The 144,179-nt window shown below is 38.3% G+C and overlaps 7 protein-coding genes across 13 annotated transcripts in view; 4 read left to right on the forward strand and 3 right to left on the reverse strand.

The window, feature by feature from the left end:
- Positions 1 to 16,779: 16,779 nt before the first annotated feature.
- On the reverse strand, positions 16,780 to 37,458 carry LOC127444887 (neuronal-specific septin-3-like). The gene is made up of 10 exons (XM_051704506.1): positions 37,248 to 37,458; positions 36,411 to 36,650; positions 36,174 to 36,302; positions 34,021 to 34,102; positions 26,547 to 26,684; positions 25,479 to 25,596; positions 25,261 to 25,356; positions 24,797 to 24,893; positions 20,631 to 20,682; positions 16,780 to 20,409 (listed from the first exon to the last, which is right to left on the reverse strand). The coding sequence occupies exons 2-10, from the start codon at positions 36,646 to 36,648 to the stop codon at positions 20,274 to 20,276; spliced, it is 1,086 nt and encodes a 361-aa protein (XP_051560466.1). The 5' UTR covers positions 36,649 to 36,650; positions 37,248 to 37,458; the 3' UTR covers positions 16,780 to 20,273.
- An 8,209-nt stretch (positions 37,459 to 45,667) lies between these two features.
- serhl (serine hydrolase like) lies at positions 45,668 to 53,757 on the reverse strand. Of its 5 annotated transcripts, none has more exons than XM_051704509.1 (13): positions 53,498 to 53,757; positions 52,939 to 53,028; positions 52,579 to 52,722; positions 52,341 to 52,454; positions 51,144 to 51,185; positions 50,564 to 50,583; positions 50,368 to 50,442; positions 50,176 to 50,285; positions 47,563 to 47,642; positions 47,421 to 47,455; positions 47,061 to 47,137; positions 46,160 to 46,241; positions 45,668 to 46,045 (listed from the first exon to the last, which is right to left on the reverse strand). In XM_051704509.1, the coding sequence occupies exons 2-13, from the start codon at positions 52,997 to 52,999 to the stop codon at positions 45,899 to 45,901; spliced, it is 987 nt and encodes a 328-aa protein (XP_051560469.1). In that variant the 5' UTR covers positions 53,000 to 53,028; positions 53,498 to 53,757; the 3' UTR covers positions 45,668 to 45,898. The 5 variants fall into 5 exon arrangements, with proteins under 5 accessions (XP_051560469.1, XP_051560470.1, XP_051560468.1 ...); XM_051704510.1 differs by having other exon boundaries at positions 53,460 to 53,757; XM_051704508.1 differs by having other exon boundaries at positions 53,147 to 53,757.
- Positions 53,758 to 54,025: 268 nt separating this feature from the next.
- Positions 54,026 to 56,692, forward strand: LOC127444896 (trafficking protein particle complex subunit 5-like). Its single transcript, XM_051704522.1, has 3 exons — positions 54,026 to 54,119; positions 54,343 to 54,659; positions 54,756 to 56,692. The coding sequence occupies exons 2-3, from the start codon at positions 54,390 to 54,392 to the stop codon at positions 55,050 to 55,052; spliced, it is 567 nt and encodes a 188-aa protein (XP_051560482.1). The 5' UTR covers positions 54,026 to 54,119; positions 54,343 to 54,389; the 3' UTR covers positions 55,053 to 56,692.
- A 564-nt stretch (positions 56,693 to 57,256) lies between these two features.
- On the forward strand, positions 57,257 to 89,952 carry LOC127444880 (mucolipin-1-like). Of its 2 annotated transcripts, XM_051704495.1 has the most exons (15): positions 57,257 to 57,477; positions 70,806 to 71,047; positions 77,293 to 77,457; positions 77,959 to 78,115; positions 78,533 to 78,614; positions 78,739 to 78,835; positions 79,295 to 79,394; positions 81,038 to 81,144; positions 81,247 to 81,396; positions 81,516 to 81,617; positions 82,144 to 82,266; positions 84,025 to 84,141; positions 84,219 to 84,308; positions 84,838 to 84,968; positions 86,472 to 89,952. In XM_051704495.1, exons 1-15 carry the CDS (start codon positions 57,435 to 57,437, stop codon positions 86,506 to 86,508), a joined length of 1,743 nt encoding a protein of 580 aa, XP_051560455.1. In that variant the 5' UTR covers positions 57,257 to 57,434; the 3' UTR covers positions 86,509 to 89,952. The 2 variants fall into 2 exon arrangements, with proteins under 2 accessions (XP_051560455.1, XP_051560456.1); XM_051704496.1 differs by lacking the exons at positions 57,257 to 57,477; positions 70,806 to 71,047 and adding an exon at positions 71,105 to 73,894.
- Positions 89,953 to 92,938: 2,986 nt separating this feature from the next.
- Positions 92,939 to 126,623, forward strand: LOC127444870 (uncharacterized). 2 transcript variants are annotated; one of them, XR_007897887.1, is made up of 6 exons: positions 92,939 to 93,146; positions 108,100 to 108,799; positions 109,124 to 109,226; positions 115,813 to 115,961; positions 117,900 to 121,739; positions 122,798 to 122,932. XR_007897887.1 is itself a non-coding variant. In XM_051704462.1 (6 exons), the coding sequence occupies exons 2-6, from the start codon at positions 108,199 to 108,201 to the stop codon at positions 123,823 to 123,825; spliced, it is 4,512 nt and encodes a 1,503-aa protein (XP_051560422.1). In that variant the 5' UTR covers positions 92,939 to 93,146; positions 108,100 to 108,198; the 3' UTR covers positions 123,826 to 126,623. The 2 variants fall into 2 exon arrangements, 1 of the variants encoding a protein (XP_051560422.1); XM_051704462.1 differs by having other exon boundaries at positions 117,900 to 120,530; positions 122,798 to 126,623.
- A 270-nt stretch (positions 126,624 to 126,893) lies between these two features.
- On the reverse strand, positions 126,894 to 133,647 carry LOC127444783 (UPF0575 protein C19orf67 homolog). The gene is made up of 8 exons (XM_051704332.1): positions 133,578 to 133,647; positions 133,162 to 133,305; positions 132,900 to 133,080; positions 130,978 to 131,122; positions 130,694 to 130,794; positions 130,260 to 130,427; positions 127,335 to 127,508; positions 126,894 to 127,038 (listed from the first exon to the last, which is right to left on the reverse strand). The coding sequence occupies exons 2-8, from the start codon at positions 133,262 to 133,264 to the stop codon at positions 126,894 to 126,896; spliced, it is 1,017 nt and encodes a 338-aa protein (XP_051560292.1). The 5' UTR covers positions 133,265 to 133,305; positions 133,578 to 133,647.
- A 3,038-nt stretch (positions 133,648 to 136,685) lies between these two features.
- LOC127444873 (serine/threonine-protein kinase N1-like) overlaps positions 136,686 to 144,179 on the forward strand; it is a 69,831-nt gene continuing 62,337 nt past the window's right edge. Inside the window, exon 1 of the mRNA XM_051704473.1 lies at positions 136,686 to 137,387. Coding sequence (XP_051560433.1) covers positions 137,367 to 137,387 — 21 coding nt within the window. The 5' untranslated portion in view covers positions 136,686 to 137,366. The remainder of the gene's footprint in view (positions 137,388 to 144,179) is intronic.

Consider the following 144,179-nt stretch of genomic DNA (forward strand, 5'->3'; position numbering starts at 1 on the left):
CGTTATTTATTTTACGTGCGTTTCCGAAAACTGCGCTTAACATGAACGTGCGAGGATGCGGTTTAAGTGCTACGACATCCGGCCTCTTTTTGTGCATGCGCTTGAAAACAACATACCCAAAGTAAAACTCTTCCAGTTCTTGAACCATTTGGTCTACAAACACAAATTTGGTCTTGTTTGAAAGTAGACACTTTCATGAGTAAAAATGTGTCATTTTAGTATAAAAAAAATTAGTTAGAGCTATTCAAATATTTTGAATAGTGACCACAAATATTTATTTATAAAATACCTTTTTAAGACTATGCGCAGTGCCCCAAAAACACATCTGATATGAAGCCACATGTCTGCTGAAGGTCTGACACAATTTTGAAGTCGATATGATCAAAACTCTTTGTTCCATGATTTATGTAAGTGTACTTCCAAAAAAAGGTCACTTGGAGGCACTAAATTTCATAGTTTAAACATAAATTAAATGTAAATCATTTTTGACTCACCTGTCCTTAAGAGGTTAAGAGAGTCGCTGACCATGTGATAGTGCTGAAATGTGACCGTATAGTGCTGCTCGTCATTACATCTTCATTATATTTATATTTATATTATATTTAAAAACGTTTGTAATTTACCTCGCTGGCAATATTGAAAAATATTTTCTTAAATTCACCACATAATTGCATTTTGTTTTTCAGAACTACACTATATTGCCAAAAGTATTCGCTCATCTGCCTTTAGACGCATATGAACTTAAGTGACATCCCATTCTTAATCCATAGGGTTTAATATGACGTTGGCCCACCCTTTGCAGCTATAACAGCTTCAACTCTTCTGGGAAGGCTTTCCACAAGGTTTAGGAGTGTGTTTATGGAAATTTTTGAGCATTCTTCCAGAAGCGCATTTGTGAGGTCAGGCACTGATGTTGGACGAGAAGGCCTGGCTCACAGTCTTCGCTCTAATTCATCCCAAAGGTGCTCTATCGGGTTGAGGTCAGGACTCTGTGCAGGCCAGTCAAGTTCTTCCACACCAAACTCGCTCATCCATGTCTTTATGGACCTTGCTTTGTGCACTGGTGCACAGTCATGTTGGAACAGGAAGGGGCCATCCCCAAACTGTTCCCACAAAGTTGGGAGCATGGAATTGTCCAAAATCTCTTGGTATGCTGAAGCATTCAGAGTTCCTTTCACTGGAACTAAGGGGCCAAGCCCAGCTCCTGAAAAACAACCCCACACCATAATCCTCCCTCCACCAAACTTCACAGTTGGCACAATGCAGTCAGACAAGTACCGTTCTCCTGGCAACCGCCAAACCCAGACTCGTCCATCAGATTGCCAGATGGAGAAGTGTGATTCATCACTCCAGAGAACGTGTCTCCACTGCTCTAGAGTCCAGTGGCGGCGTGCTTTACACCACTGCATCCGACACTTTGCATTGCACTTGGTGATGTATGGCTTGGATGCAGCTGCTCGGCCATGGAAACCCATTCCATGAAGCTCTCTATGCACTGTTCTTGAGCTAATCTGAAGGCCACATGAACTTTGGAGGTCTGTAGCGATTGACTCTGCAGAAAGTTGGCGACCTCTGCGCACTATGCACGTCAGCATCCGTCATTCCCAATCGCTTCCACTTTGTTATAATACCACTGACAGTTGACTGTGGAATATTTAGTAGCAAGGAAATTTCACGACTGGACTTGTAGCACAGGTGGCATCCTATCACAGTACCACGCTGAAATTCACTGAGCTCCTGAGAGCAGCCCATTCTTTCACAAATGTTTGTAGAAGCAGTCTGCATGCCTAGGTGCTTCATTTTATACACATGTGGCCATGGAAGTGATTGGAACACCTGAATTCAATTATTTGGATGGGTGAGCGAATACTTTTGGCAATGTAGTGTATATATTTGTTTTACACAATCACTGCTTCATTCATCAGATGTGCATTTTAATATTTCGCTTTCAAAATTGTCTCTGTGGGTTGAGATTAAAGCTTCCAGGATCAGTGAAGACAGCGGAGACCCTGTGTATGGTCCTGCTAAATGACAACCAGCATTGATTGAATATAATGAGGTTCACCGTGTTATTACGGAGCGCAAAATAAGGAGACGCGTGGAAGCTGCGCTTTAGGGACATTCACCAATCAAAGGGAGATCTGCTCTTTACTCCCAAAAGTGATAGCAGTTACAGCAATGATACACAACATGTGCGGTACTACACAACACATGGTGCGGGCGAGAGCACCCTTAGGTGTCAGAGAGGAAGAGGAGATGAGGATGAGGAGCCAACAGGCAATACTGTACGGACGATTTTCATGCACGGCATCAAGTTATTTACATTTTTCCTTCTCTCACTGATTGTAATTTTTACAGTTCTCTGCAACAATCATGCCACCACTTTGTTGTTACCAACTAGTCCACAAATAACTTTAATTCTTTACTTATTAATTTATCTGTTCATCCAATATTGACTAACCATTTATTATTGTTATTATTATTATTATTATTATTATTAGCCTTGTCGGTTAAAAATAATAATAAAATAAAACTTATTTATACTGATATTAAATGAGCATGAAGTGTAGCTATAGGTATTTAAATTGTATGAAGTGTAATTTTGTAATTGTCCTGCAGGTGTCTGCATAAGTCTGTGTCTTTACGATGCTCTTAGCACTGTACGATTACTCCAGAGCACTCGTTAATCTACAAGCATTTTCAAGTACTACTTAAGGTACGATGCTTTTGGGAAACGGGCCACAAAACTAAGATGAATCGTAAGATGGATTTTATGATCTACTTAGGCTTACAATGCTTCTGGGAAACGAGGCCCAGGAATGTTCTTTTCAATAATAACACTGTGGTGTCGGGTTTATCTGTCTGGTTGTGCCATCTTGTGGACTTAGGAAACAACGTCAATTTAAATATCTGGTGAATTGAAAATACGAATTTACTTTTAATTAATTTTGATAATATTTAAGGTAAAAATTATAATTTTGTATCTTAGCCCTGCACTGTAAAACATTTCAAGTTGGTTAAACTTATAAACACAAATTCACTTGCTGCCTTAAAAACGTGAGTAAACTCAACTTGAAGATAAACTTTGTTTCAACTCAAATAGTTACACTATATTGCCAAAAGTATTCGCTCACCCATCCAAATAATTGAATTCAGGTGTTCCAATCACTTCCATGGCCACAGGTGTATAAAATGAAGCACCTAGGCATGCAGACTGCTTCTACAAACATTTGTGAAAGAATGGGCTGCTCTCAGGAGCTCAGTGAATTCCAGCGTGGTACTGTGATAGGATGCCACCTGTGCAACAAGTCCAGTCGTGAAATTTCCTCTCTACTAAATATTCCACAGTCATCTGTCAGTGGTATTATAACAAAGTGGAAGCGATTGGGAATGACAGCAACTCAGCCACGAAGTGGTAGGCCACGTAAAATGACAGAGCAGGGTCAGCGGATGCTGAGGCGCATAGTGCCAACTTTCTGCAGAGTCAATCGCTACAGACCTCCAAAGTTCATGTGGCCTTCAGATTAGCTCAAGAACAGTGCATAGAGAGCTTCATGGAATGGGTTTCCATGGCCGAGCAGCTGCATCCAAGCCATACATCACCAAGTGCAATGCAAAGCGTCGGATGCAGTGGTGTAAAGCACGCCGCCACTGGACTCTAGAGCAGTGGAGACGCGTTCTCTGGAGTGACGAATCACGCTTCTCCATCTGGCTGAGTCTGGGTTTGGCGGTTGCCAGGAGAACGGTACTTGTCTGACTGCATTGTGCCAACTGTGAAGATTGGTGGAGAGGGGATTATGGTGTGGGGTTGCTTTTCAGGAGCTGGGCTTGGCCCCTTAGTTCCAGTGAAAGGAACTCTGAATGCTTCAGCATACCAAGAGATTTTGGACAGTTCCATGCTCCCAACTTTGTGGGAACAGTTTGGGGATGGCCCCTTCCTGTTCCAACATGACTGCGCACCAGTGCACAAAGCAAGGTCCATAAAGACATGGATGAGCGAGTTTGGTGTGGAAGAACTTGACTGGCCTGCACAGAGTCCTGACCTCAACCCGATAGAGCACCTTTGGGATGAATTAGAGCGAAGACTGCGAGCCAGGCCTTCTCGTCCAACATCAGTGTCTAACCTCACAAATGCGCTTCTGGAAGAATGGTCAAAAATTCCCATAAACACACTCCTAAACCTTGTGGAAAGCCTTCCCAGAAGAGTTGAAGCTGTTATAGCTGCAAAGGGTGGGCCGACGTCATATTAAACCCTATGGATTAAGAATGGGATGTCACTTAAGTTCATATGCGTCTAAAGGCAGATGAGCGAATACTTTTGGCAATATAGTGTACGTTGACAAGTTGAGGTCTATCATTTTTTTGAAGTTTGGAGCAGAAGAAATAGAAATAAACCTTGTGTAAATTGTCAGCTTTATGCTAAGCTAAAATGCTATTTCTAGCCATTTTACATGCAAATCATATCATGATCATATTTTTTTATCAAGAAATTTCACGTTGGATCATAATTGCTTTTTTTCTAGTAAGACCTTTGATATTAGGGCAAACATAGTTTTCTTGATAATAAGTTTTGTATTGTTTTCCTGTAAAAGTTTTCAATTTGATTTATCTTGTTTTAGAAGCAACACTACATAAGATATTTGGGTTTTTCAGAGAATGTATTTTTAATGTGAATTTTGTCTTATTGTACTGGCAGAGTTTTTATATCAAAAGAAGTGAAAAAATCTACCAGTGCTGAAGAAGTAATCCTTAGAAACTCTATAAAGAGGGGATTTTTGTCCCCCTCACTTTTCCAAGCTAAACCCATATCGAGTCCAAAAGTTGGATTTGTATACAGTATTCTTTGCGTTTTGTTACTTTGGGCTGATTGAGTGACCATCCAACCAATCACAGGTGAGTTTCATGAGCCAAAACAACCCTTACGTAATAGGCCGTCAGTCAGACAGTCTAATGAACACGGCGCCGTTAATTTCTACAAAGTTGCTTTCAACAATGCTAATGTATCCATGTTTTTATCAGCATTAAAGTTGATCTAAATTAATAATCTAGAGATGAGGAAGACACAAACAAGTTATTTATCAGCATATCATTCTTGATTGGGAGCATTACGTGAAATGTACTGCAGAAAAAACAAAGGACAGTCCTTCTTTTAAGCACACATTGTAAGTGGAGTTTATAGTCTTCATTAAGTTACGCTTTTTACTTTATGTTTGTGAGGAAATAGTTTGATCGGTGGTTTTGTCCAATTTAATCAGATTACGAGATCGATGTTAAATATGTAAAGCTATTTTTAATATCAGCTTGTCATGTTTAAATGTGTTTTTGTTCATGTTTTATGTTCATGTCTTTTATTTTGGAAGTTTAGTTCCTGTTCCCTCATGTGATCTTGTCATGTGATCCTGTCATGTGTTTCCCCTGTTCATGTGTCTTGTTTTCATTGGTTCATTGTTTGATTATCTTATTATTAGTTTGGTCTTGTGATTGGTTGTCATTGTCATGTATTTGCCCATGTCCATGTATTTAAGCGCTCATGTTTGCCATTGTCTCTTGTCAAGAATTGTTGGTGTAAATTCATGTCATGTCATGTCAAGTCATGCCATGTCATGTCATGTCATGTCATGTCCATGTTCATGTTTTGGTTTCACATTCTGGAATATACTCACGTTTGAATAAACTGCACTTGGGTTCTTCACTTCATCATCGTCTTCGTCTGCCTGTCATTGCTAAGCAACGTTACAGAATACTTGACCACAAAATGAACCCAGCAATCCAGCTTCTTCGTTTATGACGGGGAATCGTCCCCTGGAGGATTTTTGATCTTTGCTACCATGTGGATTTTAATGAGGTGGCACTAAAGGACATTTTTCGAAATGGTTTGAATGACTTTTTGAATTATCTTATGCCTGAAGGCGCTGTTCCAGTGACTCTTATAGTGAAAAAATCTACCAGTGCTGAAGAAGTAATCCAAAGTATTTAGAATACGTTACTGACCTTGAGTAATCTAATGAAATACATTACAAATAACATTTTACAGCATGTATTTTGTAATCTGTAGTGGAATACATTTCAAACGTAACCCTCCCAACCCTGACTACATTGACTATGCTCTTATGCTGAGCGGTTCTTCGTTCACTGTTGGAATTGCGGATGGGGAACTCCGCAATTCCACAGCACTCACCACACCTCAGCCCAAATCATAGATGCCACGTCAGAGTTCACCGTCATGACCACCACGTCAGAGTCCACCATCAAGGTTGCCGTGCCACAATTCTCCGTCAAGGCTGCCAAGCCAGAGCCTCACATGGTCACTGAGCCAGGGTCCCCCGTCAGGGTCGCCGAGCCAAGGTCCCCCGTCATGGTCGCTGAGCCAGAGTGCCACGTCATGGTCACAGAGCTTGCGCCACCTTCTGCCCCAGATCCTGCTCCATACCATTTCACAGCCACGCCTGAGTCTGCTCTATGCCATGTCACAGCCACTCCTCAGTCTGCTCCATGCCATGTCACACCCACACCTGAGTCTGCTCCATGCTATGTCACAACCACGCATGAGTCTGCTCCATGCCATGTCACTGCCAAGCTTCTGTCTGCTCCATGCCATGTCACAGGCTCGCCTCTGGTCCACGAGCCCACGCCTGCCACGGCCAATGAGCCAACGTCCATGCCTGCCACGGCCAACGAGCCAATGCCCATGCCTACCACAGTCAATGAGCCAACGCCCACGCCTGCCGCGGCCAACGAACCAGCGTTGCAAGCCTCATCCATCCCAGAGGCAGCGTTGCAAGCCTTGTCCATCCCAGATCCAGCTCTCACTGGGCTATTAGACCTGGAGTTGGTTCCCGCTCTTGTGCCCACCCTGAGTCCTCCTGATCAGCCGGTTCCTCCCAAGTCACTGGCTCGACCATCACCCCCTGTGACGTCTCAGACAAGGGGAACTTCCGACCCTCTGACTCCACCTAGACCCTCTGAGCCCTCGATCCCTCAAAATCACCTCGGCTTTACGTTCCCTCGGCTCCACCGCGGTCCTCCAGCCTATCGGCTTCACTGGGGTTCCTCGTCCCTCCAGCTCCTCCTTGGTCTGTTGGTCACCTGGCTCCATCCCTATGGCTCCATCTTGGTCCTCATCCCCACCGGCTCCAGCTCAGTCTTCCGATCCCCCAGCTCCACCCTGGCCCTGGCCCTTCAAGCCTTCGGCTACTCTCTTGGTTCCAAGTTCTCCAGTTTCGCTCCTCAAGCCTCTCACGGCTCCACCTTCCATGGCTCCGCCCCTCGAGCCTCTCATGGCTCCACCTTCCACTGTCTCCACCCTGGTCTCCTGCTCCACACCGTCTCGCCAGGCCATGCTCCATGCCGTGTCTCATCAGGCCATGTTTCTAGGACCCCCCACCCCCAGCTCCCTATTGAAAACTATTGTTTGTTTATGTTTGGGCATCGGGAGCCGCCCATAGTAGGGGGGGATATGTCACGTTTAAATGTGTTTTTGTTCATGTTTTATGTTCATGTAATCCTGTCATGTGTTTCCCCTGTTCATGTGTCTTGTTTTCATTGGTTCATTGTTTGATTATCTTGTAATTAGTTTGGTCTTGTGGTTGGTTGTCATTGTCATGTGTTTGCCCATGTCCATGAATTTAAGCCCTCATGTTTGCCATTGTCTCTTGTCAAGTATTGTTGGTGTAACGTCGTGTCATTGTTCTTTCAAGTTAAGTCTAGTCAAGTTCATGTTTTGTTTTGGTTTCACATTCTGGAATATACTCATGTTTGAATAAACTGCACTTGGGTTCTTCACTTCATCATCATCTTCGTCTGCCTGTCATTGCTAAGTAACGTTACACAGCTCCTGTTTTTTACCTCTTTGTTGGTGTGCAGTCGTCAAACTGTAGGAAAAAAGATAGATCTGCTGTGTTCTTAGAATACTTATGCATTTTACTGTAGTGAATAGGGGCAAGATCTTCCTGTTCAATACAAAACCAGGGAGGGGCTCTCTCAGGTGGAAGTGACCAATGAGCCAAATGTCTAAGACCGAATGCATAATAATAAAACAAAACCTATCCAGAGTAAAATAATCTGAAATTAATCCATTTGTTTGTACCACCGCTACTGGGTGCCTATTAAGTAACTTAATCCATCCAATAAACGTACTCTCAAACCCGTACATTTCCAAAATCTTAAAAAGATAATCCCATTCTACCATATCAAACGCCTTTTCAGTATCAAGTGAAATGGCAGCGACCACATGAAACGCCTAATGTTATCAGAAGAGCTGCGGCCCCGAATAAACCCCACCTGGTCTATATGTATAAGAGATGTCATAACTTTGCTTAATCGATTAGCCAAAATTTTTGACAATATTTTAATGTCTAGATGGATCAGGGAAATTGGACGGTAACTCTTACACTTGCTTGGATCTTTCTCCTTTTTAAGAATCAGACTGATCTGGGCTTGTGGCATGGTTGGTGGAAGATTTCCATTCTTTAATGATTCCGTATGAACTTCTAGCAAAAGTGGAGTCAGTTCTGTAGCATAAGATCTAAAAAAAACTCAGTGGAAAAGACATCTGGCCCCATCACCAAGCTCCTCCAAGTTTATCTCAGAATCAAGAGAATTTTTATGCTCAGTCATCAGTTTAGGGAGTTCTAATGGTTCCACAAAATTTCTAATATCTTCATCATTAGACGAAGATGTGGAACTATAAAGATCAAGATAGAATTCTTTAAAAATATTATTAATATCAATGGCTGAGGAAACAAATTTCACCACCAGCAGATTTCACTGAGGGAGTGGTAGAAATTGACTCTCTCTGCTTTATATATCTAGCCAAAAGCTTCCCTGGTTTGTCCCCCGACTCAAAGTATGTAGTCTTGCTCTGAATAGTCAAAACTCCACCTCCCACGACAAAATAGTATTATATATGTATTTCAATCGGGTCAATTCTCTGAGGCCATCAGACGACATTCGGCACTTCAGGCCTGCCTCAGCACTTTTAATATTCCCTTCCAACTCCACGTGTTCTCGTGCTTTGGATTTTCTGATGAATAAGGCATACTGTATGATCCGACCCCTAAGAACCACCTTAACTGCCTCCCAAGCCATGCCCACAGAGGATACTAAGGACCAGTTGGTCTCCATATAAACATTGATTTCAGCCTTTAACATTTGTTGGAAATCAAGATTTTGCAAAAGGGATACATTAAAGCGGCAACTATATGATTTCTTTTTTTCCATATGTGGCAACACCTCTAAACACACCAGGACGTGATCTGAAACTAAGATGTTTCCAATTGAGCAATCAACAACAACTTACATGAGTGCAGCAGATGACCTAATCATTCCAATGTCCTGCAAAAAATACTCCATAAAACAAACTCCAGCCAATAGGAGGCATAAGCACAAAGAACATGCAGATTCATCCACAAACTGTCCCGAAGGAGTGTTACTACACAACCCAAACTCCAGCCACTAAGCGGAATCAGCACAAAAAGAAACAAAGGCGCCGTTTCCTCGGACAGTCAAGTGAATGTTCAGTGAGTCAGGCTCGCTCGGCTGCAAAGCGAGCGCCACACAATGACTTACTCATTCCACTGTCTTTATGAAGGACAATGCTTGTTGGGGACAAGTAAATACTTTGCGGCCAACCTTAGCATCTATTCTCAACCTGGCCAGGAACTTCAGTGCAAAAGCCACCCTCCGTCGATGCAAGAGTTTCTTGAAGGAGTGTTATTCCACAAAACAAACTCCAGCCACTAGGCGGAACCAGCACAAAAAGAAACAAAGGTGCCGTTTCCTCGGACAGTCAAGTGAATGTTCAGTGAGTCAGGCCCACTCGGCTGCAATGTGAGAATCACACAATGACTTACTCATTCTATTGACTTTATGAAGGACAATGCTTGTTGAGGACAAGTAAATACTTTGCAGCCATCCTTAGCATATATTCTCAATTTGGCCGGGAACATCAGTGCAAAAGCGATCTTCCACTGATGTAAGAGTTTCTTGCATTCCTTGAATCGATCACGTTTCTCTCTTGTTGAATTCGCAAAGTCTGGGAACAGGAAAAATGTTGTGGTTCTTCCAAGAAAGCCTTCCTTTACTCCTCACCTAGCGTACTACAAGATCTTAATTGGATGATCTCAGAAATTTGGCCAGAATTGATCGGGGCCTGTCTCCCTCAGCGGATCTCCGAGCCGGAACTCTATGAGTTCACTTGATTTCCAGCTTATGGCCTGTTATGTCTAACAGACTCGGAAAGAGCCCATCCAGAAATTCCACCATATTCTGACCCTCTGCTCGCTCAGGAATTCCAACAATTCGGATGTTGTTTCGCCAGTTACGATTCTCAAGGTCTTCCAACTTTTCCCAAATGCGTTCCAAGTCCACCTTGGTCACTAGCAGATTAGCAGCTAATTCCCTCTCCGCTGACTCCAGATAATCGATCCGTTTCTCAACATCCACCACTCTTGTTTTTTTGTCTCCATGGCAGTGATCGATCAACATATTACAGCAAGATCCTCCAAGTCAGCAACGACCTTTGTCAGCATTACCGACGTGTTCGACAGTTGACGCTGATGTTGATCTCTCCCACCGCACTGTCCAAATTGAGTCCTGGGCTCAAGGCCTCCGGAGGGGCATCAGCTTGAGCACATAAGTGTCTTTTATTGTCTCCAGAGCCCGAGAATTTTGAATTCTTTGACATATTGTCTTCCTAGGACAGTTAAGAATCAGGGTGTATTGAATCTCACTGGTTTATGACATAAAAAGTATTAAAACCAGCAAAGTGCGCAGAGCTCGCTGTTCACACATCCAAACCTCGAATGGCATCACGTGACTAATGCTACGTGACAATCCTGTTAATTGCCCTATTTCAGTAATTTTGGGATTTTTACAGGAGCGCTTAGACGCTGGTCTACGCTAAAAGTATATGTAGCCGCTATTTCAGCAAATCATGCAGCTGTAGGGGGCATGCCAATAGGTAGACACTCTTTTGTGGTCATCTTTCTAAGAGGCGCGAGGCAATTGAATCCTCCCCGCCCAGCTACAATCCCTACATGGAACCTGTCCTTGGTGCTGAACGTGCTGACTAAAGCCCCCTTTGAACCGATCGAGACTATCGATCTGCGTTCTCTTTCCTTTAAAACAGGTCTCTTACTCACCCTGTCATCTATTAAGAAGGTGAGTGATCTACAGGCGTTCTCAACGCACAGCTCCTATTTGGAATTCGGTCCGAGCGAATCTAGAGCCACGCTGAGACCAAAAAAAGGTTATATTCCCAAAGTGCCCTCTACCCCCTTTAAGGCGCAGGTAGTCACTTTACAAGCCTATTACCCCCCTCCTTTCCAGTCAGAAGAGCAACGCTCCCTTCATACACTCTGTCCAGTCAGAGCGCTACACACCTATGTGTCCCCACACAAGCAAATTCAGACAAATGGACCAGCTTTTTGTCTTTTTCGGAGGTCACTCGAAAGGCATGCCAGTCTCAAAGCAGAGACTGTCACATTGGATTGTCGACACTATAACACTGGCGTACAAATCTCAGGAAACCCAATGCCCTTTTGGCATTAAGGCCCACTCAACGAGAGGACTCTTGGGCGTGGGAAAATGGTGTGTCCATACAAGAAATCTGCCTGGCGGCGGTTTGGGCTTCGCCCAGCACCTTTGCACGATTTTACAACCTTGACAAGCATTCGGTGGCTTCACAGATATTGTCTGTGCAGCAGCATTACTTCATTGTGTTCTAAGGTCCGCTTCGAGAACTCGATGAATTCACTTCGCTCCTGGACCGTACGCACCTGTGCTCTCCTAAGTCTGCTTAGCATTTTCTATTCAACAATGCAATACTCGGCCCTTCATGTTAAGCGCCATCATACTTCGTTTATACTGTCTTATTTCACTACATGCAATATCACTTATGTCTTGGCTGTGCTTTAAACTTTTGAATGTAAAGCATGCCACACTCAGGCCATACCACTTGAATATATATTTACTGTGTTTCCCACACAAATACATGAATATACCTGTGTCTCGGCCACGCCTTAGACACTCATTCTCTAGTTAAAAGATGGATATGTGCTGTGTTTCCCTTAGTGGAACTCAGCTAACGGTTTCACTACCGGACGGTGCACCTGGCTGTACTCTACTGGGTCCGCTTGTAGCCCTTTTAAAGGCAAAGCATCCCTGTGGTCTACTGAGCGATGTGGTTGTGCTTGTTACCTCGCCCCCTCAGAAATGTCTGGGCGAGGCTGATTTCTTTATGCTTCCTTTAAGCTAAGCATTGTATCTGTACAACACAATTTAATGTCCTGCCCTTTCTATACACTTGGGGTAGTTACAACGAGATTCGCTCGAGTGTTATGTATTACGTGTCCTTTGTCCAGTACCGTGGCGTGATCGTACACGTTCCCATAAGCGTCAGCGACGCAATGTAAGTGACTGAAATCGAAAAGGAACGTCTCCGGTTATGTATGTAACCTCGGTTCCCTGATATGTAGGGAACGAGATATCGCGTAGCTAGCCGTGCTATTGGACGTCAATATCGGGCGGCTCGGCCGCTGCTTTCAGTCAATAAATTCTGACTGATGGCGTTATGCCGCCTGCTCATATAGAGAGCTGAGCACCGCATGCTCAGTGTCATTGGCTGAGCGGGCATGAATGCCATTGGCTCAATTCAGTTGCATCTGAATTGGCGTGATCCAATAGGAGTTCAGAAATCGGAGAAAAGGAGTTATTCCCATAAGCGTCAGCGATGCGATGTCTCATTCCATACATCTCAGGGAACCGAGGTTACATACGTATCCAGAGACATTTTTACTAGTTGAAATCCCATTTTTGATATCAAGAATGTGATTTCTGCAAGTGATGATGTCATTTTTTTTTTTTTATTGGCATTTCCACTAGTGAAAATTATATTCTTGATATCAGTAATTTGAATTTTAACTAGTGAAAATTGAATTGTTGATGTCAACAATTAATATCCTGCGAATGAATAAAAGCTAAAACGGCTTGCCATAGTGCTAGAAGTGGGGCGGTATATCGCAACCGTTTTGGCTTTTAAAGCTTTGTCTAACTATCCGTAATTATATTTTAGATATCTACAATTGCATTTTGACGAGTCACAATTATAATCTGACTAGTCAGAATGCTAATTTGAGATGTCTGCATTTATAATTTGACAAGTAAGAAAGAACATTAAAGATATCTGTTAATCTATTTTGCCTAGTCGAAATTCCATTTAAGATTTCTGTAATGACATCAAAGATTTCGTCACTTCTAACGTCACACATCCACAAAGATGATTAGAGATATCTGTAATTCAGTTTTGACTAGTCAAAATTATACTTTCAGATATCTAAATTGCCCTTACCCTAGTCGATCTGCTGTGTTGTGACCTGCAATGATTCTTCATTACGCACCACCTCTTACTTCCTGTTGCAATCCCATAGTAATGTCCAAGCTGTTAAAGTAACTAGCTGCTAACAGAAAGATTAAGTCGATGCTTGACAGTTTAATAAACAATATCTTGATGCATTTATATATGTTAAAAGGTCTCCAGTTTACTATCTGTAGCAAAGTGACTGTTGTGATGTTGCAGCACGGACCAATTTAAGTGTAAATAATTAATAAAGACAGACAACCACAAACGGGTCTTTTGAATTTATTATTATGCAATCTATAAAAATGTGAAATTGGGCAAATAGATTCATGATGTAGTGGTTTAATGCTTCAGAATCAAGGCACCCATGTTTTTTTTTAATCCATTAAAATCATTAAACACAGTTAAAAATTACAGTCAGTTGAAAAGAGAGAAGCCTAATTCAACCATTTAAATAATCGATCATAACTTCTATTAAGTGGCTGTGAATTTCCTAGTTACTATAACTTCTGTATTCTGAATTAATACATAGCCTATATTAATTAATTAATTTTACTAACAATTAAATACATTTATTTAATTAGTATATTAAACATGCTTGTGTATAATTTGCCAATAGCGTTATAGCCCACTTGATGGCAGTGTGTAACAGCAACACTGAGAGAAGTATTGCTGTGTTGGAGTGATGAGACATGGATCAATAAAGTTCGTTTCTAATAATTACATGCCCACTGTAGACATGCAATGTGCAACTGACCTTTGAGCTAATATAGGGGTCGGTTCTGATTTTGAGTTTATTTGGGAATGATGGCTGATACAAATCATTTTTACAAGTGCTCCATCATCATTGTTCCTTATTATTGATACAAATAAAAAAAATACAAAAAAAGTTTGCAAAATTCTGTTTAAAATAAACCAAACATGCAAGACTAACATTAACAGATCAATTCTTTTCCAGACAAAATGGCGGACGGCAAAAAATGTCCGAAATGTTGTTTTGTTTTTGTTTTTGTTTTTAAGGCGGGGCATAGCAGAGAGGGAATTTGAAAAAGCATTTTCGATATCTGTAAAGGGTTTTTCACTAGTAAGAATGTTGATTTAAAATATCTCTTTTAAAATTCTTCACAGTCAGATTAATAATTGCTGATATCTCCAAATAAAGATTTTACTGGTCTGTAATCAACCTGAGATAACCATAAATACATTATAGATATCTTTAAATGAAAATTTACTAGTAATAATTCAAATTAAAGATATCTCCTATTAAATATTGACTAGTCATAAATCCAATTCAACATGTCTACAACTATATTTTGCCTAGTCATATCTTAGCTTCAGATATATATATATATATATATACAGGTGCATCTCAATAAATTAGAATGTTGTGGAAAAGTTCATTTATTTCAGTAATTCAACTCAAACTGTGAAACTTGTGTATTAAATAAATTCAATGCACACAGACTGAAGTAGTTTAAGTCTTTGGTTCTTTTAATTGTGATGATTTTGGCTCACATTTAACAAAAACCCACCAATTCACTTCAGTCTGTGTGCATTGAATTTATTTAATACACGAGTTTCACAATTTGAGTTGAATTACTGAAATAAATTAACTTTTCCACAACATTCTAATTTATTGAGATGCACCTGTATATATATATATATATATATATATATATATATATAAAACATTTATTAGGATATTGAGTTCTGTAATTGAATTATGACTAGTCAAAACCATATTAAAGATATCTTTAAGTTCTGACTAGTCATAATTCAATTACAGATATCTACAATTGATTTTATTACTAGTAACAACTTAGAGATATCTTAAATTATAATTAGTAATAAATCAATTGTAGATATCTGTAATTACAATTTCTACTAGGGAAAAACTCTATTGTAGATATCTGAAAATAGTTTTCAATGCAATCCTAAAGAAACTAATGCCTGGTAAAAGTTGCATTGCAGATATCTTAAATATTAATCATGACTAGTCAGAAATGCATTGTAGAAATCTTAAATGTGAATTACTACTAGTCAAAAATGCACAGCAGATATCTGAAATTTGAGTTTTGACTGGTCAAAACATAATTATGGATAGTCAAATCTGAATATTAAATGATTAAAGCGCCTGCCATAGGCGGTACGCATCGCACTTCTCTAATTTTGTCTACAGAGTACCGGCAGTTTTTCTTGCGTACCGCCACTTATCAGAGTCTCCCGGTACGATGTAATGTCTTTATTAAATGTAAGTCAGTGATGCGATGAGGCCAGCCAATCACTTTTACTGACCTTCCAAATGATTTTGATACAAATCGCTGCGGTAAACATCCGAGCTGTCTCTGCGTAAAACTCAGCGGTGAGTTTAACAACACTCAACACATGTAACAACAGCATCGGCGCTCGTCAAGCGATCTGTTGTCCAGTTCCGGAGGAGTGCGCGTGTTTGAGCTTGTCTGGCCATAGTTCAGTTACACTCTTCTCCAAAACATGAACCAGCAACTTTTGGGTGAGCGCATTTTATCGAGTCTTAATCAATCAAATGTATTTATGCAAACTATTTAGCTGCTGGGTGCAGTCAAAACTACAGACTTAAAAGCTGTTACAGAAGTGATGTCAGCTTACATGCACAACCTTTTTTAACAAAAGATAAATCAATGATGAAAACCGAAGCTTCAAAGAAAATACACGGGGAAATGTGCATTTTATTCTCAATTCTTTTCTGTAATGCTCATAATAAGATTATGTTAAGTGTCACTGAACTTGCCTATGCACAAATCCTGACAGTGTTTAGTTGTATACAGGTGTGTGTCAGGATTCACAATCCTGAACATCATCAAATCAGTTCATTCACATTTTCTTGATTATTTTTTAACTGCACAAGTATATGGTTCCTGTATGCAAATTCATGTGTGCAGGACAAGAAAAGGCTAATTGTCCCTTCGTTAAATGTGAGGACAATAAAGAAAGGAAAATCAGACATAAGGCTTTTTTTTTTTTTTTTTTTAGTTTTAGGCTACATTTTTTTTTTTTTTTTTAGTTTTAGTTTGCCATTGTTTTCTTATGTGGGTTGATATTGTCAAATATACAGACTTAAGCATATCTAAATGCTCTTCCTCAGTTTTCATAAACAATAACACTACATTGTGTGTTTTTATTTTCAAAGTAAAGCTAATCAAAACCTATTTGTTATTTGAGGGTGTGAGGTCATGTTTGTCCTTCATTTACAGCCAGACCTTAAAATTTACAGCCAGACCTTAAAAATGTTAAACTTTTTTTTAATGTAATTACATACTATTTTAATGTAAATAAATGCATATTATTAACAGTTTTGTTTTTCATATTAACATGTTACAACATTCTACTAAAAAAAAAAAAAAAACTACTGTTTTTCATCTCAGAAAAGACAGTAAAGGCAATAATGGCAAACATTTTTATTAAACGAAAGCATAGGTAATATAATAAATAAAACTTAAATGTAATGTTTCATAATTATTTTGATCCATGTTTTTATTATTCCTAATAATGTGAAATGTGAACTGATTTAAGATCAGTAACTTGTATCTGTAGTGGTTTCTGACTTAAACGAAAATTCCAGGTTCAATACAATTTAAAGAGAGAGTTCACCCAAAAATCATAATTTACTCACCCTCATGCCATCTTAGATTTTAAACAGAATATCTCAGCTCTGTAGTTCCATACAATGCAAGTGTATGGTGACCAAAGCTTTGAAACTACAAAAAGCACATAAAGGAAACATAAAGGTAATCCATGCGACTCCAGTGGTTAAATCCATGTCTTTTGAAGCTATATGATAGGTGTGGGTAAGAAACAGATCAATATTGGCCTTTGTGCATTTTGGAAATTCAAAGTTCTGGTCACCATTTACTCGCTTTGTATGGTCCAACAGAGCTGAGATATTCTTCTAAAAATCCTTAATTTGTGTTCTGCAGAAGAATGAATGTTATACACATCTGGGATGATATAAGGGTGAGTAAATGAGATTTTCATTTTTGGGTGAACTATACCTTTAAGCTCAATAGACAGCATTTGTGGCAAATGTTGATTACAAAATAAATAAAAATTTCGACTCATCCCTCCTTTTCTTTAAAAAATAAAAAAATCTGGGTTACAATGAAAGTGAACAGGGGCAACCCGTAAACATTAAAATACTTACCGTTTCATAATTATAGCCACAAGACGTAAACAATATGCGTGTTAACATGATTTTAGTGTGATAAAATCACTTACTACCATTTTCTATGTAAAGTTATATCCAATTTTGCAACTTTGTTGCCATGATGATGTAACGCAGTAAACTTTAAATCGACCGTAAAAACGTTAAATTAAACAACTTTACTGTAGAAGAATTAATGTAAGTGTTTTAAAAAAATTATAAGCTTCACAATTCTGCCAAAATTGGCCCCATTCACTTCCATTGCAAGTGCCCCACTGTAACCTTGATTTTTGCTTTTATTTATTTATTTATTTAAAAGAAAAAGAGGGACCAGTTAAAATTATTTAATGCGGTTACTAACATTAACCACAAATAGTGTCCATTAAACATAACTTGTATAAAACCTTTTTCCTTCATAGATTACTATTAGTCTGTGTAGAGATCATGTGGAAGAATGCTATGGTGAGCTGGAATGTTTGAGAGATGTACAGTTGAAATCAGAAGTTTACATACACTTAGGTTGAAGTCATTAAAACTCATTTTTTTAACCACTCCACAGATTTCATATTAGCAAACTATAGTTTTGGCAAGTCATTTAAGACATCTACTTTGTGCATGACACAAGTAATTTTTCCAACAATTGTTTACAGACAGATTGTTTCCTTTTAATTGACTGTATCACAATTCTAGTGGATCAGAAGTTTACATACACCAAGTTAACTGTGCCTTTAAGCAGCTTGGAAAATTCCAGAAAATTATGTCAAGCCTTTAGGTAATTAGCCAATTAGCTTCTGATAGGCTAATTGAGGTAAATTGGAGGTGTACCTGTGGATGTATTTTAAGGCCTACCTTCAAACTTAGTGCCTCTTTGCTTGACATCATGGGAAAATCAAAAGAAATTAGCCAAGACCTCAGAAAAAAAATGGTGGACCTCCACAAGTCTGGTTCATCCTTGGGAGCAATTTCCAAATGCCTGAAAGGTACCACGTTCATCTGTACAAACAATAGTACGCAAGTATAAACACCATGGGACCATGCAGCCATCATACCGCTCTGGAAGGAGACGCATTCTGTCTCTAGGAGATGAATGTAGTTTTGTGCAAAAAGTGCAAATCAATCCCAGAACAACAGCAAAGGACCTTGTGAAGATGCTGGAGGAAACAGGTAGACAAGTATCTATATCCACAGTAAAACAAGTCTTATATCGACATAACCTGAAAGGCTGCTCAGCAAGAAAGAAGCCACTGCTCCAAAACTGCCATAAAAAATCCAGACTACAGTTTACAAGTGCACATGCGGACAAAGATCTTACTTTTTAGAGAAATGTCCTCTGGACTGATGAAACAAATTGAACTGTTTGGCCATAATGACCGTCGTTATGTTTGGAGGAAAAAGGGTGAGGCTTGCAAGCCGAAGAACACCATCCCAACCGTGAAGCATGGGAGTGGCAGCATCATGTTGTGGGGGTGCTTTGCTGCAGGAGGGACTGGTGCACTTAACAAAATAGATGGCATCATGAAGGTAAATTATGTGGATATATTGAAGCAACATCTCAAGACATCAGCCATGAAGTTAAAGCTCAGTGGCAAATGGGTCTTCCAAATGGACAATGACCCCAAGCATACCTCCAAAGTTGTGGCAAAATGGCTTAAGGACAACAAAGTCAAGGTAATGGAGTGGCCATCACAAAGCCCTGACCTCAATCCGATAGAAAATTTGTGGGCAGAATCTGAAAAAGCATGTGCGAGCAAGGAGGCCTACAAACTTGACTTAGTTACACCAGTTCTGTCTGGAGGAATGGGCCAAAATTCCAGAAACTTATTGTGAGAAGCTTGTGGAAGGCTACCCAAAATATTTGACCCAAGTTAAACAATTTAAAGTCAATGCTACCAAATACTAACAAGTGTATGTAAACTTCTGACCCACTGGGAATGTGATGAAAGAAATAAAAGCTGAAATAGATTATTCTCTCTACTATTATTCTGACATTTCTCATTCTTAAAATAAAGTAGTGATCCTTACTGACCTAAGACATGGAATGTTTTCTAGTTTATTCAGGTCTAAAGAGATGAACATTTTCAACACCTATTAAAACACTTTGCTTGTAAAAATTTACTATACAACAGTTAGTTCAGACTGGACAAATGGCGTTCAAATGTGTGACAGCACTGTGACAATTCATGGAGTTTATATTCAGATCCATGCTTTCTTGCATTGGCAAATGAGCTAAAAGTGTGCTAATTGTTTTAATAATTAAGGCCCATAGAGTAAGCTCCAGTGGCAGAGCAATCCTCCAATGTGCTGAACAATGTAACTATATTAAACTGCTCTAATTGAGGTGCTCATTGAGGACAAAGGGAGAGGTTCAGAATCAGAAAGAGAACAGAGGAAGTGGACACAATTTCTGTTTAAAAAAAAAAATGTACACAGGACTATTTACCCTCATATGAGGCCTGCACAAGCAATCTCACTCACTAAAATCACCATTGTGAGCTGAAGAACTGGGAAGGGCTTTTTTTGTAATTTCAAGTTATTGAACTAACTTGACAGCAAGGTTATGTGAAAAGAGAAGACAAGATGAGTTCCACGAAGGGTTAAAAGGAGAACAATGACAAAACCTCCACAGCAATTAATTCTTCATAGCATGCTAAGCTGAATTATAAAGTGAAACTTTGTAATCTTTTTTCTCCTCTTTCATCTTTCCTAGCTATCTCTTGTTTTCATGCTCATTTTTCTTCACAGGTTACTCTCCTGTGTGTCAGTACCAGTGGAGGAGATGGGATGCAGACCTCCATTATCATTGAGCCTCTTGGCACGGTACGTCTCGTAGTGGATGTTATGAGTGACCTCTTTCAGGTCCTGGAGGTGAGACCTAAGCACATGATAACAATATTGTTATAATTTAGTCACTAATCATTTTTAGAAAAGTTAATGCAATGTTATTATAATAGCTTAATTATAGAAGACATTTATTAAAGACTATGAAGATTGTGAATGTGAAAGTTAAATTCAAACTGGTAATCTAAATCTTTCAGAAAGCAATACAAATGTATTGATCACATATATAATAACAAATAATGTTTTATACATCACCTGATCAGGAAATCACGAAGTAAGGAGAATTCGCAGTGATTTGGGTTTTCAACTACAGGGACAAAAAAATAACTTGTCAGAAAGTATGTACCACTGCCACATTCTGAACAAAATACTGTATTGGTTTATTGTAAAATTAGATATTCTTAGTATGCAGCACCTTTATAGCCTAATTACAAGTAAAAAAAAAAAAAAAAAAAAAGTAGTTTGGATCAGATTTTTGAACATTTTAACATTGTTCTGTATTCTATATCAGGTAAAACTTTATGAAATAAGTAATAATGGAATGTGACCTAACAGGGTGGAATTAACACCAACATTTCTTTTAAAATACATTACATCAGAGGTGTCCAAAGTCCGGCCCGTGGGCCATCTGCGGCCCTCCGACTGCTCTGATGCGACCCGTGAAAGATTTTAAAAATAGAACATAATTTGGCCCGCTATGGAAAAATTATATCTAATTCATATTCTGGAAACTGGATGTCGCCATCACGTAGGCTACAGTCACTATTCACAGCACATCGTCTCCGCTAGTGCTTTCTGTGTCGCCCACCAGCATCGGCGTTACTAGATCCATTTTAGGAGGGCTTCAGCCCCCCTAAAATTCATCTAAGCCCCCTAAAAATCTGTGACTTTGCAATCAGCACGTTAGTGTTTTAAACAGCTGCAGCTGTTCGCAACACCGCACTTGGTAGAAGCGCGAGGCACTTTGGTGGCTTTTCAAGGCTGACTAAAGTGCAAGCCAATAGCATTGGAGTGCAGGCTGTGTAGGCATGTTGCTCGTTTAGTTCGGTAATCTCATTAACAAGGAGAGAAAGGGGCTGGATTAATTAAGAGTAAAATTGACTAATGACATTGCAATGACATCAGGATGTAATTAAAACCTGTAATTACTTTTAGGCTATGCTGTCATTTTTGTATATGAATATTAGACAGTTGTTTTGAATGATGTAAACACAGAAAAAAACAAACAACAAAAACACTATCTTTGCTAAAGAGTGGAATACACTAAATGTGCACATCTAAAGGCAGTTGCACACCGGACGAGAAGCGTCGCTCCACGGCTAGGAAACGGTACAGGTACCGGTACGGTTTTAGCCCACACAAAGATGCACAAACTGACAATACTCTCCCAGAACATCTGTACTGTAGTGGGAAATATGGTGTAATTAACTGGTTCATTCTTATGTTTCGTTAAAACAAGAAAAATGATTAACTGGCTTTCCAGCACCATTTGAGTGAGGACATACTGTACTGTTGGAGAGAGAGCGCTTAAAACACTTGCACAGAGGGGCCTGGGTAGCTCAGCAAGTATTGACGCTGACTACCACCCCTGGAGTCGCAAGTTCAAATCCAGGGTGTGCTGAGTGACTCCAGCACGGTCTCCTAAGCAACCAAATTTGCCCGGTTGCTAGGGAGGGTAGAGTCACATGGGGTAACCTCCACGTGGTCGCGATTAGTGGTTCTCGCTCTCAAAGGGGTGCGTGGTAATTTGTGTGTGGATCGCGGAGGGTAGGATGAGCCTCCACATGCTGGGAGTCTCCGGTGTCATGCACGAGCCACATGATAAGATGCGTGGATTGACGGTCTCCGAAGCGGAGGCAACTAAGACTTGTCCTCCACCACCGAGATTGAGGTGAGTAACTGCGCCACCATGAGGACCTACTAAGTAATGGGAATTGGGCATTCTAAATTGGGAAAAAAGATGATAAAAAAAATAAAATAAATAAAAAACACTTGCACAGCTATGCCTGATGCACGCGCTCAGCTTGCATATGCGCGTCTACAAAATCAAATGAAGCGCAATCATTTTGATCAAATTAAAATTGTATTTGTAACGCATTTAACAACAGAACAGAGACAACAACTGAAAAAGAGAAATTCCTTGCATCACTTCATAACAGGAAAATGTAATCTGATTCTGATTATTGTGATGAGTATAATATTTCATATAAGAGTAAGACACCACTGTTCCATAAACAGTAAGTGTTCTATGGGAGTAAAATCTTTATTCACATGTACGGCCTTCACAACCATACCATAGAGCACAAATTATGATCAAAACTTGCATAATATTAAGCGTACAATTTAAGATTATGCGTAGTGGCAATGTAGTAGCATCTAGCCTTTTCTTTTTTATTATCACAGCGATGCGGCCCATGGCACCATTTTTTTTTCCTCATTTGGCCCCTGACCGAAAAGTCTGGATACCCCTGCATTACCTGTAGCTATTTTATATATATATTTATATATATATATTCTCTGCTTACAAATGAATGATTGAAATAATCAGTTAAATAAATATTTTCACTGTTGTCTAACAATCAATATGTGACGATAAACCTTCAAAAAGATCACAAATAGAAATATTTGTATTAGTATGTGTGTATAAGGACTGTCAAATAGATTACATTTTTTTAATTGAATTAAACACGAGATGGCCATTAAATTAATTGCAAATAATCACATATCAATATTTGCTGAGAAAGGCCCCCAAATAAAGATAATTCAATATATAATAATAAAAAATTATAAACATAATATATTAGACACTAAATTTTTGTGGCAGACAAGGGATTAGATACAAAAAGTGGCTTTAGAAGTCAATTTATTGTTATCATTATTATTACTGGCCTGCAGTCCACACCAGTCCATTTTACAAGCGAGTTTGTCAATCTGTTCCTGTTTGTGGTCGACAAGGCTGTTCTTAGTTCTTACATCTGTCTTCGCTATTTTTGTTGGTCTAGGTACACACGGTCAGACTGACTCTTTCTGAGCATCTCACTTAGACTGCTTCATTTTTATGACACTGGGTCATGTTAAATGCAGTTTGAAACTTTGAAAAACACGTCTCGAGACCCCTGAATTCGGAGTTGTGCTCCATCCAGCTGTCTTTGAGCACAAGAACACATCCTATGTGAAAGGCTCCTTTACTTGTTTAATGTTGCCTGCTCTTGGTAAGTGTGGTTTGTTGCCTGCACAACTGTGCGCTACCTGTTCAGATGGAGCTGCGCTTACTGCCCCCAGCTGACTGTGACTGCAAAAACATGAATGTGGTGCTTCAAGCTTGAATTGCTTCTTACAGAATTTACAAACAGTTAGGGGGCATGAGAAATTTTAGCCGCTTTTCCACCATCAGGCCAAACGGTTCTGAGCACAGTACGGAACGGTTACATTATCATTTCCACTGGAGTACAGTCTAGCACGGAACGATTATAAACCGTTCTCGGCCTGGAATTCTCAGCACGGTTAGCTAACCGTACTCAAAAGTTCTCAACCATGCTGGTAGAATGTCTGTGGCAACTCGCTTAGTATATCTTCACTATTTTATTATGATGGTTTAACTAGCACTGTAGACTTTTCAATACGCCTTTTTCGTCAGGGAAATAGATTACTAGCTCATTTAAACTCAAAATACATCAATATATTCTCATATACTATTTTCATATAGTACTTATATAATATTTTGTCAATAAATATCCTTTTTTGCTAGTCTGGGAACTTTTACCTTTCTGCATGTTTGTGTCGGTTGGCAAACACAAGCCCTCAGCAAATGATGGTAAACCTCTCGCCTTTTTCTCTGTACTTTCCTTTTTGCGACATGGTCTGTGTCTTTGCTGTTTGTTAGCTGAGTAAAACCAGGGGAAAAAGCAGTCCTAAAAACTGGAATGTGTGACCATCCTCCATAGCGCGCTGCACTCGCTCCAATGTTTACCTCTCATGGCATCGCCAAAAGACGGATCTGTTACGTACCACAGTGGAAAAAGAAACCTTATGCTTTCCCTATACTGACTATCAAACATTCATAAACTCCAAAATTTTCCACAACACACACCACAGAAAAGTGTGTTAGATTGTTATAATTTGCAGTCTGGACAACTCAGTTAGGAGTTCAAAAGTTTACTGCAAGCTAATAAGCAAAAGTGTATTCAGAACTGTTATGGAAACTATTTAGTTTAATGCATGATGCCCCAGGACCTTAATTCTGTTTCAAATCAGTTGAATTTAAAGGAAGAACATAGGTGAAGAGATTTAATGTAGAGTTTTAATGTTGGCTATTTAGTAGACACCTGTGGTGTCCACATAGAAAGCTAGATCACCTTACAGAATACAAGGTCTATGTGGAGCATGTCTAAATTCAGACACAAATCGTTCAGCTCACTCACCCTCCACCACTCCCCAGGCTGTCTTCCTCCCCAAAACTCGTTTGCCATTGACCTGGTACTCTTTATCACTTCCTACCACAGCAAAGGGCATTGACTCCTGTAATACACAAATTTAATGGGACAAACATAATGTGAAAACACATGGGCCAGTATAGAGACAGAAAGAGAAAGAACAACATGCAAGACTTGGCCAGTGAGAAGAGGTAAGACTGGGAGAGAAGTGAGGATGAGAGAACAAACAGCTGAAAAAAAGCACTTGATGATCAAATTAAACTGAAACTTTTCCGTAACAGTTCAACTTTTAAAATTGCTGTTTAAAAGTTTAAATGCAGAATTCGATGAAAGACTTTTCAGTCTACCATAAATGTGTATGGCTGAAATGACTATAAGTGTAAACTGTAACTCATTGGCATATAAATGAATACTTACTTTTACATAAGACTGACAAAATGCAGTGCTCTTACCCTGATCTTATCATTATCACTCTTATCCTCCATGTCTTCATCAAATTCTTTCTGTGGATAACACTCGATTCCATAAACCTCCAGCTCCTTCCTCACCTACAAGGAATGATGGAGAAATGCAGTAACTGTATGATATATGGCATAAACACACAATCAGTTCATAATTTTGTAAGAACAGGTCTGTTAATCTGTTTGTTTATTTCGTCATTCTTTCTCACCCTCTGTTTGAATTCAGTTTTCTCATCAGGAGTGAGCGTGTCAGATTTGGCGATGACAGGAATGATGTTAACCACACGACTCAGATGTTTCATGAACTCAATATCCAACTGGCGAAGCCTAAGGAGAAATAAAGTGGAAAGGGATCGGCTGACAGGAGCAGATATTATTACAGGGACAGTGGCCTGCCTGAGATTCACATATGCCATATTTGACTATAACAGTTGAGTCAAGCAGTCCAGCACATCAGTGTAACTGGCTGAATGAGATGCACTCATGCATGCTGCTGTAACCGATCCTGCTCGACCTGCTCCGAACGAGATTCAAAATGCTGTCTCCTGCATGGGAGGCAGGCACGCTAACAAGGACGCTAAAGGCTACAGCCTCTAGCATCAGTTGCTAGTGCACCTATCGAGGCCAGGGGAGTGAGGTTTACACACACTGCACAGCACATACCAGCTGGCTAACGTTACACTCACCCCTAAACCTCACTCCCATCCGGATCACGGCACCACTGTAATCGATCCCTCCGAGCAGGATTCGAACCAGGGTCTCCGGAATTGGAGGAGGACACACTAAAAAGGATGCTAAAGGCTACAGCCTCTAGCGTCAATCGCTAGTGCACCTCTTGAGGCCAGGGGAGGTTTACACACACACACACACACACTGCACAGCACATACCAGCTGGCTACCATTACACTGCCTCAAATGAACACAACAGCTTGTGCTAATTAACACATCAATGTTGTGGTATGAATACCCTGCCTAATTAAGCAGTGAAATCCAGAGGTCTTATTGCTGTCCTCTGTAGAGGACAGTTTAGTCAATTACAGCTAAGAGACAGTTGCAGCACATTTAGCCCAATTGTTTACAGCATGTAACACCATGAACACTGGATTATCCCTATATCTCAAGGTTCTTCTTCATCCTGGATTCCTCACTGACCATAATTCTTCCAAAGGCTTTGCACTAATTAGGTAAACTGTAGTTCCATACACTTTGTGAGCTATTTTACAAGGTAAATCAGCTGAAGTATGTGTCAATAGGTGAAGTACATAGTCAGAACTCACGAGTGTCCGGTTGGCAAAATGAAGTACAGGCAGCAGTGCACTCTGGTATCTGGGATACGTTTTTTGCGAGCAATGTTCACTTCTTCCTTCAAAAACTTCTCATACTGTTCATTGATGTATTTGGAGATGGGCTCCCAACTAGGAAAACAAAGCAACGTGGTTATTTAAGTAAATGCCAAAAATAACTGCAGAAATAAATTCAAATGTTGATACAGCAAATAAAAACAACAACAACCCATATGGAATGTTTTTTTCTATAAAGCAATTAAGTGACACTGAAAAACACTGTGTGCCTTTACAGAGTTGCCAAGCCAGACTCACATTTGGCATCTCAACAAATGGTCTGATTACTGTAACAGTGTCTATGGCGATTAATTTACCGGCAAATTTGAAGGTAAAAACATTGACCTTCTGTAACTTGGATTAGTTGAGGCACTGGTCTTGAACCGAGGTTTAAAGATTCTTGGGTTGTTTCTTTAACCATTGAGCTAACTCACAGTCCTGGAAAAGTTGGACCCAAACGCAGGCAGGTAAATAACAGAGATAGATAACTCAAATGTCTTTTAATGAAGAGAAAAGATAAACTTTACATAAGCACAAGTATAGCACAATGAATGCAAACTCAAGACTGAGCAATGAAACACAAAACCAAGATAACTTAAACAGAGAGAAAAACAAGCTCAAAATTAAACACAGGTGTGCATGATGATTGGCAATCTAATGAAAACAGGAACTTCTGATCATAAAAGGAAAACCAAAGGGAAAAGAATGCCATCTAGTGGCCAGTCATATTGCACCTGGTTCTTCTTACAGGACCCCTCCTTCTAGGAATGGCCCCTAACGTTCCCTCAGAGTCTCTAGCATTACATTCTCTTATCAATTTAGGGTCTAGAATGTCCCATGCTGTCACCCAGGACCGCTCTTCAGGTCCATAGTCCTCCCAGTCCACCAAATATTGTAGTCTTCCTTGCACCTGCCGAGAATTTAAGATGCGTCAAATGCTGTATGCTGGTTGCTCCTGAATGATCCAAGGAGCTGGAGGAGGTTGAACAGTGGGAGACGGGATTACATAGCAAGGGCTTCAGTCATGAAATGTGAAAGGTGGGATGAATCCTCAGTGACCGTGGTAAATGAAGCTTATAGCTGACAAGGTTAATTCTTTGAAGAACCTTAAAGGGGCCAATGAATCGAGGGGCCAGTTTTCTGGATTCCACCTTAAGCAGAATGTCCTTCATTAACAGCCATACCCATTCCCCAGTACACAGAGATGGTCCCAGCCTGCGTTGGCGGTTAGCCTGATGCTGTTTTTGAAGTTGGGCTCTTTGGAGAGCTGCTCGGGCCCTCCGCCATGTTCATCTGCATTGCTGGACCAACAGTTCTACTGATGGTACTCCAACCGCCAGTCTTTTTCCGGGAACTGAGGTGGTTGATAACCATACTGACATTCGTATGGGGACATACCTATGGAGGTCTGGGTGTTCCGAGCATATTCTGCCCAGATAAGCTGACTACTCCAAGTGGGTGGGTTGGACAAAGCCTGGCACCTCAGAACTCTCTCCATCTCCTGGTTCACTCTTTCTGTCTGCCCGTTAGATTGTGGGTGGAAACCAGATGACAGGCTGGTAGATGTCCCGATCAACCTGCAGAAGGCTTTCCAAAACCTGGAAGTAAACTGTGAACCACGATCCAAGACAATGTCTGTGGGAAGACCAAGTAACCTGCATACATGTTTTAAAACTAACTGAGCTGTCTCTCAGGCAAATGGGATTTTGGGTAGAGGAACAAAATTACAGTCTCGATCTCCAATATCATAGTTTTGTTCTGCAGAAGAGAGGCATTGAGAGAAGAAAGCATAAGGGTGAAGTTTGTTATCTGTAATCGATCGCTGTGACAATATAGCGCCCACTCCTACATCAGAAGCATCAACTTCCACAATAAAAGGATGCTCAGGATCAGGTAGAGTCAATATTGGGGCAGAAATAAATCGACATTTGAGATCTACAAAAGCCTTGTTTGCCTCAGTTGTCCACTGAAGGTGTTTGGGATTACCCTTGGTCAGAGCACTGAGTGGGGTAGCAATAGTACTGAAAATCCTGACGAACTTCCTAGAAAAATTGACAAATCCAAGGAAACGCTGAACTTGTTTGACTGATATTGGTTGGGGCCATTCTCTGACATTTTGAACTTTCTTTGGGTCCATCTGGACCTGACCACTAGAAATGATGAACCCCAAGAAGGAAACAGTGGAAATGTGAAATTCACTTTTTTCAAGTTTGATGAGAAGATTGTTGCTCAGGAGCTGTTGGAGGATCTGGCAGACATATTGAATGTGTTCTTGGAGGTTTTTAGAGAAGATGAGGTTGTCATCGAGGTATACATATGTGAATCTGTTGAGCATCTCCCTGAGCACATCATTAATGAAAGACCGGAAGACTGCAGTGGCGTTAACCAATCCAAATGGCATCACCACATACTCATAGTGGCCTGTCGATGTTATGAAGGCAGTCTTCCATTCATCTCCCTGTTGAATACGGACCAGATTATAGGTACTACGAATATCCAACTTGGTAAAGATGGTGGCACCCTGAAGAAGCTCTAGAGCAGTTGTCATTAGAGGTAGAGGGTAGTGGTTCTTGATGGTGATTTTTTTAAACCCCTGTAGTCAATACATGGCCTTAGACTCCCATCTCTCTTGCCAACAAAGAAACTTGCACCAGCAGGAGATGTAGAGTGACGGATGAAACCAGTGGCGAGAGCATCTTTGAAATAATCCTCAATGGCATTCCTTTCTGGTGCTGAAAGGGAGAAGAGTCTTCCTCTTGGAGGGTATGTACCCGGTAAAAGGTCTACTACACAGTCATATGCTCGATGGGGGGAAGCATGGAAGCCTTTCTTTTACTGAATACCTCCAACAGATCATGATACACAACTGGGACTCGGTTCAGAAATAGTAAGGGAGGGGGGCCTGGGTAGCTCAGCGAGTAAAGACACTGACTACCACTCCTGGAGTCACGAGTTCGAATCCAGGGCAAGCTGAGTGACTCCAGCCTGGTCTCCTAAGCAACCAAATTGGCCCGGTTGCTAGGGAGGGTAGAGTCACATGGGGTAACCTCCTCATGGTCACTATAATGTGGTTCTCGCTCTCGGTGGGGCGTGTGGTGAATTGTGCATGGATGCCGCAAAGAATAGCGTGAAGCCTCCACACGCGCAATGCCTCCGCACTATGTAACGCACTCAACAAGCCATGTGATAAAATGCGCGGATTGACGGTCTCAGACATAGAGGCAACTGAGATTCGTCCTCCGCCACACAGATTGAGATGAGTCACTATGCCACCACGAGGACTTAGAGCACATTGGGCATTCCAAGAAATGGAGAAAGGGAGAAAATCAAAAAAGAAGGAAAAAAGAAATAGTAAGGGAACAAGGAGGAATTACTTGGGATTCAGGAGACTCTGAGTGCTTTAGAATGGGTGTTGGAGACACGAGAGGTGAAATTGTCTCAGGAGGGGCAAAAGACCTGAGAGGGCTCGTTGGTAACTTGAGAAAAACGGGGCTTGGAAGAGGTCACTGAAGACTCGAGAGGGGCAGTAAAACGGTAGGTCTGCAAACAGGTTATAATGCAATTCTTGTCCCATCCTCTCAGGGATCCATGAGGCCAGTCAAATTGGGGATTGTGTTGTGTTAACCAAGGAAACCCAAGAATAAGTTGAAATTCTGAGGAGTGGACGAGGTGGGAGGAGAGCCTCTCTAGGTGTTCACCAATGCGCATATGAAGAGGAACTGTTACATGGTGAATCTTTCCTGGACTCAGTGGCCTTCGTCTAATGCAGTAACTTTCAAAGTAGAGTTCATGTTAATAAGTGGTATCTTTAGTTGCTTTGCCAGATGAATATCCAAGAAATTTCCTGCTGCCCTGGAATCCACAAAGGCCGAAAGGGTATACTTTTGATCACCATAGAATAGATACTTTTAGCAGGACACCAGGAAGCACAGTTCTGGGAGGAACCGTAGAGCTCGTCAAAAGTCTCCCTTCCTTGGACGAGCCTTGGCTTCCCCCAACAACTCGGAACAAGATGCACGGAAATGACCTGGTTTACCACAGTAAAGACAGCATTTTTCCCTCATGCGCCGTTCACGTTCACTGCTGGATAGCCGGGCCCTCCCAAGCTGCATGGGTTCATCTTGGATTGTTGGCACAGAGACTACAGAGGTTGGGATCTGGTTCCACAGAATGGTTCTTGGGAGGCACCAGGTCTGAGATTGTTCACCCTGTCGTTCCTTCTTCCTCTTTCTCAAGTGATTTAAGGTGGATGGCTACTTATACGTTTTCCTGTATCCTTGATTGGATCTCTAACAGCCAACTCCTCTTTTAACTGACTCGACAGTCGCTGGTAGAAAGCTGTAGACAAAGCTTCATCATTCCACCCACTCTCTATGGCCAAAGTCTGGAGCTCAATGGCATATTCGGCCACAGTGTGACTTCCTTGGTGCAGATTAAAAAGATGGATAGAGGCTTCTCAACCTTGGAGAGGATGATCGAACACTCTTTTTAATTCTTGAATGAAGGCAGGTACATTGGAGCACATTGAGTCCTGCCGTTCCCACACCGCAGTGGCCCAAGATAATGTAAACATACAAAAACACGAATTTGTGAAACGATGACGTCATGCGCACGTGTATTACTTGTTATATAAAGAATGATGGATTGATAGGCATCAATTTGAGATGTATAATTATCAATATGAATACTGGTGTCCATGCAAATAACAATAATCAACAATTTATTCATTTGGAGTGTTTTGTATGGAGTGTGAACATTGTACAGTAGGCAGAACTATGTATGGATTCAAATGGGAAAATGTACATGTATTTTAAATGTTTTTTATTTATTTACTTAATTTTATTTGATGTACCTTTACCCTGCAATTCATTCACCCACCGCTTATGTGCAGTTGTGCTCAAAAGTTTGCATACCCTGGCAGAAATTGTGAAATTTTGGCATTGATTTTGAAAATATGAAATATTGATTTTAAGGATAGTGATCATATGAAGCCATTTATTATCACATAGTTGTTTGGCTCCTTTTTAAATCATAATGATAACAGAAATCACCCAAATGGCCCTGATCAAAAGTTTACATACCCTTGAATGTTTGGCCTTGTTACAGACACACAAGATGACACACAGGTTTAAATGGCAATTAAAGGTTAATTTACCACACCTGTGGCTTTTTAAATTGCAATTAGTGTCTGTGTATAAATAGTCAATGAGTTTGTAAGCTCTCACGTGGATGCACTGAGCAGGCTAGATACTGAGCCATGGGGAGCAGAAAAGAACTGTCAAAAGACCTGCGTAACAAGGTAATGGAACTTTATAAAGATGCAAAAGGATATAAAAAGATAGCAAAAGCCTTGAAAATGCCAGTCAGTACTGTTCAATCAGTTATTAAGAAATGGAAAATTCGGGGATCTCTTGATACCAAGCCAAGGTCAGGTAGACCAAGAAAGATTTCAGCCACAACTGCCAGAAGAATTGTTTGGGATACAAAGGAAAAACCCACAGGTAACCTCAGGAGAAATACAGGCTGCTCTGGAAAAAGATGGAGTGGTTGCTGCAAGGAGCACAATATGACGATACTTGAACAAAAATTAGCTGCATGGTCGAGTTGCCAGGAAGAAGCCTTTACTGCGCCAATGCCACAAAAAAGCCCGGTTACAATATACCCGACAACGCCTTGACACGCCTCACAGCTTCTGGCACACTGTAATTTGGAGTGACAAGACCAAAATAGAGCTTTATGGTCATAACCATAAGCGCTATGTTTGGAGAGGTGTCAACAAGGCCTATAGTGAAAAGAATACCATCCCCACTGTGAAGCATGGTGGTGGCTCAATTATGTTTTGGGGGTGTGTGAGCTCTAAAGGCACGGGGAATCTTGTGAAAATTGATGGCAAGATGAATGCAGCATGTTATCAGAAAATACTGGCAGACAATTTGTATTCTTCTGCACGAAAGCTGCACATGGGACGCTCTTGGATTTTCCAGCATGACAATGACCCTAAGCACAAGGCCAAGTTGACCCTCCAGTGGTTACAGCAGAAAAAGGTGAAGGTTCTGGAGTGGCCATCACAGTCTCCTGACCATAATATCATCGAGCCACTCTGGGGAGATCTCAAACGTGTGGTTCATGCAAGACAACCAAAGATTTTGCATGACCTGGAGGCATTTTGCCAAGACGAATGGGCAGCTATACCACCTGCAAGAATTTGGGGCCTCATAGACAACTATTACAAAAAACTGCACACTGTCACTGATGCTAAACGGGGCAATACACAGTATTAAGAACTAAGGGTATGCAGACTTTTGAACAGGGGTCATTTCATTTTTTTTCTTTGTTGCCATGTTTTGTTTTATGATTGTGCCATTCTGTTATAACCTACAGTTGAATATAAATCCCATAAGAAATAAAAGAAATGTGTTTTGCCTGCTCACTCATGTTTTCTTTAAAACTAGACATATATTACCAACTCACCAAGGGTATGCAAACTTTTAAGCACAACTGTATATAGCCTATAGACAGAGATGTGATGCCATGTACAGAATTTAATGGTATGCTTAGAATATGAAAACATGAGGCTTGTTAGATCCAGTTTACACAAGATCTCTCTCTCCGTCAGAAGATATCCATATATCAGAGTTCTGTCTGATATCCAAAACCAGTTAACATCAACAGCTTGTTATATTAACTTACTCTCCTAACAGCCCAAGAGTCAGCAGGTGGAATACAGAAGAAGGCAGGAGATGAAGTGATGGTAAAAATGAGCAGAGTTTATTGAATAATCTTCAGGGTTCAGTCTATAGGCATGCGTGCGAGTACTTCAAAACAATGCGCGAGACATTCAAAATTACAATGGCGGACTACAGGACTGTGTTTGTGCTGCTCAAGATTTTGAGTTTATTGACGCTTCTCCAGCAAAGTAATTGTATTAATAAAGCAACCACATCGTCCATCCAGACAAAATTGCTCGATGCTTTTGCCAACTTCATTGTTTGTATTCGCTGCTCTGTGGAAGAATGCTCATGTACGCAGGCGCGTAGTGTTTCTTTACAAAGTGACATCGCCAACTACTGGCCTGGCATGCATAATACAGCGTTTTTAGTCGTTTTTTGTGAACGGGATTGTTTTGACAACATTGTCGTCTGTACGCGAAACTTTTCAAAAACGCAAAGGAAAAACTTCCGTTTTTAGTACACCGTTGTCATGTAAACGTTCCCTAAGTAACAGCTGAAATGAATAATACAGCTGACATAGTTTCCTTCAACAGTTCAGTTTCCTGTTTAATGTGGGATTTGTGTTCCCAGAAGGATGCAGTGGCATTTTGGATAATTTGTTGAAAGGTAATGGCACCCTCCATCATGTGTCTGTGAAATCACATAATTCTGATTAAATAGATAAATCACATATTACTCACCAATAATCGTTATTAATTTGGTCCCCAAAGCCTGGTGTGTCAACAACGGTTAACTTCATCTTCACACCTCCTTCCTCAATCACTGAAAAAAAAAATTAATCAGTTACAAATACATTATGTTAGATTGCAGTGATTTAGATTCTATACATGTATAAAAACAGAATCACAGGATACAAAGATTCAGTGTCACATGATGATACCAGGAAAAAGTGCTAGCACACACTTATAATATAGATCTATTTCTTCAATTCTGCCAATTCTGAGAAACATTTTACCAAAAAAAAAAAAAAAAAAAACCCTTTCGGAAATATAATCTTATAAAATGTAAATTCTGTTATCATTTCCTCATCCTCATGTCATTCCAAAGCCCTATGAGTTTCTTTCTTCCACGAAACATAAAAGCTAAAATTATTAAGCGTATTTTGTCCTTTTCCATAGAACAAAATATGGATGGTCAGAAAAATCATCATAAAATTGTCTATGCTGCAATCTTAAACCTGGCACAATGCATCTTGAGGCAACAAGTCGGAATACAAGTTGGAGATTTGCAAGCTATGATAGAGGGTAATATTTGCAAATAATAGCAAATTAAATGAGTAAATGATGCCTGCATTTTTTGCACAGGCACACTATTATTACGATTTAAGATACTTTTCCAGCTGACTTGTAAAGACATCCAGTCAATGCCTGTAACTGTAACACTGTCACAACAATATTACACAAGGGTCTACACACAGTCAACACATATCCCTTTGATGAAATATCTATCCTAGTAGTGCCTTTTTCTGAAAACCATTTTGGTACTTTGGATACCATTTAGCTTTCCAGCTGTTCTCTTACCTCTTACTGTTCTCTGGGTATAATTCACCATCAGGGTATTCCACACCCAGCCTCCTAACTTGCCCTGGGCACAACACATGCCAGTCTAGACACTGAATTGGGTCCTCTCTTACGCACAAGCACCTATAGATATGTTATTAACTGCATAGGAACAAAAACAACATCAGGACCTTATCAAACTGAAACTCATTGGTTGTAAACAAAACAAACATTCTAAAAAGGCTGACAGTATGCCCCGTGACAAGGAGTGGTGTACTGATTACGTGACCAGACACAGGCTAAGTCATTCTTAATTAGTCTATGAAATCTATTTCTGTCAAGTGAAAGGTTTGACATTTTAAAACAACCCTATATCAACCAGTGGTAACATTCTTTCCTTGACAAAGGAAGGGATGCAATATGAGAAATGGGAACCAAGAGCTTGTGATGTTTGGCCCATTTGCTCTGTTTTGAATGCTATACAAACTGAGACACTGTGAAAGCAAAGGTTCATCCAAAAAATGAAAAGTCTGACATCATTTGCTCACCTTCATGTCATTAAAAATATGGTAACACTTTATTTTAAGGGTCCACAATAATGCACTACTTAAGCATGAATTAGGTAGTTATTAATAATTAAATTCATGTAGAGTAAGGCTATCTTAGTCAGAATTTACAATTTATTAAATGTCTTTATTTTGTATAGAAAGTAAAGTAATTAATGCTCAATTTCAGCATTTATTACAATTCTGTCTACACAAAAATTGGACATTTAATAAGTAGTAAATTACGGCTAAGATAGCCTTACTGTACATTCAGTTATGTATTAATGACTGTCTTTCATGCTTAACTAGTACTTTATTGTGGACCCATAAAATAAAGTGTTACCACAAATACATATGATTATCTTTCTTCCGTAGACTACAAAATGAGAAGTTTAACAGAATCTCAGAGCTGTGGACAGCTGCTGATCTCCAGAAATGCCACAAAAAAAGAGCATCATAAAAGTACTCCATATGACATGTGCACTATAGCCCTATATACAGTAAGTTTTCTGAAGCCACTGTTTAAAATTCAGACTGAAATTTAAATATAATGTTAAATATAATATTTAAAGTTAACTGAAATATAAGTTAACATTCACTGAAAAAATTCCCTGCACTGCAGCTCTTAAATTTCATGTGTAATTCTGCATTGTGTGGAAAAGTGCAGCTCAGAGATTCTCCTTTTGTGTTCCCTGGAAGAAAGAAAATCATATGGGTTTGGAATGACATGAGGGTGAGTAAATGATAACTATTTATTGTTTAAAAGTCATTAGAAGCCTGTCCTCTTACCATGAGAAACAGATTTAATCTCTACAGTCTTTGTAATCTTCTCATCACGACTCCAGCCTGTGCTTCTCCTGCTCACCTGTGACTTAAACAGAGTATTCACTAAGGTGGATTTCCCCAGACCACTTTGACCTGAGAGATTGAGTAAAACAACAAAGAAATGGTGAGGTTGTGAAACTGAAGAGGTGAATAGGAATGAACTATGAGAACAGAAACAAACTGCATTTCTTCTCCACCCACCAACTACCATGATGTTGAAATCAAAGCCGGTCTTCATGGTCTTCTTCCGCATCTGCTCAATGATGGTGTCTATCCCAATGTATCCAAGCAATGCAGATCCTCGACCTGACCCTTGCCCACCTCCCCCTGTTTCCTGGGGTGAACGCACAAAGGGGACGCTGGAAGGCGGTGCCACATGAGAGGGTTTGGCTGGGACGGCCGGTTTAGGTCTCACTTCAGGGGGGACAATTTCTGACATGTCTAAATGAAGGAGTGCATGATAAACGTAACCCTTCAATAGATTTAACAAGATGCAGTGTGCCCTGAATGCCCAGTAGGCCTAGTCTGTTTTGAATGAATATAATGTAGCCATTTACAAACAACAGTATAAGCTGCAGTATAAGAACAAAATCATTACACATCTCAGAATTATTTGGTTCTTTTGGAAGCATTTTAGTGCTTCAGTGTTTCTCTTTCCCATGCCTAACCCAATTTAGATGCTCCACTGAGTTGTCAGCCCATATTAATTGCATATGCCACCCAAATAAGCAACAAATAATGAATTACTACAGAAGCCACTTAATAAATCTCTTTACAGGATTAATCACCCAGGGGTTGACTTTTCCCACGCATCAAGACGCTTTTAAACACCAACACATGGCCAGACTCAATGGATTTTCTTCACAGGTAACTACGTGCTCTTTTAAATGTACTATAATATTGTGATTTAACATTTTAATCGGAGAGAAACCAAGCATTAGCATCAGTGAAGTGCATGCACACATAGCCTGTATACTCTTCCAATTGTCCCATTTAAGAATGCATACGAGACCAAAAACAAACACCGTTTGTACTTACCGATGCCGGTTTTTGTATCGATCACAGGGTATTTTTGTTTTTCCTTTTTCTGCTTCGCGCCGTTTAAATTTCGCTGTCTTACAATCTATCCACTAATCTAAAAATAAGTAGCATAGGCTACAAGGCTGTAGTAGCACAGACGTTGGGGAATGATCATGTGCCCAGGTACCTCTCTCCTCTTCCTCTCTTTCTTTCACTTTGTCTCTCGCCTTTCTACTCACTGCTCGCTTCCCTTCATTCCCTCCTCCACCCTTCTCCCGTTTCCAAGGAAACTAACGGGGAGGCTGTGTGATGCAGCGCGCATGCTCAGTGCGTTTCTGGGCGCAGGTTCATGTTGTTTTTCAGCAGGCTATATCTTATCACTAAACATTTAGAATTTTTAGTAAACAAACCTTGCTTTCTTAATCCAGAGATTTTTATATTTGGCCTTCTTGTCTCAAACACAATAATTAGGGTAGGCCTCCAAGTTTAATACAAGTTAAGCTCAATTTACAGCATTTGTGGCAATATGTTGATTTAAAAAAAAAAAAAAAAAATATATATATATATATATATATATATATATATATATATATATATATATATATATATATATATATATATATATATAGACTCATCCCTTTCGACTTTCCACAATAATAATAATAAAAAAAAACGTGGTTACAGTACGGCACTGACAATGAAAGTGAATGGGGCCAGTTCATAAACATCACAATAAACACCTTTTCAAAAGCATAGCCACAAGATATAAACATACGAGTCTAACAAAACGAGCTTGTTTTGTATTGATCCCGGAATATTCCTTTAATGTAGTGTACTTAGTTACAGTTACTAATCTTATATTAGCGCAATATTTTTTGACAGGAATGAAAACGAGGCTGTGAGGGATGGCCTTAGGGGCCGTTCAAACCAAAAGCTTTTTTTGTGCAAAAAAAAACAAAACACAAAAAACAAACAAAAAAACCTTGACGTGCAGCACAACGAGTAGAACATAATGCAAGTGTATTTCAAACGTTTTTTAAAATAATTTATTTTTAACTTGACAGCGTCTAAAAATCATGGGCCTCCTGAAAAACAGCAAAATGTAGGCGCAACGGTCAAAGACGTCCATCTAGCACATTTACATAGAGAACCTGAGCACTACTCTGAGTAAAGTGTACAGTATATACAGTACTTAGCTATTCTGTACTTAGAAGTCATTCACTGTGAGATCAGTCTGCAATATCATACATTCCAAATAATGCCAAATATTTGGGATGTGTTGTGATATTAGACAGCTCTATATACAGGCCAGTAATTTGTCTTTGTACTCACCTGTAGTCAGGCATTCTCCAGGACGTGATTCTATCTCAAGTCACTTCTCATCTCTGCGACTACAGATGGCTGTAATAGTGGGGGTCTTCTTGCTCTCCTAACTGCAGGGATTTTATTTCTCCAAATCTTCCACAATCTGTTGTATCATCCTTTTGAATTGAGTGCTTAGATACCACATTCTTGATACTGTCTGTGCTACATAGAGGCTGTTGTTGATCTACATTGAATGGACATTGGAGTGTCCATTCAGCCATGGAACTATCTTTATTTCAGAGTTTGTTTGTGCACTGCTGTATATGTTTTCACTTTTCGCAGAGGGTGTACAGAGCAGGACGGGGGACTGGCTGAACAGCTGCACCATGTTTCTCTTCTCCAACAAATTTCATTGAACAATTAGTAGCACACTTTTTCTGCTACCGTGAACCTCTGTATCTCCTTGAGAATCTGGAATGTTCTTACAAGATTGCTTCACTTGAAGAGGAATTAGAAGAATCTGAATCTGAAAGGTTGCATTTATTTTGGGATGAACTGCTAACATGCCATCCATTTCCCCTTGTGTTCTCTGATTGGTTTGAGGAAGATGAAGCTCTTCTCAATGCCTGAGGAGTTTTGAGGTATGTAGGTCTTCTGTCAGATGTAGCGTCTCTTCTTTTGATCACAGGTCTACAGATTCTGCTCAGTTGACCATGTTCAGTGAATGATCTGTGGCTCTTCAAAGGGAATTGGAAGCAGCTCATCCAGCTAGTGTTATTATTGGATGTGTTGATGGAAGTGTCTTTCTCTGAACCTGTGAAATCAGGCTTGATCTTAAATTTAGACTCCTGGTTGTCATTAGAGCTGGTTTGATTAGGTTTGAAGGAGTTAATCATCATTTTATGGGCCACAGAACTATCACTGGTGGTGTTACAGACTGCTGGAGCTCCGTTTGAAACTAATTTGCTGTATTATTTTGGGGAACTTATATTGTCCAGTTCTTGGTTTGTCGTAGCTTTGGGTGATGTCGATGAATTTGTAGATGTGAAGTGTTTGGGGAATCGGCTCGTTCCTTCAGTTGAAGCTTGTGGGAGATTCTTCATGTTCTTTTGAGATTTTACAATGCTCCACTGACACATAATCTTAGGACTTATTATTTGCTTGGCTGCCCCTAGTGCTATCTTTGAATAACTGGGTTGTTGTAGATTTTCCACCATAGTTGGATGTCCATCCCTATGATTTTTTTTTTTTTTTGGTTGTTCTCTTCACTGCTTGGCTTGCTTTTCTCAAGATGAGAGAGCTGAGCACTAGAGTTTATAATCCTCCCTGTCTTAATCAATCCAAGTCAGATTCAAACTAGTGTAAGGTCCTGGGATTTATGCTTTTTTTGATAGCTAGCTAAATGTTGTGGTCTTTTTGCACCTTTTCCAACAAGTTTGAGGTTTTGAGGACTTAAACATTCAAACTTAACATTTTTGGCAACTCCACTAAAGCAGATGTTTGAATGTAGTTTATTTAGTGAGTCCTGGGGTTGAGGCCTGAGTAACTGATTCTGTCTTTGTCCAGTTTGTTTTTTCTGATTCCTTGACTTGGATTTGGTGATTGATCTTGCACTCCTCTCCGTGGATGAAATGGGTGTGAATTTAGATATTTTACAGTCTCCTGGCCATTTCTTAGCATTCATAGCAGGAGAGTTCGATGAAATAAACTGAGAGGATGGACTGAAACGAGAAGGAGAGGTGGATAAGGGAATTGGAGATGGACACGGTGAGAGACAAGATGGGGAAGAAGAAAGAGGGCTAATACAAGGGTGGGTTGAGGGGAAACGATGGGAAAAGTTTTGTTGGAGATGCAGATCTTCTAGGTAATATGATTTCAGAAGGGTCTATCTCCCCTTGATTCACTGTAGTATAAGACAAGTCTGTAGGATTTACATAAAAGTTTGAGCATGCCACTCAAAACACATATAAAGTAGTTCAATATTGAATATATTTAACTGAAATAAGATTGAAAAGGGATGCCAAAGTACAATTTCCATTGAATACACTGACCCAAAAATTATGAATAGTAATACTTAATGCAGTATTATGTAACAATGCATTTGATTATATAATGGTACAATGAGCACATCAGATTGAAAATTAAAATATTACTGACCTGTGAGCCTGTGATCTGTCTACTGGAAGAGAGAAATTAGAGAATGAAGGGGGAAGAGTGTGTCAGGAAGTAGTGGGTGCTAGACTTACATTCCCTCCATTCTTCTCATCTGAAGCTCCACTGTCTCATTCACACACTCTTTACTTCACACTTGCTAAATGGCTCCAACTTGAACTGGAAACAGGCAGGACAAAAGTATCTCTACCGAAGTATTTCTTAATCATTTCTTTGCAGCCTTGAATCATTTGTCTTTGATGTAATTTAGCGATATTTAAAAGTGAAAAAGAGACATGCTATAATTAATGATACAATTCTCAGTTTTTATTATGAATTCTTTATTATGTATGATTGTCCAAAGTACAAATACATCAGTTTATCAATGTTTTAACAGTTCATCCTGGATGAAATTGGTGTGAATTAGATGATGATGTCATATGAATTGAAAAATTAAGATGTTTGGATCAAACATGACAGTTTCTTTCAGACAAAAAACTTCACAAAATATTGACACATTACAATAACTAACAAACGTCCAGGCCCTCGAATATCACTAGCCTAATATTAATGGTAAAGTATTAATGCATCTTCAGTATCTTAATATCATGTCAAAGATTAAAACATCTACAACAGACAATACAATTTGAAAATAACTGGTATTCTTAAAAAGTTCGAGTCTTGATATACTTGTGAAATATGGCACTTTTTAGAGCAGAGCCAGTAACCATAGTAACCCAGATATTCCTACCTCTGTTTGATAACAAACATTAGTTCACTTGTTTGAGTTACCAACAGTTTACTTTTTAATTCACAGCACACAGTGGCGGTCCTAGCTTGTTTGATGCCCTGGGGCGAAACCCGCTTCAACACATCCCCAAAGTTGTTGACGAATGGGTGGACTGTATAAAAGTTGTTGACCGGGGTGGGGTTGGGGTATTCTGTGTGGACTCCCCTGTGGACTCCCCTTGTGCCACCCCCCTGCAACTACACATGTCGCCCATGCCTAAATCTGCTACTGACAGCAAATGTATTTTTGTGCAGGGCTTTTCCAGATTTTTCAGGCATGTTCTAAAATGTGACCCAGAACATAATCGTCATGGCTTGGAAAAAGTGTTGGGTAAGTTACTCTTAAAAAAGTAATTAATTACTAACTACTAATTACATCTTCTACAGTGTAATTAGATTACTGTACTAATTACTCTGTCTGAAAAGTAATTGCATTACTTATTACTAATTACTTTCTAAAACCCTTATCAACCTCGACCAGATGAAAAATACAAGGATAGACATGAAACTGTTCCTTTAATTCTTTCAAATAAATCATATAAAATCAAATAAATTATTCATGAACTGGCCAAAGAATTTAAGGGGGCAGCGTTAAATTAGAAAACATATATTTTAACATTAGACATTATATTTCGATTTTAAATTCATTTTAAATGTTTTGTATAGAATTGTTCTATAGTCTATAAAGTATTTAACACGATTACATCAGAAGGAACTGTAATTAAATTACTGAAAAATTAAAAGTAATCCCTTACTTTACTTTTTCAATGAAAAAGTAATTTAATTACAATAATTAATTACTTAGTAATGCATTGCTTTGAAACAATGTGTGTTGTGAAAGGTGCTATACAAATAAAAATGACTTGACTTGCATTACACCCAACACTGCTTGGAAATGTTTCCTCTTTTTAAATGTATCCTCACACAAGCTTTCATTTAAACAAAAGGCTAAGTTTTCCCCTTCAATTTTGCCAAATATCAGCCTAATTGACTCTGCTGCTACTTATGAGAGAGGTTAGTGTCGTTCTTCTTTGTGCGTTTCCTTGGTTTAAAGAGAAATAATTGTTTGATACTCAGATTTCTAAACTAATAGAAGCTGTTTTCATGGTTGGTTTTGAAACAGTATGTGGAATACACCAAATGCTGTATATATTACAATGTTTAATGCAATAACAATCGTTTATTATAAAATAACTGAGCTCTGCTGTGTATTAACCTGACTTGGATACATTTTTTACTACGATGCAAGGAAATCCAATCCCTGATCATTGCATATAACTATAGAATACTGTGTCAGTGCAGACAATGGATTTTGATGAAGTGGCATCAATACATGATTTGGCACAAATGTCTCACTGAAGCCTCCACACATGTCCTGTCATAACAAGGCATTATTGTCGTCATCTCTGCAGTGTGTTTGCCTTGAGGAAGCCAGCGGCTGGTGTCTCAGTGACTTGTTGCTCCACTTGTGAGCATCCTGTAGACCCGGCTCCAGAAAATACAGGCAGGCTCCAAAACCAGCCAGAACTAGGACAGCGACCAGCAGATAGACAGGGACAAACCAGTCCAGAAACATCCAGGTCATGTCGTTATCTCCAAAAAAAACACACACACATTATTGTACTGCTCAGAAGATAACATAACTCAGGTGACACACACGTGCAATAGATTGCAAGAAATAAATTGAAATGTGAGGGCACTGTCACTCAGTCTTAACAGTGTGCAAGTTCCTGGACCCAAGGCATTTTTCCCCACTGTAATCTGTGCCCCCCTAAAATGAAGCAAATTACTTCGGTAGCATACTATAAAACATTGAGATTAAAATGAACTGATCTGTACTGAAGAAGCAGCTTAAATCTTTCTCCACATGCACACATCTCTACATACCTGCAGTCCTTCTGTGATCGCCTGTGAATTGGCAGTGTAGTTTTGGGTTTAAGTGCCAAATCAAGGCTGAGCGGACAGAATCGTCCGCACAACAGCTGGATAGAGCAGCCAAATCACTGCTTGTGAAGGTTAATTGCCCTAATACGTGTGTATCTTATTTGATGTTGAGGTACGAGATTTTTCTTGCACCCTCTCTTCCATTCTCTCCTTGTCAAGGCTATGTCATCCCACTCCAGGTGGGAGGGGGGTTATCATGGAGACATCTCTGACGACAAAAGGGTCAGTGCAGAAGTTACATAATTTCTTTCCTGTAACCCTTTCTGCTCCAACAGTCCAGAGTAATGATGCTACAGAATCCTGGTCATTTATCTTAAAATGGAAGATGGGAGAGATGATTAAAAATGAGGATGTTTTGTGTGTGTGGGGGGGGGGGGGGATGTTGTGTCATCTGAAATAGACCTGTTCAAACAATGTGCAAAAATAGCTTAACATAACATGAACACACACACACTCACAATGTTGGTGCAGCTATCCTTATGAGGACTTTCCATAGACATAATGATTTTTATATTGTACAAACTATAGATTATATCCCCTAACCCTAACCCTACCCCTAAACCTAACCCTCACAAAAAACATTCTGCATTTTTACATTTTCAAAGAAACATCGTTTAGTAAGTATTTTTTTAAGTGATTTGAATTATGGGGACACTAGAAATGTCCTCATAAACCACATTTATAGCATAATACCCTTGTAATTACCAGTTTGTAACCTAAAAAAAATTTCCTCGTAAACCACCCAAACCCACCCACAAACTTAGCTATCTTAAGGGGGGACATCTATCGATCTATCTGTCTGTCTGTCTGTCTGACTATCTAGATGTTTTTCTTACTGTAATGTCTGTCCATCAAACTTCAACATTTTTAAACTAATTTTAAATTTCAGACAAATCTTTGTCAAGCCAACATCAAAGTTAGTCTTGACAAACTTTACCAATCTAGTTTTCTTCTCATTAAGGATGTCCCCCAATTTTGTTTCCGATCTATAGCAGCATATTATATGTATAGAAGTTACAGAAACATATTCACAAAATCTGCACATTTCCAAATGCAAGCACTGTCACATTCAGGACCACAAATAATGTGCACAAAAAGGCACATATGCAGATAATCACACTCAGAATTTGGAGTAACAGGACAGAATAGCATTCCACAGGTAAAGGCAGGGATGGATGACCAGTGCCCAGGGGCTCTTGACTACCAGGGACCCTTGACTTCCCTGGGCTTTAAGGTTGCGCGATGCAGTTTGGTGAGATAATTGGCCCTGGGGGCCTTTGCAAGTCATAATCCGTCCCTGGGTAAAGGTACTGTGGGTGCATTATATTTTTTTTTAAGTTGAGTAAAGCTCAGTATTTATAGACAGCATCCGCGTGATATTATATTTAGTCATGTTTTAGTCAGACGATGCACACAAATAAGACACTTAACACACTGAGGTGTGAGTCATATGCCACCAGTCAAAAGTTTTGAAACACTTGACTGAAATGTTTCTCATGATCTTAAAAATCTTTTGATCTGAAGGTGTATGCTTAAATGTTTGAAATTAGTTTTGTAGACAAAAATATAATTGTGCCGCCATATTAATTTATTTCATTATAAAACTAAAATTGAATAAAAAAATAAAACTTTTTTTTTTTTAAATTGATGACTTGGACCAAATAATAAAGAAAAGCAGCCAATAAGTGCCCAACATAGATGGGAACTCCTTCAATACTGTTTAAAAAGCAGCCCAGGGTGACACCTCAAGAAGTTGGTTGAGAAAATGTCAAGAGTACATTTCTGCAAATTCTAGGCAAAGGGTGACTACTATGAAGATGCTAAAATATAACACAGTTTTGATTTATTTTGGATTTTGTTTAGTCACAACATAATTCCCATAGTTCAATTTATGTTATTCCATAGTTTTGATGACTTTACTATTATTCTAAAATGTGAAGAAAAAAAAAATTATAATAATGAGCAAGTATTTCAAAACTTTTGACCGGTAGTGCAGGTTCAGTTTTCCTACACACAGATTTTGTATAGTCCTGAGCAAACTGATCAGTGAAAGGTGATTCTGCACTGAAAATATGCTTTTGTAGAGGACAATCTGCCTCAAAAGCAGTATTAGCATTTAATTGGATTTCATCAGCATATTCTGGGTCTCGTGTTAAATTTAAGGATTAGTGGATGGTGTAAGATACAGGAAAATTCTGTAAAAATGAAAAATAAATAAATGTTTTTTAAGCTTGAAACTGAGGCTAGGGAGACATCTGCCATTTCTGTAAAAGTTGGATCTACAATATTGAATATCTCATCTCATTTTTTCTTTTTTCAAGCATATTTTTCTAAATAAAATGTAAAATTGTAATGTCAGAAAAATACATTTACAGTTTCAGTGCTCATAAAATATTACAGAGAACAAAATGATAGAATTCAAGATTTAATTGGATAAAAGTATTAGTTAATGCTCTGAATGCTTTGTAAGTATGTGTGTGTTATAATTTGGCAGGCTGATTGCAGTCCGAGTCACACTCTGTCTGGTCAGGACTGTGGGACTGAAGAAAATCTGTGATAAGTGGAGCCACATTCTCTGGTTTGTTGAGGTGAACATGATGGTCCCCTTCTACACAAACAATGGTGCCCTGTGCAGAGTGAGAAAGAAGAGCATTTAGCATCGAGATCACCTGATATGTTTGTAAAAACCGGTACGTCTTTTCTAGACATGCATTTTGCACCCATTTATGGGTGTATCTCACTTTTTGGTCCATCCAGCCTTTCCGAAGGGCATCTGCGAATCCATCAGGTACAGGAAACACTTTATCCAGCCCCTGGTCTGCCCTGATGAAAGACACACCAACCTTTACCTTTTTAACTTACGTCAAAGGTCATGAAAGCAAGACATAAATGCTTCTATTATCACATACCTATTATGACCTGATGGTGTGTGGCTGGACAAATATTTTAAGCTATTTTAAAGCGGAAGTGTCATTTCTGTAATTGCGTTACCAAACGGAATTACAAAAATAAGGATTATCATTGGTCAAATACAATCACTTAGTGTGATGAACAGAATTAAATGTAAGTCATTATTCACTCTCAAATCAAATCATGTTATTAATACAACGTTTAAATCAAATATGGCAGCTATGCAGATAACATCAAAACTCAGTGGTTCTCATTGCATCTTGTGACCAAACATCAAAATGTTTGGTTACAAGATTAGATGAAAAACAATGAGGTTCGATGTTATAAATGCAGACGCTATATTTTAAGCACTTTACTTTCTTAATAAGATTTGATATTGAATAAAGACTTAAATTTCATTGTATAACTTCAGAACACTTGGGAAATAGTGCACAAGCCGTATCTATTACTTTTACTGTTGTTTTATGGGTTTTTTGTCCTTCTACGAACTTTACAGACCAAAGTCATAATGTAACTCACTTACATTACGGCAAATAAACCCTTTTAGAATTGTAAATAAATTCACGTTTTGTGTTCCGCAGAAGAAAGTCATCCGGGTTTGGGAACTTCTCCTATATGCTGAGATGGGAGAGAGTATTTGAATAGCGAAAACACTTCGGCTTTAGGCTTTTAGGCTTTGTGTATATACATGAATGATGTTGAACATGTTTTACAAGGGTGAACAGAACTCACAGCAGTAGCATCACTCTGGCTTGGATTAGAGATTGCATATAAAGGCACTGTTCCAGTGTAATCATCACAATGTTTCTCTGAAACAAAACCAAACATCAGCAGTTGGCAAATTAGTCATTAGAAGATGAATAATATATTTTCACTCTATCTCCCTAGTCATTTTTTTTAAACAGAAAACTTAGTATTCTTGGTAACAGGCAGGTAAATGACTACACTGACTATAAGTGATAGTTTGACAGATTTGTCTTATTTCAGCATCATAACACTGATAAATGTAGGTTAAACAGCACAGCACAATCAACTATGGTGAACAAACAACTGCAATAAAAAATAATTAACAAATATATTGAAAGGACTCACCAGATTTATTCTGAAGTCTCTTGTGAACACCACCCCTTTAATTGAAAAATAAAGCATTTTAGAGATGTTGAATTATCAAAGTTAAACTGCTTTGCCACAAAAGCATGAGAATAGCTGATAAATCTGAGTGCCCATGTTTTACCTCCGTCAACCTCTCGAACCGCTCGCTCTAAAAGAATGTCTGCCGACTGATCAGAAAGGAAGCGGTTTGCTGACATCAGTCTGAAACAAGGCAACAATGCAATGATCAATTTTTAAAGGAACAGTTCACCCAAAAAAAATTACAATTCTCTCATCAATTACTCACCCTCATGCCATCCCAGATGTGTATGACATTCTATCTTCTGCAGAACACAAGCAAAGATTTTTAGAAGAATATCGCAGGTCTGTAGGTCCATACAATGCAAGGGAATGGTGGCCAAAACTTTGAAGCTCCAAAAAGCACAAAGTCATCATTAAAGTAATCCATAAGTATCAATGTCTTCAGAAGCGATATGCTAAGTGTGGGTGAAAAACAGATCAATATTTAAGTCCTTTTTACTATAAATTGTCCTCCCTGACCAGTAGTTGACGATATGCACGATGAATGCAAATCGCCAAAAAAATGGGGGGGGGGGGGAGTGAAAGTAAAAGTGAAGATTTATAGTAAAAAGAGGACTTAAATATTGATCTGTTTCTCACACAAACCTATTATATCACTTCTGTATATATGGATTTAACCATTGGAGTCTTATGGATTACTTTATGGATATGGATTTACTTTAAAGTCTTGATCTGTCATGATCCTGGTCTGGCAGCCCTCTCCCTTCTGTGTTCTGTTGGTGTGTTTGCCTTTGTTTTGTTTATAAGTACATGGTTCTGTTTGTGTTTGTGCCATGTGTTCCCCAACCACCTCCCATCATCTAGTCCTTGTCTATTCCTTGTTGTGTTAATTGGTGTCACCTGTCCCTCATGTGTTTTCTTCAATATATATTGTGCTTCCTTCCCTCATGTTTTTGCCTGATTGTCTTGTCGTAGTGCCGAGCAATTGGTCCCCGCTGAGCGTCTCTCAATTCGGCTTGTTTGGAGTTTTGCTCGTTTGTTCTTTTATTGTGTCTGTTTCCAGATATCCTCATCTGTGTGGCTCCCTACCTTGCTTCCTTTGTGGTTTCCTCTCTGGTGTCCAGTCATCTTCAACATCCAACATTCCCATACTCGTAGCTCTGTCAGTTGCTTTTTCAACAAACTGTCATTACTGGTTACCTGCCTGTTTTGCGTCCTCATTCCCTGCTAAATCCTGACATGATCACCATTCACTTGCATTGAATGGACCAACACCACTGAAATATTCTTCTAAAATTCTTTGCTTGTGTTCAGCAGAAGAGTCATACACATCTGAGATGGCATGAGGGTGAGTAAATGATGAGAGAATTTTCCTTTTTGGGTGAACTATTTCTTTAAAACCAGCAAGAAAGAAACCCTTTGGCCACAACAGAAAAGACAGAATAATGTGATTTTATTCCATAGAGATTTGTTTGATCATTTCCATTACACTTTTGAAGTTCGGCACTCAAGATATTGCAAGTTTATTTGGGTAATGCTACAGAGATCCTTGTTGTGCCCTAACTTGTTTATTTTTATTTATTTTTAAAATGTGCAAATATTTTGGTTTATATGCCGTTTTATACATAGGATGAAAAATAAATATACCAATATTAGGTGGATCAAAAACAAACATATGAATAGCAAACAATCTTTAAGTTTAACAAGAACATTGAGTACAATGCTATGGATGTAACCAAAAAACATTAATTATTACTAAAAGTGTTCTTTACTCAAAGTTTCTACACCCCTCTAAATAGCTGTCTACATACACCGATCAGCCACAACATTAAAACCACCTGTCTAATATTGTGTAGGTCCCCCTCGTACCACCAAAACAGCACCAACATGCATCTCAGAATAGATGCTATTCTTCTCACCACAATTGTACAGAGTGGTTATCCGAGTTACCGTAGACTTTGTGAGTTCGAACCAGTCTGGCCATTCTCTGTTGACCTCTCTCATCAACAAGGCGTTTCCATTCGCAGAACTGCCCCTCACTGGATGTTTTTTGTTTTTGGAACCACTCAGAGTAAATTCTAGAGACTGTTGTGCGTGAAAGTCCCAGGAGATCAGCAGTTACAGAAATACTCAAATCAGCCTATCTGGCACCAACAATCATCCATGCGATTATCTAATCAGCCAATCATGTGGCTGCAGTGCATAAAATCATTCAGATACGGGTCAGGAGCTTCAGTTAATGTTCACATCAACCAACAGAATGGTGAAAAAATGTGATCTCAGTGATTTCAACTGTGGCATGATTGTTGGTACCAGATGGGCTGGTTTGAGTATTTCTGTAACTGCTGATCTCCTGGGATTTTCACGCACAACAGTTTCTAGAATTTACTCAGAATGATGCCAAAAAACCCCCCCCAAAAAAACAGTGAGTGGCAGTTCTGTGGATGAAAGCGTCTTGTTGATGAGAGAGGTCAACAGAGAATGGCCAGACTGGTTTAAAATAACAAAATCTACGGTAACTCAGATAACCACTCTGTACAACTGTGGTAAGAAGAATAGCATCTCAGAATCGGCGCCGTTTTGGTGGCACGAGGGGGACCTACACAATATTAGGCAGGTGGTTTTAATGTTGTAGCTGATCGGTGTAATAAAATAAAATGCTCTCAAAAAGAATGTGAAAAACTGATGCAGTAGACATCAGGGTTTTTATCACCTTTCTTTGGCGTTCTCATATGTGTACACCTTCTCTTTCCTTTCATCCGCTTCATTGTCATACTGGACTTGTTGATCCATTCCTTTTTTTATTAATTGAACCATGCGAATCTGTGGAAGGACATATAAACAGGTGTCGCCAACATCGTCCCTTTGTCGTCACCGAAAATGATTAACAGCTACATTTTCTTACCATGTTTGTTGGGAGGAATCCATAAGAATCCAAGAGAACTACAGCTTCAACCATCTCCGGGTACAACGCACTAAACTGGAAAACCAAAAGAAACTGAAATCGCATGCTTACATTTACAATACACAATGATTGCATTTACTAAACAACTACAACTAGTTATCTACACAACTACAACAGCACTATGATGGACACTCACCATGCCTGCCACATTGCCCCCTGTTGCGGAAACAACAAATGATGGTAAATGGACAAAAACTAAAGGGGATAAGTTAGAAAATAACCTCTCCATCTCTGTTTCTCTGGATCACTAGCCACAGATTGACTGACTCTTTAAATTATTCAAGGCTATGCTGAAGTGGGCTATGCTATTCAAGGCTTCATTACTTCTGGTAAACACAAACATTTTGAATTAATTTCAACTCAAAATCCAAGCATCTGAACAATATAATACACTGACTTGTGTGAAGGGAGGCATACTGTATATAGCACCAGGAACTCTGTCCTACTAATGGGAGACCATAAAGTCAGGCTTGCAGCTGTACTTATGAAGGTATTCATTCTAGAGTGTCTTTCTGATGCTCTCTTACACATCTACCTATATACCAATCTACATAATAAAGTGAATGTACAGGGCAACACGTTACTACAGCTATACAATAAAATTATGAATCATTGGCAAATGTATACATTTTCACAGATCATATGACCTTTCACACAGAGATAAGAACTTTGACCTCTGTGAAGTGAATGAAGACAGAGGTAATAGAGTCACTCACCCATACTATGTCCAATTATAGAAAACCGCTTCCATTGAAGGGCTGCAAACAAATGCAGTTGACATGAAGGTTTGGTAATATGGTTCCATTCGTTACCATTAATTCATATGCTGGGTATCATGAACTTACAAAAATAATGTTTTTTTTTGTTTTTGTTTTTTTTTGCAGCATTTATTGATTTGGTAACACTTTACTATAAGGTTCAATTTTTTAACATTAGTTAACAACATTAATTAACATGGACTAACAATGAACAATACTTTTACAGCATTTATTAATGGTAACCATTAATTTCAACATATACTAATACAATTTTAAAATCAAAAGTTTTATTTGTTAACATTAGTTAATGCACTATGATCTAACAATGAACAATTGTATTTTTATTAACTAACATTGAGTAATATTAACAAAAGCTGTGAAAAAAATATGTTGTTCACTGTTTATTCATGATACTTAATGCATTAACTAAAGTTACCAAATGGAACCTTATTGTAAAGTGTAACCAGTTCCATTTGTAAACTAGTTAATGCATTAGGTATCATATACAAACAACAAACAATATTTTTTTCAGCATTCATTAATATTACTTAATGTTAGTTAATAAAAATACAATTGTTCATTGTTAGTTAATAGTGCATTAACTAATGTTAACAAATAAAACTTTTGCTTTAAAAATATATTAGTATATGTTAAAATTAACATTAACTAAGATTAATAAATGCTGTAAATGTTTTGTTCATTGTTAGTTCATGTAAACAAATATCACTTTATTGTAAAGTGTTACTGACATTTTTATCTGGAATGTTGACATGACCTGCGGTGTGGCATGCTATACTCCATTTAAAACTATTTGAAACAGAATTTTGCTCATGCTTTTATAATTAACATGCATGCACTTACTTTGTCACACACCACAGGACCATTTAAAATGAACTAGTGAAGGAAATATGGTGGTTACAATTGGCGAAATGGAAATGGTGACCAGTTTCAGTACCTATAACAGACACTTTCCCTTATACATTCATATAAATATTTACTCAAACTCTTGATGTTGATTAAAAAAGGTTCATGGACATGTTATGCATCAACTACCGTATCCATTATTGCTCATAAATTGTCTGACTGGAAAAACTGACATTTTCTATACAATGTTTCTTTCAGCATGTGTTTCAAAAGTCTTGAGTTGCTTCACACCTTCTACAACCCGACGAACATCAGCTACATACAAAGGGAAAGTGTAAAAGACTCCAGGAGGCCTATGCGAGGAGAGACCATGACCTGCAAAATCAATGGCTACAAATCTCCAGTCTGGGAAAGATATGGAGAAAGAGGAGAGAAATAAAATGTGTGTGTGTGTGAGAGAGCCAATGTTACTTCAATGATGACATCAATGCATATCTAATCTACACAGACATTTATCCATGTGAATTACCATTAGGAAGCAGTGGAATCAGTCTATTAAAAGTCCCGCTGTTGTCAGCCCAACCATGCAAGCACAGGACCGGACGACCATGATCAGGACCCCAAACCTGACCTCTCATCTCTCCCCACGGGACAGTCATTCGGAACTCAGACACTGTATCAGAGTACAGATAGGTCAGTGACTACTGGTTACATTCAAAACAACGTGCACATTCTGTTCATTCACATACAGACAATCAGTGAACATACATATCCTTGTCGTGCATTAAATACATTTAAATCTGACATTCTAACCACTTCATTGTATACAATAATTGCATAATTTAAAAGCCCTGGTGACCTATCAAGGAAAAAATAAACTTTCTCTTACCTGCTTGCCTCACAACAGCTGATGTGGAAAAGTGTCTAAGACCTTTCAATGCAGGAATCATTTTCGCACCTTGCTGTGCAGTTTAAACTCCTTTAACAGAGTGGGAGCGAATGAAATGCAAATACAGAGGAGACATGCACTCGAACAAGCCAAGTTATATTTTAAATCAAGCACATTGAGATGCGTGAATTCAGAAACTGTTACGCACTTAACTACCATAGCCCTTCAATCAAATGGAGCCTACAAGGTTAGCAAAGCAATACATAACGCGGCGGTCCCATAGACATTCAATAGTCGGTATAATGACGAGGAAACTAGAGGCCGTTTTTTTTTTTTTAACGGATGTCTATGGAGGAGATGCTTCAGTGTGCTAAATGAACTGCATTTGTGAGGAAACAGCTCGTTACACAAAACAAACCTTTTTGAATGAACTATGTGTGTAGTTACTACGATAAAATTTTTGTTTTATAAGAGAAGACGCGGACAATTTTACGACAGGTTGGTGTCAGTTTACGGCTCACCCCATTCATATGTACGGTATCCGCAAACGGTGACTTACTGTCGTGACAGACTAGTTGGCTGTTACTCTCTCTCCTATGGGAAAAACCTGGAGATTGATTTAAAGTATAAACGATCTCTGCTAACTATTGTTGACAGTATGAGTATAATAAATAAGAAAAAAATATTTATCTGTATAGTTCTGAATTCAAAATAAACTAAATATTTCGCTGTTATACGAGGTTACTTCAACAGTCTGCGCTTTAAAACAAATCGATTTAAAAACACATCACGCACTGTGAGCAAAGCGCATCACGGTCATGACAGTATTTTATTTATTTATTTCAAAATAAAAGTTTTCGCCTCGTGGAAATTTCGTGAAATAAGAATGCATCTCCTCCACGAAAATAATCTAAGGTTTACACAATCAATATATATATATATATATATATATATATATATATATATATATATATATATATATATATATATATATATATATATATATAATTATTTATTTATATATTATATATATAAATAATCTTAATTACCGTTGCTAAATAACACGCTGTGTTTTGAAACACGTTGTGCTTTTATTTTGAAAAATCTCCGTTCACAATGTACAGGAAGGTTTTGTACTAGTTGTAGCTTCACGCATCTGGAACTGCAATCCAAAACATCAGGTAAACGCTACTTTAAAAAAATAAAATAAGCAGTTTTTGAAATACTTATATTAATACATTTCTGTACAAGCTTATTCAGTGTAGTACACGTTGTACTTGTATGTAGCAGAAATACATCGAGATTTTAATGACAGTTCGTTCATGAAATGATATGCCTTCGTAAATATTCCCTTGCAGATTCAAATATTATGCTCATAAAACAAATACTAATATTTTGTTTCAGGTACTTAGGGTTAATTCATGCATTAATTCAGATTTGGTGTGGACGGAATGGAGGTCCGCTTCACGCGAGGCAAATCTGCGATCTTGGAGCGCTCGCTCACGCGTCCCAAGTCGGAGGTGAGCGTGAGCGCGTTCGCGTTGCTCTTTTCAGAGATGGTCCAGTATTGCCAGAGTCGCGTGTACTCGGTATCTGAGCTCCAGGCCAGGCTGGCTGACATGGGTCAAGGTGTTGGAGCCAGTCTTCTGGATGTTCTTGTGTTGAGAGAGAAAAATGGAAAAAGGGAGACCAAAGTGTTAAACATACTTCTCTTTATCAAGGTACTTCCAAACCATAGTGTTATCAGAAGATAAAATACTTTTTTTTTTTTAATGCACAGTGAATATTCACCTCAGTCTCTATCTCTTTTTCTCTAGGTAAATGTATGGAAGTCATTGTTCGGCAAGGAAGCCGACAAACTGGAACAAGCCAACGATGATGACAAAACGTACTACATCATTGAAAAGGAACCACTTATAAACGCCTACATATCAGTACCTAAAGAGAATAGCACATTAAACTGTGCAGCCTTCACGGGGGGCATCGTGGAGGCTATCTTAACCCATAGTGGCTTCCCAGCCAAAGTTACTGTTCACTGGCATAAAGGGACCACACTTATGATCAAGTTTGATGAGGCAGTGATTGCTCGTGATAAAGCTCTTGATGGCAGATAGTGTATTGCTGTGTAAGAGTCAAGTTTAAAATGTTACCCTTGAGTCAGACTCAAATTTACAGGATAATATACAGAGATAAAAAACAAAAAAGATCCATCCTTTTGTTGTTGTTTTTACGCAATACAAAGTTTTTTTTTTAGTTTTTTTTTTACTTGTCTCAAGTTTGTCCCTGTCCCTCGTTATAATAATGATGTTACAGAATAGATTTTAATTCTAGGATATTATCAAAGAATGCATAAAGATCATAACGTTCTCTCTCTAAAAGAATTGTACCATACCAACATGTTTATAAATTATAATAAATAATTAATTTAATAGTATTGAATAGAATGTTATGTTTTAGTCCTAGTAAAGACATTGAGATGAGTATCAAGGGTACATATGCATGTTACTACACTGACATTGTGTGTGTGTGTGTGTTAATTGCCCCAGTACTTCCTAGTTAATATAGTTGTGCTAGTAATGGACATTTGGCAAAATTATTATTATTATTATTATTATTATTATCTGTACTGGCAGAGACTCAGGTGCTCATCATGGATATAAGCAGAGAAGTGTCCAGTCAAGACCATAGTTTCACTGCAGGAGAGGGGGAATGAGATCGGATTTTATCAGAAAAAAATGTTTGTAAGTAGTGGGGGATGAAACGTTTCAGGTTTTTTTTTTTTTGCAGCATAAATTATTACACTTAGTATTTTATTGTTATTTGCTCATTTTTGTATAACTCATAGGTTGATCTATGTTTGTGTATATGCTGAGGATTTGCTAGTTTGTAAATTTGCATTAATAGCCACAAAGATGTTAGATTTGCAAGCTTAAAGGAATAGTTCACTCCAAAATGAAAATTCTCTCATTTACTCACCGTCATGCCATCCCAGATGTGTATGACTTTTTTCTGCAGAACACAAATTATGATTTTTAGAAAATTATTTCAGTTCTGTAGGTCCTCGCAAAACAAGTGAATGGGTGCCAAAATTTTGGTGCTTCAAAAAGCACATAAAGGCATCATAAAAGCAATCAATACAACTCAATGAATCAATAATGTTTTAACCCATATCTTTGGAAGTCATATGATAGGTGTGGGTGAGAAACAGATCAATATTTAAGTACTTTTTTGCTTGAAATTCTTCTTCCTGCCCAGTAGGGGGTGATATGCATGAAGAATGTGAATCACCAAAAACACAAGAATAATTTGAAAGTGATCTGTTTCTCACCTACACCTATCACATGACTTCTGAAGATATAGATTTAACCACTGGAGTCTTATGGATTACTTTTATGCTGCGTTCTTATATGCATTTATGGAGCGTCAAAATTCTGGCACCCATTCACTTGCATTGTCTGGACCAAAAGAACAGAGATATTCTTCTAAAAATCTTTATTTGTGTTCAGCAGATGAAAGAGAGTCATACACATCTGGGGTGGCATAAGGATGAGTAAATCATGAGATAATTTTAATTTTGGGGTGAACTATCCCTTTTAACAATGTCCTTCCGTCTTTCGTGCTTTGTAAACTGTTAGAAGAGGTGAGGAAATACGGTTCCTTACAAACCAAGGCAACTAAGTTTCTATAGTTATTGATAATACTTTGAAATCATAATAAAGTAATATGTCCACTGGAAAGAAGCTTTCAGAATCTTTGTCATTTTATTTTGACTGGTTGTGGCTTACATGAGGTTACTACATTTTAGTGCAGTAACAGTAAGCACTGTAGGTAGATGGATGGATGGATTACATCTTGCAGTGGAAAGGATTTTGCTAAGTAGATTTAGTCCAAAAATATAATTGTAAATGTGCACTCGTTTGTTTGCAAATTAAGAGAGTATTTCCAGCTGATGTGTTAGAATTTATTAATATGCAAACATTGGTAATATTTGAAAACAATCACAGAGTATGACGTATATTTTTTAACAGTATATTTACATAAGTTAGGCATAATGCCTTATTTAGCACATTACATTTGAGTGTTTCAACTGTCCTGGGGTAGTGTTACAAAAGTAACCATGGATATCGTGTCCCTCAGTCTTAAAAAAAAAAAAAAAAAATTTACATTTAAGCGGTATCACATATCACCCACTGGGAGTAACACAACAAACGCAGTGTTTGGAATATCTACAAGCAGGTTTTCCATGACTGTGCAACTTTCAGTACAACTCAGTAGCGTCAACGTCTGTCACGTGATGTAGTCACATGACCGCTAATGCCGGAAGTACAGTGCTGCTCAGGGGTGGACGCTTGTAAACAGCCGGAAGAGCATCTGTTAGTCAACCATAGTTAGGCAGAAAGCCTTTTTAAAAACATTAGTTGGGATATTTCTTGTGCTGTGAATTAAACTACGATTTTAATGCCGACGGACTCTCCAAGTGATTTTAAAGCGCTGACATGGCCGCAGTGGATGCGAATAAAGTGAAGCATGTTTCTCCTGGTGAGTGAACGACTCTGTTTACACCGCACGCGATAAATACGCAATCAACAATGCTGATTATTAACAGTATAACGAAACTGATTAGTGCATCGCGATAAGTGGGTTTTGTGGTACACAGAAATAAACAGCGCATTAATTAATTAACTTGTTTATTTTTAATGTATGTTTATGTTTAATTATTTGTAATGTTTGTCTATGGATGCCCAAGCATATTGCATGTCAAAGACAAGAGGAATGAGGTTACAGTATCTAACAGGCTTTGGAGTTTCCTTGAGGATCAGTATGGTGACTGCTGCTGGACACAGACAATAGTGCTGTTTCTAAGTCGAATTGTAAAAGAAATGACTTGTGTTTTAATTTGAGATAGACTCAATGAGGTCTTGTAGAGTTTTTAAATATTTTTGGCAGCTATGTATTTTTTGGTTGTCTGAAAGTCATGTTTAGTCGCATCCACTTCCAGATTTTTCTCGACTTGACTTGAATTTTATAATAATGCTGTTCTTGTCTTTTGTAAAGCTTGTGTCATCATGTTGATTATCCAATTAGTATACATGTAGTCATCTATAACAGTCATTTCTGTCCTACACCCTCAACAGAGTCCACTGAAAGTTCCCACTTTTGTTTGCACTTATGTGCAAAGCCTCACTAAGCTTTAAGCTAGTTAACATTCTTTCAAATTGGTGGTCACTGTGGTCAGTATGGTCACCAGTTGTAGTCTGTTGCACAATGCACATTTATTAGTGACAGCGCTCCTTTAGGTTGTATGGCAGATTTTGTGGGGTTTGGAACTTTGGATGCTTCAGTATTGCATCACAACACTGGGTAGACTGCTGTGTTTGTATGTGATTTGCTTCGAAATGTTTCCAGTTGCTTATGTTTTCGTATTTTCTTCCTCTTTTGTGTCCTATTGACCTTATTCCCATGGTTACACTGTGTTAAAAAGGCCTAATTTTGTGTTTATGGTCATATATTGCTTTTATATTGGGAAATTATAACGTGAAAAGGCGATTTCTCAAAAATCTAATTTTTAATCCTGTTACATTACTTAAACTACGTTTTCCACCTGCTTTCACAAAGTGTGTAGATAATCTAAACCAGGTCTGTTCAGTTAGACATAATCAATTTCTGATAACTTGGCAGTTGTAGAGTGATCCAGAATTATAGATTAGCTGTAGATAGTGTTGTCACGGTACCAAAATTTCAGTAGTTGGTACCGATACCAGTGAAATTTCACGGTTCTCGATACCAATTTTGATATCACAGCAAAAATATGCTAAAATTATCATTTGCTTTTGAACACATAAGTTTAGTTAATTAATAATTATTTTATTAATTATAGTTTAATAATTATTCTTATTTTCCAGAACATGTTTTAAAGTTTAATTTAATAATCAAAATGGTGTCTAATCAATCAATTCTTAAAACTTATAATAAGTGAAAATATAACTTAACATGTCATTGCATTTTTTTTGCCAAACTTTTATTCAACAGCTGTCTTGCTTGTGATCAATTTATTAATTATTGTTATTATTATTACAGAGAATAGTACATTTTCCTATACAGTTGTAATATATTTTTATTCATTTTTTAATGTAATTTCTTCAATTTCAAGCATCTAGCTTTTATTTTGAATCGTGCTTTTATTATGATGTGTGTTTTTTGCCGGATGCTTCACTTTTCCGGATAAACAGTTCGCAACAGGGCTCAGTGTGATCATTGAAGACTTAAGTCACATCTGAAATCTCATCTCTTTACACTGGCCTTTGAGTCTGACAAATGAAATGTAGGACACAGTTTTAAAGTGTTTGTATTTTAGATTACTGGTGTTTGTGTATATGGTAATTTTTGAAGTGTTATGTTTTAAATTTTATTACTGTGAAGTCAAACATTGTTTTAAATGCTTTGTAAATAAAGTTGAGTTGAGATTAAAGCTCAAATGCTGTGATTTAATTATATAAATATATAGTTTACATGTGCTGTGTGGTTCACAGTGGATTAGTGCTCTGCTCTGTCATCTCATTCAACGCAAATTATTCTCAATATTAGTTTCCAGAGTTTGAGGGGTCGGATTTATACATTCATTTAAAGTACACAGTTCATCTACACTAAGATTGCAGCCTTACGCGGTTTAATAAATCACACTATGACATTTTATTTTGATCATCACGATTTTAATTTGATTAATTGTCCATTTCAGTTTAAAAGAAGTACCAGAGCATGCATTCAAATTAAGCCTGTGAGCATTTTAAAGCAGTCGTGTGTCAGTCATACTGCGTGCTGGTACCGGATAGTCAGTGCTCGGTACTACCGGTACTGTAGAAACTCTGGTATCCTTACATCTTTTTTTATTTTAGTACCGACTTGGTACCAAAGTACTGGTACTTTTGACAACACTAGCTGTAGACTTCATTTATTATTATTATTATGTATTACTGTTTTATACTGTAGTATTGTTATTCTTGATTTTGATTTGCTGACAGACCTTCCAAGAACCTGTTCACCATTTTCTATCCATAGTCATTAATTACAACTATGAAGTAGCTCCAGGTTTATTGACCAAATTCTGTCTAAACTAGTATTTGGTGGCCTAAGGAGGTAAATCTACACAAGAAAGATCATTTTAGGGTCTATAAATGTCTTGAGATAAACACATATAGACATGTACATGTAGCAACCTCAATATGAACTAAATAATTAACTCCAGATCACTGAATTAGGCTTTTGAAAATGAATGCACCCCTGAGGTGCACCACGGGTGGGTGTGCATTCATTATCAATATTTAAATGGTCTGATGTCAGTTAATTTTACTTAATTGGGTGGCCTTGTGCACCCATAGATCTTTTATTTTGATTCTGAGAAAAGTGTTGGCCTACCTGCTTCTTTGTAGTTGCGTGTGGCTGTGTGTGGTTTTCTACAGTGCATCCATGGGAGGCCCAGGGCAGACTGGCAAACCTTGATGTCATCTGTGATATAGGGTTATTATGACACACTGATAATCACACCATTGACTTGTGACAGCAAGAGCGTGTGAGAAGCCAATGCAGGCCTGTGCTTAGAAAATACAACTACCTATAAAACTAGACGGATGAGATTTTTTTGCGTTTGATTGACTCTATCGCTTTTGATCACACTTCAATGTTCGTGAACAACTTAAGAGACCTGTATCCACTGCAGTTTTGCTGTCAAAATTCCTATCACTCCAATAGACTGCATAAAAAGTGTTCCTTATGTATGTAGCAAAACATGTTGTGCATTTGACACATTGTGTTTTGAGGTAAGATTCCAGTACTTAGCACTGACAGACAGATCTACTCATAGATGAACAGTGGATTGCTTTAAATAGAGAGGCCAATGACAGTCAACAAGTTGAGACTTAAGATTTACATAAATACCCTTATAGTTGTCCCCATATTTGGTTATTTTATAGAGTCACCTGTAGGTCAGCATTAAAGAAAATAAAGAAATCAAGAATATCAAGCCATCAGTTTGCTTGACCTGATTGGATACTGTGTTATGTGAGCCTTATAAGTATTTTTTTGTATGTATTTTCTGCTATTCTGTAATATGTTGTTTTTTCCCCCATTTTTTTTTTCCAGCAGACTCTGTGATCATTTAAAGTGCTGTGAAATGTATTTCCCCCATCCTGATTTTTTTTTTTTTTTTTGATTAACATATTTATTGATTAATCTATTAAACAATAAAAAGCAAAACATATACAAACAGAATCAATATTTAACCCTCACAATAACTTAACTTCTCCAGTTAGTTTGATAGAAAGGCTTTGCAATGGCAAAATAGGGGCCAGAACTTCCTGTGCAATGCAAAACCAGGGAGAGGCTCTCTCAGGTGGAAGCGACCAGTGAGCCAAATGTCTGAGACCAAATGCATAATAATAAAACTAAATCTTGGGTAGTCCTAGCCCACCTTTGTCAATCGGCTTATGTAACTTATTGAAATGTAATCTGGGATGCTTACCATTCCAAATGAAGGACTTCGCTATGCTATCAAATTGCTTGAAATAAGAGAGGGGGACATTTACAGGGAGAGATTGTAGCAGGTAGTTAAATTTTAATAACATTAACCTTCCCAATCATAGATAAGTGTAATGAAGCCCACCTGCCCACATCGCTCGAAAACCTTTTTATTAAGGGGTCAAAATTAACTAACTAAATCTGACAAATTTTCTGGGAATAAAATGCCCAAATACTTAATGCCCTGTTTGGGCCACTGGAAGGCGCCCGGCTGAAAAGCCATTACTGGGCAGTACGTTGTCAGAGCCAAAGCTTCAGATTTACACCAATTGACTCTGTATCCTGAGAACTTAGAAAAAGAATTAATCATTCTGTGGAGGCAAGGCATAGATCTAGTGGGGTCAGAGACGAATAATAAAATATCATCAGCGTTAAGCAAAAGCTTATGCACCATACCTCCCGCCACCACCCCTGGAAAATCATCTTCCTTTCTTATCATGGCTGCTAATGTTTCCAGGTCAAGACAGAACAATAATGGGGAAAGAGGGCAACCCTGCCGGGTGCCTCTGTCCAGATGAAAATAATCTGAAATTAATCCATTTGTTTGTACCGCTGCTACCGGGTGTCTATAAAGTTACTTAATCCATCCAATAAAAGTAGTCCTGAACCCGTATATTTCCAAAATCTTAAAAAAAGAATCCCAATGTACCATATCAAACACCTTTTCAGCGTCAAGTGAAATGGCAGCGCCCGGAGTCTGATCATTCGCCACTGACCACATGATATTGATGAAACGCCTAATGTTATCAGAAGAGCTACGGCCACGAATAAACCCCACCTGATCTATATGTATAAGAGATGTCATAACTTTACTCAATCGGTTAGCCAGAAATTTTGAAATTGGATGGTAACTTTTACACTTGCTTGGATCTTTGTCCTTTTTAAGAATCAGACTGATCCGGGCTTGTGTCATCATTGGCGGAAGCTTTCCATTCTTTAATGATTCAGTATAAACTTCTAACAAAAGTGGAGCCAATTCTGTAGCATGAGATCTAAAATTCAGCAGCAAAGCCATCTGGTCCCGGAGCCTTTTCTGTAGGAAAGACCTAATTACCTCGCCAAGCTCCTCCAAGGTTATCTCAGAATCAAGAGAATGTTTTTGCTCAGTCTTCAGTTTAGGAAGTTCTAATGGTTCCACAAAGTTTCTGATATCTTCATCAGTAGACGAAGACGTGGAACTATAAAGATCAAGATAGAATTCTTTAAAAGCATTATTATTATCAATGGGCGAGGTAAATATCTAACCACCAGCAGATTTCACTGAGGGGATGGTAGAAAAAGACTCGCTCTGTTTTATATATCTAGCCAAAAGCTTCCCTGCTTTATCCCCCGACTCAAAGTATGACTGTCTTACCCTGAATAGCCAAAACTCCACCTTTCGCGACAAAATTGTATTATATCTGTATTTCAATCAGGTCAATTCTCTGAGGCCCTCAGACGACATTCGGTGCTTCAGCTCTGCCTCTGCACTTTTAATATTCCCTTCCAAATCCACAAGTTCTTGTGCTTTGGACGTTTTGATGAATGAGGCATACTGTATGATCCAACCCCTAAGAACTGCCTTAAGTGCCTCCCAAGCCACGCCCACAGAGTATACCGAGGACCAGTTGATCTCCGTATACACATTGATTTCAGCCTTTAACATTTGTTGGAATTCAAGATTTTGCAAAAGGGATACATTGAAGCACCAACTATATGATTTATTTTTCTCCGTATTTGGCAACACCTCTAAACTTACCAGGGCGTGATCTGAGACTAAGATGTTTCCAATTGAGCAATCAACAACAGATGAAATGAGGGACTTAGATATATAAAAAAAAATCTATTCTAGAATAAATCTTATGGACTGATGAAAAAATTTATAGACCCTACCAGATGTGTTCAAAAGTCTCCAAATATCTTTAAGACCAAGATTTTTATACATTCTGTGAAGTGTCAGTGTTGCTCTAGGGAGCTTACACACTTTTGCTTCATTATGATCAAGGACTGAGTCCATCAAAAGATTAAAGTCTCCTCCCAATATTATATCATGAGGGGTGCCAGTGGCTTGCAACATCCCTTCAAGATCTTTAAAAAATACCCTGATCATCACCATTAGGTGTGTAAATATTAGCCAAAATCAACCTTTGCCCCTGAATTTCTGCTAAAACTATAATGACTCTTCCTAATTTATCTTTAATCTGTTTGAGACATTTGAATTGTAGATGCTTACTGTAATGACTCCCCTGCTCTTACTTGAGACAGCACTAAAGAAAATATGTCCACCCCGTATCTTCCCAAATTTTTCAGCTTCCTGTGGGCAAAGATGTGTTTCTTGAAGAAACACAATATCATATTTCTTATGTTTAAAAAAAGAAATAACTTATTTTTATGGGGTGCCCCAACCCATTCACATTCCATGTGGAGAGAGATAATCCACTCATATTAACATTTAACATATTAGAAAAAATAGATTGTGTCAAAAACAAGATTATAAAGACCACTTTCCAACATTAGTGCCACAATCAAACCCCGAGTTACCCCCCGAAGCAAACAAACAGAAAAAAAAAACATGCGCATTAACCCTGCGCACGACAGCGCCAACCGGCGTCTATCCCTCTAAACTCAAACAGTCCATGTATGCCTACGAGAGCCCCCGCAACAACTTTGCCGTTGGATTGCTCAAGTCTGGTGCTTCTATACAAATTTTGTGAGACAGAATTACATAACAGAAGAAAATCTAAAAAAAAACTCCAGCCAATAGGCAGAATAATCACAAAGAACATGTAGATTCATCCACATACTGTCCCGAAGGTGTGTTCCTCCCCAAAACAAGCTCCAGCCTCTAGCGGAACCCCCACACACACAAAAATTAAAAATAAATGTAAAAAAAAAAAACATTCAGTTTCCTCAGGCAGTCAAACGAATGTTTAGTGAGCCGGCTGTTTCATAAGTGCAGCAGATGATCTAATCCTTCCGATGTCCTGCAAAAAAACTCCATCCAATAGCAGGCACAAGTACAAAGAATGAGCAGATTAATCCACAACTGTCCCAATGGAGTGTTATTCCACAAAACAAACTTCAGCTGCTAGGCGGAACCATCACAAAAAAAAAGAAAAGGTGCCCAGTTTCCTCGGACAGTCAAGTAAATGTTCAGCGAGTCAAGCTCACTCGGGAGCAACATGAAAATCACCAAAATAACTTGGTCATTCCAATGACTTTATGAAAGATATCACTTGTTGTGGGCATGTAAATACTTTGCGGCCATCCTTAGTATCTATTCTCAATTTGGCCGGAAACATCAGTGCAAAAGCGACCTTCCGTTGATGTAAGTGTTTCTTGCATTCCTTGAATCTATCCCATTTCTCTCTTGTCGAATTCGCAAAGGCTGGGAACAAGAAAATGCTGTGGTTCTTCCAAGAAAGCCTTCCTTTACTCCTCACTCGTTCTCAGGAATTCCAACAATTCGGACATTGTTTCACTGATTACGATTCTCAAGGTCTTCCAACTTTTCCCAGACGCACTGCAAATCTGCCTTGGTCGCTAGCAGATTAGCAGATAATTCCCTCTCTGATGACTCCAGATAATCGATCCGTATCTCGACGTCCGACAATCTTGTAACCAACTCGTCGTAATCGATCAACGTATAACAGCAAGACCCTCCAAGTCCGCTACGACCTTCATCAACATCACAGACATGTTGGACAGTTGACGTTGAATTTCTCCCGCCACACCGTCCAAATTGAATCCCTGGTCTGCGGCCCTGTCAGGGGTATCAGCTTGAGCACATAAGTGCCTTTTAATGTCTCCAGAGCACAAGGATTTTGAATTCATTGACATATTGTCTTCATAGAACAGCTATGAAACAGAGTGTATCGAATCTCACCAGTTTAGGACACAAAAAGAATTAAAAATTAGCAAGGTGTGCAGAGCTCACCATTCACACGTTCAACCCTCGCATGGTGTCACGCGACTCCTTTCCCCCATCCTGATTTCTTTTGTTTTTGTGTTTATCTCATATAAAATAGTTTCAAAAATTCAAACAAAATCTAACATAAAACAAAGGCAATCTGAGTAAACACAAAATACAGTTTTTAAATGATAATGTTATTTATTGAAGCAAAAAAGTTATCCAATACCTACTGGGCCTGTGTGAAATAATATTTGCCCCCTTTGTTACTAAATCCCCAAATCTATGAATTTAGTATTTAATGAGGTTCTGCTAGACCAGACACACCCAAGCCTGATTACTGACAGCCCTGTTCAATCAAATCAACACCTAAATAGAACTTTTTTAGCAGCATGAAGTTAGTTAAAAGGTCTTACCCAAATGGAGAAAACTTGGCACAGTAGTGAACCTTCCCAGAAGTGGCCAACCTTCCAAAATTCCTCCAAGAGCACAGCGATGACTCATCCAGGAAGTCACAAAAAAGCCAAGGACAATATCCAAGAAACTGCAGGCCTCTCTCGCATCAATAAAGGTCACTGTTCATGACTCCACTATCAGAAAGACACTGGCCAAAAAAGGCCATCCATGGAAGAGTGGCGAGGAGAAAACCACAGCTAACCCAGAAGAACATTAAGACTCGTCTGAATTTTGCCAAAACACACCTTGATGAAACTCAAACTTTTGGGAGAATGTTCTGTGGACTGATGAGTCAAAAGTGGAACTGTTTTGAAGACAGGGGTCCTGTTACATCTGGCGTTAATCAAACACAGAATTCCACAAAAAGAACATCATACCTACAGTCAAGCATGGTGGTGGTAGTGTGATGACATGGGGATGCTTTGCTTCTTCAGGTGACTTGCAATAATTGAGGGAAACATAAATTCTGCTTTCTATCAGAAAATCCTAAAGGAGAATGTCCAGTCATTAGTCAATGAGTTGAAGCTCAAACTCAACTGGATTATGCAGCAAAGCAATGATCAAAAGCATAGGAGGAAGTCCACCTCTGAATGGCTCAAAATAAGCAAAATTAAAGATTTGGAGTGGCCTAGTCAAAGTCCTGACTTGAACCCGATTGAGATGCTGTGGCAGGATCTTAAACGGGCAGTTCATGCTCAAACCCTCCAATGTGGCTGAACTAAAGCAGTTCTGAAAAGAAGGGTGGGCCAAAATTCCACTACCGCATTGTGAAAGACTGATCTTCAGTTATCGGAAGCGTTTGGTTGCAGTTGTTGCTGCTAAAGGTGGCACACCCAGCTATTAAGTTTAAGGGGGCAGTTAGTTTTTCACATGGGTGATATAGGCATTGGATAACTTTTTTGCTTCAATAAATTTTTTTTAAAAATTATATATATATATCAGTTGTGCTCAAAAGTTTGCATAACCTGGCAGAAATTTGGAAATTTTGGTCTTTTATCAAAACTGTCTTTTATTTAAGGATAGTGATCATATGAAGCCATTTATTATCACATAGTTGTTTGGCTCCTTTTTAAATCATAATATAATTGTTGTTTCAAGGAGCACAATACGATGATACTTGAACAAAAACGAGCTGCATGGTCGAGTTGCCAGAAAGAAGCCAATACCACAAAAAAGCCGGTTACAATATGCCCGACAACATCTCAACACGCCTCATAGCTTCTGGCACACTGTAATTTGGAGTGACGAGACCAAAATAGAGCTTTATGGTCACAACCATAAGTGCTATGTTTGGAGAGGGGTCAACAAGTATTGTGCTCCTTGAAACAACCACACCATTTTTTTCCAGAGCAGCCTGTATTTCTCCTGAGGTTACCTGTGGGTTTTTCTTTGTATCCCAAACAATTCTTCTGGCAGTTGTGGCTGAAATCTTTCTTGGTCTACCTGACCTTGGCTTGGTATCAAGAGATCCCCGAATTTTCCACTTCTTAATAAGTGATTGAACAGTACTGACTGGCATTTTCAAGGCTTTTGATATCTTTTTATATCCTTTTCCATCTTTATAAAGTTCCATTACCTTGTTACGCAGGTCTTTTGACAGTTCTTTTCTGCTCCCCATGGCTCAGTATCTAGCCTTTCACAGCCTCGTTGTCATTCCCATTTACAATCAAAGATGGCGCTAGCGTGAATAAGGTCTGTAGTGAGTGCTGTGCAGCCTGTGCTCATTGGAACAGTGGCGGATGGTGGTGCAGGCTGTGTCTGATCCGTTTGGAAAGACAGTGTTACCTTAGGAAGTCTCGATTCCGTTTAATTTTTTTCTCTCCACAAATTCAAACCAAACTGAACTAGCAACAATGTAGCTTAACTTGTAACTTGCAACAGAGTATATGGTGAAATCACACGAAACAGTTTGGCTCACTTTCACCTGTTTACAAACTTGTGTAGATGCAAAAAAAAAAAAAAGAAACTTGGAATATTCTATTACTGCCTGATCTGAGGGGGAAGGGGGTTGCTTGCATTGATGTTGCTGAAAATAACTGCTATATCAATCATATCGGTGTTGTTACAGTGATATTTTCAATTTTAGCACACGTTATTTAGCATTATTGATAATAAAAAAGCATATTTGTATTTTTAGGGGGCCCTAGGCAGATGCCTACCTTTGTCTAGTGCTAAGTCCACACCTGATTATGAGTGTTATTGCAATTACTTTGAATATTACACTTTTATACAGTAGTAATATTTTTCTGTCGTAATGTCTTCAATTTCACGCATCCAGTTGAATAGAGCTCTTATTTCAGCTGGACTTTTATTTTGAAAGACCTTTGAAGATCTTCCTGTTTGTGAATGGTTTGTTATATCAAGCTTCCCACGACTTGCGTGCTGAAATCTCCAAGCTGCAACGGTAAAAACGGTCATTTGAGAGTTCTACAGCTGATTATACACTAAACGCGCTGCTCTGCAGATGGATACTATTGGACACACTGCATGAAAATAATGCATTAGTAGTGTGTGGTGCGTTTGTGCGCGAGCCTACTTGTGTGTGTGTGAAGGAGATGACAGAGCAAGACGGAGCCTCTAATTCATTTTGTGGCACGCATGTGACTGTATATTATTTCAGTAAATGACATCCTTCTGCTGTTTAATGATCACACGTCATCAAATGGTCTTTGATTTAATCTCAAAACTCTCACATTACATTTCATTTTGCTAATGGCAGCATACTATGGTACTGTAATGAACAACAAGATGATATTGTACCGTTTTGAATTTTTTGGTATCGCAAGATTTCGTTATTACTGGTATACTGCGCAACCAGTGTCGGCAACTTAGCGACTTTTCAGACCCCTTTAGCGACTTTTTTTTCTAAAAAGTACCTAGCAACATATCTAGCGACTTTTTGGACAAATCTTCACCAGTACTGCCATGCGAGCACGAGGTCTTGCTTTCCCGCTACAGGCATACCTCTCTCTCTGTGTTTGCTCCGTTCAGTGAGTGGCAGACACAGACGTGAATGAGCTGCACATGTGCAAGCAGAGTTGCCAAGGACCAATCAGTAATCAAATAATTATTTTTTTAATTTAAACAATTTAATTTGACAATTATTTTTCTTGCTTATCACTCACTGTTACACAGATGGAAGCTGTGTGCTGTGTGACAGAAAAAATAAGACATTCTGTCACTTCTGAGTTTCTCCGAGTGATCATTTATATGTAAATATAGCCGAAATCACAGCACAGCCGTTGTCTTTAACTTATGTTATAAAATCAGGATTTTAGCAGTGCAGAACAGCAGCTTGGAAAATGCTTGGAAGTGATTACTGGTTAACATGTAGTCTTAATGGGAGGCGTTTCAGTCACTATTTCATACTTGTTCCATTGTCTGACAACAGAAATATGTACATGAGAACAGCTTTATTGGGAATTCGGCTGTATTAAAATACAGTATGTGAGCACAGAAAGTAGGAGAGAAGCAAACAGATGTAAAGGGCTGACACAAGGCAGAATGCAAATACGACGTGATGACATCATGAAAATGCTAATTAACACATGACGTCATCTAGCGACTTTTAGCGACTTTTTTAGCAGGCTTTAGCTGCTTTTAATTGAAAGTAGTTGGCAACACTTGCGCAACCCGAACTGAGATAAAAAAAAAAAAAAAAATCCCCATTCTGATGGTTGATGTGAACATTAACCTAAGCTCCTGAACCATATCTGCATGATTTTATGCACTGCACTGTTGCCACATGATTGGCTGATTAGATAATTAAATGGATGATTGTTGGTGCCAGTTGGGCTGATTTGAGTATTTCTGTAACTGCTGATCTTCTGGGATTTTGACACACAACAATCTCTAAAATTTACTCTGAATGGTGCCAAAAACAAAAAACCTCCAGTGAGCGACAGTTCTGTGGATGGAAATGCCTCGAATGGTTCGAACTGACAAAGTCTACGGTAAATCAGATAACGGCTCTGTACAATTGCGGTGAGAAGAATATCATCTGTTTTGGCGGCATGAGGGGGACCTACACAATATTAGGCAGGTGGTTTTAAAGTTGTGGCTGAACGAAGTGTGCGTGCGTGCGTGCGTTTATACACTACCATTCAAAAGTTTGGGGTCAGTTGCCTGATTTTTCTCATGATCTTAAAAACCTTTTGATCTGAAGGCGTATGCTTAAATGTTTGAAATTAGTTTTGTAGACAAAAATATAATTGTGCCACCATATTAATTTATTTAATTACAAAACTAAGATTTTATAAAAAAAAATCTTTTTAGAAATGGATGACTTGGACCAATAATAAAGAAAAGCAGCCAATAAGTGCCCAACATAGATGGGAACTCCTTCAATACTGTTTAAAAAGCATCCCAGGGTGATACCTCAAGAAGTTGGTTGAGAAAATGTCAAGAGTACATGTCTGCAAATTCTAGGCAAAGTGTGGCCGCTTTGAAGATGCTAAAATATAACAGTTTTGATTTATTTTGTGTGTAATAATTCAAGCATTTAAGCATAAGCCGTTAAATCAGAAGGTTTTTAAGATCACGAGACTTAATTTAGTAAAATGTGTCTAAATTTTGACTGGTGGTAGTGTACGTTTTTAAGAATTGTTCCAGAACATCAGTGCCATTTAGAGAAGTTTAATTCAGGACGTTCTATTAATAGAGTTCTAAATTTACAACAACTTAATGGCCTTTATAAATTAAAAGACCTGTTGCAAATCACTCCAGACTCTGTCCAGGTAATCTAAGCATGAACTTCTGCTGACACAACAATTAAAATCCAATAAAGAAGTGTTGTTTTAATGGAGTGTAAGTATCACAGGAGGTAAGCTATCAGTGTAAATGTAATTGAACGACTGGTATCAGTGTCTGCTAATCAGCGTTACCTACAAATCCCATTTACATAGTACCAAAGGGATGAATTACAATCTTTCTCTCTCTGTTTCCCTTTCAGAAGAGGACAGACTACTGTTTCCGGTAACTCACTATGGTTCAAATGACTGCAGGGATGAATACAACAACCCCAGATCAACCCCGGTATCAGATGGTTGGATATGTGTGGATCAGGAAGAGGAAGCATTGCGCAGGAAGTTAAAATATTTCTTCATGAGCCCCTGTGAAAAGTACCAAGCCAAAGGAAGAAAACCATTTAAACTGGTTCTGCAAATACTGAAGGTTGTTTTAGTAACTGTACAGGTATTTGAGCTGAGCATTTTCTAGAATCTTTTTTTGGTGGTTGTTGTAGTGTTGTTGTAATAATTGGAGCTTTTTGTAGTCAACCCATAGCTTGCAAGCCTGGTGCAGGAATTTAAAGAGAGTGTTGAGTTTAAAAGTCTCACTTTAACCAAAACAATTGCTCTTTAACAACTATGATGTGCCTACCACTCTTGGTGAGGAGCAACCAATCAGAATTGACCTTCGCTCTCACACTCTGAAGTGTCGCACATTTGTATGTAGTTTTAAGGCCAAAGTGGACTTCAGTTGTCTGCGTTGCAGATCGCTTCGTGCACAGTATTCGTGACGCAAATTTTGTCATCGGCACAGTCCGGACTGACCACGCACGGCCCAGATTTTCTCGACCGACAGATACGGTCCTCGTCTGTGCGCATCTTCTGTGCATTCGCCTGCCATTGACTGTACTAAAAGAGTATCACAAAGCAACTGTAGTGGGTATGCGTCGAACGCATTTGTATTCACTCGCGGTTAGAAGAGTATACTTTGAAAGGCAACACGGTCGACCGGTCCGAGATGATCTGGAACTTACAAAAATGAAGTATACCCGGGCCTTTATGCCAAAGTATATTTAATCTTGCCCTGCAACTTTTGCTAATTTTGTCATCAGCTCTGTACATGCGTGTAGTCTGCTAGTTTTTCTAGACACGCAGAAAAGCAGTACTGCGCATGCATCGAATGTTGTCCGTACAGGCTTGTGGTCAATGCTTTGAAAGACTAGCTCACGACCATGCATTAGACATAATGGCATGTGAAAAAACAAAGCCTTGAGAGGTGCATCGTGTTATGTCTGCGCCAGGGTTTCCATTAGCTGGTAAATGCAGTTAATTTTACCATTAAAGCATCCCATTGTCTGACATATTCAAAAATATTTAGACACAATGTCTGGTGAAAATGTTAACACGAAGTGTCAGCAACTCCTTTAGTTGGTGCCACGAGTGTAATCCCAATGATGACAGCACTTTGCTGCCTTGGAGGTTGAACAGCTTGAAAAGTCCTAATCCGCGACTACAGTGGGTTGTATCCTGCACACTGGCAAAAGCAGCCTGCGTTCTTCCCGTCTTGCATGCCCACAGTGAGAAGCTTCCCACTTCAGAATCATATTAAAACAGCCTTGTGTTGCCATCTTCTGGAGGAGAAGGACACCAGGCTTATGTGTATCTCAAGCTGTAGTGAAACAGTGCACACATTTGACTTCACGTCAGCAGCAAAACGCTTCTGTGCTATGTAAAATCTGGGGAAAATAGTCAAAAAAATAAAGCCGATGCAATTTGCACTCTGATGCAAATATGCTATTTAATGCCTCAGTGCAAACAGTGGCAGATACTATTTGCACCTCCACAAACACCCTACAACAGCCCCTACCCCTAAACCTAACCTTAACCTTCCCTTAAAATAACATTGGTTTTATTACAGTAACCATAGTTTCACCATGGTATTTTGTAGTAAAATTGTAGCAAATACAAAATTAAACATGGTTACTATATTACCATCATATTACTGTAGTAACACCATGGTTAATTGCATTAAAACTATGGTGTCTGCCAAAAAACATGGTTACTACAAAAGTACTATAGTATTACAGTGATGCAATCTACACACAAGCGACGCCGAGCTGCGGGATTAAAGCCCCGTTCACACTGCAAATGATGTTGTCGCTTGATGTCGCTAGACTCTGCAATCAGTGTCGCTGGTTGGCGTTTCTACTGCTGTTGCTTTAATGTTATTGGTGGACTGCACATCTGGATATTCTGATTACAGAGTATACTGCTGGTAAAGCTAAGGTGTCATTCTGATTTGACAAGGAATCAGTTCTATTGCTTCTAAAAATGAAAATTGAGTGTTTTTATAAAACATGCAGCATTGCTTAATGCATGATGAACAAGATGAATGATGTATCAATGTATAAATCAAATTCACTCGGAATGCTGACACGGTTTTCCACTCATCATTTTATTACACATATCCATGTATGTGGTTACAGACAAATGATAGAAGAGTGAAATCGCTCACAGAAACTTTTAACTCCTCCATCTTGCCTGCACTCGACTCCAGTATCTCCCACTGCCTGGAGACGGGTGACGTGAGCTCCACTGTCTTCACTCTCATTGGTAGTCGCTCGCGAATGTCACTCGTCGTTTGCATAGTAGAAATTTTCTAAAATTTCTCTACAGCTTGTGTCGCTTGAAGTCGCTCTGCTCTCATTGAAAATGAATGGGATCGTATCGCTTTGCCACGCGATGCCACCTGTGGTGTGAAGGGGTCTTAAAGGTGCATTCAGTAGTTTGGAGCCAATTTAAAAGTTTTACACATTAACGAATGAATTGTGTTTTTGTGAAGTTTGATCCGAATGGTGTACACTCACATGAGATGAAGACTATACTCATAATATTTTTCTATAAAAAGTGTTTTATTTTACATGGTGCGGGTCATCCCCTTCAATGTGTTTCGCCATGTTGAAATCACATGACACGTGGCGTTTCACTAAACGTGGAAGAAGAGAATCCTCACGCTCATGAGCTAGTGTGGCGCCTGTGTATATAGATGCGCTTGGTTATGCTTAGAACATTGTTGTTTGGTGACGCGAAGAGTGAAAAGAATCAGAATGAGCTTTATTGCCAAGTATGCTTACACACACAAGGAATTTGTCATGGTGACAGAACACAATGGAACATACTTATTTATCGTGCTTTAGCAGCGGAGAAAACGGGAGATCCAGTAGCTGTACTACCGAAGAAGCAAAAAAAGGTCTGAAGCAACTTGCTTCAAGCAAGAAGACAGAAAGACCGGCAAAGACAAAAAGCAGTAACGGTAAGGCATCTACGTCTTCATTAGTTTAGTGCAAAGTAGCTTGGCACAGCGATTGTTGTGGATTTTGTGTAAACCATGATGTTGGTTGCTTGGAAATAAAACGAGTTCTTCAAATACAGTATTCATGGACATGCTAAATTTGATAATCAAAAACAATTCTAATCTTTCCTTTAACATAACATTCTGTATCGCTAGATAATTGAGGTTTATTTTACGCTAAGCACTTCTCTAATAAAGGTAAAACTGTCTTTAGAAATAATGTGAAACATAGACAGTCTCCAAAGATTATTGATATGAGGGACAATAATAATCTATCCTTAACAGTAGAAGCATATTCACTTGATTTCTGATGGGGTTTTTTAGGCAACGCAATTATATCATAGGAGTAATAAATACATTTTTAAATAACCTCAAACTCCAACATTTTCCAGATGTAAATTATATTCCAAAGCTGACGGGGGCAGCAGAGATGATCATGCTGATCCACGTCGAAAGATGGCAGTATAACGTCTAACACAACTGTAACATTGGTACTTAAAGTACACGAAGAAGAGCAATGCTAATGCTAGCGAACTACTGAATGCCCCTTTAAGAGGAAGGGAACGAGTGCGATCGACAGACTCCTCCTCTAGATCAAACCCTTCTCTGCACATTTACTGTGGCCAAATCACTGCATTGAAATCAACCTTTATATATATTTTTATTTATTATTGTAAGTAGTATTAAAGTAAATATTAAGAGTGGAAACAAGAAATCGGATGGTAAAAAACAAATGGGGGGCAAAAGGCGGAATTAAACATACTCCATTGTTTTACAGTGCAAAATAAACACAGAAATGAGATGACCGGATTTTTCCAATTTGTCCAGTAAACTTTATAATTCCTGGACACATTGGCCGGCACAAAAATTTCTTAGCGGCAACTCTGGTCTGCACCACTAGTGTCATCAAACGGAATTGCATAAATTTGGTGCAGACGTTTCAAAATAGGAGTCTTATGTGTATTTCGGGCTTCTTTATAATTACAAGTCCAGCACCACATTTATATATATATATATATATATATATATATATATATATATATATATATATATATATATATATAAATATATATATGCACTGGCAGCCAAAAGTTTGGAATAATGTACAGATTTTGCTGTTTCGGAAGGAAATTGGTACTTTAATTCACCAAAGTGGCATTCAACTGATCACAAAATATAGTCAGGACATTACTGATGTAAAAAACAGCACCATCACTATTTTAAAAAAGTCATTTTTGATCAAATGTAGACAGGCCCATTTCCAGCAGCCATCACTCCAACACCTTAAATTGCTAATTTGGTATTAGAAAATCATTTGCCATTATATCAAACACAGTTGAAAGCTATTTGGTTCATTAAATGAAGCTTAACATTGTCTTTGTGTTTGTTTTTGAGTTGCCACAGTATGCAATAGACTGGCATGTCTTAAGGTCAATATTAGGTCAAAAATGGCAAAAAAGAAACTGCTTTCTCTAGAAACTTGTCAGTCAATCATTGTTTTGAGGAATGAAGGCTATATACAATGCTTGAAGATTTCATATAAAGGTATACACTACAGTCTTTAAAGACAAAGGACAACTGGCTCTATCAAGGTCAGAAAGAGATGTGGAAGGCCAGATGTACAAGTAAACAAGAGGATAAGTACATCAGAGTCTCTAGTTTGAGAAATAGATGCCTCACATGTCCTCAGCTGACAGCTTCATTGAATTCTACCCGCTCAACATCAGTTTCATGTACAACAGTAAAGAGAAGACTCGGGGGTGCAGGCCTTATGGGAAGAATTGCAAAGAAAAAGCCACTTTTGAAATAGAAATCAAAAAGAAAAGGTTTGAGTGGGCAAAGAACACAGACATTGGACAACAGATAATTGGAAAAGAGTGTTATGGATCTTAACCCCATTGAGCTTTTGTACGATCAGCTAGACTGTAAGGTGCGTGAGAAGTGCTCGACAAGACAGCCACATCTATGGCAAGTGCTACAGGAAGTGTGGGGTGAAATGTCACCTGAGTATCTGGACAAACTGACAGCTAGAATGCCAAGGATCTGCAAAGCTCTCATTGCTGCACGTGGAGTAGTTTATTTTTTTCAAATTGTAATAGTAATTTTTCACATTATTAATGTCCTGACTATACATTTTGATCAGTTGAATGCCACTTTGGTGAATAAAAGTACCAATTTCTTTCCATAAGAGCAAAATCTATACATTATTCCAACTTTTGTCTGCCAGTGTGTGTGTATATATGTATGTATGTATGTATATATACAGTTGTGCTCAAACGTTTGCATACCCTGGCAGAAATTGTGAAATTTTGGCATTGATTTTGAAAATATGAAATATTGATTTTATTTAAGGATAGTGATCATATGAAGCCATTTATCATCACATAGTTGTTTGGCTCCTTTTTAAATCATAATGATAACAGAAATCACCCAAATGGCCCTGATCAAAAGTTGACATACCCTTGAATGTTTGGCCTTGTTACAGACACACAAGGTGACACACACAGGTTTAAATGGCAATTAAAGGTTAATTTCCCACACCTGTGGCTTTTTAAATTGCAATTAGTGCCTGTGTATAAATAGTCAATGAGTTTGTTAGCGCTCACGTGGATGCACTGAGCAGGCTAGATACTGAGCCATGGGGAGCATGGAGTAGCCAGTATCTTTTTGCATGATCAGTCATATTTTCAAAATCAACCCCAAAATATCACAGTTTCTGGCAGGGTATGCAAACTTTTGAGCACAACTGTGTGTGTGTGTGTGTGTGTGTGTGTATATATATATATATATATATATATATATATATATATATATATATATATATATATATATGTATATGTATATGTATGATCCAGCTTTTGGCTCTCAGACACAACTATTACACAAGGTGCAAACATTAATTGATGCTTTAAGAAGGCAACATACTATTATATGCATACTATGCTTTATGTAAATATCTGCTTATGTAGATTTTGAAGGGCAGTACTAAATAAAAAAAACAATGTATTTCATATTTGTATAAATTATGTAAAGGGGTGTGAACATTGATGAGACAAAAAGGGAATGCAAACATATGGATCTTCTCAACTATATATATTGTTTATTAAACCTCTGATTAATGGGTTACCAGCTGTCTTTTCTTTGGCTTTCTACCTTGTTTCTTGACAGCAATCTAAATCGAGCAATTATATGATTTGGTGACTAAAAAAATGCCATTTTTCTCCTTAATGTTTCAGTTAAGTAATTTTTTTAGTCTGGAATCCTGATCCAAGGTAACTTGCCTAAAACTACTTGTGGAGGCTACACACCTTAAACAACCTGTGATTAAAGGCCTCTCTCTTTGCTTTCCTTCCAAATAGCTGGTGCTTTTTGGTTTAAGCAACGAGATGGCGGTGACGTTTAAGGAGGAGAACACGGCCTCATTTAAACACATCTTCCTTAAAGATTATGATGATTCAGATGACGCACTTGCGGTTTACACGCAGAGTGATGTGTATGATCACATATTCTACACCGTAGAACAGGTAATGTCTAATTTTGAGGAAAACACACTCACTGTCCTGAAGTTGTTGTTTTTTACTGTAATGATCTCATCACTTTAAGACCCAATATGCTCATTTTGTACAAATAAATACAGATTCCCCACCATACTGCTGGTATCAAACTCTATTATACAATGCGGTTTATTGCTGTGAAACTATTCAGGTGTGATTTTCAACATAAATCATTCAATTCTTCTTTCATTTCTAACTTAAGGCTAGATTTACTTTGAGGGGTATACTGTATTTGGACAGTGACTCATATTAGGATTCTGCTTATGTATTCTCGTAGCTTTATTCACCTTGTTTGTTTGGCTGTTAAACTGTTTGTGTTGAACCCATCTTGATTGTTATTATTTACGCGCACTGAACATTTTAACACTTTATTACTTACATGTATCTATTTTGCACTTATTCCCTTCTAGTGTAATTTGTTTATGCTCTCATTCTTCATCCCTTTCCACATTGTTTTCACCTGTCTTTCAGTATCTGGCTTTGCCGGAGAAGACGGTGGGCCGCTATGCATATGTGTACGATGTCGGTGTGAATGGGAGTGCGCTCTCTCTGTGTCAGCAGTATTATAAAAAGGGCCAGATTGACCCAGCTAATGACACCTTCATCATTGACCCACATGTGGTCACAGGTGACTAGTTTTCTGCCTTTCTTTCCTCCCAATTTGTCCCTGTTTCCAGTTCAAACATTTTTTTTTAATCTCATCAAATGATTAATCGGAGAAACAAGAGAAATGTTTGAAACATTGTACACACAGAATTAAGAATAAGATTGAATAAACTTGAAATATTTGTTTACTGACTCTTTTGCTAACACAAAATGATCTTCTAAGACAACCTTTTGCACCTTGTCACTCACTGTTTTTTTTGTGTGTCAGTTCCCTGTGACTGATTGTACCACAGGAATCACTTTCTTTTGTAATTCTAGAAGAGAAATCTTGCTGTTTACCAAACCTGTCTTTTTATAACCCCTATAACACAGCTGGTGGGAGGCTTGAAGTTGAGTCTTAAGGAAGACTAATTAATAATTTCTCTCTTCCTCTCTGTAGACTGTATTGGTGTGAACCCTTTGTCTACTCCCACAGCAGGTCTGGGTCGTGATTATAGGAATTTAACCCTTAAATTTCACAAGTAAGTTCAACAGGATTTTTATTATGTAACATCCATAGAAGTTTCTAATAATCTACAGTTTCATAATAATGTTGTGAATGTTATGAAATCAAAACAGTTTCAATATTAACACATTCTCCCTTAGGCTTATTAATGTCACCATACAGTTCCAGCTGAAGGCCATAAATCTTCAGACCATCATACACAATGAAATTCCAGACTGTTACACTTTCTTCATCACGGTGAGTTGGCACGTGGAATGCCATTGTTGCTCAGAAAGAAGAAGAAAACAAATGCAGAAAACCTTCCAAAAATCTTAACAAAGCAGAAACTTGACATGGAAAAACAGCAGCGTGCATTGTTACATATCAAATAAATAAATACCTTTTTATAGAAACATGTTTTTATTTATTTTTATAAAGAATAATACTGTATAATTACTTATTAATTAAATTAAGAATAAAATTATATAATAAAACAAATTATAAATATATATATGTGAATGTAAAAAATATATATATATATAAATGTTATTTATCAAAATATAAAATATTCCTAAGGTTAATTTAAAAATTTGCTTTGGTTTTTGGTCTGGTATGTGTAGATTTTAAGTTTCCTTTTCGGCCAAGAGATTTCAGTTTGGTGCACCACTAATAACTGTATATATGTACTAAATGCAATTTTTCCTATTTTTTGCTCAGATTTTGCTGGATAACAAAGCCCACAGTGGTAAAGTTAAGATCAGTCTGGATAATCAGGCCTCCATTAAGGAATGTAGAGACCCAAGTGTTTCTGGACACGGTAAGGCTCAACTTTCTTTTTCAGATTAGTTGATTTTTGAGATAAGGGACAAAACATGTTTCATTTTTTAATACTAAATTATTTTGAAATGGATATTTTTGTAGACAAAGGTCTCTGCTAACAAGCCATGTAAGGGAACAGGTTTTTTTTTATTATTTATTTATTTTTTTTTGCAATTTGGAATGCCCAATTCCCAATGCGCTTTTAAATCCCCGTGGTCGCATAGTGATTCGCCTCAATCCGGGTGGCGGAGGATGAATCCCAGTTGCCTCCGCCTCTGAGACCGTCAGCCCGTGCATCTTATCACGTGGCTTATTGAGCGCGTTGCCACGGAGACACAGCACGTGTGGAGGCTTCACGCCATCCACCGCAGCAACCACGCTAAACTCACCACGCGCCCCACCGAGAACGAACCACATTATAGCGACCATGAGGAGGTTACCCCATGTGACTCTACCCTCCCTAGCAACCGGGCCAATTTGGTTGCTTAGGAGACCTGGCTGGAGTCACTCAGCACGCCCTGGGATTTGAACTAGCGAACTAACGAACTCCAGGGGTGGTAGCCAGCGTATTTTACCACTGAGCTACCCAGGCCCAAGGGAACAGGTTTTTATAAAAATGCTTTTTTTCTGAAAATTGACATTTATTCACTTCATAACTTAGTTACTTACTGTCATTTGTGTCAACTCCGTCAGATGCAGTAAAAAGCATGCTATTTTAATTTGATCCATCCAAAAAGAGCGTGAAGTCTTTAATTATCCAATAATGGTGTTCAGTAAAGGAGATAAGTGATAAAATACATTCTATAGATTTTTTTTTTTTTTTTTTTTTTTTCTGTTTTCACACTCTTCTGAAAATTCTGACGGTGTGGACAAAATTGAATATTTTCCATCCTTACCATGTGTTGTACGCTGGAGCCATTTTGGGTTTTTTTCCTCTGTTAAAGCTGCCTCTATAACCTAAACTAAAATGCCAAATTTATCCCACAATTCTAATGGAAATTATCATAATGGGAATGACGGAGTTGAAGCTGTTACCGTAGAGACTTTGTGTGTTTTAAAATATGAAAAAAGATCAAATTTACCAGACCACATGTCCTGCTGTTGCATCCACCATGAGCAGGAAGTGGGAAAGGGGTCCTCAGAGTTATAGCTGAGCATGATATTTGATGCAAAGTGAGGACACAACATTGATAGACAGTTTTTTATGGAAAATATAATTTAAAGTTTACTTAGTGTATTGTTTGATATCTTACAGATCCCTACCTTTCATTTGATATTCATATTTATGAATTTGTTGCATTTTTAAACACTGTTTGACAGTTTACCATTGTGACCAATATAGAGCATGCATTTAAAATATTCTAATTAAATTATTAAAAAATATATGTAATGAATGCTCGGAGTATACACATTTCCTTTAGATTTAACTTTTCTAGTATTTTTATTATTATGAATATTTAAATGTTTAACGTAATAATGACTTTTGTATGTAAGACATGTTTTGTCCCTTTTCTCAAGATTCATTGATGTACTGTATTGTTTGCATAGTGGAAATTCACTATATATTTCTTGTACACATTTGTTATACTCACTGTCCATCCACATCTCTCTCTGTCTCTCCCTCTCTGTCTCTCTCTCTAGCTGATAGCTATGCTCGTGTGTGGTTTGATGTGGCTGTCGCAGTTGTTTGTACTCTTTCTCTTATCCTCTGTGGTCGCTCTATCCTCAGAGGCATTGTCCTTCAAAATGTAAGATATCTTCTCAAATAAATTCACATTAACATTCAAAATGATTATGTATTTTAACTGAAGAACACTGGCTCATGTATAACACTCTCTCTTTCTTTTCAGGAGTTTGTGAAGTACTTTAAGAGCTCTTTGAAACGTGATGTCTGTTGGGGAGACAGAATGGAGTTTATTAACGGTTGGTATATTCTGCTCATCATTAGTGACGTGCTCACTATCACAGGCTCCATCATCAAGATCGGTATTGAGCTTAAGGTAAGTCGAGCGCTCGTGACGTGATCAGCTTTTGAGATTAAATCCCATTAACTTTATAGAATTGGAATTGGAACAAAGAACCATGTCCTGATATTTCATGACTGTATTGCAACCCTCAGAACCTCTCATCCTACGACGAGTGTGGGATCCTCTTGGGCACATCGACGTTATTGGTTTGGGTTGGAGTTATTCGTTACCTCACCTTCTTTCAGAAGTACAATGTGAGAGACATGGACATCCACACATCAATGAACATGCAAACACACTAACAGTGTATACATTAAATGCATGTTTTGTAGTGTATGTAATGTTGCAGTCAAACACATTCTTGAAATGCTGCAGATGTGACATTTCTAGATTTTGTACTTTGATTAGTTGAAAATAGACTCTATATTTTTTAAATTCCTGCCTGCATATTTGTTGAAGTGTCACTTTTATTCTTATCCAAACAACAAATCCTAAAGCAGAAAAACTATAATTGTGATATAATTATAATTGTAATTATAAATTACATTTACTGCAGTTCAAAGAGTTTTTTCATTAAATATCAACCAACTCTGAACTTCATATGTTCTTATTCTTTTTATTTTAAAGAGCATTTTTTATTGTTATTGTTACATTATTCATTTTATCACCAAACATTACATGAAATGTGACTTGCAACATGCATTTAAACATGTAAAACTAGTGAGATGTTATTTTGTAGGATGTGGGATTTGTATATTAAATGGTGTTTTGCTTTCTCAGATTCTCATCGTCACATTAAGAGCTGCATTCCCTAATGTGATCCGCTTTTGTTGCTGTGTGGCGGTGATCTACCTCGGCTACTGCTTCTGTGGGTGGATTGTGCTGGGACCCTACCATGTTAAGGTACATAGCTCAAGCCTGATTGGTGGAGTCTGTGATTTACAGAAACCAATTAAGGGTGTAAAATGCACATAATACATGGATGAATTACCTTGTTTAGCACTTCCTTAACAAAAAAAAGGACCATGGCGGTACCACGATACAGTGATGGTATAGTATGGTAATACCATGAAATATGCTATGATTGCTGAATGATTGTCATGTACCATTGAACACCATGGTATTACATGGTACATATTTAAAAGACTATGGTATTACCATGGTATCATGTCCAAAAAAAAAAAATAATAGTATCATGGTACTTTTTTGTACTTTTCCTAAAAATAAAAAATAAAAAAACAAATAAAAACAAACTGTGGCTAATTTTACATTTTATGCATTTGGCAGATGTATTTCTCCAAAGCCACTTACAGTGCATTTAAGATATACATTTTATATGTTTGTGTGTTCCCTGGTAATCGAGCCCATGATCCTGGCGTTGCTAGCGCCATGCTCTACCATTTGCACTACAGGAACTTATATTTAAAGTGTTATTCACCTCTGAATTTGTTATTGTATTAATTCAGCTATAATAATTTTCTTTTTACATTTGTTACATTATAGGCTACTTTTTGTTCGAGACTGAAAAATTTATTTCAACATGTGAGTTCACATATGAGACAAAAGTGTCATAGAAGCCACATAAAATGAGGTGGTAGCTTCTGCAATTGCTTTATCATCTCACATTTGCTTTTATGACACTATTGGTAAGGTTTAGGTTTAAGGTTTAGGTTAGAGAAGACGTGTTGTTTATTTAAAGGGATAGTTCACCCAAAAAATGACAGTTCTCTCATCATTTACTCACCCTCATGCCATCCCAGATGTGTATGACTGTCTTTCTTCAGCAGAACACAAACAAAGATTTTTAGAGAAATATCTCTGCTCTGTAGCTCCATACAATGCAAGTGAATGGTTATCAGACCTTTGTAGCTCCAAAAATCACATAAAGGAAACATAAAAGTAATCTGTAAGACTCCAGTTTTTAAATCCATATCTTCAGAAGCAATATAATAAGTGTGGGTGAGAGACAGAACAATATTTAAGTCCTGTTTCACTGTAATCTCCACTTTAACTTGCACTTTCAGATGTGAAAGTCAGACTAAACAGGTGCCACATGTGACTTTCAGTTGTAAAAGTGAAGTGGAGATTTAGAGTAAAAAAGGATTTTCATTTTGATCTGTTTCTCACCCACACCTATTATATCGCTTCTGAAGATATGGATTTAACCACTGGAGTCTTATGGATTACTTCTATTATTCCTTTGTGATTTTTGGACCTACAAAGGTCTGATCACCATTCACTTGCATTGTATGGACCTACAGAGCTGAGATATTCTTCTACAAATCTTTGTGTTCTGCAGAAGAAAGAAAGTCATACACATCTGGGATGGCATGAGGGTGAGTAAATGATGAGAGAATTTTCATTTTTGGGTGAACTATCCATTTAAAACTCGATAGAGCATTAACCTTAAGAACTTCTTTGGGAGAACATTTAACTCACTTTTAGCACCATGCAGTGGACATTTCACCTCGGAACTGCCATGATATGTGTAATGAACCTTGTAATACCACTTAATTTCATGCGATCTGGCAGCAAAATAATGTGAAGTAGTCCAAGAGGGGTGAAAAACATTTGAAAAAGATGATTTTAGAATGAGTTTGCCAGCCAGTCACACATCTTCTCTCCCAAAATGTTCTTATTTCTGTCTTTTTCTTCCCTCAGTTCCGCTCCCTGTCGTTGGTATCTGAGTGTCTGTTCTCTCTGATCAATGGAGATGACATGTTCGTGACCTTCAGTGGCATGCAAGAAAGCAGCATGCTTGTTTGGGTCTTCAGTCAGGTGATTTGAATACACACATTGCCCACACACACAGGTACATTCATTCAGTACAATAAAGACACTATGTTCTCTTGCAGGTTTATCTGTACACGTTCATCTCTCTGTTCATTTACATGGTGCTCTCGCTCTTTATTGCACTCATCACTGGAGCTTATGAGACCATTAAGGTAAGAGAAAGGGATGTGGTAGATACAAAGATAGAAATGTAAAACATATTTTTGTTCCTGATACCCTCTCAACACGCACACACACAAACAAACATCCTTATAAAAACAAATTACGATAACCTTAGCTGTTTTATTTGATACTATTTAAAAATAACATAATTTAAATCCATTTAAGACATTTAAATCTTAATTAGTTTTATTAGTATTGTTATAAATGATTCGTTGTTTTGTTTCTTGGTTAACTTTTGTTTCACGATGAAGGCTAATGGTTATACAGTATATTACAGTAAAGGAAGAAAGAAAAACACAAGAATGCACAGAAGAAAATTATAAATTACATATTAGGAATCACAGTCTTTTTACCTGATGAATACAACAGAGATGAGTCATTTGGGGTATTTACCCAATAAATCAATAAAAAGGTCATGGTTTTATGTGATGATACTGTAAATAGTAAAATTGGGGAAAATGTAGGATGGGGAAAATCCAAGCAACTTTGGTATCATGATGTCCTTTCTTTTCCTTTCAGCATCAAACTCAGGAGCCCCTCCATATCACTGACCTGCACGCATTCATCGCTGAGTGCAAGGACACGCCCTGCTCTGGAATGTTCCGTGGAATCGAGACCTCGCCGTGCTCTTTCTTCTGCTGTTGTGACAGGTGTGTCACCATATAAACAAAGACAATGCTGCATACTATCAGATCTAATGATCATTTTGTTGAAACTAAAAGGTCTAAATTTGAAGCATTGCAAATGATTTAACGGAATGGAAAAATATAAATCTGTTGATTTAAAGTGGTTGATTATAAGTAAAGAGACAACATATTTTAGTGCAAAATATTCATATATTTGCAAATATACAAGTAGTTTGAGTGTAGATGACCAAATCAACCTTTTTCACACTTTCGGTTTCAGAATGCTGAAGCAAATGATTGCAGGGTGAATGGGAAGTCACAGAAAATATTATTTTTGCTTACCCGTTTTCAAAAGAAAATATCCACTATCACGTTTCGAGAGCGGTAGATTATGACAGTCAGAAGAGAAAAGATCACACATTTATGGTCACTCCCTCAGCAGCTGTATTAGAAACTGCATTGCAGCTGCTGCAACTTGTTTTTTTACCAATTCCAGGGTAATATAGCACAAAGCATAATGTTATAAATTTATACTAAATAAATAAAAAATTGCACATGCTGCTTATGGCAGAAACATGTCATCACAGTCTGAAAAATGCCCGTTGCATCATTCGCAGTACATTGTAGTGGGCGGTCACTGCAGAGCTTGTTTGGCGCACTTTGTTGGCTTTGCTAATAAATAAGATTTTTTTCAAAATGAAAACCAAATTACACCCACTGATGGCTTCTACCGAAGCATACACCAACAATAAACAACCTCGAAGCTCATGGTAGGTCTGTCTCTAAAGGTTTTGAAGTTATCTTTAAAAATAATTTCCCCTATGGAAAAAATGAATGGAACTTTTACTACCGGAATCAAACTGCTATGCTCTTTTGGCACAAAACCAAATTTCAGACAGTAAGGATTGTTTCCAAACATGTTTTTAACACAGTAGTATCATCACCTCTCTAGGGTGTCAAATCAAGCCACACTCAAACAAACCAAGCAATATTTTGAAAGCACCATAGACCTTATTCACGCTAGCGCCATCTTTCATTTTTTTAATGGGAATGACAACGAGGCTGTGAGGGATAGACTTGTAGTTTCTTCAATGGCCTGAACGGTATAAAGCTCCTAGATCACATCTGAGTTTCCACAACTCATGTTGTCTGGAGTTCTTTGTCCACTGAGTGTTCTTGAAAATAAATTATTTCAATGTTTTGTCCGCGGAACGATTTAAATTGCAGTACAGCCCATTGAAGAGACTGTACATCTATCCCTCACACCCTCGTTGTCATTCCCGTTAAAAATCAAAGATGGCGCTGCTGTAAATAAGGTCAATAGTGTTATACTCTTCGAGAAATCAACCTAATGAACCAAATGGCTTACTTATAGGTATTTCTACATTAAACTGTATTTTAACATAATAAATTATATATATATATATATATATATATATATATATATATATATATATATATATATAATTCATCTTTAAATATATCTGAAGTCTGGTTTTCTTGTCATCTGTTTGTCTGACACTGCAGAACTACCACATATGAGGACGTCCTCCTTGTCAACTAGTGAAGTCATGAGGCTTGAAGTCTGACAACACCTTCCTCTGCTGGTCACAGTGCAGTACTGCGACGACACTGAAGTTAATTGCAAAATGAAGAAAGCTCCAGACAGATGACCCAAGAAGTCACAGTCACTTTAATTTGGGCCTTAAGTGGAGGAGCACATTTTAGTTAAACCACAGTCAGACCAATTTAAGTTTTACCTCAACTTGTTTTTAGTTTTATTTCTATTTAAATCCAGAGGTTGCTGAATGCACACGCAAATGTTGTGCACAGTAATCGTTCCCTGAATATTGATCCCATAAGTTCATTTAGTGTGTGCTGTAGTGGGTCATCACTCACAAATGCTCAGAGACACACTGCCATCTGCTTAATGTGTAATGTCTGCATCACTCCTTTCTAAAAGAGACTGAACAGCTTTGGGCTTGCCAAAGCATTTAGCAGGTGCAAAACTGCTGTAGCAAAAAGATTGAAGTTTACTGTGGGTCGTTCTAATCATGGGTTATGTAAGTAAACTTAACTGTGCTTAATTGTCAGTGTTTGACCTTTGGTAATGGTCAATATTATTCAGCACTTAGAGTAAAACTAGCTCTCCCTAGAGTCAGTAACGAAGGTTTTTGTCTTATAGTGACCAATCCTTATTTATGGTGAAAATAGATGTTCTGACAGTATCAATTAGCACTCACAAAATGCCTCAACTGGAATTTTTACTGTTAACCTTAATAATCTATTGATGTCAATTGATAGCTTTTATTTTGAGTGTAATTAATACCTCGTTGTTGGATATGATGTTGAATAGCACGATATGCATATTTTTGTACTTGCGTCAAAAGAGCTCACAGAGTAATGACACATTTTTTTTTAATTTTAGGTAGACTGATGCATTATTTTACAGCTATAAACCAATGGAATCAAATCACTCTTTTTGCACACAATAATGTTGATTTATAAATGATGGTAGAGAGCTAATATTTTATAGAGAATACAAAATGTACAATTCAATCCTCCTTAAAGGGATAGTTCACCCAAAAATGAAATATTTCTCACCCTCATGCCATCCCAGATGTGTATGACTTTCCTTCTTCTGCAGAACATAAAGATATTTAGAAGAATATTCCAGCTCTGTAGGTCCTCACAATGGAAGTGAATGGGTGCCAAAATGTTGAAGCTCCAAAAAGCACATAAAGGCAGCATAAATGTAATCCATACAACTCTAGTTGTTGAATCTATATCTTCAGAGGCGAAATGGTAGGTGTGGGTGAGAAACATTAATATTTAAGTCCTCCTTTACAATACATTTTCCTCCCTGTCCAGTAGGTGGCGATATGCACGAAGAATGAGAAAGTGAAAGTGGAGATTGATAGGAAAAAAGGACTTAAAATGAAAATATGGATTTAACCACTGGAGTCTCATGGATTACTATTATGCTGCCTTATTGTGTTTTTTGTAGCTTTAAAAATTGTGGTCACCATTCACTTGCATTTTATGGACCTTCAGAGCTGAAATATTCTTTTAAAAATCTATGTTTGTGTTCAGCAGAAGAAAGAAAATAATAAACATCTGGAATGGCATGAGGGTGAAGAAATGAGAGATTTTTAATTTTGGGTGAACTTTCCCTTTAAGTTTTATTTTAAAATGGAGGCCTTAATTGATCCAAGAACACTTGTATAAGATTACTGGCTAGGGCACAGTGCTCGTCACCATGGTGACGTATTAGAACGATAGAACTAATCAAGAATGCTTGATCCATATCATGCATAAACAGCCTCACTTCAGAAGACAAACAAGCCTAATTGTATGTTCTCCATTACACTTGACTGATAAGAGAAGTATATAAACATTGTTTAAATTCTGGGGCTTGGTGCAAACCATTTACACAGACCAAGTGGGACCAGTCATGTTAAGTGATGTGGAGAAATTTTCGGTCATCTACATGTTTTTAATGATTAATTGTTATTACATTTGTTGTTTTAATGTATTATTCAGTCATGTTCTAGAGTAATGTTTTATTTATATTGTGTCATCTCTGTTGTTTTTCTGTTTTGAATGAATTTAAAGCGCACAATCAGCAAACAGAGCACACTTAAAACTTTCGAGACTTTCTAGGACTACCATATGAAGATAAACAAATTGTTTAAAAAAATGTATCGCACTCATAGCTGATGGTACTGTACATGTGTTTATTAAGTTTATAAATCCAATTTTAGACATGTATCTGAAATATTTCCTATTTCATTAATCAGAAGTGGAACGGCAAAAAAGAATCTATTCAAATACGTTTTGTTGACCAAGGTGGTACAAACATGCATTTTTGGTGAAATGTTGTACAAGAATGTACTGTTTACTGTTTGGGATTTTCCCCCTCCTGTTTTTGTTTTTAATTTTATTTTATTTTTTTCCTCTTTAAATCGTTTTGCATACTTTTATAAGTGTCATTGCACATTTTTCTGAACCTGTAGGTCTTGACATGGTCCTCTTGTTTTGGTTATTGTTCCAGAACAGAGTAAATTAGTCAATATTTAAAAGAAAAGTCTATCAATCCATGTATTTATTTCTTAGTATCTCATTTCACCACTAGGTGGTACATTAAGAGCATTATTTCACAAATCTCAACCTTTCAAATTCAATGGCTCTGGCACCTGTTAGTTTAATTGCTCTAGGGATGACAATGGGTGGAATGGATTGATAACAGATTTAGCAAATTGTGTATGTGTGTTTTGGGCAAGTGTTTGTAGGCATGTATGTTTGAATAGCTGGTTTAAGCAGGTGCACTAACCATTGCTTAAGTCAGGGTATATGAGATGGCTATCTGAAACCACAGAATGAGATTGTGCACACAGTGTTCAAACAGAGCACACAGCTGTATAACCCCCCTCAGATCTGATCTCAGATTTATGACCATTCAGAACTACAAACAACATTGCCTGATTAACCTTTCCCAAACTGACCTGACAGCAGTTGCATAGTGGGGTGGCAGTCTGAAAATGTGCCACACCTAGGTATTCAAACAGAGAGAGATAACAGAAAGAGATTTCATTCAATCAGCCCAATAAGTCCATTGTGAGAATAAACAAAATGAAAGATTTTACTGCAGACTAACAAGCACTGTGGAATAATTTTCTCTAATAACAACAGGAAGACTTAATTCTCTCTAGATTAAAGGAATATTCCAGGTTCAATACAAGTTAAGCTTAATTGACAGCATTTGTGGTACAATGTTGATTACCAAAAGTATTAATTTCGACTCGTCCTTTTCATTCAAAAAAAAAAAAAAAGAGCAAAAATCTGGGTTACAGTACTTACAATGGAAGTGAATGGGACCAATCTGTAAACATTAAAATATTCACCGTTTCAAAAGTATAGCCACAATTCCTGACATTAAATCGTAGAAAACATTCCCTGTCTTAGGTCAGTTAGGATCTCTACTTTATTTTAAGAATGTGAAATGTCAGAATAATAGTAGAGAGAATAATTTATTTCAGCTTTTATTTCTTTCATCACATTCCCAGTGGGTCAGAAGTTTACATACAATTTGTTAGTATTTGGTAGCATTGCCTTTAAATTGTTTAACTTGGGTCAAACATTTTGGGTAGCCTTCCACAAGCTTCTCACAATAAGTTGCTGGAATTTTGGCCCATTCCTCCAGACAGAACTGGTGTAACTGGAGTCAGGTTTCTAGGCCTCCTTGCTCGCACACGCTTTTTCAGTTCTGCCCACAAATTCTATCGGATTGAGGTCAGGTCTTTGTGATGGCCACTCCAATACCTTGACTTTGTTGTCCTTAAGCCATTTTGCCACAACTTTGGAGGTATGCTTGGGGTCATTGTCCATTTGGAAGAACCATTTGCCACCGAGCTTTAACTTCATGGCTGATGTCTTGAGATGTTGCTTCAATACATCCACATAATTTTCCTTCCTCATGATGCCGTCTATTTTGTGACATGCACCAGTCCCTCCTGCATCAAAGCACCCCCACAACATGATGCTGCCACCCCCATGCTTCATGGTTGGGATGGTGTTCTTCGGCTTGCAAGCCTCACCTTTTTTCCTCCAAACATAATGATTGTCATTATGGCCAAACAGTTCAATTTTTGTTTCATCAGACCAGAGGAGTAAGATCAAAAAGTAAGATCTTTGTCCCCATGTACACTTGCAAACTGTAATCTCGCTTTTATATGGCAGTTTTGGAGCAGTGTCTTCTTCCTTGCTGATAAATCTTTCAGGATATGTCAATACAACTCGTTTTACTGTGGATATAGATACTTGTCTACCTGTTTCCTCCAGCATCTTCACAAGGTCCTTTGCTGTTGTTCTGGGATTGATTTGCACTTTTTGCACCAAACTACGTTCATCTCAAGGAGACAGAATGCGTCTCCTTCCAGAGCGGTATGATGGCTGCATGGTCCCATGGTGTTTATACTTGCGTACTATTGTTTGTACAGACGAACGTGGTATCTTCAGGTGTTTGGAAATTGCTCCCAAGGATGAACCAGACTTGTGGTGGTCCACAATTTTTTTCTGAGGTCTTGGCTGATTCTTTTGATTTTCTCATGATGTCAATCAAAGAGGCACTGAGTTTGAAGGTAGGCCTTAAAATACACCCACAGGCACACCTTCAATTGACTCCAATTAGCCAGTTAGCCTTTCAGATGCTAATTGGCTGATTGCCTAAAGGCTTGACATCATTTTCTTGAATTTTCCAAGCTGCTTAAAGGCACAGTTAACTTCGTGTATGTAAACTTCCAACCCACCGGAATTGTGATGTAGTCAATTAAAAGTGAAACAATCTCTAAACAATTGTTGAAAAATGACTAGGAAAGTAGATGTCCTAAACGTCTTGCTAAAACTAAAGTTTGCTAATATGAAATCTGTGGAGTAGTTAAAAAAGGAGTTTTAATTACTTCAACCTAAATGTATTTAAACTTCTGTCTTCAACTGTATATCCAATTTTACAACTTCGTTGCTATGACCACAGAATGCTGTATTCCTAAAACGACATTTTAAACAACTTTATATATATATATATATATATATATATATATATATATATATATAAATAAGAAAAAATAAAAAAATATGTAAAACACCATACATTGTGTGAAGCTCAGTGTAGTTGGATGTTCACAATATCCATATTGTTAATAAAAAATGTTTAAGTTATAGGTATTAGGATATACAGACTAGTAAATGACTAGTAGTGTTTTCTGCCTAAAGACGTGTGGAGAGTCAGTATTATGGGTGCTATGTGATTGGCTCAGCCCATGGATTCAAATTCAGTATTTGAAAATGAAAGGGTCTTAAAGCTGATCCTAAATAAGATTTGCCCTGTTTAGACAAGAAGTGCAATGTAGTACACTGTACACAGCTGCAGGCCTGTGAGAATCACTTAGTCATATGACACTGCCCACACTGCTGGTGCAAGGAAAGAGAGTGCACTCTGTGTCTTTTATGAAGCTTTTTCTTTGACACGGACACTATAGTCAAGAAATCAAGAAGTCGGTGCATTTTGTCCATTGTTGACCCTTTATAACAGAATGTAGTTAGCTGCCATACTACTTGTTTAACTGATTTTCTCTGCCTAAATGCAGCTTTTAGTCCCAGAATGTCCCTTTTTTATATCATATTAAACTCAATTTTAATATAAAAATAAAAAAAAAAGTAAATGTGAAAACTGTTCATATTGTCAGACACATTAATTGGGTAATAAAAAAAATACTCCCAGGTCATTCAAGGGTTAAATCAAAACAAATGCTATTTCATCCGGGATTTGTTGTTTAAAGGTGCACTCAATAATTTTTTTGGACTTACACTGACATTTAGGGCCTGGATGCAGCAAATTCAAATGTAATAGTTTTCAGTTAAGGATGGCATTGCAGAAACTCACTATTCACAGTCAACCATGATTAATTTAATCCATGAGTGAAAGTGTCCAATAACAGGCGGTTACTGAGATTAAGCAGTAGTAGTTAGTCATGTGATTCAAACATGGCAGCCCCCATGCTGGGACCCTCTCTATGTAGAATAAAACAGCTTTTATGAGGTCACTGATAGGACTGAAGCCTTTGTTTTATGTGACTGGTTATGATTTTAAGCATATTTTAAAAATTACTATTTATTTATTTGGTAGTAAAAGTTTTTTAAAGAGGAAAAAACACTGAGTGCACCTTTAAAAAATAGTTTCCTGATGAATGGATACCCATTTATCAACAAATGCATGTGTGTGTGTTTCTTTCCGTTTTACATTTTTATTTATAGTTCCTCAAAGATAAAGGTCCAAAAAAAATCCACATTTCTTTTTTTCTTTACGATAATACGCGAAGGTGAACGTGTTGAGCGCGCGATGCTCGAGCGACAGATGGGCGGGGCGATAGTTTGTAAAGTGACGTCACTCTTCTTTGAAGTGAATTTCGGCCCTTGACCTCATTGGACAAAAAACCGGGAGTCTGATAGGCTGCGTTTTTGGTGGCTGGATTCTTTCGGTTCTGAATTGGTACTCTCTGTGTGGTGACGGAAGAGCTGAGGGTTGAAGACACAGAGGTTTGCAGGCGTGTACTCGAAATTAATAGTATTTTAAACCTTCGTGAAAGGAACCCCACGCCTCCCGTTTCGCCGGTGTGAAGCCGAGTCTTTTAAAATCATCAGAAGGTAAATAAACATTTGAAAGCATGTTGACAGTGCTATTTTAGTATGAACGAAGCACTTTATACTCGGCTTATCTTTCAACCTGTTTGAAACTACAATGCTAAATATTTTGTTTGTCATTTGGGCCCAAAATCTTCTTAAAATGGGTTACATTCTGGTTTCTTTCCGATTATTTTCCCAAATCAAGTTTGTACGGATTTCAGCTGGGCAGGTTTTTATGGATGCATCGATTTTTATCATACACCGCGGCACGCGCTCAATTGAATCGCAGTTCTCTTTTGAGTATTTATTTGTAATTTATCACAGCGCGTCGCAGGGCCTTTTATGCTAATAAATGAACTGACACGTATGGCTGATGCCAAATAAACACTAAATTAACTCGGATCTATTGAGCATTATTTTATTAACCAAAGCAAACTAATACTTTAGTTATTCAGAGATTTGAATTCTCCGTTTATTCTCTTGAAAGAGCAAACAGACCGCTTTGTGCCAGGCTTTGTTTGCGAATTAGAACGATCTACCGGTGTTGAGGAATTCACATCTTTGTTGTGGTGGCTTCGCTGCACGTGCCAAGCGAATCTAACGCATCTAATACGTTTAGAACGGTCTCTTTGGTATTGTGACACGCCTCGATCGTTTCTCTTTACCGGAGGCATCTTCAAAGCCTAAAGAAAATCGATAGTGTAAGCGGACTACTATGGATGGCCGTCGTTGGAAATGGATATGGGCTGCCTGTGCTACTTCTCGGAGCTTTCTTAGCTCCCAACGTTGCCTTGTTATGAACTTGCAGATATCGTTTGAATCGCGTTGATGTCATGCTGTTTGTTATCAGCCAAAGCGCCCGTACGTCTGCAGATAACAGCGCGTCTCTCATCGCACCATGTCTCTGTTTGCATTCTCCAGTTCAGTTCTAGAACGCTGCTGGTCGCGGGAAGTTCATTACCGTGGTGCGCTTTTAGCTCTAATGGCCTGGATATTTTCGCTGCTTTGGGGAATTGTTGGCCTTTCACTGGCGTGCAGCTATTCTTCTCTTTCGGAAGTCGTTTTATGGGAAAACTTAAACGTGACACTCAACAACAGTTGCTGTCATTTATCTAATTTACAGTTGGTTTAAGGGATTTGCAAGAGATCATATTCTTGGCGGGGTCATTTAAAACACACTTGCCAATACAACACAGTTCAGTGAGATTGCACTATTACGTGCCACTAAGCCCGTAATGGCCTGTTGTGTCCTCCAGTTGTCCCAGGAGTTCGTCATACACTTTGTAATCCAGCTGTTGGTCAGCCAGAATAGTGTTCAGTAGGTCAGCAGTGATACTATTTATTTTAGCCATGCTCCTCAATGAGGGGCTCCAAAGATTGATAGCTTTGTTTGAACATTATGCAGCATGGTTAGAGTTGGCTTAGATTTGGCCAGTAGGATTTGTAGTGATTGATCGTGCTTTCTGTAGTGGGCAACATTGCCCACACACTTTTCCAGTCCTCTTAGTTCTGGAAGTCTTTTTTTCCCCATTAATTTCTTCCATTGGGTTTTTATCAAATCCTTTATAAAAATAGTTCTAAGCCATGAACCGAACTAAGCAGCTTAGAGCTGAATCGTAACATTATAAACTTTTGATTTGAAGCAAAAATGTATTTGAAAATCTGAAAAGACAATACCGACTTTCAAGAGGGAATTAACTACAATCCTATGAAGCATTTGCAAATGACATGATTGAAAAATATAAATAATTGATTTAAAGCTTTTAAATCAAGTTTTTTTAATTTATTTTTTTATCCCCATTTCTCCCAAGTAGGAATTGGCCATTCCAAATACTTACTAGGTCCTCGAGGTGGTGCGGTTACTCACCTCAATCCGGGTGGTGGAGGACAAGTCTCAGTTGCCTCCGCTTCTGAGACCGTCAATCCATGCATCTTATCATGTGGCTCACTGTGCATGACAACACGGAGACTCGCGACATGTGGAGGCTCATACAACCCTCCGCGATCCACACACAACTTGCCACGCGCCCCTATTGAGAGCGAGAACCTCTTAATCGTGATCACGAAGAGGTTACCCCATGTGACTCTACCCTCCCTAGCAACCGGGCCAATTTGGTTGCTTAGGAGACCTGGCTGGAGTCACTCAGCCCCCCCTGGATTCGAACTTGCGACTCCAGGGTTGGCAGTCAGCGTCAATACTCGCTTAGCTACCCTGGCCCCACTTAAATCAGTATATTTAAAAAACAGAGTTATATACAAATTAGGGCTGTCAACAGGGCTGAGAAACTTAATTTGAACTTTTCACTGAAATATTACCAAAATGTAAGTAATATTTGAATTTTATAGAGGATATTTCAGGTGGTGGGAAAAATAATTTATCCCTTTTCTAAAAGACAAAAAGACATTTGATTTTTAAATCGATGCTGTCTCCTACGTCCATAAGTGGGAGCAACAAATCAGTATAAACAAATCATCTCTGTGTTCTATCTATTGTTTATCAGAAAGACCATATCTGGCTGTTAACAAAAGTGCGTAAAATGATTCAGATTTCAGGGTTCAGATTGTTAAATCTCAATTAAAAATATAAAACAAGGAAAGGAACGCTTCAATAAATGGTTTCTTTTTTTTCTTTTTTTTTTCTCCCCAATTTGGAATGCCCAATTCCCAATGCGCTCTAAGTCCTCATGGTGGCGTAGTGACTCGCCTCAATCCGGGTGGCAGAGGACAAATCTCAGTTGCCTCCATGTCTGAGACCATCAATCCACGCATGTTATCACGTGGCTTGTTGAACGTGTTACCGCTGAGACATAGCACGTGTGGAGGCTTCACGCCATTCTCCGCGGCATCCACGTACAACTCTCCATGTGCCCCACCGAGAGTGAGAACCACATTATAGCGACCACAAGAAGGTTACCCCATGTGACTATACCCTCCCTAGCAACCGGGCCAATTTGGTTGCTTAGGAGACCTGGCTGGATTCACTCAGCATGCCCTGGATTTGAACTTGTGTCTCCAGGGGTGAATAGATGGTTTCTATGTTAACTTGGTGTTGCACAGTAGCCTTAAACCGGTGCCATAGTGCTACCACAGACTCGAGCTTCATAATACCTGTGGTACCACGGTGTTTTTCATTAAATACAGTTGTACGTACCTAATGCTTACGCAGCGAAATGCTCAAAAAAGCAAGCCAAGGCATAGTCAAGACGCAACCGCCAAAGACCTCTCTCTACGGGGCTGTTCACTCTCAATGTGTTTGTCTTTTTCTATGTAAGCACGCGCCAGACTGATATCTGTGACTCGTGCAGGAGCAATGCATTTTTGTTTAGACACTTGTGCCAATTTGTAAAGAAATTTAGACATTAAAATGTGCCTCGAGACACCTGCATCTGTTTTAGCCCAAGAATGTGATTGGTCTAAACAGACTGTAAGTCATCGTCAGTGCTTGGCATGCATCCAAAAACCAAATGCACATTTTAGCATTTGAATGTGCATTTTTAAGCTTAAATTCAAAGAATATTCTAATTTTATGAATATACATGATAAATAGTTTGAGAATAGGGGGGGACAGACTCGATTGCATTATTCACAGCATGAGAGTGGGTGGTTGGAAACGGGCTTGTTTAGTGGGCTTTGTTGGCCACGATTCTCTGATTGGTGGATATTTCTGTTCTGGATCATGGATGTTGTATTTCTTTACCAGTATTTCTGCTATTAAGCATGCTTTCTAATAAATGGGTTAGAAATAACACTGATAAATATACCATCGATTAACCACCTGCGAGTTCACGGTAAATACAATCCTGTCTTTAAAGGTTTAAAAGGATTTTTATTTCTGGAACCTGACTGTTGCGCTCTTGCATTCTGATTTCATCATTGGTTGAGTCATCTCCGGATGTCTGTGCTGGAAACCATTATAACCGTTCGTCATTGTGGTGCTGCCTAGTGGCCTTCTGATCCCACTCAAGTCTGGTCAGTAGATTCCGCAGAACACATAGCTACATTCTTTTTGGCATTTTTGCACAACACTTTTCTTCTGAACAGGTTTTATGTCTATGGAGAGCCAGTAGTCAGTCCTGGTATTGTGAATGTATGCTACTTTTACATGCGCAAGATGGAGGAAAACTTGCATGCATGTAGCATTGTTGTTTACAGGCTTTGATTAACAATCAGTATAATACTATTCTAGCATTTTGTTTTTTGAAAATACACAGTCAGGTTAGAGGAATCGTGGTGGATCCTCACTGATTAAAGGTGTTTGTTTGTAGTGTGTTTAATGGCCCAGATTGTAACAGATTGTACCATTTAACAGATGTGCCAAATAGCAGTCATGTCTGGTTGGCTCCAGCTTTAACCTTGACATTACAGTGGGATGATCATTTCCCCGGCCCTGGACAAGCAGACACACTCGGAGGAGGTAACCCCAGTTCTCTGTAGGGGATTAATTAAATAAACCATATTAATTGTCAAATCAAGCCTGTTCACCAATCCACTGCCTTTAAATACTTGCTTTATTTAGTATGATCTAAATGGACTCCAGTTACAGTAATTTGAATTCTAGTCTATTTTCAGACTCTGGTGCTCTTTTATTCCCAATGAAATGGCCTCTTAAATTTTCATCATAAGAATAATTTACTCAATGCTTGATCTCTACTTTGCATTTTAGAAACAACCCTTCATTATATTAAAACCTTTCTGATGGCTCTTATAACACCCCCAGCCTGCTAAAACATTAGCAATGACATAAGAGCTTTCAAATACCAGCGAACTAGCATTGGATAACTTGGCAGAGTGTGTGTTTGTGTGCGTTTAGATGGAGCTGGCGACTTTACTGCTTTAATCTTCTTGGGCACCATCCCTATCCATCACAGCGTCCTGCTGTGTGTCCAGTATGCAAAACACACCCAAAACAACATGTCAACATTCACCATCTGTTCTCTCTCTATCTCTCTCTCTCTCTCTCTCTCTCTCTCTACATACTCTGTCCCTCTTCATAACATCATCTATGGCGTTAATTGTACTTGTCTGTCTTGAACATTTGAGAAGTGCAGTCATTCGTTTTCTGTTTCTGCCCTTCTCTCTTCAGTCATTGGAGTTTAAAGCAATTGTTCACCCAAAAAATAAAAATACATTTAGTCATTTATGTATTTACTGTCATAATTCCTAACTCATGTTTCTTTTCTTTTTTTTGGGTGAACTGTTCCTTTAAGAGTTGCATTGCAGACAGTTTTGTATTTTTTTATTTAATTTTTTTTAATGCATTTTTTCTTTTTTTTTTTTAATTTAATTTTTTTTTAACTACCTCTCTCTGTCTAATATCTCTTATGTTGTTTTGGCAGCTCTGTTGTGGCTGTGCCGAGCCCCCGTCAGCATGGTGCACAGCACACAATAGGGCATGTCCTCTCTTAATCCTTACATTACGAAATGCCAAATTCAAAACCTGCTGGGTCATTAAGCCCCATTCACACCCTATACTTACACAACACAAAACAAATTTGCTTGTCTGGAGCTAATCCTGTAGGACAAGAGGGAGAGGGGTCGTCTGATACAGCAGGGTCGTCCTTTTTCTTCCTGTTTATCTGAATCGTTACTACCGTTTCACACTACCAGCACTGTTTGTCATCTCAGCTCAGCCCCACACACAATACTGACCCATCTACCCTTCCCTACACCCATCCGGTCACCATTCACATGTACATACAACAGGGAATAAAGGCTTTAGATTGACCATAATAAGAACTGAAAACTGCTGGAGGAGCTAGTGATGATGGGAAAGAACTAGGGATGAGCATTTGAAGTAAATTGTAGTCGAATAATCTAGCACAAACTAGTAATCGATTCTATTTATTTAGAATTTTAGAATTTAAGTTCAACCTTTGAAGCTGTTTTTCTAATAAAATATTAGCATAAAAAAAATGACAAACATTTTCACTCTTATAGAAACATGGGGCACGTCCACACTAACACATTTTCATCTGAAAATTGTTTTGGCCTTCCGTCCACATTGTAGTGTGGACAGGGAAAACTGAGATTTTTTTTTAAAATTACATATGTTGTCATGTGATGCAGTCATGTGATCCATTCAACCTAAAACAATCAAGATGCCGGCCCATGTTGTAGTGGCATTGTTGTTCCTGCTATCCACTTTGATAGCGTTATTGAAGATAAATGCTACTTTTGAACAACTTCAAAAGACCGTTTTGAAGTTGTTCAAAAGTACCGTTAATGGAAATTATGCTAGGCCACTTTTCCGTCATCTTTTTTTTTTTTTTCCACCGCATGTGCAGTAAGGGGATTTAAGCGTATTCAAATGTTTCAGTGTGGATGAGCAACTTTTGGAAAAAGTTTTAAAATGGCAGTATGGACGGAGAATGTTTCGAAAAACAAAACACAATTTTCAAATTTATCCAGATTAATGTGCACATAGCCATAGGCCCAATTTACACCGTGTATTAATGCGTTTCGGTGATCAGATTGCTGTCAGATTGCACTTGACCACATTAAATGCACCCGAGACGCATTGTGATCGGATCACTGAATGGATTCTAACCACATTCAGAGGTGTAAATACATATGCGTTTTCATTATCCGGATAAAACTACATATGTTATTAATTGTGTGATAAGGTTCCGCTATAGTCATCCATTGTTAAAGTGCTATGTTGTGTGTTCTTGCCTTTTTCCTGTTAATTCAATCATTGCAATGTGAAGAACACAAAAGGCACTTCCATCTTGCAATTTTTTCACCCAAACAATGAACAAAATCTCATTAATTATTCCATTGGAATACACTTGGAATATCTCATCTCTCTCTTAAATTCCCCACTCGCTCGCATCTCTCCTGTTTTCTAATCATGCAAGTCACACTTTAAAGAGGCATTATTGCCGTTTGAGCGATAAAATTGCATGTATTTGGTTTTTGTTGTTTATTTTAGAACTGTTGAAGTCCTTTGATCCCAATGTTTTCCAGCTACAAAACCATATTTGGAGTTAAACCTTTGAAAACTACAGCACAAAGTTATTGACAATTCGATTGGTTTTAAACCATATAGTGCTCTAGATTATAATATTACTAATATCTTTTTTTTAACAGCTCAAAACTGTATGGAAAATAAATTAATACTAGTTTTAATATTATTATATGTATCTCGATTTAATGAGAATCCCTGCACAGCCCGCATTTTTGGCGCATGGGAATTTTCAATCCACATAGTATCGGAGGGAGAAACAATCTCACCTGACTATCATGGGTGCTAACCTGTTGATTGGAATCAGTGCAGGTATTGCAGCTTGCATTGACTTATTTAAACACACTACAATCTCTGAGTCTGGCTCCAGATACACTTACTTTCTTTGATAAAGTAAGCAGTGGAGCATAGTTTCACAGACAGCAGGGGGTTTATGTGTGTACGAGAGCAAGTTAGAGAATCAGAAAAAGAAATGACACCCACCACTGGCAACTTTTTTTTTTTTTTTTTTTTTTTTTAGTGTGGGGTTCCAGTGCATGTATTAAAGAATTCACCCTTCCTGTGAGAAGCGTATTTCACAGTAGCAGTTCTCACTCTAACAGTTGTGGGTGTATATGCGAGCATTGCGACTTTCTGTCTCTTATTGGTTTTAAGGAATGTGGCATGCTTATAAACATGTTGAGAAATTACTTGCGGAGAAAGATAGGAATCCAGGTTTTTTAGACTGGTCAATTTTGTATTCACAGTGGATGTAGCCTAAATGATTTGCCAGTTCACTCTACACTTGGAATGGTGCACGATGGTTGTCTAGTTGTCCAACCACTGACTAGTTCTTTAGCGAGACTAGTTTGTCAGTTTTTCAAAAATAAAATATTTTTCGCTTTTGATATTTTGATGTTTTTTAAAACCCTGCCACTACAGCTACACACATTTAGACGGGCATCTTGGGTCTTTGTTTGATGTTTTGTTCAAGAACGTGTCTTATTTTAAAAGCCCCCCAAAATCTCATCCAATCGGGTTATTTTCTTAGGTACTTCCATTTTGAAAATGTAGAGTTTTGCACATCCCTACTCTACACACTGGGCTGAAGTGTTACTTATTACTTGCCATATTTCTCGATGTAAACCACATATTATGCTCGGATGTAGGAGAGTGAAAGTAAACATTGAGCACCCACTGACTACTCATGCAAATTTAGAGGTCTGTCACAAATGTGCTGATGTTGAACGTTGAAACATATAGACAGAACCCAAAGCATGAGCTGATTATAGAGCTACTTTAAGCTGTCTGGAGCCCTCTTATGTGTACTCTTCCCGACATATGACTCATTGCTTTTTGTTATTTGCCTGTAGTATAGAACTATTCTCTCAGTGGTTATTTGATGCCTCTTGTTCATTCTAGATGGGTAAATGTACAGTGCACCACTGACAATGAAAAACCTTAAACAATGGCTTTTATGCACAATGTCATGTCAACATTTTAGTCAGTTAGTGAGAGCTGTCTCCTATGGAGTGTATGTGGGAGTGAGACAAATAATTGACTTTAATATCGAGTGAGGGAAAGAGAAGGAAGAGGTGGGGTGTGTTGAAAGCGAGCAGTAATGTTTTCATGTGTTAGATCTCTGTTTGGAGAGTGTGTGCCAATGGTAGCGTTGTGAGATCACTGCCTTGTATGGGCAGATTCAATGAGGGGTATGTGTTTGTGTTCCCTCATTCTTGCAGTTATTTTCCTGCTATCATCAATTTAAAGATGAGTTTTGTGGAAAATTACAGTTTAAACAATTTGAATAGGGCCACAGATTTGTTAAATGGAGTTTGAGGTCCCATTGCTGGTTCTTACTTGTCATTGAATAATGTCTCTTAATACCCTTTCTGTTCTTTTATCATCAGTTGTTGATCAAAAACAACAAAAAATAACATTTTATTCTAATCATGCTTGGCACGAATGAGGTAAAGAAGCCATTCTGTCCTCGTTAACATGCGCTCATTTACAAACACTTTTTACAGAAATGCCGGTTTTCTTAAAGAGATGGTTCAACAATGGTTTAGCATGTGTTCAACAAATCAATTTAAATAACTTTAAATTAGGGATGTAAATTGTCAGACATTTTCATAATCGATCGTTGTAGAAATGTAACGATCAGTTGGGGTGTGTTCACACTTGGCAGGTTTGGTTCGATTAAAATGAACTCTGGTGCCATTGCTCTGTTAGTGCAGTTCATTTGAATAAGTGTGAACGCTGCCATCCGATCCTTGGTGTGCACCAAACAAGCGGACCGAGACCCCCTGAATAGTGGGTCTTGGTCCGCTTCCAAACAAACTCTGGTGCGGTTTGACTGATATATGAATGCAGTATGGACCAAAGACATCTAAACGGACCAATAACAGGATGTGATGTCACAAGATGCGACCCTAAAAATCACGTGATTTTGATAAGTGATGAGCGGTGTACGCAAAACAAAATGAGCAGAGGGCAAACATGGAGCAATGAGGAGGTAAAGTTCCTTATTAACATTTGGTCTGAGCATATTTCCAGTATACTGGAAAAATGCACAAAAATGCTCGTGTTCAAAATGTTCAGTGATAGGTTAAGAGAAAGTGGGTCCAACGAGCACGTTTAGTATAACGAGCACTCCTATAATACGCAGTGTGCCAGAAACCTGGGTGCCCTATTTGACAGCAGCCTAAAGTTTGACAATTGGATCACTGCTGTTGTCAAGTCTTGTTTTTCTTTTCATCTTTACCTTCTTTCTAAAGTTAAGACCTTTTTATCCACGAGTAATTTTGAAACCGTAATCCATGCCTTTGTAACAACTCAGCTAGACTACTGTAACTCGCTGTATTACGGCGTCTCTCAGTCTTCCATTTCTTGTCTGCAGCTAGTACAAGATGCAGCTGCTAGGCTTCTCAAAGGGAAGCGCAAATATGACCATATTACGCCTATTCTAATTTCTTTGCGCTGGCTCCCGGTCAAGTATAGGATTGATTTTTGTCTACAAAGCCCTCAGTAATCTGGCTCCTCAATACTTAACTGATTTATTGCTCCCGTACACTCCTCCTCGAACCGTAAGATTGTGTGACCATGGCCTGCTCACTGTCCCTAGATCCAAACTTAAAAATCAGGGTGATCGCGCCTTCGCTACCACTGGTCGGAAACTTTGGAATAGTTTTCCTCTATATCAGACATGCTCCATCTATCTCTGCATTTAAATCTTCTCTTAAGACTTATTTATTTTCCCTTGCTTATAACATTCCCTAACTATGTTATTTTGGGGTCTTTTATATTCATGATTGTTTATTGTTTGTTTATTTAGTTTTTCTTTTTTGTCTTTGTCTTAATTTATTCCTTTTCACTGTACAGCACTTTGCTCAACCTCGGTTGTTTTTAAATGTGCTTTATAAATAAACGATTGATTGATTTAGCCCAGCAGCCAGCATTGTTTTGGATGTTCGGCAAGTTCCGTCGCAAAATATACGTCATAGAAGCTGTCCAATCAGGTTGTGACCTTATCCTGATGCCTTTTGTTTTGTATCTTTAGGTTCGGTGTTAAAAATGCCAGTATGAACGCTAAGTGAACCAGGACTAAATACAGGTGCATCTCAATAAATTAGAATGTCGTGGAAAAGTTCATTTATTTCAGTAATTCAACTCAAATTGTGAAACTCGTGTATTAAATAAATTCAATGCACACAGATTGAAGTAGTTTAAGTCTTTGGTTCTTTTAATTGTGATGATTTTGGCTCACATTTAACAAAAACCCACCAATTCACTATCTCAAAAAATTAGAATACATCATAAGACCAATAAAAAAAACATTTTTAGTGAATTGTTGGCCTTCTGGAAAGTATGTTCATTTACTGTATATGTACTCAATACTTAGTAGGGGCTCCTTTTGCTTTAATTACTGCCTCAATTTGGCGTGGCATGGAGGTGATCAGTTTGTGGCACTGCTGAGGTGGTATGGAAGCCCAGGTTTCTTTGACAGTGGCCTTCAGCTCATCTGCATTTTTTGGTCTCTTGTTTCTCATTTTCCGCTTGACAATACCCCATAGATTCTTTATGGGGTTCAGGTCTGGTGAGTTTGCTGGCCAGTCAAGCACACCAACACCATGGTCATTTAACCAACTTTTGGTGCTTTTGGCAGTGTGGGCAGGTGCCAAATCCTGCTGGAAAATGAAATCAGCATCTTTAAAAAGCTGGTCAGCAGAAGGAAGCATGAAGTGCTCCAAAATTACTTGGTAAACGGGTGCAGTGACTTTGGTTTTCAAAAAACACAATGGACCAACACCAGCAGATGACATTGCACCCCAAATCATCACAGACTGTGGAAACTTAACATTGGACTTCAAGCAACTTGGGCTATGAGCTTCTCCACCCTTCCTCCAGACTCTAGGACCTTGGTTTCCAAATGAAATACAAAACTTGCTCTCATCTGAAAAGAGGACTTTGGACCACTGGGCAACAGTCCAGTTCTTCTTCTCCTTAGCCCAGGTAAGACGCCTCTGACGTTGTCTGTGGTTCAGGAGTGGCTTAACAAGAGGAATACGACAACTGTAGCCAAATTCCTTGACACGTCTGTGTATGGTGGCTCTTGATGCCTTGACCCCAGCCTCAGTCCATTCCTTGTGAAGTTCACCCAAATTCTTGAATCGATTTTGCTTGACAATCCTCATAAGGCTGCGGTTCTCTCAGTTGGTTGTGCATCTTTTTCTTCCACACTTTTTCCTTCCACTCAACTTTCTGTTAACATGCTTGGATACAGCACTCTGTGAACAGCCAGCTTCTTTGGCAATGATTGTTTGTGGCTTACCCTCCTTGTGAAGGGTGTCAATGATTGTCTTCTGGACAACTGTCAGATCAGCAGTCTTCCCCATGACTGTGTAGCCTAATGAACCAAACTGAGAGACCATTTTGAAGGCTCAGGAAATCTTTGCAGGTGTTTTGAGTTGATTAGCTGATTGGCATGTCACTATATTCTAATTTTTTGAGATAGTGAATTGGTGGGTTTTTGTTAAATGTGAGCCAAAATCATCACAATTAAAGGAACCAAAGACTTAAACTACTTCAGTCTGTGTGCATTGAATTTATTTAATACACGAGTTTTACAATTTGAGTTGAATTACTGAAATAAATGAACTTTTCCACGACATTCTAATTTATTGAGATGCACCTGTATATCATTTTCTTTTTTGGTCCGGACCAAGAGAACCGAACTACAAGTGTGAACACAACCTTAATCGTTAACGTTAATACTGCAAATCGCACATGGAGGAAATTTAAATATAATTTAAATACATAATACACAAGAAATGCTGTGTGGATAACTCCGTGGACATTTCACCCAGAAATGGGAGCTCACACATGCCTATACGTTCAACAGCACTTCCAGCTTTGGCCACTGGAGGCAGTGGTTTGAAAGTTCTGTGAGCACAGACCACTTTCAGTTGGAGAACTTTTGACCTACTGTTGCTGAATCCACACTGAGATCAGTCTGTTTTGTCTTGAACCCTCCATGTACACTTGCTTGCCATGTTCTTTACCCACTGGACAAAAATGATGACTAATAAAATGATATCTGTGGGAAATTAACTGGCCAAATTGTTGATTCAAAACTGCAGGATTCATCACGTTCAAAATATTTTCTTGTTTGCCAGAGAGCTACTGTGTTAAAGTTCTTTACTCACTGAAAGTTAGTGACTAGGTAAATTTAGATTTTTTTTCTTTTTTTTCTTTTTGAATGTCTCTTGTTGGTCTTCTCTACCATGGCGATGCAACAGCAGGGCTGCTGTGTAATTTTCACAATGATGACCTCACAATTCATCAACTTGCCCCGTAGGCTGACTGACACTGCTTTTCAAAATCTTGTTTGTCTTTGTTGTCGATCTCTCAAATGAAGTCTTTTGTGTTTGACTTGACTTCAACATTTTATACAAAACGAAACTGTGGATTCTTCCCTGTTATGCATACTTGAGCCCGCTTACGCTTACTATCGCTCCATGATGCTGTTAATTTAAATTTGATTTCTCTGCTTGCCTTGTCATTGTCACTTCATCCCATGATTTCCCCCTCTCTCTCTCCTTGTTGTCTCATTATTTGCTCTCCTGTACAGTGGCTTGGGCTTGTTTGAGAGTTGAAACAATAGCTCAGCTGCAAGGGCCATCTGTGAGGCTTCAGACAAGGACAGATCTGATGGAGAGGAGGAGGGGAAGGAGGGCAGAAAGAGGGGGTTGTGGTTAAGGAGCTGTTTTAAGGGGCGAGAAAGAAAAGAGGGCACTGTGAATAGCGAGGTTTGGAAAAAGGAGTGGGGTGAATGGGTGCAAAGACCCCCCACCCCCTCCCCACCACACTGACTCATTTTTTTTTTCATTCTGTCTTTATCCTTTCTTAGAGCTTTATGCCACAATCCTTTTGCTGACAAGCCTTTCCATCAGTCCCTGAAGGACAAAGAATGAAAGACTTGCTTAGTGCAGAGCTTCACTGAATTGATTATATAAAAATGCTTTGTCAACACAAGTCAAATTTGACCCTGTTTACTTTTTTGATACCCAGTCCTGGTTTCATTCTGCACAATTCATCAGCACAAGTTATTCCCAAGAAAAACAATGTTTGTCTTCGTACTCTTTCATCAAAATTACATTTTGGCTTAAGTCACCAAGGTTTAGCAAGAAGTATTCGGCTGGTCATGTGGTCTCAACATGGCTGCCCCCATGAGGGGACCCTCTCCATGTAAAATATAACCGCTTTTATAAGGTTACTGATATGACTAGAGTCCTCATCTCATGTGAGTGGTCATGATTTTATACATGTGTTTCAAAATTACAATTCATTTCTTTTTGGGTAAAACTTTTTTGATGAGGAAAAACATACTGAGTGCACCTTTAATATGCACACTCGCCAATCTTTAGAATTATGCCTATTTTGCTGTGGCTCATCTCTAAATGGTGGTTTTATTTCTGTAATGTGCAGAATTCTACACTTAAAATTTGTTAATTTCTGTTACATATAATAAATGCGTGAAGAAATATAGGCATTCTTTAACTAATGTAACCTGTAGGCTTCATCTAAACATAATTGATGCACACAGCATCATGTTTCTTTAGAGCAGTTGGTAAGGTGATGGCATAATCAATGTATGTAGCAGGAGAATGTAGTCTACATTTAGATTTCTTTTATCGAACCTAGTGCCCCCCCCCACGCATCTTCCTTACAAAAACATTGTTTGCAGAGTTGAAGGTGTTTGCTCCTATTTGCAAATGTTCATGAAAAGTGAAAGGTAAATGGAAAATCATTTGTGTTTACTTCAGCAAATCACAGAGTTTGTTTTGTGTGGTTATGTTCTATAGGCATAATGCTTAAATTTATTAAAAAGAATGCTTCAATTTGTCTTAATGTTAAAAGATGATCACTTGTAGCAGCAGGAAAACGTATTGTGCAACCTTTTGGTTCTTTTCTAATGTACCATTTCCTGTTTTTCCAAACTGACCGTCCTGGGGATGGTTCCCTGTTGAAAATGCTGTTTCCCATTTAACAAACTCCTTTCAAAAGATCATGCCCCTTTTAACCTTCCAGTTTCAGTTGAGTGATTTGTGTGTCTGAGAATGTTATGAATGTTAAAATGCATTCATGCATATAATCAGTGAATTGTATCTATCATATCAATTTACATGCATAACAATATACGATAACGATAAAAATCAGCTCATTCCAAAAACCAGACAACACAAGAAAAAACGGGTGTATGTAAGGTTTGACATTTTTGTTTTTGACATCAAAATGTTTAACAGACATGGGCACAGCGTGTGCAAGTTAAATAAGTTGCCAGAAAACCAGTAAAGGTGTTTCCATGTTTTCGGGTTGAGCATAATTAATCAGTCTAAATTTGTGCATTTTTAAATACATTCATTGTATTTGTGCATTGCCTTGCACTCATTTTAGTTCTGTTACATACAGCGGTGAAGCTTTTCACTACCAAATAGTGTATTTATGTGTGTCATTTCCATGTTCTTACAGGGCAGTTTTTACGTTGGCTACCAAATCCATTATCCCTGGGTTCAGTGTGAGCAGCACTGAATCCAGTGAGTACATCTAGCAGCAAGTGACCGACAGGTAATGTTGGAGATGAAACCTGATGGGGTGACCACAGCACCATCTGAACCAATGGAAGCTGAGGGAACAGAACCTGTTGAAGAGCCAGCTGGCAATGAAGGCGCATCCCAGAATGGTTCTTCACCATCACCCCCACAACCTGATGAACCTCAAAATGAGCAAAAGTCTCCTCCTGCTGTGAAAGAAGCTCCTGGGAAAGCAGTAGATCCTAAAAGCAAATCCAAAGGCCTAGTGAAAGGAAAGACTACAACCGCAGGCCCAGCAACCACTGGGCCAGGTGCAAGACCCAAAGCAACCCAAAGCCGTGTGGCTAATGGCCTCGCAAAAACTGCAGCAAGTACTGCAACCAAGAAAACCCTTCTAGCTACCACTGTGGCAGCAGAGAAGAAGAGACCGACTGGAGCTGCTGCTCCTGGCAAGAAACCTGTTGGTTCTGCTGCTGCTGTCGCAAACGCAAGGACTCAACCTAAGGTAACGGCTGTTGGAGCAAGCAGATCAACAACTGTGACCAGCAGTACAAAGACAGGAACAACTGCTGGTACAGCAAGCACCTTGAGTAAGAGACCAACCACAGCTGCCACTGCAAAAAAGCCCAAAACGACAGGTAAGAGGGTCTGGGTGTGTATCATGTATATGTTTGTAAGACCACTGACTGACTTCATGTGCTGATACTCCTGAGTTTTGTATTCAGACATGAACAAACAAACATCAAGCACGGTTATAAGGTGAGATCAGTTTCTTCAGGAGGTTTGAAAACCATCATGTCCAACTGAGAAATGTTACAGTGTCATGTCTGTGACACGTGGTCTTTATCATCAAAAAATGCTTTTGCATTTAATTTTCTGCTATTTATGATTAATACCCTTGATTTTTTTCAGTTTTGTAAAAAAACTAAAAAAAATTAGATCTTATATTTTCTTTTCCTCAGCTCTAGCTCCAAGGCCAACCACTGCCCCAAGAGTAGCCACTGCCCCTGCTGCCAAACCCAGCACTTCATCAACAGCCAAAACCACGTCTGCTCCTAAAACTAGGTAAGCCACCAGCTGACGTTTAAATGGTAGTTTGAACTCAAGACATTTGACTATATATTTGAGTGTGGAGTGGTGGTGGCATAGTGGACTAAAGCACTGAACTGGTAAGCAAAAGGTTGTTGGTTCAATCCCCACAGCCATCACCATTCTGTCCTTGAGCAAGGCACATAACTCCAGGTTGCTCCAGGGGGATTGTCCCTGTAATAAGGGCACTGTAAGTCACTTTGGATAAAAGTGTCTGCCAAATGCGTAAATGTAAATATATTTGAATCGAAAATGGAAATGCCAGGAGTTGTGCATAAGTAAACCCTCATCGACAGTTTTTATGTGGCTTCATGGTACATGTAGAGATGTTTTTCTTGCAGGTTTGCAGAGTGGAATAGATTTAGTGGAATAGATTTCTGTAAAAAAAAAAAATAAATAAAATTTTTGGGATCATTTCACTTTATTTATTGGTGTTTTTTGATGCTTTTAACTGGGTAACCCAGACTGGGATCAGTGTATGGGGTTTTTTTTGTAATTTGCACGTATGGCTCTTGGTGATTCTGGCCATTCTAAGTTGTAGACTGAAAGACAAAAAAAGTCTTGGATTGTAAAATATTAATCTTAAGCATGGATATGAAGCTAATGGGATTTGGAAATTGTTTTGCGTTTTTGGACACTATTTATTGAAAAAGCCACACAAATAATAACGACTGCATGTTGGGTTCTATTTTTTTGTTAGTGGGATGGTCCGTGTGTGTATGTCTGGTGGTTATTGGCTCATATTTCTGTCCCTTTATGAGTCAGACTCAAAGATCGATAGATCAGGCTTTGATAAAACAGAGTATAGGCTCAAACAGTGCTCGTTGTTGAAACTGTCAGGGAATGGAAAGTTTGTTTCGTTCCTTGAGTTAAACTGCTTTTATGACTCAAGCTGGCCATATATACTAATTCGATCTTTCTCTGTTTCCTGTAGTCACTTGTTTACTATTTTAATCCCAGCATTAGATTTTAGTTTGCAGTTTTACTTTAAATCTAAAGCATTCTTGGTAGGATTAATTTGATTGAACAATTACCTAAGGTGCAGGATAACCTCTCGCTCCCAATCTCTTAACTAATCTGATTTCCTTTTGCTCAACTCTCTGCTTCATGTTTCTGTTTAAGTTAAAGAATCTTGAAAATACACTGACACATTGTGATAGTCAAGTCTTTTTGTGTAGAGTTAAATGCTGCTTGTTGCAGCTACGTATATATACGTTTCCAGGTTAAATTCTACTCCAAATGTAGTTACTGTACATGTGATGTGACAGACTTAGTCTCGGGTAGCCAGACCTTGGGCTATCGGCATATAGTGTAGTCCATTTGGCAGTTTATACTAGCCGAGTATTGCAAACGTGACTAGGTCTTTTATGAGGTGCTCAATGTAGGAGCTCGGTACCTTTTATTAATGACTTTATCTCCTGGTGGGCTGGTAAAATTGCATTAAGCCATCCATTCAGATTGGAACTTGCAGATAGAAGGATATTGCCGTTTCTGTGTGAAATGCAGATGGCCAGTAAACTATGCATAGGCGTGCTCTCTGAGGCTGAGACTATGGCAGACTGGTACTGATCTGCTAATTTCTGCACTGATTTGTTTAAATATGATAAAGTTACAGTAGTTTACATGACAGGGCTCTTCAGGGCTCATTCTTGTTGGAAGAGAGCCTGTGTGTGTGATCAATCACCTTTATGCTAGGCAAAGAAACTAAAGGGTGTTGTTTATATGTATTGTGTTTATACAGAATTTGGTCTGTGACTGGGACAATGGAGAGATGGATTTTGAATTCTGTGTGTCTGGACACTCACTGATCTTTGTTTAAATATGTTTTTATTTTTCTTGATGCATGTCACGCTCAATGTGTATTCTTACTGCAGCTTAACGAGTACATGTTTGCACTGCAGAAGTGCACTCCCACTCTGGGAAATGTTAACTAGCTCCATTAAAGTCTTCTCATAGTTCAACCACAGAGTCTCCAAGTTTCGTTTTCACTCTTGCTGCATCTTTCTGTAATGGGGGAGAAGGAGAGGATTTTTAGATCACGTGCTCTCTAAATCAAATTTGAAATTTACCTTTCTTGGTTGTAATGCAAATTGAGCCTCTTGAATATTTTAGCCTGAGCGAGTTGCAAATTTAGTTTGAATAATGCCCACCAAAAGCAAAGTTCATGCACGGCTGTGTTGGGTAAAAGCTGTGTAATACCTCAGACAAATTAGATAGATGTTGAGGTTGAGCTCTGCAGAACCAAGCTGCTGTTTAATCCTTTTTTCCATTGTTGTCTTTGCTGCTGAATACTGGTAAAGCAGATGGCTTCCATCACATTATACCACAAGAGAAATATTTAAAAATGAATGAGCTGATAAATTCTTATACACTTCAGTGGTGCTAATGAGGTCGCAAACAAAGGCAACCCCACACCCTTAAAGGCCTAGAATGAATGAATTTGAGACCTTTTTTTTTAAAATAATGTTTTAAAGCAACTAGTGTCAGTGGGGTTTAGGGGAAATCTGCTGCCTGAGGCTCTGCGGAGAGATGCTCATTTAATCCAGAACAGAACGTTCATTCTATTGGCTATTACTTAATTAAATACAAATTTTATATATATATATATATATATATATATATATATATATATATATATATCATACCACATACATACAGGTGCATCTCAATAAATTAGAATGTCGTGGAAAAGTTCATTTATTTCAGTAATTCAACTCAAATTGTGAAACTCGTGTATTAAATAAATTCAATGCACACAGACTGAAGTAGTTTAAGTCTTTGGTTCTTTTAATTGTGATGATTTTGGCTCACATTTAACAAAAACCCACCAATTCACCATCTCAAAAAATTAGAATATGGTGACATGCCAATCAGCTAATCAACTCAAAACACCTGCAAAGGTTTCCTGAGCCTTCAAAATGGTCTCTCAGTTTGGTTCACTAGGCTACACAATCATGGGGAAGACTGTTGATCTGATAGTTGTCTGGAAGACAATCATTGACACCCTTCACAAGGAGGGTAAGCCACAAACATTCATTGCCAAAGAAGCTGGCTGTTCACAGAGTGCTGTATCCAAGCATGTTAACAGAAAGTTGAGTGGAAAGAAAAAGTGTGGAAGAAGAAGATGCACAACCAACTGAGGGAACCGCAGCCTTATGAGGATTGTCCAGCAAAATCGATTCAAGAATTTGGGTGAACTTCACAAGGAATGGACTGAGGCTGGGGTCAAGGCATCAAGAGCCACCACACACAGACGTGTCAAGGAATTTGGCTACAGTTGTTGTATTCCTCTTGTTAAGCCACTCCTGAACCACAGACAACGTCAGCGGCGTCTTACCTGGGCTAAGGAGAAGAAGAACTGGACTGTTGCCCAGTGGTCCAAAGTCCTCTTTTCAGATGAGAGCAAGTTTTGTATTTCATTTGGAAACCAAGGTCCTAGAGTCTGGAGGAAGGGTGGAGAAGCTCATAGCCCAAGTTGCTTGAAGTCCAGTGTTACGTTTCCACAGTCTGTGATGATTTGGGGTGCAATGTCATCTGCTGGTGTTGGTCCATTGTGTTTTTTGAAAACCAAAGTCACTGCACCCGTTTACCAAGACATTTTGGAGCACTTCATGCTACCTTCTGCTGACCAGCTTTTTAAAGATGCTGATTTCATTTTCCAGCAGGATTTGACACCTGCCCACACTGCCAAAAGCACCAAAAGTTGGTTAAATGACCATGGTGTTGGTGTGCTTGACTGGCCAGCAAACTCACCAGACCTGAACCCCATAGAGAATCTATGGGGTATTGTCAAGAGGAAAATGAGAAACAAGAGACCAAAAAATGCAGATGAGCTGAAGGCCACTGTCAAAGAAACCTGGGCTTCCATACCACCTCAGCAGTGCCACAAACTGATCACCTCCATGCCACGCCAAATTGAGGCAGTAATTAAAGCAAAAGGAGCCCCTACCAAGTATTGAGTACATATACAGTAAATGAACATACTTTCCAGAAGGCCAACAATTCACTAAAAATGTTTTTTTTTTTTATTGGTCTTATGATGTATTCTAATTTTTGAGATAGTGAATTGGTGGGTTTTTGTTAAATGTGAGCCAAAATCATCACAATTAAAAGAACCAAAGACTTAAACTACTTCAGTCTGTGTGCATTGAATTTATTTAATACACGAGTTTCACAATTTGAGTTGAATTACTGAAATAAATGAACTTTTCCAGGACATTCTAATTTATTGAGATGCACCTGTATATGCAAATGGAAATGCCAGTGGGTGTTGTAATATTCCCCTCTGTGCCTTCAAATTCATGTTTTTTGTGTGTTACCTAAATGGAGACAAAATTTACTTTTGCAGGAATTTTAACTTGAAAATGTCAACCTAAGGAAAGGACAGCTCTATATGGCCATATCTACATTTAGAAAGATTAGGTTATTATTTTTTTATAATACCAATTATTTTGTTTAGGATCTGAAAAAGGTTGTCTTTCAGCGATCCACGTTATTAGTGTGTGATGTCTTGTCTTGATCAAATCATAACCTTAGCAATTTGTGTTGTTTGTCCAGAAATAATGAGCCCTAAATAATAATAAAAAAAAAAAAGGTTTTGTATGTTCTCTTCTGAACTTATGCCCCTTAAATGTCTGACCTTAATCTGACAATGGAGAGCAGTTTGCTCGAGGTCGGCATTTGTGGAAACTGTTTTGTTGGTCTTCTTCCTCTGCTTTACTTCTGTTGAGTTGTTGTTTCTGATAGCCTTTTATGCTTCAGTAATGAAGATATGGATGGAAAATTATTTACCGTGTTACCTTGGTTACCCTATGCCTTAATAGGGGTGTAAATCGCAGGTTTCATGATGATACAGTCTTTTATCGATTCTCTTAACCAGCGATCCGATGTTTGCCGATACCTCAAAGTCTGCCGATACCTCAAAGTCTGCCGCGATTTTGGTTCAGGGGCCTGCAATTGATATTATGTGCCAATTTTACACAATGACTTACATTTTATCATCTCACAAATGCAAACAATATATAATTAGAATATTTTATTGAGCTCAATGATAAGTGCAAATCCGGTATCCACATTGGAACATCCACAACAAAATAAGATACTTCAGAAAAATACATGTAAAAAATAGTCACATACATGTGATCATCAGTCGTTTGATGACCGATCATTCCCTTGTGAAATTAGGTAAACACTACAGTGACAATTTATCTTCTCTACAACAGTCAAGCAAGTCTTTCAACCAAAATACTTATACGACAGGGGAGTATGTGCTATCCGTGTTTTTTAGTGGCTACAATTTTCATAGTTGCATTGAAAAATTCTGTTACAGTTTACTGTTGTGTAGATGAGAAAAGCCTTGTATTTGATGCTGGTGCAGGGCTGATGTTTTCTCTTTCCCTTTTCAGCGCTGTTCAGAGTATCGTGTCTCTTTAGCCATTTGACATGTTTGAATTGCTCCCTAGTGCTTTAAAATCGAAAATTCTCATATAGAATTCAAATGCGCTACAATATCGAGGGAAGCCCCATTTAATCGTGCATGTGATCTGCTCTGCGCTGTCCTGTCATCGGAGCTCGCAGCCCTGTTGATGCGTGCACACGGATATAGCAGAGTGCAACTTCAGGCTACGGTTACTCCATGCACATCCATGGTCCACATGAAGCATATTTAGTGCCTATAAAATGAGATGAATATCATAAGGTCGCTGCATCACCTGACAGAAATGCGTACGGACGTGGCTGGCATGAGAATGTCAAAATAAAGGTGCATCTTTAAAAAAAAAAATATAGACATCGATGTTTACACATTAAATCGATGACATCGCATTGTTGGTGATCCCTATGCCTTAATGCTCTCTTGTTATGTTAGCTGCTGATTTAAGTCTTATTTTCCTCTCCCTGCTGTTGTCTATGAATGATTCCCTAATTTAACCAAAGATTGTTTAATCGGTGTCCTAGTTACAAAAACGTAATGTAGGTCATAGAACTCTTGATGGGAAATTCCAGTTCTTTTCTTTTCATTATAACAATTGCCTGTTGTTTCAGAATCATTTGTGGGGGAGATTATATAGTTTAGGCATGTGGAGCCAAGCCATTTGACCATGCTCTCCATTGTGAACTGCTATAAGGAGTGTGCTCATTGCCTGGATTTTGTGAGTTTCTTTTACCATGGTTATTGGCAGTGAATTGAGTGTTCCAACAAACTTCATACAATCCTTGTCTTTTGAAGGCTTGGTGGCTTTGATTCATGCCAACTCTTTTCTGATGTTTTTGATCAAAGACTAATGCAAAGTCTAAAGATCATGACATTGGAAGTAAATCCGTTTCAGTGGCATTCCACAATGTTTGACTGTCATAAAACATACCAGATGCTACTCTAATGTGAGTAGTCTGTTATTTAGGTTAGCAGCTTGTAACCACTGTCTGGAATTCACCTGTGCTGGGCTGTGGCACTAAACTGTGACGGTAGCATTTTAATTAGTTGATTCTTTATTTCTGTGGCACATCACTTTCTCTCATTCTCCTATTGCCAAATTGTTCATGACTTTTCTATTTTCTTTCTTAGAACAACTGGCAGTTCAGCCCCAAGACCAGCTGCCACTTCAGCTGCAGCAAAAACGGTCACCAATACTAGTTCTGCAGTTGCCAAAACGATACGCACAGCTACACAACAGTCTGTTAAACCCTCTGTTACAGCATCAGCTGCCCGGAAAGGTGGAGTACCATTTATTCAAACATTTGAATTAACCCTTGTGTACTGTTTGTTTAAAACCCACACTTGTAGTTTTTGCGGTCAGTGAATGTTTTTTTTATTTTTTATTTTATGTAACTTCAATAAAGTAAAAATACTAAAGTTGTGCATTTTTGGTGGGATTTTATGCTATTTACATCTCTAACTTTACAATTCTCAATTACACCATTCATTTGCATATGTTAATAAGCATATTTGTGTTAACTTCACTACAGTAAAACCTACACTTCTGTAAGCTGAAACATGAAGAAATTGAGAATGTATTGAGGGCAGATTGCAGCCATCTGCTGAAAAAAAAGAATTATGTGACTTAATCATGTCATGACAAAAATAACCAGAAGATGGCTGCAGAGTTCCACTAATTCACTCCTGGTTGTTAATGAATGTTAAACAGGGTTCCCACGGAAAACCTGGAATTTTATAATGCAGTTTTCCAGTCATGGAATATTAGAAAAATACCTAAATGTCCCGGAAAATAATTATTTGTCCTGGAAAATATTTTAATATAATAGAACTGTTTGACTGTGTTTCTAACAAGGTTTTTGTTACATGTACAAAACATGTTAATGATCGGGACTTGGAATAGGAATCAAGTACACAAATTTGTATTTATTTTTTTTTATTTTTTTTTCACTGCCGGTGGCTATGCATTGTGAAACGACATCAATGGTTAACTGTCATTAATAAATCCCTGTCACTTACTTTCTCATCTGCTGTAAACTCTGCTTTGCTCTGACAAAATTGGTTAAGTATTGATATAGTACAAAATATATTTTCGTTCCAACATTGTTGTTGTGTTAACTACAAAGACATTTGAGTTATATTCTTTAAACCACAATGACGGTCGTACCTGAAAACGAATTCATGCCCCGAGTTGGTATCGTGGTGATTTAGCCTTCACACCGTGGGATGAGAATTAATTTTCATTAATTTAATTAACGGAGTCTGCTTATACTGCGGTTATCACACGTAGTACGCAGAAAACACGTACGTAATTATGGAATCCTAAAAATGCCATTAGCTATAAAATGCAGAATGTCATTTGAATATGACGTATTTGGGCAAAACTTTCTTGAATGCACAATCAAATTAAAATTGTGATATTGCCTAGAGTCATAAGTAAAATGCAAAAGTCTGATTTAAGTGAATAAATGTACAATCTGCAAGTGATGCACGCTTCAAAATGAATGTGTGAAGTCGGGCGCTCATACACTGAAAACACCTCATCATGGTAATCGTGTGTGTGTGTGTGTGTGTGAGAGATGAGAGAGAGCAGAGCACTCTGAAAAGCACAGTACATACAGACTATGCATTTAATTAAATCAAAGCTTTACTGGGATTAATAATCACACTTGGCCATATAGCAAACTGCTTATCTGGAAGAAAACACTTAAATGTTAAAATAAAAGCTTGATTTAAATAGAAGCATGTGTTTTTGCTTAAATTACACTTGTTGGGCACATGAAATGTCCTGGAAAAATGTGCCTTGAAAAGAGTAGGGAAAAACTGGTTATAGTCTCACCCATTCATTCCTGTGTATGTGTGTGTTTGTCTGAGCGCGTGTCTGCGCAGGCACATGTGTTCTACACTGTGGATGTGTTATAGTCTTATCCCTTCATTTCTGTGTGTGTGTGTGTGTGTGTGTGTGTGTGTTTTGCATTGTGGCTGAATTGATTTTATTTGATAAATTCCAAAAATAAATTGCTCTGTATTATAGTCTTGCCCATTAATTTCCTGCAAATGCTTTTTTTATTTTTGTTTTTGTCACACGACCTAAACTCATCCAGTCCACTTTTTTTTATTTTTAACAGTGCACAAAGGTTAATGTCATTCATGAAGAAGTATTGATAATGTTTGTTCATTCCCCAATGCCATCTAAATATGTTGTTTCTCATTTATAGATGTTAGCAAAACAGGAACTACAGCACCGGCAAAGAAACCAGCTGGCTCAACAATGTCCCGTCTGGCAGCCAGCAAGCCCTCAAATTCAGAGGCTTCAAAACCAGCTGCAGCTACAAAACGACCCCCACCTAGCATCAAAGCACCCCAACCCAAACCAGATTACAAGAAAATTGTTCCAACACGTAAGGTGCCACCTAGTCCACGAAACACTTCCTCACGGCCAACATCAGGCAAGACCATTGCAGCTTCTCCTAGTCACAGACAGGCAGATAGTAGTGCCACAACCAAACCGACACAGTCTGTTTTACCCCTGGTCAAAGGAAAGTCTGATGATAAAGAACCTGTAGCAGAATCTGTACAACTTTCTGCAGCTGTAGTAGCTACTGTTGCTGTAGCAACAGCTGCAGCCATAGTCACAGAAGAATCTGTTTCAGTGAACGAAGCTACTCCAGCTGTAGAGGGCTCTTTGGATGCACCAGCCTCTGATTCTTTGGATGTTCAGGAAAATGTAGATGTGCAGGTCCTAAATGCCAACTCCCAAAGTGTGCTGGATATTCCTAACACAGAGCCAATGGCTCAAGAGGCCTTAATAGAAGCTGGACCTTTTGAAAAATCTGGTCATATATCTTCTGCAGTCAATCTGGTATCTGAAGAACAGTGTTCAAGGAAAGTTGATGAAATGCTTATTGCTGCTGTGGAACCAGTTGCACAGGAAGCAGTTCAGCAAGAAACCATAACTGCTTCACCAACTGATAACCCTGCTGCTGCCATAGTGCCCTGTGGTGGCATAGAGGTGGCTGAAAAAGCTGAACTGATAAACAATGGCTGTTATGAAGATGTGGAAGAAGAGGAGAGGGAGGGCAGTCAACAGGTGTCCCTGTCAGAAATGAGTGGCACCCAACCTACTGAAGAGTCTCGACCCGGGTCAGCTGGGCTTGCTGGGTCTGTTTGGCGGGCAGGGGCCCTGCTTTCAGAGCTTGACTCTGAGGACGTGAGCTGCAGCCAGCAGGGGGCATCGGAGCTCAGTGCCCCAGGTGTCCTGGAGGGCACAGAAAGCATGGATGATCTTGGTGATGCTAGCCTAAAAGGAGCTGATGGTGAAGGTGCATCTGTTGGGTCTCCTGACTTTGAGAAGCTTCCTGACATTCCTCCTAATGAAGATGATGAGGATGATGACGACGACGACGATGATCGAGTTTGTGACATGGAGGTAGGGTCGGAAAGAGCAGAGGACTCGAACAGGCAGCATCATGACAACGAGGATGATGAAGAGGATGAAGATGTAGAAATGGCAAGTGAAGGCATTACTGAGAGTGGGCTTGAAAGTTACGGGAATGCCGATGAGGATGATTTAACAGAAGACTACAGGTTAGACAACCTGAACCGTATCCAGCCTTCTCCCACGGTTGTCTCTGCACCTCTGGCTGCCCAGTGGAACCAGTCCAAATGTTTTGCTGATCCTTGGGCCCAACCACCACAACCAGCCTCTACTCTTCTCTCTAGTCCTTCCTTTGAACCCTTGCAAGCAGATCCAGAAACCCCAATCCAGGCACCTGCTCAGGCAAAACTGGATGTTAGCAACTCTGAAAAGAGCCCTTCATCCTCTAACCCCCCAAACCTTTTTGAGCTTCCACCTTGTTCACCTCATCGAACCCTGGTGACTGCTGCAGAGGGTGATGTCAGCCCCAAACCAGGCACGTCACCTCAAGCCGGCAACTCCCAGTATGGCACCCTTAGTGGCCCTGATCTTCCATCTGACAGTAGCAGAGACACAATTATACCAGAGATAGTGAAAGAATGTAACAACTGCTCAGGTATTGAGATTCAATCTAAAGAGGAGTTCCTGCCAGAACCACTAAACCCTGCACCCACTGTCCTGCCTGACATCATGCAAGATCTAGGCATCCACCTTGAATGTGCCGATGAGGAGGAAGAACCAGAGACACTGCCTGCTGATGATGTGCTGGGTGATCCAGCAACTGCTCCAGAATCAGCACCATCATCTCCTTCATCAGCCACTGAGGATGAGGCAAGTGACACAGAAGGTGAAATGCAGATCAGTGACCCTCAAGCTGAGCTACTTGCCACCGGAAGTACCAACGGAACAAAAACCGTTGCCCATAGTTTGTCCACTCTAGAGGAGCGTGAGGAAATAGGAGGAGAGACAGAGGGTGGTGGTGGAAGTGATACCCCTCAGTCTGCCACTTCTGCTGCATCCTATGGCTTTGATTACATGACTTCTAACTCAAATGCCCTGTCATCTGCTGAGAGTTGCAGCAAGAGCCCTGGCATCTTTTCCCTCGAAAATGAAGAGCAGCTCCCAGACGAGGCCAAGGATCCTTCTCTTCTTAAAGAGCTTACCCTGATACCTACTACCGTTACATCTGGGGAAAAGAATGAGCCTCTCAGAAGCCAGCATGTGGGGTTCCAGTCCCACTCAGAACAGCAGTACATGCTGTGTGGAGAGTCCAGTGAGCTTCCTGAGTCTGATTCACTACCAGGGGCTGTACCCTTAGAGTCAGGCTCGATTGATCATTTACCCCCACAGCACTTGGAAGAAGAACAAGATGTTGACTCTCAGCATCCCTACTACTCCACTGTAAGCGAAAATACTGATAGTCCTTTGGCAGGTAATGTATAGAGTGCACTTTAACAATCTACCTTCCAAAATCCTTTGTCATCTCTATTTAGGCGTCTATTTTACCTCTATTTGTCTAGCTTGGGGTTCCCCTGTTGAGGATGTCTTTTATTAAATTAAGTGAATGAAAAAGAAGAAATGGAGGAAAACTTTTCTTATTCAGAACAGTTGTGCCACTTCACAATATAACAATTACATTTATAAGTATATGGCTTAGAACTCCTGTATGTGCAATAGCTACTACCATTTACACTTAAGGGACCATATTTCCCAATTGTTCTTTTTAAAACTATCAATGGGTGTTGGTATGAACTGGCATGAATTGATTTGTGGAGTCCTCAAAACAAAAAAGAAGCCTTGATGAATTTTTTTTGTATTTATCTTTGTTCTTTTTTTACTGATCAAATGCATATTCATTGCTTTTTGTATTGTTTTTCTATTAACTCGAAGTACCAATCTTTCATTCCCTTCTGTCATCTTCTGTCCTCACATTTTTCTGTCTTCTGCACTTTAGGGTTTTCAAACCCCATACTTTTTATGTCTTGTTTGGAGTACTTAATATCTTTGCATTAAATAAAGATTAGATATTTAACATGATTCCTTTTTTTCTCTGGGTGTTTTTTTAATTTATATATTTTATGTTTGAGTTTCAAGGTAACTTGCACCTGTTCATTTTAATGGCCACTTATCAAAATCACTATGTTCCCTATACAAATGTGACCACTATGGATCACTATATAAGTAGCCTGGCAGTATTGTTAATTCATTGTAAATATTATATTATTAAATAACAAAAAAAATTCCAATGGTACATTAATTTTTATTTAATATTAAGTAATGTTGAAAGAGACCATCAAATTCTCAATGCTGATAATTGTTGTACGCACCACATCTCTGGAACCAGTTGGTACCATGTTTTTCAATTTAGCATTGGCATTATAGTTCAGTTACTAATACTAATTAACCATTTTTAAACTTGCTCATTTACACACTCTCTGTAAGTGAATTATGTAGAGAAAACAGAATGTTTCCATCAGAAGGAAGTGTTTCTTCTATGCCAGAATGTTCCTTCTGCTTGTATTATACCCCCCAACCCCCCCACCCCCCATTTGACCCCGCCTTCCTCTCAACATCCCACCATCCAGAAGAGGAAAAACAAGATCTGAACCTATCAACCTTCTGTATCTTCGCTTCTATCAAGGTGCTTTAAGTCCTCCACATTATTTGTTATTCTCCATCTTTGTATCATGATCCCACTGCTTCTGGAGTAGACTTTTGTACACCTTCCGCTTGGGGACTAAATGGGTGCACCAGCTATAATCACCTTTTGACCATTTACAAAGTTTGAGCTGCCGCTATTTGAAAGGACCTGGCTTGACACTGACCTGGACTAATTGGACTTCATTAAATCCCCATGCTGGGTTGTCCTGCATCCTCAAAACTGGACTAGCCTTGCACAGTGCACTTCTCTGCAACACCAGTGTTTAAGTTGCATGCTCAACTCACCAAATAATTGTGCTGTACACTGGGTTGGCTTACTGTGTAAAGCATGATTTGCTTTATATGCATGGGTCTGTTGGTGGGTCATGTTTTGTCAGTGTGGTTTTTTTTTTTTTTTTAAGTCACTGTTTGCTTCTGTATTATAATATGCATGGTGAACGCTCACTTATGCATGAGTTCAGCTAACTGTCACATTGAGGGGGATTGTCTACCTCATCAGCTTTTTGATTCCTTCACTATAGTTAGTAGTTACTGCATATACAGGGTGTGGCTGCTTTTTTTTTTTTTTTTTTTTTTTTTTGTGCACATCTGCTTACTAAATGTATTTTAAGAAAATGTCACCCAGGTGTGAAATTAGTCTTATCCCTGATTAGGTTTTCCATTCCTTGTCCACTGTAATTGTTTCAGCTTACAGTGAAATCTTACAATTTTGCTTTGTTTCCCACAATGCTTTTCTATCCCACCACAAAGGTCGTGTTTAGAAGAGAACCCTTGGGCTGGGAAAAGTCTCACAAGAGCTGCATGCAACATTCGTTCACCATGTTTATTGTGTTTATTTGGAGTCCCACAGAAATCCTACCCCTAAACCTAGCCTTAACCTTTGTAACAGCAAATGCAACTCTTGCAAGACTTTCCCATCCCAAGGGTTCTCTTCTAGATACAACCCACCACAGACTGCAGATTTTAACATATTACTTTATCCCCTTTTACCTATCTTCCTTTTTAACACATACTATGGATCTTTTGCCTCATTCACAGGAAGAAACTCCCAATTTTCTCAACACCCCCAGGATTTGCTCTCCGTCCAAATGACAATGTCCTCCAAAATTCGCCTCCGACCACGTGCTGCCCATGTAAGCCAACCACCACGGCTTCCAACTGACCTTCCTCCCAGAATACCAAGTACAGGGTCAAACATGCAGCTTCGATGTCTAGAGCAACACCAAAAACAGCTTCATGAGATCCAGCAACGGCATGAAAAACAGAATCGAGAACAAGAGTGTCAGGAAGCAGTAAGGGAGGAGAAAGAAGTGAGGAATGAAAAGGAGGATGAGAAGTTGGAGACACAGACGAGGACTTTATTTGAGTTGCAACTTAAGCAGCAAGAGCAAGAACTGAAGCAGCAACAGCAAATCATGCAGTGGCAACAAGAACTTGAACAGCAGCAGCAAAAACAAAAGATTCCTCCAGTCCTCCTCTCTCCTTCATCAGGCCTCTGTACAATTTATGAATCTGTGGAAATAAGTGACACTGAAGATGAAGAGGAGAATGAACAAGTGCTTGAGGAAACAAAAAAGGCAGAGGACAAAAATACCTTTGAGGTGTTCCCTAATGAAGACGAACCAAGATGTACTAAAGAAAATAATGAAGATTATCTTTATTCACAATTCACAACCCCTTCCCTAGAACCTACTCAGGACCTACAGCGAGAATATGGGGAGAAGGACACTGCAGCAGACCAAACCAGTCCTCCACAATCTCCCCCTCGATCTTCTGAGATACCCCCACCTCTAGAGTTTGATTGGGGCAAGAAGGTGGATATTGTCCAGCAGCTGATCAATCAGACATTACTGCTTACAGGTGATGGTTGCTCGCCTCTTCTTCTCCTACCTGGAGGGGCAGGTGGGACGCTTAGCCCCCTGGAATGCAGCTTGTGGCCCAACCTGTTACCTCCACTTACACCCCCTTCAGCGACCGTGACTTCTGTAAGCAGCTTCTCGTCTGAGGCTCCAGGCAGCTCTGCTCAGGGTGAGTGGACAGTTGTAGAGCTGGAGACACATCATTAAGGATGGTATGATTGTTGGACCAATGTTGAACGAATGAAACAACATGCCAAATATGAACTTCTGGACTTGGAAGACTTGAAGATCCATCAGTAAGGAAGCACGTTTTGTTAAAAGAGAATGGAGCCTTCCCAAGGTAAAAGCTTTATGGAGGATGTGGTCATGGTATTGATTAGTTCTTCCATTTCAGGTCTGTGGTATTTGAGCAAGAATTGGAAGTAGAAAATCACTTTAACATGAAATTGACACAGCAGAATAGAGTACTTGACTTACACCATCTTGCTCTTTCTTTGGTTGTCTTCATCCTGGCAGTTATTCTAAAGCAGTGAGTTTTCATTTCCACAACCCCACCCATCTGAAAGTAACAGAACACTATATTATGTACTTTAAGCCACACTTACACCGCTCCCTTGCTCAATTGATCAACAATATCTGACCTGCCCCTGTGCCAAAAAGCAATTTCCTGGTGGTTTAATGGTGGTTCTCGCAAGCTTGGACTGAATACATGTATTGCTTAGTCATTGTGTTGGTCTCTTGCCTTCATTTTGGGTAGAGGGCTCAATAATGAATGTGCTTGTTAAAATGTATGCTCTTTCTAAAAGATTGTTCTCAAACTTTTCTAAGCAACAAAATCTGTTAAAATTTTTTTTTTTTAAAATAAGGTCTGAGGTAAATTGATGAATGCAGGTTTTTAATTCAAATCAAACTGGTAGTGTTTTCTGCACTGTTCAATATCAAGAGATTACAAAGATGTGTTGTAATTCAATACTTGTGAAGTTGAATAGGCCAACTTAGAATTTCATGGACATGATTTTAAGCTAGTTACTGTTTAAGACTTCTGAATGTAGGAAGGTTTGTTGAATTTAACTTGCAGTGATCTGACAAGTGTAGGTTTTCTGATTTAAAATGTTACATTGAGCATCACAAAATTGTTCAAGACCTTATTGGCAATTTTCCAAAACATGCACAGTTATCTTCAATTTACAAAATTATATGGGGTAAAAGACCAATCTGGTCTAGTGTTAATCTTAAAGAAACAGGATGATTGGGAAAAATGGATGAACATGCCTAATAAAGCTCTGGACTGTAATGATTTTATGCTATTTAATTCAGTTCTGAACTGCTGCAATATTCCAGAAATAGCTGTGAACTGACATCATAGGAAAGCTCTGCATTTCTATATTAATGTGTTATATGAAATTTTAACTATATTATTGGATGATGCAAGACAAAGGTGTGTAGATCATCTTTACTGTGAACCTTCTGAACACTGTGCCTCATATCTGTCTGAACTATGAATTGAGTGGGACTATTTTTAAATTGCTCCTAATTTTACTGGAACGGAGACTCTGTAGTAAACTCAAACAATGTAATAAATGTGATGACTGTTTGAAGACAACAGACTTTTAGGGTATAAGTTTCACATACTATCTTCAATGTGAAGTGCACATGCACATATGTAACTCTAGATTGCTGCAGGCTGGACATCACAGAATTTCTGACAGAGAACTGATCTGGCATCCTTGTTTGCCTTTTATTGCTTTAAAATATATTTGACAGAAAGGAGCACTCATGCAATTTAAATGATATCTCCTGGTTTGCTGTGCCTGAAGTTATGAGTGCTGGAAGGACTTTTTGCTGAAAGTGCAAAGTACTCTAATACACTGTGATTTGTCTGAAGTCTTTACTTAGCCTGTTTGGTGGGGTGGGGTGGGTTGTTTAGTCTCATGTAGGATTGTACATTTTGTTCTCTTTCTGTGCTACTGATCTGTGTGCTGAAGTCTTTTTGTGGTCAAATTAATCTGAAATTATAGAACAAACTGCTCCACAGAAATTTGAACACACAGGGCTGAAGAGTGTGATATTTTCTCCCAGACATAGTGATTATAATTGGGTGAGTTTGATATTATGCAGAAATTGAGGTTTTGATGTCAGGTGGTGAGCACATATCTGATTGAATGGATTTTTATTTTTTGTGACTCTCCGGTTGAGCACTAAAGTATAATTCATTTATCTGAGCTTGACGTAGCTTCATTATGTTCAATGATGTTCTGTTTTGTCATACGCCATGGTACAATATGTACTTTAAAGGGAAGATGTTTGATCTAGAAACCTGTTTACTGTATTATGAAGAGATTAGTTAATTTTATTTGTACTGTGTTTATGTACTGCCTGTTTGTCTAGTGCTGTGATGTAGTTGATTAGAGAATACATAAAGTACTTCTAAGAGAACAGTAATTAGAAACTGTAAAGGTAGAAATATTTAAGTAAATATATCAGAGGAACCACTCTACATTTCAATCAGGGAACGCAGGGATTCCAGGTAGATTTGGACTATTTCACTGTATTTTGGCTGAACTACTGTTAAATAACTTGACATATCACTTTTACAAGTATAACAATGTACAGAGCTACTGTATCTACAAAAACCAGCAGTAAAATGAATGCACTGTAACTCCGCCTTTACATGGCCAACTTATATCAAGACTCAAAAAAACGAACATCTGAAGAAAGACTTTGAATAGCAATGTTATTCACAGTACTCCTGTCCGTTTTTGCAACAAATATGCAGAGACTACTGCTTTGGTGTGGTACATTTCCAGCTTTTTGTATATTGTTTTTAATTTATTACTTTGAAATGAAGTATTGCTATTTTTCTACTGTTTTAATGAGAAAAGCAGACATTAGACCAGGACTGCTAGCAGGTTTTTCTGGACTTTGAAATGAATAACTTGTTGCCTGCACTGTATTTTAAATGTTTCCATCATGATAAAATAAAGTTGGCTGGAATTGAAATATAACCTTGAACTCTTTCATGCTATATTTAATATGCTTTCCATTAGAAGTGTGAATTTCTTACCAAGAATAAAGAACGTGCAACATAAGAATGAGCAACAAACTATAAAAACCATCATTCTGAAACACCCACATGGTAAAAAAATGTACAACCGCAATCTTTAAATTACAACTGCTAACTGTGCAGTTAAATTTTTTTATAAGAGAACAACTCTATGAATTCAACAGACCAAACAGTTGGTACTGAATGGGCGAGGCCCAGTGCCAGCACAAGCTCATGTTTCAGCAACAGAGGTGGCATCCATTTTCTCAGACAACAGCACCTCCAGCAGGCAATCTGTGGCAGCGTAGGATGAGGGCTCTTCACTTCCCAGACACAACAGCTGTTTGTACTGACCACAAGGGACTGAACACAACACCCTTCAACACATACACACAGAATGAATTTAGCAGCTAGACCGACGCCGTTTACCATAAGCTAAATGTACACACTTAAAAGTTGGGTTGGAACGAGCACTTATCTAGGATAAGTATGTCTGTTTCTGGTAGTTTGTTAAAGGCAAACACTGTTTCTACAGTTCAACCCTTAATTTGGAGTGGATGGATGGAGTATTGTCAAAGCATATCAGGTTCGGTATTAAGCGTAGTAATGGGGAGAATTTTAATGACCACTTCTTTCAAACATTAATTAGGGCCTGAGGGTAAAAGTCAATTACCAGTCGGTGATGTCCTCTGTGTCTGGGTCAGGATACATCTGGACCCACTGGCCAATAGACCAAATCCTCGCCACTCTTCTATCTCTCCCAGTTTCTGTCCTTTCTCCCTCACACTCTCTTTCTCCATCCTCATCTTCTGCTACCTCAGGGACATCCTCAAAGCACAGAAAGTAACTGTGGAGGTAACAGGGTGAATGTTGTAAAGATAGAACATAATTTCCAGCTAAAATGAAACTAAAGAGAATCTGTTTGCTTTGTTGAACAGGAAAAATATGAATTATAGTATGGCTTAATTCTCATAATCCTAAAAATCCTTAAAGGGATAGTTCGCCCAAAAATCTCAAACTTGCATGATTTTCTCTCTTCTGCATAACACAGAGAAGGATGTTTTGAAGGCTGAATGATGTGCTTTTGTCGATACAATGTAAGTCAATGTGGCCCAAAACTTCCAAGCTCCAAAAGGACATAATGGCAGCGTAAAAGTAATCTGTTGAATTTGAGTGGTTTAATCCACGTCTTCTGAAGTGACATGATTGCTTTGGGTGAGAAACAGACTACAACTTAAGTAAAAATGCATTCACTATAAATCTTGACATCCGGCCCGATTGGAACACAGTGCAGACTTGAAGAGGGAACCGCTTTGACACTGCATGCAGTTGCTAGGTACTCACAGTATCACTGAACATCAATACCCCCCCACCCCCCCGCAAAGCTATCATTTTTATCTTGCATCTTTTCAACATAGCCCAACTGTGCGTAAAAAAACGTGAACCTGGCAACACTGTCTGGTTTCTGTGCGGTGCTCAGCGCAAGCAAGCGTGGAAGTGTGTGAACGAGCTTCGCTCATGAGTCCTTATTCAAGATTTATAGTGAATAAGGACTTAACGTTTCTCACCCAAAGTAATCATATTGCTTCGTAAAACATGGATTAAACCACTCAAATCATATAGATTACTTATATGCTGCCTTAATGTCCTTTGTGGAGCTTGAAAGTTTTGGACCCCATTGACTTACAATTTATGGACAAAAACACATCATATATCCTTTACAAAAATCTTGTTTGTGTCCCACATAAGAAAGAAGGTCTTCCGAGTTTGAGGTGGCATGAGGGTGAGTAAATGATTGTTTTTTTTATATTGGACATAACTGGCATTTAAAGTGTTGTTCCAACCACCACCTAACTCTTGGTGTTAATAAACTGATAATTAAGGTGTTAGGCTGCTGACACAATGTATTTCTATCCCAGTCCAAGGCAAACAAGAAACTGGACAGTTGCTGAGATCTTATTCCTACACAGTCATCATCGTGTTCCTAACCATTTAACCTAAGTCTCCTGCAAGTGGATTATCAATATACTTAAAGGGACAGTTCATCCATAAATGAAAATTCTGTCATCATTTACTCACCCTCATGTTGTTCCAAACCTGTATGGCCTTGTTTCCTCCATGGAACACAAATAGACACAAAAAGAGGTATTAGGCAGAATGTTAGCCTCATTCACCATTTACTTTCATTGTTTGGAAAATGTCATACAGGTTTGGAATAGAGCTGGGTATTGATACAGATTTCCTGATTTGATTCCGATTCACAAGCTCCCGATTTGATTCTATTTTGATTCCTGTGAATATATTTCATTTATAATGTCCATTTTGCTTACATATGAAAGAATTTCTCTCCTAGCTAATGCTGTTAATTATACAGAGGACCTTCTAAATAGGTACATTATGTAATATTGATTTTACTAATTATATTTATTTGGTCACATTTTAGCTTTTTAAAAATGAACAAAGCTATGAATTCAATCAATAAATATTATATTATATTGCATTTATTTTATTTTTTTTAACATGTTTATTGTTTGATTGCATAATTTTTACTATTTACAGTTATTTATATTGATTTGTTGACCACATGCTAAAACTCGGTGCTTTCTCTTTAAGAAAACCAGCATTCCTGTAAATGAGCGCATGATAACAAGAGAGGACTCATATGGCTTCTTTACCTCATCCGTGCTATGCGTGATTAGAATAATTTTTTTTTTATTTTTGATCATCAGAATTGATTGTTAAGAACAGAAAGGGTATTAAAAGAGACATTATTCATTGACAAATGGATAGCGTGGATCTCGTCTTTGGACACACATTACACGGAATGAGTGAAACCAAACTCTCAACACACAGTGAAAGGATCTCTGTGCTAAACTTCTTCGCCACTACACCACTTAATCACTGGTGAGTGAAATCTGAACATTTACCAGCCAATGGCTAATCAAATTTTTAATTGTTAGTTTTTAGTCGCAGAGCACAAAATTTGGTCTCATATGCAAGTGATTTACTTGCATTGTAGAGAGTTGTGCACGGTGATTTAAGAATTGATATTGAGATTTTTTTAAATGAGGATTGCGAAGCATAGGGAAATCACTATTTTTACCCAGTCCTAGTCTGGAATGACATGAGTAAAAAATTATAAAAACACAGTTGAGGTACAGCCGTTTGAGTCTCTCTCCTTATTATGCACTCATTTACAGCCAGTCTTTACAGAACTGATGATATTCTTAGAGACAGAGCTTGTTTTTAGCACAGGTTCAACAAAAAAATAACAGATTTAATATACTGTATGCAATATAATATCATATTCAGTAAAGGAATACATGGATTTGTATATTTAAAAAATTCTAAAATGTGACCAAAATTATGAAACACAAATAAATATCCCTTAAATGTTCTATATGGTTTCTTTGATTGAAAAGTGACAATTAATTAACTCCAGTTGATCACCATGGAAGGGGTTGACTGTATTTAACTGAAATCAAGACGTACATTCCCCTTATTCCTTATATTGGCAAATAATGGATGAATTTCACCCATCCCTCTTAATGGGAGTTTTTGTGACATCACTCATCCCAGGAACTTAAACCTCACTCACAACTCTGCACTGTCATATCTGTCTCCTCCCTCTCGCTCCACATTCCAGCGCATACGCTTGTATAGCCCTGTACTGGCTGAGGCAAGAAAGGGGGTTGGGCAACAGTACCGGAAGATTGACAGCTTCATGTTGTCTATCTGACACTGGCCAATATAGAAGTGTGAGATACTGTGAAAAGAGATATAAGGCATGAAAATCTGTAGCGAAGGAAATACGAATAATAAAAACGCAAAGTGAAATCCTTGTGTATTTTATGACACACTTTAATGGATGTGTGGTTGTTTCCACAACAATAATATCGCCTATACTACGTCTAGGAAATCAGGCCATTGAGAACCTGCCTTTTGTGCTATTATAAGATCAGTATGCTCTGACAAAATCCACATCTTCATTTCTAAGTCTGCCTAAGTCTTCATCTATGGTTTAGTTTGTACCTCAGTGGATCAGATTCCTCTAGTGAGATAATATTGAAGGAGGCGTACATCAACACCAGCTGTTCCAGACGTGAGCACAGCTGCTGAGAAAACTGCAAGAACTGCGATGGGGTACAAACACAGTGAACAAGTGGGTGCCTGCGGGCTTGCTGTTCACAGCCACTCGTGTTCCCTTACTAAATCCATGTTTCTGGTCTGTGTGTGTATAGTTACATTTCTAGTCTTATTTATGTTGATTACTTGTTCACCTACATAGTAGTGTCCAGAATAAAACAGCTTCTCACCTGTGTCCGAATGTATATGGGCAGAGGTGGGCAAAAGGGCTGGGAGTTTCTGGCGGTCGACTCCAGGTAAGTGAAGTACAGGTGACAGGTTTGCAGGAATGTGGGAACAATACAGGCAAACCCATCATTCTGGAGGCAGTCTCGGCTATTACAACCATATAGACGAGCAGACACAATTATTTGTCAAAACTGTACTACATATTATGGACATTTTCAGTGAAATAAATGTATATAACAAAAATAAAACATTAAAGAAAGAACTTCCCAAATATTCAAATTCTGTAATCCTTTACTCAAACCTCATGTTGTTCTAAACCCATATGACTTCCTTTTTTTCCGTGGAACACTAAAGGAGATGTAAGGCAGAAAGACAGCCTCAGTCCTCATGCACAAAAAAAAGTAAATGGCAATTGAGGCTGACAGTCCCTAACATTCTTACGAACATATTTTTTTGTGTTTCACGTAAGGAAAGTCATACTGGACACTTTTTTTTTTCTTTTTTCTTTCTTTTTTCTTTATTTTTTTTTTTTTTTTGGGTTAGCCATTTCATTTTGATGTTTTATTTTTCATATATCAATGAGATGATGCAACAAATCTAGAACAGAATTTCATTACTTCCACGCTGAAATTTCATGAGACACAACTGGCTGTCAAACACATATTGAGCTACACATAACACATTAGATACAAATAAGCTACACATATGTATTTTCTCAGGGACTTTTAGATTCTAAATAGATGCAGATGAACTTACATAATTTCAGTAGTACACCCAAATGTCAATAGCCAAATCATACTGTTCATGTGTTACACTTGCTATAGTTTACTTCCACGTTGCTTCTTCATCAAATAGCAATGTCAAATGTAAATCAAATCAATTGATGAAACATCAAAGGCACTTTGTGTTGTAAGAAATAGCCTGTATAATATGTAAGTATACATGCATACGGAATACTGATAATTCACCACTGTCACACAGGGATATAGTAATCATTTGTATGTACATAGTACTCATCTGTCTTGTAATAAACAAAGAAATATACTGTATATCATGCGATAGTATGCTTACAGTATATACAGTTCTGAGCAAAAGTCTTAGGCACATAAGATGTTTCACAAAAACATTTGTCTTAAGATGGTTATTTATATATTCATTCTTTAGTGTGTCAATAGGAAAAATACATTTTAAACTCCCAAACATTACTTTTGCAAACAGAAAAGATTAGAATAAAAGAACAGGGAGCCCTGCAACAGATGTCATGGCCCCCACAGAGCCCCCCACCGAACATCGTGTCAGTCTGGGATTACATAAAGAGACAGAAGCAATTGAAACAGCCGAAATAGATAAAAGAACTGTGGTGAATTCTCCAAGAAGCTTGGAACATCCTATCTGCCAACAACCAAAAAAAACTGTGTCCATGTGTACCTAGGAGAATTGGTGCTGTTTTAAAGGCAAAGGTTGTCACACCGAATATTGATTTAGCTTTTTTATGTTTACTGGACTTTGTATGACATTAAGTGATAAATGAAAACTATTTATGTTATTATTTTTGAAGACATCCTCACTATGCAACATTTTTCATACGTGCCTAAACTTTTGCACAGTACTGTACATATGAAGTAATAATAAACATTTCATTTATGGAAGAGGATAAAATGTTAAAAAAAAGCGACACTATTACATATATCGAGTCTTTAATGACCCTATACACTTGGTAATTAAACTATATTTATATTGCAATCTTGTAATTTTCTTTTACACTATTCAGAAAAGAAATGTTCAGGGAATACTTAAAAGGTGTGAGCATAACTCCAAAAAACGGATGATGAAGTACAGGGAGTGGAAAGATGCCCCGGGTCACTTAAACCCGAGGTATGCGTTAGGTTTAAACGTAAATACTACTTTTTGTAGATCTGATCACCTCCACACTAGCTGTGCTTGAAACTCATCTGCCTTGTTTAGCAGGTAGTGAAGTTGCTTTTCAACGGGAGAGATTTTTTCATCCATCATTCTCTTTTCCTGACATGATGGAGAAGCGTCCGTTGCGCCTTCAACCATGAAACGCCTCTCATCGCCAAAAGAGAGCGCCATTGGATTGTCCTCTGCAAAAGAAGATTCACGTTTCTAATATGCATCATTGTGCTGGGTTTATTAAGAATTCATTTTTTTTCTTTCTCCATTACCTTCAAAAGTCAGTGTAGTCGTTCTTGCTTCTGTCAGAGGCTGATTTGTTTCGTTGTCCTTGCGTGGTGATGACAACTCAGTGTACTCTGCGTTAGCCATCATGGTTTTTACTCAGCTAGCCCAAAACCAAGAAATAATGAATTCTGTGACGAAACAAAATACACTTAAGACACGTCTACAAGTAATTAACGGCTTCCATCCTTGCCAATACAATCGATAATTAAGCCAATCTGTCTATAAACACATAGTTATCATTAATTGGCCAAGTACACTCGACAGAACAACTCAAGAGACAACAATCACGTGGCTTTTTTTGTGTGCCATTAGAGCAAAGACCTGCAATTTGAAAAACTTTAACGACTAACTGTTGACTTTATTCTGTATGTCCGTACATCATGTTGCACCCGTTACTGACCTAAAAGATACAAACAGTAAAGTGAATTGTGCCCAAGTGTCGCGGTTTAAACGTTTGCTGGTGATATTTAATTTACCATATTTGTATTTCCTCGTCCGCTGTGATTCCACTCGCCATGGCCATATTTGGGCTTCCTGTTAGTACTTAACGTATTACATTTTTAAAAAGATATATTTTCGGTGTAAGTTATTGCAAACCCAAAACTTACATCTTGCTAGGGATGGGAAAAAGTATCGATACTTCCGATACTGATGTTGTATCAAAAATATCGATCCTCACACAAAAATATCGATTCTAACATTAACATTTAAAAAAAAAAAAACTAGGGATATTATTATTTGGTTACCGTGAACATGAACAATAATAATAATCTTCAAAGTGAAATAAAAAGGATTAGGCTATATTAGCAAATACTTGTACAGAGGGTTGGGAGGGTTACTTTTGAAATGTATTCCACTACAGATTACAGAATACATGCTGTAAAATGTAATTTGTAACGTATTCCGTTAGATTACTCAAGGTCAGTAACGTATTCTAAATACTTTGGATTACTTCTTCAGCACTGGTAGATTTTTTCACTTGTTTTGACTATAAAAACTCTGCCAGTACAGTAAGACAAAATACACATGTTAAAAACACATTCTCTGAAAAACCTAAATATCTTATACAATGTTGTTTCTACAACAAGATTAATCAAACTGATCTTGTTTTAAGGATTTTTAGATATTTTTACAGGAAAACAATACAAATATTATTAGCAAGTATACGATTTTTTGCCCTAATATCAAAGGTCTTACTAGAAAAAAATAAATTATGATCCAACATGAATTTTCTTGATAAAAAAAATATGATCGTGTTTGGTAACGTGCATGTAAAATTTAATGTAGAAATAGCATTTTAGCTTAGCGTAAAGCTGACAATTTACCCAAGGTTTATTTCTATTTCTTCTGCACCAAACTTACTTCAAACTTACTTCTCTGTCTGCTCGTATGAATGTAACACAAATACACTTTGGATTGCATTTATATGTATAAATGTTTTCCATCTGAAAGGACTAAATATTAAATGAAACAAATGACAATAAAATGCAAAGTAATCTCTTCAGTAATCAAAATACTTTTTGAATGTAACTGTATTCTAATTACCAATGATTTAAATTGTAACTGTAGTGGAATACAGTTACTTATATTTTGTATTTTAAATATGTAATCACGTTACATGTATTCCGTTACTCCCCAACCCTGCTTGTGCAGGATGGGAACTATTTCTTCTTCTGCTCAATTTAACATGCATGCATGCTGAAAGACACAAGCAGACAAGCGCTTGTGCCGTTATATGACTCGTTCAAACAAGAGGGATCAGTGCCTTGAGGTAATGATAGAAAATCAGAGAAACAGCTTCTGGAGTAAATTCACGCTAAAATAACAACATATCTAAAGGTGACATTTCTTATAATGAGTTTGTGTGTAATTGTTGTTAATAAGTAATTAAACAAATATTTAACCATGGTTTTACTACAGTAATATTGTAGTAGTAACCATGGTTAATTGTGTGGTAACTATGGTTTAACTAAATCCCATCTTTAAACTATAGTTACTGTAGTGAAACTATGGTTAAATTTTGTAAGGGTAAACAAAACAGAAGTCTAATAATTTTCTGTTTAGGCTCACACATGTAAAAAAAAAAAAAAAAAAAAAAAAAAAGAAGAAGAAGAAAAAAAAGAAAAGAAAAAACGAATTATGACAAAAAAAAAATATCTTTTAAATGACCCATTTTACCCCAAGAAATAGCAAAAAAAAAAAAAAAACAGTTTAATAGAAGTACCATTATTGGTATTGGTATCGACGATATTGGACTTGAAATTATTGGTATCAGATCGAAAAGAATATAAGTGGTATCGCCCATCCCTATGTCTTGCCTTCTCATTCAGTAGCGGATCGTGGCATAGGCGATATAGGCAGGTGCCTAGGGCGGCAACGCTCTCTGGGGCGGCACGACAGGGTACCTGCAAGATCACGATGGGCGAAAGGTGCCCTGACAGGCTACTCAGCCTTAAAGGCTCTATATATGGTTAGGATTATGGATGTTCATAATGTATTCTTACATTATGAACAAGCATAAATTAAACATGATAAACTGGAGGCCTATAGGTAGAATATACACAGGATCTTCTTAGTGGTCTTGCAATAATTAGTATCAACCATGTTATTGCTGGGCAGATATGATGAAGTCATTGATGATTTTGCATCAATGAAAACTAGGAGGGGAGGGTTAAATTTTAAATGAGGGATTAGGTGTAATAGCACAGAGTAGCAGCAATTTATAAGAATTCTGCCATATACTTTATTTATTGACTCTATAATTGAATTGTGCAGTTTAAGTTATGTACTGTATATACTGTATAATGTCAATGTTAATAGAATGTGACATTCATATATATATATATATATATATATATATATATATAAGGGTCGCTAAAGGGGGGTGCCACGTCCGATCTCGCCTAGGGCACCAAGTAAACCAGAACCGCCAGTTCTCATTTCAATGGTTTAATTATTTTGTAATTAAAAGCCTCATGCATAGTGATGTAATGCTAACCAGCCCTGTTTGTTTAATATGAAAACAATGACAGTAACACACTTTGAGAGCATTAAGTATCACGTTTAGGATAATTAACTATTTTGTTTTTTAAACTAGCAGGATGTTTAATGAAATGCGATTGCTCAGTTAAATGCTTAAGAGCTATTTCATATAAAATTTTAATATCGTTTTTTTGTACCAAACTTATACTATGCAATGTGAATCAACAGTTGGAAGTACTGGATCTGCCATGGGAGTCAAATTAATTTGCATGTGGGCGCAATGCGAGGTCACGTGACCCACAAGAACGCGCAATAGGCGAACTGGACAAGTGAGGTCGGAACTGCATACTACTGTACTATTTTTGCAATTGACAATTATGGCAGAAGTAGTGAGGGTAGTATGGATAGTTGCGAACTTAGCCTAGGCTGCAGATCAGTAATGGGTGTTTTCAATTCTGTGGGCGTTTTCAAAACTGGCTCCGTACACAATGCGCGCTCCCGGGGCTAGTAACGACCCTCCCGCGCGAGCTTTTATCACTGGCGCGAGACGCTCACACAGAGGAGATACGAGACAATCCTCTGAAGACGAGCGTTTATTTGAACGTGAACATCTTGAGCATCGTTTTGGTGAGCAGATGGCAGTAGTCAAATCCATTTGTTTGCGGTTGATGAATTAAGAAGAGGAGCTCAACTCTGTCGTTTGTTAGTACCCTGCCCAGGTCAAGTTGCGCGTGCAGTGCATGTGTGTAGTTGGAACGAACAAGATCGAGCTATTCTAGGATCGAAGTATTTTAGGATGCCGTCATGGAACAATATGTGCGACTTTACTGCAAGCTCCTGATGTCCACCTGCCGCCAGATAAGCGTGAATAACCGTTGTCTTATATATACCTGATGCATTTGTCATGTTTTAACTTGTAGTTCTTTTATTTTGGCTGTCTCGCCTTGAAATTGAAGAAAGTGCATAGTGGATTTGGTGATGTCCAGATGACATGAACCTGCATCAGGTCAGACAGTGATGCAAACGCCTTTATTACAAGCAGAGAGTTTTAATCAATTGGTGAAATACGGCTGGATTTTACACTGTTGCATTGGAAGCTGACAGAAGAATAAGACGTCTTTGTTTGCGAACATTGTTAATCTAGAAAGAGGATAAAAGACAACACTGGTTTGGGTGTCCTGACACAAACGAAAATCCAGATAAAACCATGGCAAATGACTCCATCCAAGTAAGTTGACTGTACACTATATATATATATATATATATATATATATATATATATATATATATATATATATACATACACACACACACACACACACACACACACAGCTCTGGAAAAAAAATAAGAGACCACTGCAAAATTATCAGTTTCTCTGGGTTTACTATTTATAGGAATGTGTCTGAGTAAAATGAACATTTTTGTTTTATTCTATAAAGTACTGACAACATTTCTCCCAAATTCCAAATAAAAATATTGTCATTTAGAGCATTTATTTGCAGAAAATGGCAACTGGTCAAAATAACAAAAGAATATGCAGTGTTTTCAGACCTTGAATAATGCAAAGAAAACAAGTCCATATTCATTTATAAACAACACAATACTAATGTTTTAACTTCGGAAGAGTTCAGAAATCAATATTTGGTGGAATAACCCTGATTTTCACAGCTTTCATATGTCTTGGCATGCTCTCTACCAGCCTTTCACATTGCTGTTGAATGACTTCATGCCACTTCTGGCACAAAAATTAAAGCAGCTCAGCTTTGTTTGATGGCTTGAGGCCATCCATCTTCCTCTTTATCATATTCCAAAGGTTTTCAGTGGAGTTCAGGTCTGGAGATTGGGCTGGCCATGACAGGGTCTTGATCCGGTGGTCCTCCATCCACACCTTGACTGACCTGGCTGTGTGGCATGGAGCACTGTCCTGCTGGAAAAACCAGTCCTCAGAGTTGAAGAACATTGTCAGAGCAGAAGGAAGTACGTTTTCTTCCAGGATAATCATGTACATGGCTTGATTCATGTGTCCTTCACAAAGACAAATCTGCCCGATTCTTCCCAGATCATCACCAATCCTCTACCAAATTTCACAGTGGGTGCGAGGCACTGTGACTGGGGCTTGAAGCCTCTCCAGGTCTCCATCTAACCATTAGACGACCAGGTGGAGGATCGGTGATGATCTGGGGGTGCTTCAGCAAGGCTGGAATTGGGCAGATTCGTCTTTGTCATGGCCAGCCCAATCTCCAGACCTGAACCACATTGAAAACCTCTGGAATGTGATCAAAAGGAAGATGGATGGCCACAAGCCATCAAACAAAGCTGAGCTGCTTGAATTTTTGTGCCTGATTGAAAATCGGGGTTATTGTACCAAATATTGATTTCTGAACTCTTACTAAGTTAAAACATTAGTATTGTGTTGTTTATAAATGAATATGGACTTGTTTTCTTTGCATTATTCAAGGTCTGAAAACACTGCATATTCTTTTGTTATTTTGACCAGTTGTCATTTTCTGCAAATAAATGCTCTGAATGACAATATTTTTATTTGGAATTTGGGAGAAATGTTGTCAGTACTTTATCTCTCTTAATTTCTTCCAGAACTGTATAAATAAAATAAAAAAATCTGGTGAAGTAAATAGAACAGAAAAGTTTAAGTACTTTGAATTAGTTAGTTTAAGCATGAACTTGAAAATATTAGGTAAATTCTACATTTGTCTTTCATTCAAATTTGTAAAAATGAACGCTTTAGCTTATAAGTAAATATTATTGACAATTATATTATTTTGCAATGCGTCATGTTTCAATCCTAAAGTAGAAAACCTTGTCATATTTATTCGCTAATTTGAGTAAATTGTACTGGTAAATAAAACAAGTAAATATAATAATAATTAATGAGCTTGCATGGTTTCACTGTTTGCAAATTTATTTACACCATTTTTATTGTTGATTTTGTTACGTTTGGTAACTTCTTGTTTTGTGAAGTATGAGGTTCACATTCTACTCAACATTATCTGTTCATTGTTACCGTTGTCATGTTTTGTGCACCAAGTGTTGAAAGGATAATTCACCCAAAAATGAAAATTCAATCATTTTCTCACTCTCATGCCATCTCAGATGTATATGACTTTCTTTCTTTTAGTGTATATATATATATATATATATATATATATATATGTATATATATATATATATATAATATTTCAGCTCTGTAGGTCCATACAATGCAAGGGAATGGGTGCCAAGATTTTGAAGCTCGAAAAAGCACATAAAGGCGGCATAAAAGTAATCCATATGATTCAAGTGGTTAAATCCATATCTTCAGAAGCGAAATGATAGGTGTGGGTGAGAAACAGATCAATATTTAAGTCCTTTTTTTTTTTTTTTTTTTTTACTATGAATTCTCCCGGCCCAGTAGGTGGCAATGTGCACGAATGCTCTGAATCGCCAAAAACAAAAGAAGAATGTAAAAGTGAAGATTTATAGTAAAATATTAATTAAATATTGATCTGTGTCTCACCCACGCTTATAATATCGCTTCTGAAGACATGGATTTATTTAACCACTGGAGTTGTATGGATTTCTTTTACGCCACCTTTTATGTGCTTTTTGGAGCGTCAAAATCTTGGCACCCATTCCCTTGCATTGTGAGGACCTACAAAGCTTAAATATTCTTCTAAAAATCTTCATTTGTCCTGCTCAAGAAAGAAGTCATGCACATCTGAGAAAATGATGAGAGAATGTTCTGTACATGAGATGTACATGGTATTTAAATAAGAGTTATATTGAAATGAACATTTTACAAGAATGATATCTACATCAGTAAGTAAAAGTTACTGAAATGTTTGTTAGATTTGCTCTCTAACTTAAATATTATGTCATGAAATGTGTACCATTATCATTTAGAAAAACAGTTTGCAAAAACGTGCAAAATAAAAATTAAGTAAATCTTTAAGTCTTTTTTTTTTTTTTTCAGTGTAGAAACCTGAAAAAAGTGTTTCACGAGACCGCCCACATGTTTTATTGTACCAAAATAATCCCATGGATTTGGGGTTAGACAATAGAGTTGCTTTTAAGACCCTGCAGATGCATTCACAGTTATTTGTCAAACCTGTTCGAATGGATGAATGACCCAAGTTCATCTGTAAAGTGATGGAGTCCCCTACCCACCCTTACGTGAGCGGTCATCTCGCTTCTGTATAGGGACGTTTTGGTGGCTAAACATAGACAAAGTGTTTGGGCTGTATACAAAATTTACAGCAGTTCATCTGAAAAGACCTGTTCGGCTCGAGAGCTTGAACTGTTTAAGTCCTGCTTTGTGTTAAACACCAATATTTATGTTTTCCCAAACACCGCTCTTTGTGTTTTTGTCAGAGAGTTGTGTGTCTGCAATCTATTTTCACAGTGACATTATAAATTAAATGATGGTAATGTCATGATTTAGGCCTTGTATAGATTTCCTTCATACTATTTAATAGCTTCTGGAAAGTCTTTAAAGACTTCCTGATTTATCTAACATGTCTTGCTGTTTATGGTTGACTCAATACAAGCCAGATTTGTGTTATGTAACCCGGGCATGTAAGCTGTCCAGATATTTTGGCAAAAATATCAAAAGCATCTGATTATAAACAGTTTAAATGTTTTTATAACAGGCTATCAAAGAGGTAGAGTAATGTGAAGCACTATTAACTGGTCAGTGCAACAATATCCACATTATTATTTTTACATTTTGTCATTTAGGCTATAAGATGTTTCCAACGTTTCGCCAATCCGAACATTTCTGTGTACATGTTTACTGTAGATGAATGTGAATGATTGTTGTCATGTTCAGAGGTAGTGGTCAGACACAAATGGAAAACACACCAACAAAGTGATGATACTCATGCACAGATTCTCTTTGTTACATAAATTGTCTCTCCTACACAGTTAGAATTAACAATCTGTTGTGGCATAGCCGCATACACACTTGTGTCCACACTTAGGATGACTAAGCAAAAGCAAGTCATCATTAGGAATGTAAATGTGATGATGTCAGCGGCAAATAACAGAATAAATGAGTTCCACCGAAAATGAAAATTCTCATTATTTACTCACCCTCATGACATCCCAGATGTGTATGACTTTCTTTCTTCTTCAGAACACAATTGAAGATTTTTAGAAGAATATTTGAGCTCTGTAGGTCCATACAATACAAATGAATGGTGACCAAATCTTTAAAGCTCCAAAAAGCACAAAGGAAGCATGAGTAATCCATAATACTTCAGTGGATAATCCATGTCTTCTGAAGTGATCCAGATGATTTTGGGGGAGAACCGACCAAAATATAACTGCTTTTTTCGCTATAAATCTTGACATCAGCAGTCTTCTTGGCGATCATGATTTCAAGCTCGATTACACTTCCTAGCGCCCTCTAGTGCCAATCGCATGCATCAAATGCTAGGAAGTATAATCCAGCTTGAAATCATGATAGTGCCTGGAGACTGTAATGGCAAGATGTAAAGTGAAAAAAAAAGAGTTATATTTTGGTTTGTTCTCACCAAAAATGGATTTGATCGCTTCTGAAGGCATGGATTAAAGACCTATTTGCACCAAAATCATGACGCGTTTACACAAACTTCCGAGGAAAGGTGTATTCACACAGAGACCGTGACCAATAAAATGAAAAAAAACTATTTCATCCCTCTAGATTAGTCGGCGCTGTTGCTGTTCTACAAGCATTATAATATTGTTTTCCTGCTTGGAGCTTATTCAGCTGTCAGTGCACAAGATTAATATATTTAATGCTGTTAAGGCATCTATTTACCTTTATTTGGCATAAAAGTTTTTATGTTATTCCCAAGTTTTGATGAATTTTAAGGAATAGCCTATAGAATCTGTTTTTATACAAGTGAGATGAGTTAAGAGAGCTGTTGCATTAAAATACACCCTCTTTATACTTGCACATGTATTTTGCTATGAATATTCCAAACGGACACCCAAACCAAATTATTTTTATTTTTATGCCTTTTAGCACAAGGTGATATAAATACACATGGAATAATATACAATAAGGAAAAAAAACGGTATAGAAAATATGATCCATAACATTTTTGTTTTTTTTCGATTAACATTTTTTATTGATTCAACCATTAAATATATACATAGCAGAACACACATATACAGAATCAATATACAACCCCCAACAACACCCAGTGGTCACACAACCATAGACACACAACAAAAATAAATTGATTAATTAATAAAAAAATTAAAATAAAATGGAATAAATAAAACAATCACACACACAAAACCCCTACACCTCTCTCTCTCTCCACTGACCCTCCCCAAGAACCCTCCAAAAAAGACAGATATCTGCCCCACATTTTCGCAAACATGTCCAGACTCCCCAGTCTTCTGGATACCCCCTCCTCAAGAGCTGCCACTCTGGCCATCTCTGAACACCACTCCTGAAAAGGGGGCGCTCCAGACGATTTCCAACTCCTCAAAGTGATCTGTCTGGCGATCATAACACTAGATAGGACCCAGTTTTTCATGTGCTTATTCTCCAAATTAATAACTGCCCCATCTCCCAAGATACAGAGTCTGGGGCAAAATAAAATTTGAGTGGCCAAAACCTTGCACATAAAACTCTGAATCCTCATCCAAAATTCCTGCATCTTAACACATCCCCAAAAGACATGGGTTGTGTCTCCATCTTCTAATTGACATCGCCAGCAGGTGGGTGTGTCTTTAAGACCAAGCCTATGCAATCTAGAGGGGGTCCAATAGACTCTATGTAAGATCTTAAATTGCATGAGGCGCACCCTTGTGTCTCTGGATGCAGATTTGACATTTTTTAGAATCCCAGCCCACTCTCCCTCCTCCAATACCAAATTTAGATCTTTCTCCCATAATCTCTTAAGAGATGTTGAAGTTCCATCTCCCAGACTCTGAATTTGTAGGGAGTAATACACCGATGCCTCATGACCTTTTCCAAAAGTAGTATTCACCTCTCCCAGAGTGTCTGCCGCTTTAGGAGGGTGTAAACCACTCCCAAAAACAGTACAGAGCAGGTGGCGCAGCTGTAAATACTTAGAGAACTGAGATCTAGGAATCCCAAAAAGTTGAACCAAATTTTGAAAGGATCTCAACACTCCATTCTCATACAGGTCACCAAGTGCAGTAACCCCCCTCCCAATCCACTCTGACCAGCAAAAAGGGGACTTGTTGATGCATAGTTTGGGGTTCAGCCATATGCTCGAGGCAACATTTAAAAAAATGTCAGAATTAAACATTCTGGACACTTTAGTCCATACCGAGTTCAAGTGCGAGATAACGGGATGTAACTTAGCTTCTCCGATTAATTTGATAGGCTCTGCAGTGGCGAAATAGGGGCAAGAACTTCCTGTTCTATACAGAACCAGGGAGTGGCTCTCTCAGGTGGAAGCGACCAATGAGCCAAATGTCTGAGACCGAATGCATTATAATAAAATAAAATCTTGGGTAGGCCTAGCCCACCTTTGTCAATCGGCCTATGTAACTTATTGAAATGTAATTTGGGACGTTTACCATTCCAAATGAAATACTTTTCTATGCAATCAAATTGCTTGAAATAAGAGAGGGGGACATCTACAGGGAGAGACTGCAGTAAGTAATTGAATTTTGGAATACAATTAATTTTAATAACATTAACCTTCCCAATCATAGATAAATGTAATGAAGCCCACCTGCCCACATCGCTCGAAAACCATTTGTTAAGGGGTCAAAATTAACTCTAACTAAATCACACAAATTTGCTGGAAATAAAATACCCAAATACTTAATGCCCTGTTTGGGCCACTGGAAAGCACCCGGCTGTAAAGCCGTTACTGGGCAGTACGCTGTCAGAGCCAAAGCTTCAGATTTAGACCAATTGACTCTCTATCCTGAAAACTTAGAAAAGGAATTAATAATTCTGTGGAGGCAAGGCATAGGTCTACTGGGGTCAGAGACAAATAATAAAATATCATCTGCGTAAAGCAAGAGTTTATGTGCCATACCTCCCAC

The sequence above is a fragment of the Myxocyprinus asiaticus genome, chromosome 8, assembly GCF_019703515.2.
Source record: "Myxocyprinus asiaticus isolate MX2 ecotype Aquarium Trade chromosome 8, UBuf_Myxa_2, whole genome shotgun sequence".
In the NCBI taxonomy this organism is placed as follows: Eukaryota; Metazoa; Chordata; class Actinopteri; order Cypriniformes; family Catostomidae; genus Myxocyprinus; species Myxocyprinus asiaticus.

Bases quoted from the DNA above. Each gene is read 5' to 3' on its own strand.
- LOC127444896 (XM_051704522.1), top strand. From the start codon at position 54,390: ATGGAGGTCCGCTTCACGCGAGGCAAATCTGCGATCTTGGAGCGCTCG. The intron at 54,660-54,755 runs GTACTTCCAAAC...CTTTTTCTCTAG, and splicing joins ACATACTTCTCTTTATCAAG to GTAAATGTATGGAAGTCATT.
- LOC127444880 (XM_051704495.1), top strand. From the start codon at position 57,435: ATGGCCGCAGTGGATGCGAATAAAGTGAAGCATGTTTCTCCTG. The intron at 71,048-77,292 runs GTATTTGAGCTG...CCTTCCAAATAG, and splicing joins TTGTTTTAGTAACTGTACAG to CTGGTGCTTTTTGGTTTAAG. The intron at 78,116-78,532 runs GTGACTAGTTTT...TCCTCTCTGTAG, and splicing joins TGACCCACATGTGGTCACAG to ACTGTATTGGTGTGAACCCT.
- LOC127444870 (XM_051704462.1), top strand. From the start codon at position 108,199: ATGTTGGAGATGAAACCTGATGGGGTGACCACAGCACCATCTGAACCA. The intron at 109,227-115,812 runs GTAAGCCACCAG...TTTCTTTCTTAG, and splicing joins ACGTCTGCTCCTAAAACTAG to AACAACTGGCAGTTCAGCCC. The intron at 115,962-117,899 runs GTGGAGTACCAT...TCTCATTTATAG, and splicing joins AGCATCAGCTGCCCGGAAAG to ATGTTAGCAAAACAGGAACT.
- LOC127444783 (XM_051704332.1), bottom strand. From the start codon at position 133,264: ATGATGGCTAACGCAGAGTACACTGAGTTGTCATCACCACGCAAGGAC. The intron at 130,428-130,693 runs GTACAAACTAAA...CTCTTTTCACAG, and splicing joins GAGGAATCTGATCCACTGAG to TATCTCACACTTCTATATTG. The intron at 127,509-130,259 runs GTGAGTGAGGTT...TTACCTCCACAG, and splicing joins AGATATGACAGTGCAGAGTT to TTACTTTCTGTGCTTTGAGG.
- LOC127444887 (XM_051704506.1), bottom strand. From the start codon at position 36,648: ATGTCAGAAATTGTCCCCCCTGAAGTGAGACCTAAACCGGCCGTCCCA. The intron at 36,303-36,410 runs GTGGGTGGAGAA...TCAATCTCTCAG, and splicing joins TTTCAACATCATGGTAGTTG to GTCAAAGTGGTCTGGGGAAA. The intron at 25,597-26,546 runs GTGAGTTCTGAC...ATTTCTCCTTAG, and splicing joins ATTTTGCCAACCGGACACTC to GCTTCGCCAGTTGGATATTG.
- serhl (XM_051704509.1), bottom strand. From the start codon at position 52,999: ATGATTCCTGCATTGAAAGGTCTTAGACACTTTTCCACATCAGCTGTT. The intron at 50,584-51,143 runs GTGAGTGACTCT...TTTCCGCAACAG, and splicing joins TATAATTGGACATAGTATGG to GGGGCAATGTGGCAGGCATG. The intron at 47,643-50,175 runs GTGATAAAAACC...GCCTTGTTTCAG, and splicing joins TATGAGAACGCCAAAGAAAG to ACTGATGTCAGCAAACCGCT.